Consider the following 144179-nt stretch of genomic DNA (forward strand, 5'->3'; position numbering starts at 1 on the left):
TGCTTAGAGACTGGTGTATGAAGGAGGGGTTTATGTTCCTGGAACACTGGGCGGACTTCTCAGTCAGGCGCCAACTTTGTCGCTATGGATTGCACATGAATGAGGAGGGGGCAGCGGTGCTGGATGGTTAGAAGGTTGGAGGAGCTTTTAGACTAGGAGCCTAGGGGGAGGGTTTAGTTAGAAGCTGCGGGTTAATTAGGGAGAGCAGTAAGGATGGGGGTAGTGAACAATTTGGGGATGGAGAAGGGGGGAACGTAAAAGCAGATGGCAAGGGTATTTGCATGGGTATTGACACCGGAAATACTGACACAGGTATTGCCCAAGATATTCCCAATGTATTACCTAATGACGGATATAGCTCAGCAATACGGTATATAGAAAATAATGTGCATATCATAAGGGAGGATACTAACATCAGGGAGAGGGGTATAGAAAGTCTTATAGGTCAGATAGAGATAGTAGTGAGGAAGGCTGTATTAAGCATGATGGGGTGGAAAGGGAGGGAGGAGAATAACAGTCAGTAAGGGTAAGTCTAGAAAGACTCTTGTAAATATAGATAAGATACCACTAAAACAAACGGGCAATGGAGAGGCTAAGCTAAGATGTATGCTTGTGAACGCAAGAAGCCTATCGGGTAAAATGGAGGAATTACTTGGTCTAGGATATACTATTTGTACATGGATAGGTAATTTAGTTTAAGTTAGAAGGTGTAGGATTGTCCTAATGTGCGCTTAATGTTGGCAGCCCGTATCTATTGCAAATAGGGGAATCCCTCCAAAACCCCTGGTTCTAGATTTGTGTGTGTGTTGAGCAATAGAGAAATAGGCGCTAACTCTAAAAAATGAATATATGATGGGAACTTCCCTTAATTCTTATATATCAAGGTGATGTATAGTTCCTCCGGGGTCCTGTCTCCAAACTATCTTCTGCCGAATTTAACTCGAATGATCCCCGAGTTCATATAGAGAGGAAAGAAAAACCATATAGCATAGTACGTACAGATGGTCAATAATGTATATGCTCTATGTGGGCTTCTCCCTGATTGACACTTAATGTTGGTATACGGGATAGGGACATTAATCCAATTACCAGATCTGTAAATTCAATCAGGTGTATAACAGTATCCCTTTCAATCCAAATATTGGCTCCTCACACTCTAAACACAGTGTCTCAAAATTCCAGACTTTTTCACCAGATAACTCTATACACAGTGGCTTACTGATAATGCAATAGCTCAATTACCAGACTCAGATGTACGTTCAGCATGTATCAACGTCCTATATGATGTTCATGGACACACAAACCGTCCCGGATCCAGCATCAATTTGCATGAAAAAATGTATAAAAGAAGCGCATAGCATAATACGTTTTTTTATTTTTTAAAAGATTTAAAACAACTACTGAACTGATTCCCTACTGGAATCCAAATGTGTAGTATGCACAATTACCAAATAAAATGTACAAATCAAGTGATTAAAAAACTGTATCCTCTGCTCCTTATTCCAAGCTCATCAGGTGACATGGGAAACAATGGGATTGAATTAATTACCAGAAGTCCCGAGTATATAGGTATGTATACTCTAGGTGGTGTGGAGAAAGATGTCCTTCCAGTTCGCGTTCCGGATCGCTCTCTGGACTCCGCACCTATCCTGGTCGTTAAGCACAAACACCGTGCCCCCGTAGTCACCCTCTACCAACGCGTTTCAACCCGCACTCGGGTCTTTCTCAAGGTAATGAGCCTGTCTCTTCCTTGTCCTGTATTTAAACTCCCTTCATCCAATGGTGGGCTTTCACTATCCCCAATAACTACATTCAGCTGTGTATCCTCCTTATTACCAGGTCCGTTGTCATAACTACCGGTCTCAAACTTCCTGTCTCTCCGATCTGTTGTCATGGATACCATCTTATACTTCCGGTCATCCTGATCCCCGTGGCGGCTCCCGGCGGCTGCTCCCGTGACCACGCGTCCCCTGTGTTCTGAATGGTCCGCCGTCTAGTACTCTCCTTTCCCCTTTTGGTTACGGGTGATGGTAATGTGTAAGTGTCCAAAACTCCCTTCTTCTCTCCGGCCGTTCGCCACGGTCTCTATCTCCTCCACTTCCGGTTTGGTGTGATCACCGTCTGCGTCACTTCCGGTTTGGGGGTTACCTTGGCAACCGCTCCGTGTATAGTCGGAAGTCTTTCTCCTTGTTTTTCAGTTGCCATGGTGATCATGTTCACTGCTATTATCTACTTAGCAGTGTATTGCCATCAGCTTGGATATATTCAGGATGTGCAGGAAATCATAATTATGGGAATCGTATTCCCTTCTCACTTGATTATTACTTTATCCAAGGGTTTTCCTCAAAGCAAAGGAAAATAAAAATAATTAATAACAAATATAGTGTTCACAGAATTTTATAAATAAAAAGCCTAATCTGATATAAAAATGTATGTTCTGATAGAGATCTGGGAGTAATGATTATATGCAGTCTGTGCAGGTGGAATTGTATAGGGTCATAGAAACCACTTCAATTCAAAATCTGAATTGAGTCCATGTGGTTTCAGTGTGTCCAATTCATAGATGAGTTTCATCTCCGCCTTGGCCAATTGTGTACCTATACCTTTTTGTCTGATATGTCCCTCAATGAGTTTAATCCCCACAAATTGTTTAATATGATTGGTAGAACAATTGTGGGTATTTTTAAAATGACTCGACAGAGAATGTGTCTCCAATCCCTTCCTGATATTGCGGAGGTGTTCCCCCATGCGGGTTTTGAATGGCCTGGTGGTCCTACCCACATAAAACAGATTGCATGAACACTCTATTGCATACACTATATTGCAACTATTGCATGTAATGAATTCATCTATTCGATGTTGGTTCCCATTAATTTTGATATCCTCTATTTTCCTTTGGTCACTTTTTATATTTCTACATCCCAGACACATCCCGCATCGGTGAAACCCTTTGGTGCGGATGCTTCTCTTAATTTGGGGACCCGCATGCAGGCTTCTCACCAATTTAGAGCCCAGATTTGCCGCTCTTTTGTAAATGAAAACGGGCTTTGCCGGTATAACTCCTCCCAATACTGGATCTTTTTTTAAGATATCCCAATGCTTCCGGAAGGTTTTTTCCACTACTTTATGCTGTGCTGTATAATTTGTAATAAATGCCCATTGGAATTGGGTCTGTTCTTGTTGTTCATTTCTGGGTCGGTATTCCAGTAATATGTTCCTGTCAGTTGTTGTAACTTGATCCAATGCTTTTTCTATGACACCTGGAGCATAGCCACTTTTGGTGAATTTTTGTGTTAGTACTTCTGCTTGTTGATGATACACATTGTCATCTGTACAATTCCGTCTGATTCGTTTTAGTTGCCCTCCTGGTATGGAGCTAAGCCAATTGCCATGGTGACAACTGCTAGAGTGGATATACGCTTGTGAGTCCGTTGGCTTCGTGAACGTTTTTGTTTTTATCTCTCCCCTATCAATGTAGATCGTGAGATCCAAAAAGTTTACAGATGATGGACTGATATCAAAAGTGAATTGTATATTCAACGTATTGGTATTCAAGTATGTGAGAAATTCATCCAGTAGTTCCTTGCCCCCTCTCCAAATAAAGAGCACATCATCTATATAGCGAACCCAGGTCACCAGGTTCGCCCCAAATGGGTTGTTGTTCCATACACGGTCCAGTTCCCATTGGCCCATGAAAATATTTGCATAACTCGGGGCGAACCTGGTGCCCATCGCTGTGCCCACCTTCTGCAGGAAAAAATCTCCCATGAACATGAAATAATTATTGTTAAGAATGAAGGAGATGCCTTCAATGATGAATTCTTGTAGTCCCTTCTCGATATCGTTCCCATCATATATTCATTTTTTAGAGTTAGCGCCTATTTCTCTATTGCTCAACACACACACAAATCTGGATAGGTAATTGGCTGGATAACAGAGTACAACGAGTAGTGGTCAACGGGATGTTCTCCAGGTGGGCACCAGTAGTCAGCGGAATACCACAAGGGTCCGTACTTGGCGCACAACTGTTCAGTATATTTATCAACAATCTAGGAATAGTCCTGGAAAGCACAGTGTCAATCTTTGTGGATGATACTAAGCTGTGTAAGGTAATTCAGATAGCGATGTGGAGTCTCTACAAAATTACTTATTTAAACTAGAAGCCTGGGCATCTAAATGGGGAATGAGGTTCAATATAGAAAAATGCAAAATGATGCATTTTGGGACAAAAAACACACAAATATCGTACACTCTAAATGGGGAAATTATAGGGGTAACTGTGGTGGAAAAAGATTTGGGGGTGCTCATGGATAATAGGCTTACAGTACACAATGTCAAAATGCTGCAAAAAGGCAAGTAAAGTGCTCACATGCATAAAACGGGGCATTGAGACAAGGGACGAGGATGTAATCCTGCCACTGTACAAATCATTGGTACGTCCGCACCTGGAATATTGTGTTCAGTTCTGGGCACCATATTATAAAACAGATATAGGAGAACTAGAAAGGGTTCAAAGGCGGGCTACTAAATTGATTAAAGGGCTAGAGACACGAGTGCAAGGAAAGGCTTGCTAAGTTAAAACAGGATTTTAATATACCTACCGGAAAATCCTTTTCTCGTAGTCCGCAGAGGATGCTGGGGTCCATTTTAGTACCATGGGGTATAGACAGGTCCGTAGGAGCCTTCGGCACTTTACGACTTTTTAACAGTGTGAACTGGCACCTCCCTCTTTGCCCCTCCTCCAGACCTCAGTATAGGAACTGTGCCCGAGGAGACGGACAACTTCGAGAGAAGGATATATTTAAGTGGGGATCCGGACGTTAAATCGGACGCACTAACATCGGCAATGTCTTAGTCGACAATTGAATATCGACTACACGAACATCGACAGGAACCTTTAGTCGACATACCAAACGTCGAACATTACTTCTAATCGACAAAATCATCATCGACAAAGAGATAAGATCGACCCGATTAACAATCGGTAAACAATAGATCGACAATATTTATAATCGAACACCCCATGGTCGACCAAAATATTATCGATCTATCACGTGTTCGACAATGTGTATGGTCGACAAAGCAAATGGTCGACAATAATAATAATCGAATGTATCTGTGATCGACAACCAAAAGGTCGACAAAATAAATGATCGACAATTAGAAATCGAATGTATATATAATCGACAATAAGTATAATCTACACCAAGTGGATCGCTAATATTTGAAACGACAAAAGGAAGATCGAAATTTAAAACATCGATAACAATTTTGTCCCCGTCTAAACCTCAACCCCTACCCGCTACTTCCAGCCGTGGCACTACAGCTCCCAGCCTGCCCTTCAACCCCTCACAGCGTCCCTTCAAATGCCAGGCTCGACTTTCACCCTGCAGTCACATACCTGAAGGCATGGGCACCCCCAGTCTCAGCTCTGCACCCCTTCTCCTAGCTGACCCCCTGCCCGCTAATTCCAGGCGGACAGACCCAGGCGCGCGTCGTCATGCCGTCTATGCAGACAGGTCTTTTTTAAGACGTTCCCCGTCTAAACCTCAACCCCTACCCGCTACTTCCAGCCGTGGCACTACAGCTCCCAGCCTGCCCTTCAACCCCTCACAGCGTCCCTTCAAATGCCAGGCCCGACTTTCACCCTGCAGTCACATACCTGAAGGCATGGGCACCCCCAGTCTCAGCTCTGCACCCCTTCTCCTAGCTGACCCCCTGCCCGCTAATTCCAGGCGGACAGACCCAGGCGCGCGTCGTCATGCCGTCTATGCAGACAGGTCTTTTTTAAGACGTTCCCCGTCTAAACCTCAACCCCTACCCGCTACTTCCAGCCGTGGCACTACAGCTCCCAGCCTGCCCTTCAACCCCTCACAGCGTCCCTTCAAATGCCAGGCTCGACTTTCACCCTGCAGTCACATACCTGAAGGCATGGGCACCCCCAGTCTCAGCTCTGCACCCCTTCTCCTAGCTGACCCCCTGCCCGCTAATTCCAGGCGGACAGACCCAGGCGCGCGTCGTCATGCCGTCTATGCAGACAGGTCTTTTTTAAGACGTTCCCCGTCTAAACCTCAACCCCTACCCGCTACTTCCAGCCGTGGCACTACAGCTCCCAGCCTGCCCTTCAACCCCTCACAGCGTCCCTTCAAATGCCAGGCCCGACTTTCACCCTGCAGTCACATACCTGAAGGCATGGGCACCCCCAGTCTCAGCTCTGCACCCCTTCTCCTAGCTGACCCCCTGCCCGCTAATTCCAGGCGGACAGACCCAGGCGCGCGTCGTCATGCCGTCTATGCAGACAGGTCTTTTTTAAGACGTTCCCCGTCTAAACCTCAACCCCTACCCGCTACTTCCAGCCGTGGCACTACAGCTCCCAGCCTGCCCTTCAACCCCTCACAGCGTCCCTTCAAATGCCAGGCCCGACTTTCACCCTGCAGTCACATACCTGAAGGCATGGGCACCCCCAGTCTCAGCTCTGCACCCCTTCTCCTAGCTGACCCCCTGCCCGCTAATTCCAGGCGGACAGACCCAGGCGCGCGTCGTCATGCCGTCTATGCAGACAGGTCTTTTTTAAGACGTTCCCCGTCTAAACCTCAACCCCTACCCGCTACTTCCAGCCGTGGCACTACAGCTCCCAGCCTGCCCTTCAACCCCTCACAGCGTCCCTTCAAATGCCAGGCCCGACTTTCACCCTGCAGTCACATACCTGAAGGCATGGGCACCCCCAGTCTCAGCTCTGCACCCCTTCTCCTAGCTGACCCCCTGCCCGCTAATTCCAGGCGGACAGACCCAGGCGCGCGTCGTCATGCCGTCTATGCAGACAGGTCTTTTTTAAGACGTTCCCCGTCTAAACCTCAACCCCTACCCGCTACTTCCAGCCGTGGCACTACAGCTCCCAGCCTGCCCTTCAACCCCTCACAGCGTCCCTTCAAATGCCAGGCTCGACTTTCACCCTGCAGTCACATACCTGAAGGCATGGGCACCCCCAGTCTCAGCTCTGCACCCCTTCTCCTAGCTGACCCCCTGCCCGCTAATTCCAGGCGGACAGACCCAGGCGCGCGTCGTCATGCCGTCTATGCAGACAGGTCTTTTTTAAGACGTTCCCCGTCTAAACCTCAACCCCTACCCGCTACTTCCAGCCGTGGCACTACAGCTCCCAGCCTGCCCTTCAACCCCTCACAGCGTCCCTTCAAATGCCAGGCTCGACTTTCACCCTGCAGTCACATACCTGAAGGCATGGGCACCCCCAGTCTCAGCTCTGCACCCCTTCTCCTAGCTGACCCCCTGCCCGCTAATTCCAGGCGGACAGACCCAGGCGCGCGTCGTCATGCCGTCTATGCAGACAGGTCTTTTTTAAGACGTTCCCCGTCTAAACCTCAACCCCTACCCGCTACTTCCAGCCGTGGCACTACAGCTCCCAGCCTGCCCTTCAACCCCTCACAGCGTCCCTTCAAATGCCAGGCCCGACTTTCACCCTGCAGTCACATACCTGAAGGCATGGGCACCCCCAGTCTCAGCTCTGCACCCCTTCTCCTAGCTGACCCCCTGCCCGCTAATTCCAGGCGGACAGACCCAGGCGCGCGTCGTCATGCCGTCTATGCAGACAGGTCTTTTTTAAGACGTTCCCCGTCTAAACCTCAACCCCTACCCGCTACTTCCAGCCGTGGCACTACAGCTCCCAGCCTGCCCTTCAACCCCTCACAGCGTCCCTTCAAATGCCAGGCTCGACTTTCACCCCTGCCACTCCTGCCTGCCCTCATCCCTTTTTGTTTCCCCCGAAGTATGTCTCAACGTAACTTTGAACATATTCCGCACAGCAATGTACCACAATCTTCATTTTCCTAGTACCATTTTTTTTTTACTAATTTTTGTACTAGGACACACTGCAGAATAGTGTGCATATGCTGACCCTTGTAGTTCCACAGCATTTCCCGCCCAAATCCAGACCGCGGGTAACGTCTAAACCTGGGCGCATCACAGCGGCGGGCGACAGATACACCCGGGCTGACTACCAGGGCTACACACATTTAAAAAGAACTGTCTGCAGTCAGGACACTCTCTTTTTTTATGGGCAATTACTAGGACACTGCAGAAGAGTGTGCATATGATGATCCTTGTAGTTCCACAGCATTTCCCGCCCAAATCCAGACCGCGGGTAACGTCTAAACCTGGGCGCATCACAGCGGCGGGCGACAGATACACCCGGGCTGACTACCAGGGCTACACACATTTAAAATGAACTGTCTGCAGTCAGGACACTCTCTTTTTTATGGGCAAATACTAGGACACTGCAGAATAGTGTGCATATGCTGAGCCTTGTAGTTCCACAGCATTTCCCGCCCAAATCCAGACCGCGGGTAACGTCTAAACCTGGGCGCATCACAGCGGCGGGCGACAGATACACCCGGGCTGACTACCAGGGCTACACACATTTAAAAAGAACTGTCTGCAGTCAGGACACTCTCTTTTTTTATGGGCAATTACTAGGACACTGCAGAAGAGTGTGCATATGCTGAGCCTTGTAGTTCCACAGCATTTCCCGCCCAAATCCAGACCGCGGGTAACGTCTAAACCTGGGCGCATCACAGCGGCGGGCGACAGATACACCCGGGCTGACTACCAGGGCTACACACATTTAAAATGAACTGTCTGCAGTCAGGACACTCTCTTTTTTTATGGGCAAATACTAGGACACTGCAGAATAGTGTGCATATGCTGAGCCTTGTAGTTCCACAGCATTTCCCGCCCAAATCCAGACCGCGGGTAACGTCTAAACCTGGGCGCATCATAGCGGCGGGCGACAGATACACCCGGGCTGACTACCAGGGCTACACACATTTAAAATGAACTGTCTGCAGTCAGGACACTCTCTTTTTATGTGCAATTACTAGGACACTGCAGAATAGTGTGCATATGCTGAGCCTTGTAGTTCCACAGCATTTCCCGCCCAAATCCAGACCGCGGGTAACGTCTAAACCTGGGCGCATCACAGCGGCGGGCGACAGATACACCCGGGCTGACTACCAGGGCTACACACATTTAAAATGAACTGTCTGCAGTCAGGACACTCTCTTTTTTTATGGGCAAATACTAGGACACTGCAGAATAGTGTGCATATGCTGAGCCTTGTAGTTCCACAGCATTTCCCGCCCAAATCCAGACCGCGGGTAACGTCTAAACCTGGGCGCATCATAGCGGCGGGCGACAGATACACCCGGGCTGACTACCAGGGCTACACACATTTAAAATGAACTGTCTGCAGTCAGGACACTCTCTTTTTTTATGGGCAAATACTAGGACACTGCAGAATAGTGTGCATATGCTGAGCCTTGTTGTTCCACAGCATTTCCCGCCCAAATCCAGACCGCGGGTAACGTCTAAACCTGGGCGCATCACAGCGGCGGGCGACAGATACACCCGGGCTGACTACCAGGGCTACACACATTTAAAATGAACTGTCTGCAGTCAGGACACTCTCTTTTTTTATGGGCAAATACTAGGACACTGCAGAATAGTGTGCATATGCTGAGCCTTGTTGTTCCACAGCATTTCCCGCCCAAATCCAGACCGCGGGTAACGTCTAAACCTGGGCGCATCACAGCGGCGGGCGACAGATACACCCGGCCTGACTACCAGGGCTACACACATTTAAAATGAACTGTCTGCAGTCAGGACACTCTCTTTTTTATGGGCAAATACTAGGACACTGCAGAATAGTGTGCATATGCTGATCCTTGTAGTTCCACAGCATTTCCCGCCCAAATCCAGACCGCGGGTAACGTCTAAACCTGGGCGCATCACAGCGGCGGGCGACAGATACACCCGGGCTGACTACCAGGGCTACACACATTTAAAATGAACTGTCTGCAGTCAGGACACTCTCTTTTTTTATGGGCAAATACTAGGACACTGCAGAATAGTGTGCATATGCTGAGCCTTGTAGTTCCACAGCATTTCCCGCCCAAATCCAGACCGCGGGTAACGTCTAAACCTGGGCGCATCACAGCGGCGGGCGACAGATACACCCGGGCTGACTACCAGGGCTACACACATTTAAAATGAACTGTCTGCAGTCAGGACACTCTCTTTTTTATGGGCAAATACTAGGACACTGCAGAATAGTGTGCATATGCTGAGCCTTGTAGTTCCACAGCATTTCCCGCCCAAATCCAGACCGCGGGTAACGTCTAAACCTGGGCGCATCATAGCGGCGGGCGACAGATACACCCGGGCTGACTACCAGGGCTACACACATTTAAAATGAACTGTCTGCAGTCAGGACACTCTCTTTTTTATGGGCAAATACTAGGACACTGCAGAATAGTGTGCATATGCTGATCCTTGTAGTTCCACAGCATTTCCCGCCCAAATCCAGACCGCGGGTAACGTCTAAACCTGGGCGCATCATAGCGGCGGGCGACAGATACACCCGGGCTGACTACCAGGGCTACACACATTTAAAATGAACTGTCTGCAGTCAGGACACTCTCTTTTTTATGGGCAAATACTAGGACACTGCAGAATAGTGTGCATATGCTGATCCTTGTAGTTCCACAGCATTTCCCGCCCAAATCCAGACCGCGGGTAACGTCTAAACCTGGGCGCATCATAGCGGCGGGCGACAGATACACCCGGGCTGACTACCAGGGCTACACACATTTAAAAAGAACTGTCTGCAGTCAGGACACTCTCTTTTTTTATGGGCAATTACTAGGACACTGCAGAAGAGTGTGCATATGCTGAGCCTTGTAGTTCCACAGCATTTCCCGCCCAAATCCAGACCGCGGGTAACGTCTAAACCTGGGCGCATCACAGCGGCGGGCGACAGATACACCCGGGCTGACTACCAGGGCTACACACATTTAAAATGAACTGTCTGCAGTCAGGACACTCTCTTTTTTTATGGGCAAATACTAGGACACTGCAGAATAGTGTGCATATGCTGAGCCTTGTAGTTCCACAGCATTTCCCGCCCAAATCCAGACCGCGGGTAACGTCTAAACCTGGGCGCATCATAGCGGCGGGCGACAGATACACCCGGGCTGACTACCAGGGCTACACACATTTAAAATGAACTGTCTGCAGTCAGGACACTCTCTTTTTTATGGGCAAATACTAGGACACTGCAGAATAGTGTGCATATGCTGATCCTTGTAGTTCCACAGCATTTCCCGCCCAAATCCAGACCGCGGGTAACGTCTAAACCTGGGCGCATCATAGCGGCGGGCGACAGATACACCCGGGCTGACTACCAGGGCTACACACATTTAAAATGAACTGTCTGCAGTCAGGACACTCTCTTTTTTTATGGGCAAATACTAGGACACTGCAGAATAGTGTGCATATGCTGAGCCTTGTAGTTCCACAGCATTTCCCGCCCAATATGAATGTATCCTACCCAATGTATGTATATTTTTGCGGACCAATCACATGCTAAACTGTTTAAACCTATGACATTTTTAAATTTGGCGCTTTTTTTGGTCTTTATAAGTATTGCTCACTTCCTTGTTTAGCCGCCTTTTTCCCTTCATTGACATTGAGAGTGACAGAGTTTTGGAATTGGCTTCTGTCAGAGAAGAACATTGTAGCTGTGATAAAGCACAACGCTGCTGACCGGCAGCTATCTTATCTTTAACCTTGACCAACTGTTTCAGCTATTTTGCAGTGAATACTCTTCCAGCAAACAATATTTTCCAACGAACATTCCTTTGAATTTAAACACCTGCAACACGTAAGTATGCATTACTCTATATACATAATTTTTTATTGTAATTACTAAAACTTTATGTTGTGTTTAATTATGTGAAGAGGACGGACACTGTTACATCTGGGTTCAAGAAACACTGCAAGTATTTAAATTGTAATGCGTGCCCATGTCCAACATAGAGTCGTCGAGGTAAAGGGATTTAAAGGTAAAGGGTATGCCTCAAGGCTCTGTCAGTGTGCGCTATGGGATAGACGTCATGACGTCTCTCCCATAGTGAAGAGGAGAGGACGGAATGAGGACTGCAGCGGACGTATGCAGTAGCGTTGCTTGTTGAATATGATCTGAGTGATTTTTATTTATGATTTAAAAATTAATGTATTATAATGTTTGTAATAGTGTCAAAAATTTGATCTAACATAATCGGGGCATACTACTGTGCTGCAAACTACAAGAGGGCAGAGTACAAGATGGCAAACTAATGTTTTGCTAAATACAGTTTGGAATTAATAATGTTTGAAAAAAAATATGGCCAAAGTAAAGGGTACATTTATACTGTGGACATTAATAATTTTTATAAACCTACAGTTGTGCAAACCCCAGTAATGCTAAACAACTTGGGGACATTACCACTGGGTCGAATAGAGAGTCATAACAACTGAGGATAACTGACTGGGAATTAATACCTGCAACATTACTGCTATGGACAATACTATACAAGGTGTTTGGCTTTAATGCAAGAAATAATGGTTTTAATACTAATAAGGGCATTATAAAAGGGCTACTTAGGAAGTTTTAGCATTATTGTGGACATAAGAGGCACTAGTAATGGGTGCATTGCATAAGGGACACAAATACTATGGACTATATATAAGCGGCACTATATATGTGCGTTCTACCACTACAGTTGACATTGTATAAGGTGCAACACAACTGCGTGGTGTATGTATATTTTTTGTGCTAATACTGCAAGCTTTATTCCTATTGTGTGTGTGATAAAAATACAACTAGATATTAATCTATTATTTATTGTTAAAGCATTGCATAATCCTAAAAAATATATTTTTTCTATATTATTCTCTATATATTGACGTGCATCCTATATATATGTGTATATTTCCTCGAATATGCTACTGTGATACATATAATGTAGATTTCTATCTGAAATACTATACCGGTGCCTATTTATGCTAATTACATATATATATATAAAGGTGTATCATTTAAATGATGAACTATAGTGCCATGCTCTATATATATATATAGATATAGATATAGATATATATAGATATATTATGGTTGTGGATGTAAGAATACTACTGCTGTTGTGGTTTAGTTTGATTTGGTTAGATATAAATGTGCCTTAGGTTACAGTGGTAATACATTAGTGCATGTGTTACAATTATACATATATAACATGGATTACAATTTAATAACTGTACTATATTGCTATTTTTATTTTAATAGTTGATCTATTTAAAGCTGAAACATGTTATTCTTGATTTTCAGTGTTGAACAATTGACAAATGTTATACAGGTTGAGTACCCCATATCCAAATATTTAGAAATCAGGACTTTTTCGAGTGAGAGTGAGATAGTGAAACCTTTGTTTTCTGATGGCTCAATGTACACAAACTTTGTTTAATACACAAAGCGATTAGAAATATTGTATTAAATGACCTTCAGGCTGTGTGTATAAGGTGTATATGAAACATAAATGAATTTTGTAAATGTAGATACACTTTGTTCAATGGCCAAAGTCACTAAAAATATGGGCTAAAATTACCTTCCGGCTGTGTGTATAAGGTGTATATGTAACCTAACTGCATTCTGTGCTTATACTTGGGTCCCATCACCATTATATCTCATTATGGTATGCAATTATTCCAAAATACGGACAAATCCGGTATCCAAAATACCTCTGGTCCCAAGCATTTTGGATAAGGGATACTCAACCTGTATATATAGAAAGTTTGTCATGTGTATTAATTAATATAGTGTTATTGTTTTCTGAAATCTAAAGATGTAATAAAGATTATAAAATAAATATTTAATATTTTTGTTATATGCTCTATTTTTTAGATATAAAATATTTTCCGTGTCAATATATTCGTAAAAATTATTGGTCAACAAATATACACAAATAATGTTATATCTTATAAAGTAAAAATACACATCGAAATATGTCTTCACATTTATAAAACCAATATAATTTCAGATTTTCATTTTTAAATTTTACTATTGGGTAATTGAAAACAAAATATTATTATTACAATATAAATATTGTATTTACTATAATGCTAATCTTTAGATTAAGTATTATTAAAAATCAATATATTTAATGTAATTTACAGTTATAACACATGGAGGAGGAGCAAAGAATACATTGTTCCCTATCTTTAACTGAAGAACAAGAAAATACCAACCAACCAAGGAGACAGAGCGAAGATGATCTTGAAAAAAGAACGCAGCATCATGTAAATAGAGATTCACAGGAGGAAGAAGAATCGGCAGAGGAGGGAACAAGCACCAGGGCACCTAAATTCACAGATGATGAGACTGAAACTCTCATTGATGATGTAATTAAATTTAACATGCAACTATTTGGGTCAAAATATAGAGATGAACACAACCGCTTCAACATTACAACATGGGAGAAAATATCAAGAAATGTGTCTTGTGCAGGGAATACAGAGCGAACAGTGTCCAGCATAAAAAAAAGACTCAGAGACTGCAGGAGGGTAACTAACAATAAGATCCAAGCAGGACATAAGTTACAGAAAACATGGGAGAAAAAGTGTAAGGATTATTTTCGGCTGGTACACCATGAAGAAAGTGCAGCACCTAGCAGTACAGGTGAATAAATTATTTTTGGTATATATAATAATTAAAAAGCGAAATACATACATATATATATATATATATATATATATATAAGCACAGAGTCCACAGACCTCACAAGTAACAAAGGTACATTAAATCATATCTTATTGCCGGTGTCCTAACAATGGTAACAAAGATGCTGTGTCCAATGATATATATTTCAGAGACAGGAAGAACTTCCTGCGTTTGAAATAAAAACAGATAGACTTGCCTGTCTGTCTTTATTTCAAATGCCAAGAGTGCAGCCTGTCTATGCAATATATATATATATATATATTGCTATATATATATATTGCTAAATATATATGTTCACTCATTTGTACTATTTATATTTTACATGTGCAGAAAAACAACAGAAGAGCATCAAAACAGTTTCAAAAAATAAGAAGGCGACTCCAACAAAGTCTGATTCATCCAAGAAGAAACATTCACCAGCTTTGTCAGATCCCGAAGGTAATAAATTAATAACCAATTATTATGTTATATATTATATGTATTTTTAATAAAAAAATATTAGAGATGTAAAAAATTGGGCCTTAATCAAAAAATATGCTGCTCAATATATATAAATCATTACGTGTAAACAGTTGACGTAAAAAAGTTCATATTTTTTTAAATTTATACTGATTTCAGACATGGTTGGTGCAGCCAAATTTATAGAAATTGTAAAAAATCATATGCACAGCAGGGAGAAGTGGATATAACATGTGTAAAAAGAATTACATTTGTGTGTGGTATGTATAATATGCATAAATTGCAATTTGACTATAATGAAGTCAGTTTTTGATATGTCCATAAATGATGACACACAAATACAATTCTATGTTATTTTTAATCTACTACTACTGCAATGCACATTGTTTTTCACAACTGCTGACATATTAGCTGCAGCAATCCAGCAATCCACTATGATTGAATGGGTGTGGTATGTAATGAATACATAATGTTTTGTTATACTCTTAGATACCTAAAATCCTGAAGGTCTTAATGGTTTTAAGAATGGTTTTTAATAAAGATAATGTAATTTTAATTTTTGTTACAGATACCATGAGCAAGCGACGTAGAAGAGTGTCCTTTAGACAACAGGACACTTTGGAGGAGAACATTGAAAAGGAGGCAAGAACCAAAACGCAGGAGACAACTGTGCAGGTCACAGGCACAACGGCTCCAGAAGAAAATGTGCATGAGCACGGAACAACAATGCAAGAGACTATTGAGAATGAGCCCATACCAAATTTTGTGGAGGCCACATTGCCTAAAAGAAAGGCAATATATCATCATGAAACCCTTCCAGAAAATGTCATAAGACTTAATCAAGACACAGTGCATGAAACAATGCAAACAACAGAGGAGGAATCACAGCATTTGCAAGGGACAACACAACATGAGGACACGGTCCATGACACTAGGAAAAACGTACAGGAGGATTCAAGGCATGTAACAGTGATAACAGAACAGGACAATATAGCACAGGACATCAGTCCAACTGTTCAACAGGGAATAATGCATGAGACTTTGCCAACATTGCAGGCGACCGCAACAATAGAGCAAGAGAACACGGAAACATTGCATGGGACAGGTATTATTTTTAAAAACTTCCTACTGTTAATTTTTAACATATAAAAAATGAATTATATATATTTTTTTTATTTACATGCAGATGGAAACCATGATACCATCAGTGAAAGAATGGGGTGCATGGAGCAACAAATGAAAGAAGATATACAGAGAATAGAAAACAAATTGGATAACATGCAACAGACATTGTCAAAAATGCAGCAACGGTTAGATGAAATAACAACCACACAGCAGTCACAAGGAAATGCACTTTCTTCGATGACCTCGTTATTAAGCCATATGAATGAAAATCAGCAAATATTTAATTGTCAGTCACAGCAAATTCAACAGAGTATACAACATATGGTGGTATGGCAGTATGATTCTGTTACCAACTCCAGGATGATAGCCAACCTCCTTCAGCTCATGATCAATCAAGGAAGAGAAATTTCCACCTCAATACCACAGACATCGGGAACAAGCACACAAACACGTGGGGAAACCAACATTGAAACACAACATCAACAAAGAAGACAAAATACAGAACCACAAACAACAAACACTACAGATGACAACATGGCAAGGCAATATCACCTTCAATCAACTCATTTAGCTTTTGGGACATATGCACTACCGAATCAGGGAATAACAACAGAGGAGCATCAATTAAATCAAGGTAGGGAAGAACAAGTAACACAGCAAGAGATGTATGTAGTGTAAGAGCAGCAATTATCACATCAAGGACAGCAAGACAAACATACAGATGACCAATATTAAATTTACAATGGCCCTCACTCTGAGTTGATCGCAGCAGCAAGAAAGTTAGCAATTGTGCAAAACCATGTGCACTGCAGGGGAAGCAGATATATCATGTGCAGAGAGAGTTAGATTTGGGTGGGTTATTTTGTTTCTGTGCAGGGTAAATACTGGCTGCTTTAGGTTTACACTGCAAATTAGATTGCAGATTGAACACACCCCACCCAAATCTAACTCTCTCTACACATGTTATATCTACCCCTCCTGCAGTGCACATGGTTTTGCCCAATTGCTAACTTTCTTGCTGCTGCAATCAACTCAGAATGAGGGCCAATAGCCTTGCATACAGCTTTAAAGTAATAACTGGTAAATTTGTGGCCCGTAATAGTGTTTGATTATATGGTTGGGAGGGTGTTCTGTTTTGATATTAACTTTGTAGCTTTAGGTTGAGTGCCTGTGTATACGCAGACATGGAGACATACAGGTACATAGAATAGTGCTGAACGTGGGTGTCCGAGTTTCATTAAAGTTTGACCTTTTACCTTTTTTTACTTTTTTAAGGAACATCTGGAAGCCTAAACCGTTGAAAAATACATAGAGGTATACTCTACAAAGAAAAAGAAATACAAGAATGATTTTATATTTTCATTGAATTAACATTTTGACAGTTAACACATTAATAAAGATGGTTGAAAGATTAATTATAATTAATTTGAATGTTTTTTGACAAAATGATTTAAATAATTATATTAAAGTTATGCAATTTAAACGAAATATGTGATATCTGTTGTTACAATTGCCTTAACAGAAAAAAAAAAAAGATCAATAATAAAAATATGATTTATTTAATTTTTACGTGCTTTTAATATTTATATATATATATATATATATATATATATATGTGTGTGCGAGTCTGTCTTTACGAAAAATTTTGGAATTAGTACTATGTATTAGTGATTAATGTAACAGAGTAAATATTAAAGTTTATATTACAAGTGAATTAAATAGGTTGGGGGTTCAGATAAGCATGTATTAGGCTATTTGATAGAAACAACTAACTTGGCAAAAGACACTATCAGAATGTACCATGGAGATTGTGAATACATACACGCGCAATAATTAACTAGAAATTGCGTGATTAACTTATTCTACAAAGAGGAGGATGTGGTTATTTTATATGATGTTAAAGTAAAAAAAACACGTTAAAATTTTTAATTTTATTTTAATCAAACAAACATTTATATGAGATATAGCATTTAGTTTCAGAAAAATAAGGTTTAGAAATAATAAGCATTCTATCAATAAATTAGGAGTATTGATTGAAGATTGTTCATAGTATTCCCTGTTTGATCCTGTTGAACATTACTTTCTGTATTCTTCCAAAAAAACCTAAAAAATAAATTTAACATTATAACGTATCGTAAGTAACATTATTTTAGAGATAAATAATTTTAAAATGGCTAATATTTGAAAAAGTAAATTATTACATATCACTTATTTGCTTTGCAACTTACCTGATAATATTATAATCTGTCATTGTATGATCCAGAGGATTTTCATACTAAAACAATAACCACTTTTTTTTTTCTCTTTAAAGTAAACAAAAAATTAACAGTGTTATGAACTTGAAACTTGAATAAAAAATTTGAAAGTGATATTGACTAGGGACTTAGTCATATTTAAGATAGAAGGCAATGGAACGGAGAAATTCAACCAAATCCACATTCCCAAGCTGAGATATGCATTTCTGGAGAGCTTCCTCCCGATTTTTTTGGTCACGCTTTGGGGGGGTTTTGAGAATATTCAAAGACACTTTTTCAAGAAGGGTCTTTGTTACCTTTTGCTCCTTGTGAAATGCCATTACTACTTTGTAGAGGCCAAGTTTTTTTTCGGCAAGGACTATGTTCCACCTTCTGTGCCAGCCCTCCAACTTGTTTTGGGTTCTTGGAATACCACCAAGCATATTATCATAGACAGACCAAATGTGAGGTGGGAAAAGTGGGGGAGATCTGGTTTGACTTCTGCCACTGGTTCTAAAACGTCCCAAAACGTAAGTCTCCTCGAAATAGTTCATTAAAGGGGACACATTGGGTGGCATTATTTTTTTTACTTCTTCAAAGGCAGCAGGAATTTCGTCTGGTGGGAGAAATGCAAGTGCTTGAAGATGCCTTAGTTTCAAACAAAATGAATGGTCATGTCCATATTGTGTTGAAAGTCCAAAGGATTGTATTTTTCTCCAAATGTTTTGTCCAAGGTGAAACAGACAACACTTATGTGTGCTGTCTGGAAATACATCCTTTGCAGCTTGTATTGCTGCGTTTTCAAAATCAGTTAAAATAAACTGTGGAGCAAACTGAATGTCAAATTGTAAAGCATAATCCTGTAGATCTTCAAGAAATCTAGTGTAGCAATCTTGGGTCTTGCTACTCAGCAATCCATACACAAGTGGAACAAATCTTTGTGTTAATTCATCGGTTCCGATCATAGCATGAATGGAATAAATCTGACGGAATAAGGTTGGGCAAGTTTTAAATGTGCCATCCATAACCCAACAAGCTGCTTCATGAAGTTTTCTTAAGTTTAATTCAGTAGTAAATAAAAGTATTCGTTCATTATGGAAAGTTGTGTCCTTTGCCAAAAATTGAATGTCATCAATGTGGGACAAATGTGGTGGGATATCAATTTGATCCAGGGAGGTCGGTTCTGCAGGGCAATCTTCTCTCCTGGCTCTCTTTACTAGTTGTCGTAGACATTCCCTGTTGGGCATACAGGGAGCACTTGTTGATGGGATATCTGCAGTTACAGATTGAATGATGAGAGATGGGGGATCATTGGTATCCCGAGCACGTTGTTTGATAGCTGCCTGAGCTAAAGCCACATCAGTTTTCTCTGGTTTAGGGGCATGGTTATGTTCGCCATGAGTGTTCAGCTGATGCTGTCCAGCCACTATGGTGGTCTTAGCAAAGCAAGCGCAAGGTCCCGTCTGACGCTCCGTGCAGTGCCAATACACAACATCACCGCGCTGCTTGTTCTTTGCAAGAAGGTAGCCATCGATGTTCAGTAGCATTCCTTTCCGGGAAGGAACAAAACGAAAAGAAGCTTCTTGGGCCATTCTTGAAGAAAAATCGGTAGGATATGGATAAACCACAGAGTACTTGAATACGAGTAATGGATGTAACTATATATAGCACTGTGTTTTCACAATCATTTAGTGCTTAGAAAGAAGGAGGAGTTATTCATAATAACGTTTGGCTTACTGTACCAATGAAAATGTAGTATTTAAAAAAATAGGAAGGGCTAATAATATTAACATTTAAATTATATTAATTCTTTTGTTTGTTGAATCTAAACGAAATATAGTGTGTTTTCACTGTTCTTCAAATGATACTATTTACAGAAACAAACGTGTTGAGATTTAATAGGGTTTTGGGGTGCACAGAAAGTTAAGTGGGTGCACATCCATTATGGTACTGCCATTTTCATGAACGCTGTGAAGGATTGTAGGGCAGGCTGGGAGCTGTAGTGCCACGGCTTGAAGTAGCGGTTAGGGGTTGAGGTTTAGACGGGGACCGTCTTAAAGTAAACCTGTATGTATTGATGATATGAAGAGACGCACCTAGGTCTGGGAGGCTACAATTAGCGGGTAGGGGGTCAGGCAGGAGTTGGGGTGCTGAGCTGGGACAGGGGGTGGGCATGCCTTCAGGTATGTGACTGCAGAGTGTACGTTGGGCATGGCATTTTAATGAACGGTGTGAGGGGTTGAAGGGCAGGCTGGGAGCTGTAGTGCCACGCCTTCAAGTAGAGGATGGGGGTTGAGGTGTAGACGGGGACCGTCTTAAAAAAGAACGGTATGTATCGATGAGAGGAAGAGACGAACCTAGGTCTGGGAGGCTTGAATTTGCGGCTACTGTGTCCCGGTGTAAATGGGATGCAGAGCTGGGACTGGGGGTGCCATTCCATTAAGCTAGATGTCTGCAAGCTGGCTGTAGGGTCTTGAATTGCCATGATCAATACCATGGAATAAGGTTCAATCATTAACCTGCAGTTCCAAGGGTTGCTGTGGCATCGAGGTAAGCACTATTAACAGGATGCATCTTTCAAGAGTACTATTTTTTTTATAGTGTGTTAACATTGTGCCTAAAATTATACATAAAGAAATAAAAGGGGAGAGGAGTGGAATTGGAGTAGTTTGAAAAATAAGGGTGTACTGCTAATACTGGCGGTGGACTAAGGGCTGGTAATTTCGGGTGGAGGATAACTTTGAGAATAGGGATGACAAGATTGAACCTATATGTAACTGTTGGATTCATTAACTGCCACTAGATGTATGTAACCATGGTTAGAGTATCATAAGGGTTTGAGATTTTTCTGGGGAATATTTTGCTGGTATAAGATTGTTGTTTTAAGGGGTATATAACTAAGTAATAGGGGGAAGATATGATAGAGGACATAAATCATTAGTGAGAATAGTATGCTGAAAGGACACAGAGATAATAGCAGACTTGTCTGTGGTTTGATGAGTCATGGGTTTAGAGAGAAGACAAGTGTAGCCTGGACAAGATAATAGCTTTAACAAAGTTTTTGTAACTGTGGTAGTTAATTGAATTATTTTACTTGGAAAGGAAAATTTGTAGACTGACGCCAGTGTGGCGGTGGGGAGATTTAAGAAATGAATTCTAGGAAGATTATATATCGATAGTGTATAGTGTGTTTGTGGCCGAGGAGGAGGAGGAGGAGGAGGGAGAATTACGACATTGTTCATAATTAGTACCAAAAAAAATGGAACTAGGAAAATGAATATTGTGGTACATTTCTGTGCGGAATATGTTCAAAGTTAGGTTGAGACATACTTAGGGGGAAACAAAAAGGGATGAGGGCAGGCAGGAGTGGCAGGGGTGAAAGTCTGGCCTGGCATTTGAAGGGAAGCTCTGAGGGGTTGAAGGGCAGGCTGGGAGCTGTAGTGCCACGGCTTGAAGTAGCGGGTAGGGGTTGAGGTTTAGACGGGGAACGTCTTAAAAAAGAACGGTATGTATCGATGAGAGGAAGAGACGAACATAGGTCTGGGAGGCTTGAATTTGCGGCTACTGTGTCCCGGTGTAAATGGGATGCAGAGCTGGGACTGGGGGTGCCATTCCATTAAGCTAGATGTCTGCAAGCTGGCTGTAGGGTCTTGAATTGCCATGATCAATACCATGGAATAAGGTTCAATTATTAACCTGCAGTTCCAAGGCTTGCTGTGGCATCGAGGTAAGCACTATTAACAGGATGCATCTTTCCAGAGTACTATTTTTTTTATAGTGTGTTAACATTGTGCCAAAAATTCTACATAAAGAAATAAAAGGGGAGAGGAGTGGAATTGGAGTAGTTTGAAAAATAAGGGTGTACTGCTAATACTGGCGGTGGACTAAGGGCTGGTAATTTCGGGTGGAGGATAACTTTGAGAATAGGGATGACAAGATTGAACCTATATGTAACTGTTGGATTCATTAACTGCCACTAGATGTATGTAACCATGGTTAGAGTATCATAAGGGTTTGAGATTTTTCTGGGGAATATTTTGCTGGTATAAGATTGTTGTTTTAAGGGGTATATAACTAAGTAATAGGGGGAAGATATGATAGAGGACATAAATCATTTGTGAGAATAGTATGCTGAAAGGACACAGAGATAATAGCAGACTTGTCTGTGGTTTGATGAGTCATGGGTTTAGAGAGAAGACAAGTGTAGCCTGGACAAGATAATAGCTTTAACAAAGTTTTTGTAACTGTGGTAGTTAATTGAATTATTTTACTTGGAAAGGAAAATTTGTAGACTGACGCCAGTGTGGCGGTGGGGAGATTTAAGAAATGAATTCTAGGAAGATTATATATCGATAGTGTATAGTGTGTTTGTGGCCGAGGAGGAGGAGGAGGAGGGAGAATTACGACATTGTTCATAATTAGTACCAAAAAAAATGGAACTAGGAAAATGAATATTGTGGTACATTTCTGTGCGGAATATGTTCAAAGTTAGGTTGAGACATACTTAGGGGGAAACAAAAAGGGATGAGGGCAGGCAGGAGTGGCAGGGGTGAAAGTCTGGCCTGGCATTTGAAGGGAAGCTCTGAGGGGTTGAAGGGCAGGCTGGGAGCTGTAGTGCCACGGCTGGAAGTAGCGGGTAGGGGTTGAGGTTTAGACGGGGAACGTCTTAAAAAAGACCTGTCTGCATAGACGGCATGACGACGCGCGCCTGGGTCTGTCCGCCTGGAATTAGCGGGCAGGGGGTCAGCTAGGAGAAGGGGTGCAGAGCTGAGACTGGGGGTGCCCATGCCTTCAGGTATGTGACTGCAGGGTGAAAGTCGAGCCTGGCATTTGAAGGGACGCTGTGAGGGGTTGAAGGGCAGGCTGGGAGCTGTAGTGCCACGGCTGGAAGTAGCGGGTAGGGGTTGAGGTTTAGACGGGGAACGTCTTAAAAAAGACCTGTCTGCATAGACGGCATGACGACGCGCGCCTGGGTCTGTCCGCCTGGAATTAGCGGGCAGGGGGTCAGCTAGGAGAAGGGGTGCAGAGCTGAGACTGGGGGTGCCCATGCCTTCAGGTATGTGACTGCAGGGTGAAAGTCGAGCCTGGCATTTGAAGGGACGCTGTGAGGGGTTGAAGGGCAGGCTGGGAGCTGTAGTGCCACGGCTGGAAGTAGCGGGTAGGGGTTGAGGTTTAGACGGGGAACGTCTTAAAAAAGACCTGTCTGCATAGACGGCATGACGACGCGCGCCTGGGTCTGTCCGCCTGGAATTAGCGGGCAGGGGGTCAGCTAGGAGAAGGGGTGCAGAGCTGAGACTGGGGGTGCCCATGCCTTCAGGTATGTGACTGCAGGGTGAAAGTCGGGCCTGGCATTTGAAGGGACGCTGTGAGGGGTTGAAGGGCAGGCTGGGAGCTGTAGTGCCACGGCTGGAAGTAGCGGGTAGGGGTTGAGGTTTAGACGGGGAACGTCTTAAAAAAGACCTGTCTGCATAGACGGCATGACGACGCGCGCCTGGGTCTGTCCGCCTGGAATTAGCGGGCAGGGGGTCAGCTAGGAGAAGGGGTGCAGAGCTGAGACTGGGGGTGCCCATGCCTTCAGGTATGTGACTGCAGGGTGAAAGTCGAGCCTGGCATTTGAAGGGACGCTGTGAGGGGTTGAAGGGCAGGCTGGGAGCTGTAGTGCCACGGCTGGAAGTAGCGGGTAGGGGTTGAGGTTTAGACGGGGAACGTCTTAAAAAAGACCTGTCTGCATAGACGGCATGACGACGCGCGCCTGGGTCTGTCCGCCTGGAATTAGCGGGCAGGGGGTCAGCTAGGAGAAGGGGTGCAGAGCTGAGACTGGGGGTGCCCATGCCTTCAGGTATGTGACTGCAGGGTGAAAGTCGGGCCTGGCATTTGAAGGGACGCTGTGAGGGGTTGAAGGGCAGGCTGGGAGCTGTAGTGCCACGGCTGGAAGTAGCGGGTAGGGGTTGAGGTTTAGACGGGGAACGTCTTAAAAAAGACCTGTCTGCATAGACGGCATGACGACGCGCGCCTGGGTCTGTCCGCCTGGAATTAGCGGGCAGGGGGTCAGCTAGGAGAAGGGGTGCAGAGCTGAGACTGGGGGTGCCCATGCCTTCAGGTATGTGACTGCAGGGTGAAAGTCGAGCCTGGCATTTGAAGGGACGCTGTGAGGGGTTGAAGGGCAGGCTGGGAGCTGTAGTGCCACGGCTGGAAGTAGCGGGTAGGGGTTGAGGTTTAGACGGGGAACGTCTTAAAAAAGACCTGTCTGCATAGACGGCATGACGACGCGCGCCTGGGTCTGTCCGCCTGGAATTAGCGGGCAGGGGGTCAGCTAGGAGAAGGGGTGCAGAGCTGAGACTGGGGGTGCCCATGCCTTCAGGTATGTGACTGCAGGGTGAAAGTCGGGCCTGGCATTTGAAGGGACGCTGTGAGGGGTTGAAGGGCAGGCTGGGAGCTGTAGTGCCACGGCTGGAAGTAGCGGGTAGGGGTTGAGGTTTAGACGGGGAACGTCTTAAAAAAGACCTGTCTGCATAGACGGCATGACGACGCGCGCCTGGGTCTGTCCGCCTGGAATTAGCGGGCAGGGGGTCAGCTAGGAGAAGGGGTGCAGAGCTGAGACTGGGGGTGCCCATGCCTTCAGGTATGTGACTGCAGGGTGAAAGTCGAGCCTGGCATTTGAAGGGACGCTGTGAGGGGTTGAAGGGCAGGCTGGGAGCTGTAGTGCCACGGCTGGAAGTAGCGGGTAGGGGTTGAGGTTTAGACGGGGAACGTCTTAAAAAAGACCTGTCTGCATAGACGGCATGACGACGCGCGCCTGGGTCTGTCCGCCTGGAATTAGCGGGCAGGGGGTCAGCTAGGAGAAGGGGTGCAGAGCTGAGACTGGGGGTGCCCATGCCTTCAGGTATGTGACTGCAGGGTGAAAGTCGAGCCTGGCATTTGAAGGGACGCTGTGAGGGGTTGAAGGGCAGGCTGGGAGCTGTAGTGCCACGGCTGGAAGTAGCGGGTAGGGGTTGAGGTTTAGACGGGGAACGTCTTAAAAAAGACCTGTCTGCATAGACGGCATGACGACGCGCGCCTGGGTCTGTCCGCCTGGAATTAGCGGGCAGGGGGTCAGCTAGGAGAAGGGGTGCAGAGCTGAGACTGGGGGTGCCCATGCCTTCAGGTATGTGACTGCAGGGTGAAAGTCGGGCCTGGCATTTGAAGGGACGCTGTGAGGGGTTGAAGGGCAGGCTGGGAGCTGTAGTGCCACGGCTGGAAGTAGCGGGTAGGGGTTGAGGTTTAGACGGGGAACGTCTTAAAAAAGACCTGTCTGCATAGACGGCATGACGACGCGCGCCTGGGTCTGTCCGCCTGGAATTAGCGGGCAGGGGGTCAGCTAGGAGAAGGGGTGCAGAGCTGAGACTGGGGGTGCCCATGCCTTCAGGTATGTGACTGCAGGGTGAAAGTCGAGCCTGGCATTTGAAGGGACGCTGTGAGGGGTTGAAGGGCAGGCTGGGAGCTGTAGTGCCACGGCTTAGACATTTAGACGTGGACTCATGTTCTTATTTTCTTAGTTTCGATGAAAAAGATGCCGACCATGTTGTTAGTCGATGTTCTTATTGTCGACCTATTCTGATTCGATAAAAGATGAGCCGGACATGTTGTTAGTCGATGTTCTTATTGTCGATCTATTCTGGTTCGATGAAAGATGAGCCGGACATGTTGTTAGTCGATGTTATTATTGTCGACCTATTCTAATTCGATGACAGATGTGCCGACCATGTTGTTAGTCGATCCATTAACATGTAGATGTATAGTAACATTCGATGTTTATATTGCCGAACAAATACCATGTCTTGTTTTAATATGTCGACATTATATACCTGTCTATATTAATAATTCGATGTAGTTCATGTCTACATAGTGCATTGGCCGACATTCATAATGTCTACCTTCAGTTACTGTCGATGTAAAATGTGCCGATATAAAAGCTATGCCGAAGTACCGTTGCCGATCAAATGATTGTCGATTATCATGCTTCCGACTTTACATACCACACCCATTTAAGTGAGTGGCGAGATTAACACCAGCTCACACCGTTCAGCCATGCCGCACAACTTGGCATACAACAGAAAACATGCCAGCGAGCATGAATAACATTACAGCAACTGCTGAAGAACAACTCAACACATGTTAACATAATGCAAGAAAAAGGAGCACTGGGCGGGCGCCCAGCATCCTCTACAGACTACGAGAAAAGGATTTACTGGTAGGTATATTAAAATCCTATTTTCTCTTACGTCCTAGAGGATGCTGGGGTCCACTTTAGTACCATGGGGATGTTACAAAGCTCCCAGTATGGGCGGGAAGGTGCGTTAGTTATTGCAGAACTGACTGACAAATTGAAGGTCGTCAGCAGCCAAGGTGTCAAACTTGCAAAACTTAGCAAACGTGTTTGCCCCTGATCAAGTAGCTGCTCGGCAAATCTGTAAAGCCGAGACCCCCTGGGCACTCGGTAACCACAAACCTGCCGTGGACTGAGCATGCTGAATCGTACTTCTGATCCAGTGTGGAATAGTCTGCTTAGAAGCAGGACACACAATCTTGTGGGGATCATAGAGGATAAACAATGCTTCTGTTTTCCTTACACGAGCCGTTCTCATGACATAAGTCCTCAGAGCTTTGACGGCATCCAAGGACTTAGAAACAGCTGAGGTGTCAGAAGCCACTGGCACCACAATAGATTGGTTCACATAGAAGGAAGATACAACCTTAGGATGAAATTGCTGACGCGTCCTCAGTTCAGCCCTATCTTCACGAAAGATCAAATAAGGGCTCTTGTGAGACAAAGCCGCTAACGCAGACACCCTTCTGCCTGATGCCAAGGCCAACAGCATGACCATTTTCCAAGTGAGAAACTTTAACTCCACCTCCTGTAGAGGCTCAAACCAATCAGATTTAAGGAACTGCAACACCACGTTAAGATCCCATGGTGCCGCAGGAGGCACAAATGGTAGTTGGATGAGCAGAACCCCCTTTATGAACGTCTGAACCTCAGGAAGTGAAGCCAATTGCCTCTGAAAGAAAATGGACACGGCCAAAATCTGGACCTTGATAGATCTCAATCTTAAACCTGCATCCACACCAGCCTGTAGAAATAGGAGAAGACGCCCTAATTGAAACTCCTTGGATTCACACCAGGAGACATTTTCTTCAAATGCGATGATAATGTCTAGACATTACTCCTTTCCTGGCCTGAATAAGTGTGGGAATTACTTCCTTGGGAATACCCTTTTGGGCTAGGATCTGGCACTCAACAGCCATGCCATCAAACGCAGCCTCGGTAAGTCTTGATAAACCAATGGCCCTTGCTGAAGCAGGTCCTCTCGAAGAGGAAGAGGCCAAGGATCTTCTACCAGTAACTCCTGAAGATCGGAAATATTCTCAGCGCCGTGGAGAGCCTGAAAGGTAACATCTGGAACTGGTAGTGGCAGTCCTGAACCGCAAACCTCAGGTATGCATGGTGTGGAGGGTAAATTGGAACATGCAAATAAGCATCCTTGATGTCCACTGACACCATAAATTCCTTCTCCTCCAAACTGGAGACCACCGCTCTCAGGGATTCCATCTTGAATTTGAATCTTCTTAAATAAAAGGTTCAGAGATTTTAGGTTTAGAATCGGTCTGACCGAGCCGTCCGGCTTTGGTACCACAAACAGGCTTGTATAAAATCCCTGTTCCTGGTGTAGTACAGGAACCAAGGAAATTACTTTATCATGACATAATTTGTGTAATGCGTCCAGGACCTTTCCTCTGTCTTGAACAGAAACTGGAAAGGCTGATTTGAAAAATTGGCATGGGGGAGCTCTTGAAACTCTTACTTGTAACCTTGAGATAATATTTGTATTATCCAAGGATCCAGATCTGAGTGCACCCAGACCTGATTGAAGATCTTTAGATGCGCCCCCACCTGATCGTAGTCCCGCAGGGGAGTCCCAGCATCATGCTGTGATTTTTGCAGAAGCAGCGGTTGATTTCTGCTCCTGCAAGCCTGATGGTGTGGTAGGCTTCCTACCTCTTCCCCGCCCTCTTCCTGCGGAGAAGCAGGCATTTTTGGCCTTTTTGTATCTGCTGGGCCGAAAGGACTGCATCGTATGAGAATGAGACGCTTTCTTAGCGGTTGCTGCTGCAGAAGGGAGAAATGCTGATTTGCCTGAGGTAGTTGTTGAAATCATGGCATCCAGCTTGTCGCCAAAGAGGACCTCACCCTTGTAGGGGAGCGCCTCAATATTTCTATTTGATTCCGCATCTGCATTCCATTGGCGAATCCACAGTGCTCTACGAGCCAAAATTGCCATAGCTGAGGATTTGGAACCCAGCAAACTAATATTCTTCATAGCTTCTGTTAAGATACGGATTCTCAGATCACTCAGGTAAACAGTTTAGTAAAGTGGCAAATGCCCTTTATTGTAAATATACACACACAGTACACAACACAGTAACTATTACATGCCAGGATGGTATCCTACTTACTAAGTCCCCACAGTAGTTTAGAATTACAGTCTCCTGATGTCACATGCCAGTAGTAGTTATGTGTCCCCTGGTCTGGGATACCAGCTCACACAGTGCCCTTTGCCACTGACAGCACCACAATGCCTAGTCAGTGTCTCCACTCCAGAGGTACAGCCACTCTCTCTGTCCTTCTGTGTAGATCTCTCCCTCAGAGCATGTCCAGTAGCCTCTTGAAATCAGCAGATCCCAACAATGCTTCTAGGCCTCAGCATACCGGCAGCACTATCTTACCAGTAGCTTTCAGAAGCCAAACACATCACTCCTCTCAGGCCAGGAACTTCCGTGCACTCTCTGTTTCAATAGCCTCTGTTATCCTCAAACCTTTGTCTGTCCTACCATAAGGCGACACCTTCTGGCTCTGTATTGGGTTGGTTACATTAAAGGGGCCGACTACAGAACACTTTCAGATAGCCCTACTTTCACATGTCCAGGCATGTCCTCTAGCACACAATAGATGTTAACTAAATTAACCTTACTTAATCTCATTGTGTGGCCTGGAATCCATTATGTGGGGAAAAATGAGTGGGGTGTATGGACTGACATCTGATACTGGCTGTATCTCCAACACCAAACAAACAGGTTATCAAAGCAGTCACATGGGGGGGGACACATTATTTTACAAACTATAATACGATAACCAGTACATTCATATATATATATATATATATACATATATATATACATCTTCATATGCATTCTGTACAAAACATCAGGCTAGACATATTATTCCCTGATAAACACAAACACATATAACAAAGGGATGATGTTTTACAATAATATGTGATGTCCAGTTCTATTGGGAATCCAGGCAGCATGCTGTATAGGTGATAACCAAGTTCTGTCCTGTCTCTTTACACTAACTCACTGAATCCAGAAACAGGCTGGCAAAAAGTACTCCTCATGAGCCAGTTGGGGCTGTGTCCGTTACAAACCTCCCCTACTTTTTCCAACCGTTGCGATTCAGTGACAAGAGTAACCCATTTGGGATGGGCAGACATCACATCTGGACCGCCTGGGTCAAACAAGTGTGGGCTTACATTTCCATCTGGCGGTGGAGGGTCTGGGCTCAGCAGTTCACAGTTTTTAAGACCCCCTCCAGTATCCCAGGCACTGTGTTTAAACAGCCTGATTGGTGGTGGGTAACCCCTATCATCAGAGGTGCTTCCCTCACCACCCTCCTTTTTAGGTGACAACACTCCCTTTATATTTGGCGCATAAGAGTGGGGAGTGAGCTGCATCAATAAAATCTGGTCTCTGGGGTCCTCACTCTCCATCCCCAACACTATATTCCCTGGGAACTTTACCTCCATCACCTCTGGTGCATCTGGACAGTGGTTTGCCTCCCCCTCCCCCATTTTGAGTGACATTACTCCCTCTACTTATGAGATATCACAGGGTAGCACAATCTGCATCACCAGGCTTGCATCAGGAAACCTGGCAGGGATAGTCAGTGGCTGGGGCCCTTCTTCTGCACTTAACCACTGGGATGAATTTGGCTGCAGGGGAGCAGCGAGTATCTGTAATTCTTCTCCACGTGCTCCCCCCTCAAAATCCTCTACCCCCTCCCTTGGGTATGAAATGTCTTCTACGCCCTCAATTGATAATTTCTGGGCCTCCCCTAGCATAGCAAACTGGACAGCTGGTTCAGGTGTCACTGGCAGACTAGACCTCACCTGCAGCAGTGAATCCTTGGCCCTTATCAGCTCCTTGGTACCCTTGACACCAACATCTTCTTGGTACTGGCATTCGTTCACCAGTTCCTGATCTTCCATCTCTGAAAATGGAAAGCTTGGAAGCTGCCCTTCTCCCAGGTCTATTGCTGTATCAAGCAGATCATGACTCTGGGTCTTGTCCTCTGTGTGTGGTGCATTGAGCCCTCCCACCACAGGTACCTTAGCTGACTGGTTAGTCCTTTGTAAAGGAATGCTGTAACTCAGCTGTTCCTGATATATTCCTTGCATAGGGTAGCACAGGGTAGCATTCACTGCACTTACCCACACTGTATGGTCCAGACTCCATGTACGCCTATCTGGGGATAACTGCCTCCTGAAGTGATCCAACACACCCTGCTCCCTGGTCTGTTCATGCCACCTTAGAGTGGATTCCATCAGCCGACTGCTCGAGCTCTCCTTCCTCTGACCCAGTCGCTGGCTTGGCAAATCTCCTCCATGCAAAACTTCAGACACCAGGTTGGGTTGCTGGCCCATTTCCTGGAGCACATCCTGTTCAGACAGGGGAGTCTGTAGAGTATTGGACATTGTAGGACTGTTGTCTAGTAATCCCAGGACCTCCTTTATTACCCGCATCCAATCCTCGGGTGTCGCGCCATCTCCCAGCGCTTCTAGACGGGCCTGTAATACCTCCAGTGTCCTTTCAAACGTTTCTCCAAACTTCCCCTCTCCAAGGGCTTTCAGACTGGGTTGTACTAACCCTCGGGATCCCACCTCCGATCCTCCGCTCTCCCTGCGGTTACTGGCATCGAATGTCCCAGCTGTAGGTCTCTACCACTCCGTCACTTGTTCCTCCTCATCTGACTCCTCAGAGTCCTCCTCCTCATCACAAGGGTGTTCTTGATCCCATTTCAGCAATTTCACAATTAATGATTCCTTTATATCTGTTGCGGTCACCTTAATACCGCGCGCTCGACAGACCATATGCAGGAATCTCTTGTTGAGGTTTTTGTACACCTCTGTTTCTGCCTCCATACTGCTGACTTTCCAAACGTACTGTGACATTTCTCGCAACAACTTTTCAGCAAGACACCTGGCTACTGTGTGCCAAACTGTTTACAAGGCTCTTAGGTGCCCTCCGCTGATACCTCTCGCAGCCTTACCCAGGCTAAACTAAGACTGAGTGACCCCACTGCTTGCCACCAATTGTGAAGATACGGATTTTCAGATCACTCAGGTAAACAGTTTAGTAAAGTGGCAAATGCCCTTTGTTGTAAATATACACACACAGTACACAAAACAGTAACTATTACATGCCAGGATGGTATCCTACTTACTAAGTCCCCACAGTAGTTTAGAATTACAGTTTCCTGATGTCACATGCCAGCAGTAGTTCTGCGTCCCCTGGTCTGGGATACCAGCTCACACAGTGCCCTTTGCCACTGACAGCACCGCAATGTCTAGTCAGTGTCTCCACTCCAGAGGTACATCCACTCTCTCTGACCTTCTGTGTAGATCTCTCCCTCAGTGCACGTCCAGTAGCCTCTTGAATCCAGCAGATTCTATCAATGCTTCTAGGCTTCAGCACACTGGCAGCACTCTCTTACCAGTAGCTTTCAGAAGCCAAACACATCACTCCTCTCAGGCCAGGAACTTCCGTGCACTCCCTGTTTCCATAGCCTCTGTTATCCTCAAACCTTTGTCTGTCCTACCATAAGGTGACACCTTCTGGCTCTGTATTGGGTGGGTTACATTAAAGGGGCTGACTACAGAACACTTTCAGATAGACCTACTTTCACATGTCCAGGCATGTCCAATAGATGTTAACTAAATGAACCTTACTTAATCTGATTGTGTAGCCTGGAATCCATTGTGTGGGGAAGAATGAGGGGGGTGTATGGACTGACATCTGAGACTGGCTGTATCTCCAACACCAAACAAACAGGTTATCATAGCAGTCACATGGGACGGGGACATTATTTTACAAACTATAACACAATAACCAATACATTCATATATATACATCTTCATATGAATTCTGTACATAACATCAGGCTAGACATATTATTCCCTGATAAACACAAACACATATAACAGAGGGATGATGTTTCACAATAATATGTGATGTCCATTTATACAGTTCTATTGTGAATCCAGGCAGCATGCTGTATAGGTGATAACCAAGTTCTGTCCTGTCTCTTTACACTAACGCACTGAATCCAGAAACAGTCTGGCAAAAAGTACTCCTCATGAGCCAGCTGGGGCTGCGTCCGTTACAGCTTCCACCAAGTAACCTGCAGAATCTTTTATGTGACCTAGAGTTAAGACCATTTCATCTTTATCAACTGTGTCTATATTTGCAAGCACGTTGTCTGACCATTTTTCCACAGTGTTACCGACCCATGCACAAGCAATCGTGGGTCTAAGTAACGTTCTGGTAGTCATATAAAGGGACTTTAACGCTGTTTCTAATTTACGGTCAGCAGGTTCTTTTAACGAAGCTGACCCTGGGGCAGGTAAAATAATTTTCTTAAACAGCCTAGAAATTGAAGTGTCTACCATGGGGGGTGATTCCCATCTGTTCCTGTACTCTTCAGGGAAGGGATACGATAAACGTATCCTTCTAGGAATAATAAGATTTTAAACCTACCGGTAAATCTTTTTCACGTAGTCCGTAGAGGATGCTGGGGACTCCGTAAGGACCAAGGGGATAGACGGGCTCCGCAGGAAACATGGGCACTAAGAAAGACTTTAGACTATGGGTGTGCACTGGCTCCTCCCTCTATGCCCCTTCTCCAGACCTCAGTTAGAGAAACTGTGCCCAGAGAAGATGGACAGTACGAGGAAAGGATTTTAGCAATCCAAGTGCAAGATTCATACCAGCACACACCAAACACACCGTATAACTAGGAACACAAGAACCAGTCAACAGTATGAAACAACATAGCATCGGCACAAAACCGATGAAACCATAACATAACCCTTATGTAAGCAAAACTATATACAAGTCTCGCAGAAGTAGTCCGCACTTTGGACGGGCGCCCAGAATCCTCTACGGACTACATGAAAAAGGTAGATAGAGACTTAGTACTGTGTTACCCGTGCTCAGTAGAATGTGATACAGGGAGACTCACCTCGCTTCCAGGACTGAACAATACATTAGCAAACGCTGAGTGGATCCAGACGCTAATAGTGTACACACTCACCCCGTGAACCTACAGTGAACACAGACGCCTATGTTACGACTGGGTCTTTTTAGATACACAGCGTCTCAGGCGAAAGCGGGAAAATGGTTCATGGCGGGAGACTCGGATGAAACTGGTCATGAACCGGGGGGAGGGGTGAACAGGGGAGCATCTGACTCCCCACTGGTGACATCAATCCCATACTACCTCTGGAGCCTATGATCCTGAAGGCCTAGCGCTGGTGCACCCTAGGTGGCAGCAGCATCAGTGACTGTTTGGTAGTCTCCTCCAAAACAGTGCGGCTGTGTCCGTGTTCCCCCTCTAAGCAGAACCGATGCCTTACCTTCTCCCCATGCTCCGGCTACAGCCAGGTAAATTCTGCTGGACTTGCTAGTATATCCGATGCAGACTCCCGCCAAAACAGCACTGTACTCATGGGTAAGCGTGGTCACGACCCGGCGAGGAATTGTTGGAGCGACTCTTTCTAAGGTAGGTGTAAGATGCTTTTTAGAAAGATCACTCAAGAAAAATAGACTATAGAAATAAAATAAGAAAGCTTATAGCTGCTAAAAACCAGCAGCTCCCTGACCATGGTCTGGCTCCTGCTACACCAAACAAAAAACTGATTTGCCTGAGCCAGGAGGTGGGGACATATGGACGGGCCCACTGCATGCTGGGAGGCCAAAAGCTTTGACCGTTTGGTGCAAATCCACTGTCGCGTCATCATATCCCAATGTTATCCTGTGGATAACCTGTGGACCCTGCAGGAGAAAAAACTTGCAGCAGCTGGGATAGAGTTACATAAAATGAGGAGCTGGTGCAGCTGGTTAATAAGCTGGAGGAAATCACAGGAACTATACAGCAGCTGCAGCAAATAGAGTCAAAAGTTATCATAATGCTGCTTCCATTGACCTGTGTGAGGCTGGCCGGGATGCTGATGCAAAAGGAGATCCAAGCAGGTGGTGAAGGAAACCTGCAGAGTTCCAGCCTAGATGTGGAAAGCTGTGGAGAGGTGGCTCTCTAGGAGAAGGTAGATCTGATGGTAGGTGACAAAGTGCCAGATGTGGCAGCTTCCAGGTACACATTGTGGATCCGGTGGTGGCTGTGGTCTCTCAGGGTCCGGTCTAGGATTGGCCATCAACCATTGATGATCAGGAATCATTGATGGTCTACCTGATGATACCTAGTTTTACCATCAAAGGCAGAGAGAGCCAGGAAGTTACCCGCCATTGATAGTAGCTGTGACGATACAGAGTTCCAAATCACTCAGGCACAGTGGTAGATAAAAAAACAACGGTGGTTTATTGAACAGAATGGGCTATAAACAGCTCAGCACACCTCTGTAATCCAATTCCACATGACAATTCCCACCACAAACTCCTGACAGAACATCACTTCTTAATCAGAGAGCAAAGAATCTCTCCTTTCAACTCTCTGGTTAGCTCTACCAGTAGCTTCATATAGCAGGGGTGTGTGTGACATATTTGTCTAAGGATCTTACAGCATTGGAATACAATACATATTCTAATCAAGGTGATTACATCAGCCAGAGAGCAACCATGTCTGGTCAGCTCACTGTTGGACAATAGGGAGTAAACAAAAAGGGACAATGGTACCTTATATGACTCACCGTTTAAGTGTCCACTGTGGTGGTGGTAGTAAACAATAGAAAACCAGGTCTAACATGAATACATTATCTAAAGTTGTAACAGATAACGTAACACAATTGCATATATTAATATTAAGGTTGATTTAAACACAATATTGGGTGAGCAGTAATGGACATGTTATGGAGAATGAGGAAACAGATGAATTTAATGTATAGGGATATGGGGATAAAAAGTACATATTTGACATGAGAAATGAGGCATAGCTATATTGTCACAGACCTCATTTCCTCACAGTAGCCATGGGCCAGATGTTATTTCCCATCATTTACAGACTTCTGCCGCTGCACCGAGATGATAGGCTGTCAGCCAGTAGCCCTGCACCGCTCCGGCTCTTACATATAGTGTGCTGTTCCAGCTGGGAATGGGATGCCCCATCCACCTCACTGACGTGACAGGCTCAGCTGTCAGTCATGCAGCCACACTGCGCCCACTCTCTCCGTACTCATACATACATGCCTTTCTGGGAGTGTCTCATCCTGGTTGTCAGTGAGACAGTGTCTCTGGCATGTTACAATCCGGGTATCTGGACGCCATTACTTACCATTCAGATGTCTCCTGAGGCTGGCTCAGCGTTCCAGGGCCGGATCTCGCCTGCGTTGCTGATGTCCATACTGTACATCTCCCTCCTGTCACTCTAAAGCGATGTCATAAGCGGCTTCATGTTAAGTCTTAGAATGGCGTCTCCAGCCCTCCGTGGCCTCTGCCGCCGTTCCTGTGTTTCCAGTATACAGATTCATCAGTGTGGCGTCTCATGCCTGCCGCGGCCTCCGCTGTCATCCATGTGGTTCCAGTATGCAAGTTGTCGGTGTGGCGTCTCCTGCCCTCCTCGGCCTGCGCCGCCATTACTGCTGAATCTCCACATGGTTTCTCAAACTAGCTTTCCCTCCAAGTGCTAACATGGGCGCAGCCATGTTGGTTTCTATCATATGCCTCAGTTTCCACCAATCCGCTGCTCTACTGGAATCTGCATAATTGTTCAGCCAATGCCTGCCTTGCTGCAGGTATAAATATCCTGTGGCTGAACCAGGAGATCGTCAGTGCTTTGGTTGTCAAACCTTGTTTCCAGTCTCTCTCTCCTGTGGTTGTTTTTCCAGGTTTCCAGCTCCTGTCTCCAGCCTCCACTAAGAGACCCGCACCAGCCTACCACCTGCGGTGCAGCCTGACTCTGCAGTCCTCCGTGACTACTCCAGTTTCCAGCTACAGATCCATCTGCTTCCAGCAGAGATCAGCTTCTCTTAAAGTGCCGGTGCTTTTCCTGCAGATTTCCACAAACCACCGGTACCAGTATTTCATTGCTCCCAAGCTTCATACGATCATTTGGCTGGTACCATCCAGCATCCACTCCGTGTTAACACCTGACTGGTTCCAACTAGTACCCACAGCAGCTACTTCATCAACAGCGGACCAGCTTTCCAAGGAACATCAGCTGGTGTGTTCCTGGGCTATTCTCACTACTACAGTCGGGCCTGGTAAGGACTTTCCATCTCAAGGACAATAAGAACTGTACCTAATTCTACCAGAGCCCTGTGGCCATTGCCAACCCGTAGTACCCAGGAACTGTGATATACTTACTGTTGATTATAGTATTTATTTTACCACTGCTGTGACACATGGAGCTTGTTTAATAAATGATTATTGACTTTTACTTTGGTTGTCGTGGTCACGCCTTCGGGCAATCTTCCTGCGTGTAACTTACATGTCCAGGGGTCTGATTCAACCTCCCAGGTTCCACTACATCCCAGCCCCTACAACTGAGGCTTCCTCCCGTCAGCTCAGGCCCTCAGTTGTGACATGGCACAGCTGTGTAATCATGATGTGAGTGTGTATGCTTAGTGAGTACTGCAGTGTAGCAGTGTGGTGGGGAGAAGGGGGTTGCTACACCAATGAGTCAAGAAATGGAGTAGTTGGATGGGACTCACACAGCAGGTGGTGAAAAGCTTAAAAAGGAGTGGTTGGAAGGGGAAGGAACTGGTAGGTGTAGAAGGGATTAGTGAGGGTAAGGACTCTCAAGGAAGATTGGAGTGGGATCCCACAGGTACCAAAGTGGGTAAAGAGCAGCTTTTAGGAAGGAAATAGGTAAGACAGGCCCTGTGTTTGACCCTTCTTTACCTCATGCAGGGTCGATCTTTGGACTCTCCAGTTCCTCAGGGGGCTGTGGATCCTTTTTGCCCACTACCTGGCAGTTCTGTGGTCATCTCAGGCCATGAACCTCCCAGGTGCCAGGCCTCCAGATAAACATGAAATGGTCATGGAGATGGTCCTGGGCTCTGTGGAGTAGGTGGAAAAAGCAAAGGAAAGTTGTGACCCTTCTGAAGGGGCAATGGTGGACATTGTGAATGGTTAAGGGAAGGTTTTTGTGGGTGAAGAGGGAGTTATGCCATATATACCAGAAGCATTGGGTCCTCAGGAGGCAAACCAGGCCCTCATCCTTTGGAACTTTGGACTGCCTTGGTGTGTCCGAACCAGGACTGGAGAGTGACCTTTTACAAAGAACCTGAGGTGATAAAAACCATCGTGACCACTATCTACGCCCTCCACAGCAGGAGGATACCGCATTGCAGTGAGGAACCCCCCCAAAAAACCCTTGCTTGGGTTGAATCCAATTAAAGGATTACTTCAAGGGACTACACCTCCAGCGGCATTTTGTGGTAACAACCCCTGTGGGACTTCACCTTTGGTTTATTTCCATCCTTGTGTCACCAAATTTACACCAGTCCTCTATATTAGGAACGGACTACACCAGATAGGCAGTAGTTTCATTGAGTAATATTTTATGAATGGCCTGGAATATGTTATTTTTAAATGTTTTTAACCATATGGAATATTAAATTGTTATTAATTTTCACTCAAATCTTCAATACCATTATTATTATTTTTAATCATTCACAAACCATTTCACTAGCGCTGCTATTCCATTTATGTTTATAGCATTGGGTCCTCAGCCTATATGATGTGCCACCATTAATGTGGATTCTGTCTTGTCCGGCCAAGCTTGATTTACGGGCGTTGTAATTTTTATAAGCAGGATAAAGGCTGAGTTTTTTATTTCTGCAGTAGACTAGAATAAGCCCAGACAGTCCCACTTCCATGATACCACCTGAATGTGACGGTCAGTGACCACCGTGCCATCACTTACCTGTATGCTTACACGAAACAGAATGATGGAACACTTACACGGTTTCTTTACATCTTCTGGGGTCCACTCCGAGATTAGACATTATGGCGTAATTACTCAGACGGGAATATAAAACAGAATAAAAAATAAAAGCTTTAATGTAATAATTAGACGCAAACAAAAGCTTTTATTATGAAATACAGGGGAGTATCCGCACCATATAGATGTAACATACAACAAACCACCGCAGATGGAACCCGGGTGACTCTAATGCACATGATAATGTACAGGGTATATATGGACAGGATCTTGTATAAGAAAACACTCGACACTCCTGATCAAGATGAGTGTCTGCAACAAGTTAGGCAAACTAGAAGAAGTGAAAACACGTTCCAATGGCCGCCATATTGTCGTGCAGCAATACAGATTGTGGAAACTGGTATTAGACATTCACATTTACACAAAGCACAAGATACAAAATAAACAGCAGAAAAAAGACCTAAGCATTTGGGATGTATTATTTAGGAAGTAAATAGAGGTACATTAATGAAAAGCGTGAGTAACAGTCATCAGTCTGCTTGTGAAGGTCTCTAGAGTGGAGGCCTCTTGGACTGTGCAAGGCAGTGAGTTCCATGGTCAAAGCTAAACGTTCAACCCATAAATGAATGACAGGAGATTCTTGGTACTGCTGGTAACAGTCCATCTGTAGAAGCAAGCAAGCAGGGCAGTAAGGAGGCAGAAGCTGCTTCTAGTTCCTTGGACCATGTAATGTTGGGCTGGGAAGGTCAGTTAGCCAATTATGAAATAGATTTGTCATCTTAGAGGCAGCCGGTGAAGGGAATAGAGAATGGGTGTTAGGAGGCAGGAACGGGCTGGTTAGGTAACAGCTTGGCTGCTGCATTCTGTACTAGCTGCAAGCTCTGTAATTCTTTTGCTGGGTGACCCAGGTAGATGGCATTGCAGTAGTCTATGAACTTCTGAGGGAATCAAGTGCTTGATTCTGGCTATGGTCCACAGATGGAAGAATGAGGATTAGTATGTGGCAGATACCTGATGTCTGTGTCAGCCACATACCAGGACAACACAAAGATTCAGCACATGTTTAGTATTTTGCAATTCTGAACACCAAAGCATAAATCCAGATGGTTGGTAAAGCTGTAGTCTTGTCCTTTGTTCGGGAGCTTCTATTATGTTTCACAAAGACTGAGTCACAGCCAACTGGTATCATCCACCCCTGGCGCTCAGCTAGACAACCATTTAGGATTGGTATTAGGTTCTCAGTACATGGAGCAAAAAGCAGGTCATCTGCATAGCAGTGGTAGACCAGGCCAAGACGTCTGATTATATCACCCAGTGGTAGCATTTATATTGCATAAAGCATAGGAGATAGGATTCACCCTTGAGGAACATTGGACGGCAGTGATAATTATACTCCAGAAGATGTAAATGGTTCCGTACTTGGGTAATGTCTAATATGTTCAACAAGAGCAGATTTATTTCTCTCACAGCATGAAAATGGCTTCTCATCTGTGAACTCGCTGATGTTTAACAAGAACTGATGTCGATGAAAAACATTTCCCACACTCAGAACAGGAAAATGGCTTCTCACCTGTGTGACTTCTCTGATGTATAACAAGATCTGGTTTCGATGAATAACATTTCCCACACTCAGAACAGGAATACGGCTTCTCACCTGTGTGACTTCTCTGATGTATAACAAGAGCTGGTTTCCGTGCAAAACATTTCCTACACTCAGAACAGGAATATGGCTTCTCCCCTGTGTGACTTCTCTGATGACTAACAAGATGTGATTTCAATGAAAAACATTTCCCACACTCAGAACAGGAATATGGCTTCTCACCTGTGTGACTTCTCTGATGTGTAACAAGAGCTGATGTCTGTGCAAAACATTTCCCACACTCAGAACAGGAATACGGCTTCTCACCTGTGTGACTTCTCTGATGTGTAACAAGATCTGATTTATATGCGAAACATTTCCCACACTCAGAACATGAAAATGGCTTCTCACCTGTGTGACTTCTCTGATGTGTAACAAGAGCTGATTTCTGTGCAAAACATTTCCCACACTCAGAACAGGAATACGGCTTCTCACCTGTGTGACTTCTCTGATGTGTAACAAGATATGATTTATATGTAAAACATTTCCCACACTCAGAACATGGAAATGGCCTCTCACCTGCCTTAGCTGGCTGATGAGTAATACGGTTTGTGTTCTGTGTAAAACATGGTGCATCTATAGAACAAGGAAACACTGAATCTACTCTCAGAGCTGTAACAGATGCACCAATATCAGAGTGATCAGGAGAACATTTCCCAGGATCAGAGGGATCAGCTGATAGAGCTGGATGTATAATTGGGGTAATGGGGTTATCTCCTGGAGAATCCTGTCTACTGTCATTATCTTTTATGTCACAATCCGGGGATAACATTAGATGTCCTTCTGAGATATTCCTGCTTGTGTGTCCATCTCCTGGAAATAAAATACATTAATATATAAAATGAGTAGACAAGACTCAGGGTGTTACAGGATACAATATATAATTCTATAACTGACATTTTTACCTGTAATCATTGCTTTTATGTTTATTAAAAAACAAAAAAAGCTAGGATGCTTAGACTGGAGCTTGATCAACACTGAATGCTCATGTGGGATTACTAGAGGGGACGTGGACGCTCCTGTGGGATCACTAGAGGTGACGTGGACGCTCACGTGGAATTACTAGAGGTTACACGGACGCTCACGTGGGATTACTAGAGGTGACACGGACGCTCACGTGGGATTACTAGAGGAGACAGGGACGCTCACGTGGGATTACTAGAGGTGACAGGGACGCTCACGTGGGATTACTAGAGGAGACAGGGACGCTCACGTGGGATTACTAGAGGTGACAGGGACGCTCACGTGGGATTACTAGAGGTGACAAGGACGCTCACGTGGGATTACTAGAGGTGACACGGACGCTCCCGTGGGATCACTAGAGGTGACACGGACGCTCCCGTGGGATCACTAGAGGTGACGCGGACGCTCCCGTGGAATTACTAGAGGTGACACGGGCGCTCCCGTGGAATTACTAGAGGTGACACGGGCGCTCCCGTGGAATTACTAGAGGTGACACGGGCGCTCCCGTGGAATTACTAGAGGTGACACGGGCGCTCCCGTGGAATTACTAGAGGTGACGTGGATGCTGACGTGGGATTACTAGAGGAGACATGGACGCTCACGTAGGATTACTAGAGGTGACACGGACGCTCACGTGGGATCACTAGAGGTGACACGGACGCTCACGTGGGATCACTAGAGGTGACACGGACGCTCATGTGGGATCACTAGAGGTGACATGGACGCTCATGTGGGATCACTAGAGGTGACATGGACGCTCATGTGGGGTTACTAGAGTTGACATGGACGCTAACGTGGGATTACTAGAGGTGACATGGGCATTCATGTGGGATTACTAGAGGTGACATGGCCACTCATGTGGGATTAGTAGAGGTGACATGGACGCTCATGTGGGATTACTAGGGGTGACATGGACGCTCATGTGGGATTAGTAGAGGTGACATGGACGCTCATGTGGGATTAGTAGAGGTGACACGGACGCACATGTGGGATTACTAGAGGTGACACGGACACTCATGTGGGATTACAAAAGGTGACATGGACGCTCACGTGGGATTACTGGAGGTGACATGGACGCTCATGTGGGATTACTATAGGTGACATGGACACTCATGTGGGATTACTAGAGGTGACATGGGCACTCATGTGGGATTACTAGAGGTGACATGGGCTTTGCAATAATAAAACAGCAAAGAAGAGAAAGTGCTGTCCTGTTTGCGCACTAATAAATAATATATAACCTTTATTAAGTACAGTAAAGTATGTAAGATAAATCAGTGATATATAAAACACAAAGGTAAATGTATAAAGGTGCATAAAGTAATCAAAAGACAATTGTATTTGTTGTTAAACATCGGCATGTATATTATATTGGGCGATAATTGATTCAGTGCTGGTAATCCTGTTCAGTAAGAATATATTAATATATTACACCCATACGAGGATGGGATAAATTACACATTTAATAATATTGTGGCAGAGTTTCCTCCAGCGGTAATCTCAATGTAACATCATACTGTATGTATAAACATTTTATGGGGGGGGATTCAGTTCATCGCAAAAACTCCCTAACCAATTAGCCGCAAAAAGTTATTGGTGCAGCCGCCCAAGAAGAGCCCACCTTCCTTGTGGAGTGGGCTTTCACTGATTTTGGATGCGGCAATCCAGTCGCAGAATAAGCCTGCTGAATTATGTTACAGATCCAGCGAGCAATAGTTTGCTTTGAAGCAGGAGCACCCAGCTTGTTGGATGCATACAGGATAAACAGCGAGTCAATCTTTCTGACTCCAGCCGTTCTGGTTACATAAATCTTCAAAGCCCGGACTATGTCAAGTAACTTGGAATCCTCCAAGTCACGAGTAGCCGCAGGCACCACAATAGGTTGGTTCAAATGAAAAGATGACACCACCTTTGGCTGAAATTGCGGACGAGTCCGCAATTCTGCCCTGTCCATATGGAAAACCAGATAGGGGCTTTTACATGACAAAGCCGCCAATTCTGACACACGCCTAGCCGAAGCTAAGGCCAACAGCATGACCACTTTCCACATGAGATACCTTAGCTCCACGGTTTTAAGTGGCTCAAACCAGTGGGATTTCAGGAAACCCAACACCACGTTAAGATCCCAAGGTGCCACCGGTGGCACAAAAGGAGGCTGAATATGCAGCACTCCCTTAACAAACGTCTGAACCTCAGGCAGTGAAGCCAGTTCTTTTTGAAAGATAATGGATAGGGCCAAAATCTGGACCTTTATGGACCCAAATTTTTGGCCCATAGACACTCCTGACTGTAGGAAGTGCAGGAACCGGCCGAGCTGGAATTCCTCTGTAGGGGCCTTCCTGGCCTCACACCAAGTAACATATTTTCGCCATATACGGTGATAATGCATTGCTGTCACGTCCTTCCTAGCCTTTATCAGCGTAGGAATAACTTCTCCAGAATGCCTTTTTCCGCTAGGATCCGGTGTTCAACCGCCATGCCGTCAAACGCAGCTGCGGTAAGTCTTGGAACAGACAGGGCCCCTGTTGCAACAGGTCCTGTCTGAGAGGCAGAGGCCATGGGTCCTCTGTGAGCATTTCTTGCAGTTCCGGATACCAAGTCCTTCTTGGTCAATCCGGAACAATGAGTATTGTTCTCACTCCTCTTTCTTACAATTCTCAGCACCTTTGGTATGAGAGGAAGAGGAGGAAACGCATAGACCGACTGGAACACCCATGGTGTTACTAGTGCGTCCACAGCTATCGCCTGAGGGTCCCTTGACCTGGCGCAATACCCTTTTAGCTTTTTGTTGAGGCGGGACGCCATCATGTCCACCTGTGGCAGTTCCCATCGATTTACAATCTGCGTGAAGACTTCTTGATGAAGTCCCCACTCTCCCGGGTGGAGGTCGTGTCTGCTGAGGAAGTCTGCTTCCCAGTTGTCCACTCCCGGAATGAACACTGCTGACAGTGCTTGCACGTGATTCTCCGCCTAACGAAGAATCCTGGTGGCTTCCGCCATTGCACCCTGCTTCTTGTGCTGCCCTGGCGGTTAACATGGGCCACTGCGGTGATGTTGTCTGACTGAATCAGCACTGGTTGGTTTCAAAGCAGAGGCTCCGCTTGACTCAGGGCGTTGTATATGGCCCTTAGTTCCAGGATATTGATGTGCAGACAAGACTCCCGACTTGACCACAGCCCTTGGAAGTTTCTTCCCTGAGTGACTGCCCACCATCCTCGGAGGCTTGCATCCGTGGTCACCAGGCCCCAGTCCTGTATGCCGAACCTGCGGCCTTCGAGGAGGTGAGCACTTTGCAGCCACCACAGAAGAGACACCCTGGCCCTGGGGGACAGGGTGATCAGCCGATGCATCTGAAGATGCGATCCAGACCACTTTTCCAACAGATCCCACTGAAAGATCCTCGCATGGAACCTGCCGAAGGGAATGGCTTCGTATGACGCCACCATCTTTCCCAGGACTCGCGTGCAGTTATGCACCGATACCTGTTTCGGTTTTAGGAGGTCTCTGACCAGAGTCACGAGCTCCTGAGCCTTCTCCGCCGGGAGAAACACCTTCTTCTGGTCTGTGTCCAGAATCATGCCCATGAAGGGCAGACGCGTCGTAGGGATCAGCTGCGACTTTGGAATATTCAGGATCCACCCGTGTTGTTGCAACACTTCCTGAGAGTGTGCTAGGCCGATCAGCAACTGCTCCCTGGACCTCGCCTTTATGAGGAGATTGTCCAAGTATGGGATAATTGTAACTCCTTGCTTTCGAAGGAGTACCATCATCTCCGCCATTACCTTGGTAAATATTCTCGGTGCTGTGGACAGGCCAAACGACAACATCTGGAATTGGTAATGACAGTCCTGTACCACAAACTGAGGTACTCCTGATGAGGTGGATAAATGGGGACATGCAAGTAAGCATCCTTGATGTCCAGCGACACCATAAAATCCCCCTCTTCCAGGCTTGCAATGACCGCTCTGTGCGATTCCATTTTGAACTTGAATTTCTTCAGATAAATGGTCAGGGATTTTAAATTCAAAATGGGTCTGACCGGACCGTCCGGTTTCGACACCACAAACATTGTGGAATAGTAGCCCCATCCCTTTTGAAGAAGGGGAACCTTCACCACCACCTGCTGGAGATATAACTTGTGAATTGCCGCCAACACTACCTCCCTTTCCATGGGAGAAGCCGGCAGGGACGATTTTAGGTAACGGTGAGGGGGCGTCACTTCGAATTCCAGCTTGTATCCCTGAGACACAATTTGTATAGCCCAAGGATCCACCCGTGAGCGAACCCACTGGTGGCTGAAATTTAGGAGACGTGCCCCCACCGCTCCTGACAGCGTCACGCGGTGGATTTAGTGGAGGCTTTTTTTGAATGAAAGAACTGCATTTGGTAATACGGTGCTTTGGCTGTGAGGGAACATATGGCAAAAAATTCGACTTCCCAGCCGTTGCTGTGGAAACCAGGTCCGAGAGACCGTTCCCAAACAATTCCTCACCCCTGTAAGGTAAAACCTCCATGTGTTTTTTAGAGTCGGCATCACCAGTCCACTGCCGAGTCCACAGGACCCTTCTGGCAGAAATCGACATTGCGTTTACTCTAGAGCCCAGTAGGCAAATTTCCCTCTGGGCATCCCTCATATATAAGACAGTGTCTTTGATATGTCCCAGGGTCAGTAAAATAGTCTCCCTGTCCAGGGTATCTATCCCCTCAGACAGAGTATCTGTCCATGCTGCTACAGCACTACACATCCAGGCCGAAGCAGTTGCTGGCCTCAGTAGAGTACCAGAATGTGTATAAACAGACTTCAGGATACCTTCCTGCTTTCTATCCGCAGGATCCTTTAGGGCGGCCTGTGACGGCAGGGCCACCTTCTTAGATAAGCGTGTCAACGCCTTATCTACCCTAGGGGAGGATTCCCAGCGTAACCTGTCGGTTGGCGGGAAAGGGTACGCCATAAGCAATCTTTTGGAAATTACTACTTTCCTATCAGGGGAATACCACGCTTTTTCACATAATTCATTTAATTCATGTGAAGGGGGAAAAGTCACTTCTTGCTTTTTCTCCCCATACATATAAACCCTCTTGTCAGGGACAGGGTTTTCCTCTGATATGTGCAACACATCCTTCATTGCTATAATCATGTAGCGGATGGCTTTAGTCAATTTAGGCTGCAACTTAGCATCATCGTCATCGACACTGGAGTCAGAATCCGTGTCGATATCTGTGTCAACAATCTGGGATAGTGGGCGTTTTTGAGACCCTGACGGTCTCTGCGCTGTAGGATCAGGCATGGGCTGAGACCCTGACTGTCCCAAGGCTTCAGCTTTATACAACCTCTTATGCAAGGAGCTTACGTTATCATTTAACACCTTCCACATATCCATCCAATCAGGTGTCGGCGGCGACCCCACATATCATCACTTGTTCAGCCTCCACGTATCCTTCCTCGTCAAACATGTCGACACAAACGTACCGACACACTGCACACAACCAGGGAATGCTCACTTTAGGACAGGACCCCCACAAAGGCCTTTTGGGGACACAGAGAGTATGCCAGCACACACCCCAGCGCTATATAACCCCAGGGATTACACAGTAATTTAGTGTTTACCCAGTAGCTGCTGTTTATGACAATTTGCGCCTAAATTTATGTGCCCCCACCTCTCTTTTTACGCTTTTTCTACCTGGATACTGCAGGGGAGAGCCTGGGGAGCTTCCTCTCAGCGGAGCTGTGGAGAGAAAATGGCGCTGGTGAGTGCTGAGGAAGAAGGCCCCGCCCCCTCAGCAACGGGCTTCTGTCCCGGGTCTGTGTAAATAAAATGGCGGGGGCTCGTACATATATACAGTGCCCGGCTGTATATATGTGTCTTTTTGCCAAGAGGTATCCTAATTGCTGCCCAGGGCCCCCCCCCCCCCCTGCGCCCTGCACCCTACAGTGACCAGAGTGTGTGGGTAGTGTGGGCGCTACCTCATGTGAAGACAGGAGTCTTCTGCCACCGATTTCGATGTCTTCTTGCGTCTGCCGGCTTCTGACTTTGCGAGGGGGACGGCGGCGCGGCTCCGGGAACGTACGACCAACGTACCTGTGTTCGATCCCTCTGGAGCTAATGGTGTCCAGTAGCCTAAGAAGCGCAACCTAGCTTCAGTGAGTAGGTTTGCTTCTCTTCCCTCAGTCCCTCGTAGCAGAGAGTCTGTTGTCAGCAGAAGCTCTCTGAAAATAAAAAACCTAACTAAAATACTTTCTTATTAGCAAGCTCAGGAGAGTTCACTAAAATGCACCCATCTCTGGCCGGGCACAGATTCTAAATGAGGTCTGGAGGAGGGGCATAGAGGGAGGAGCCAGTGCACACCAGTAGTACTAATTCTTTCTTAGAGTGCCCAGTCTCCTGCGGAGCCCATCTCTTCCCCATGGTCTTTACGGAGTCCCCAGCATCCACTAGGACGTTAGAGAAAATTTGATTTACCTGCGGTAGCTGTGGAAACCAGGTCCGTCAGCCCATCCCCAAACAATACGTCTCCCTTATAGGGTAGGACTTCCATATGTTTTTTGGAATCCGCATCACCCGTCCATTGGCGAGTCCATAAGAATCGTCTCGCCGAGATAGACATGGCATTGGCCCTAGAAGCCAGCAATCCAATATCCCTTTGAGCAGCTCTCATAAATAAGACTGCACCTTTAATATGGGCTAGAATTAACAATACAGTATCTCTATCCATGGTATCAAATTCAGCCGTCAGATCATCTGTCCATGCTGAAATTGCGCTACATACCCATGCCGACGCAATAGTCGGTCTTAGCACAGCTCCAGTATGCGAATAAATAGACTTTAAAGTAGTCTCCTGCCTGCGATCCGCAGGATCCTTGAGGGCCGCTGTGTCTGGAGACGGTAGCGCCACTTTCTTGGACAGGCGCGTTAAGGCCTTGTCCACAGTGGGAGGTGATTCCCAACGTACCCTGTCCTGTTTAGGGAAGGGGTATGCCATATAAATAATTTTTGGGATCTGCGGTCTCTTCTCCGGAACTCCCAAGCTTTTCCAAAGAACTTATTTAGTTAATGAGATGTGGGAAAATAAATAATCTGTTTCTTACCCTTAAACATATGTACCCTTGTGTCGGGGACCGAGGGTTCATCCTCAATATGCAACACATCCCTTATTGCCACAATCATACACTGAATGCTTTTTGTCACCTTAGGTTGCAATTTCACTTCATCATAGTCGACACTGGAATCAAAGTCCGTGTCGGTAGTAATGTCCACAATTTGTGCTAAGGGACGTTTTTGAGACCCCGACGGGCCCTGTGAGTCGGTCCAATCCGAGGATTGACCTCTTGATGCCTCCCTGGATTCAGCCTTATCAAGCCTCTTATGTAAAGATGCCACACTTGCATTCAACATATGCCACATGTCCATCCATTCCTGAGTCGGCACTACCGACGGGGACACACCACTCATTTGCTCCACCTCCTCCTTGGAGAATCATTCCGCCTCAGACATGTCAACAAAAAACCCAGCACTCTCCTAAGCAGCTTCATTCACCTTAGGAGAGTGCTGGGTTTTTTGTTTGGTATATTTGAGTTTGGTGGTCACAGCCCACCGCACCCCAACCCCTGGGAATGGCGAGTGCAGTGGTTCCTCGTGTTTGTTTGTATATATATATATATATATATATATATATATATATATATGTATGTATGTATGTATATATATATATATATATATATATATATATATATATTATATATATATATATATACATACACATACATACACATACATACATACATACATACAATTCCCACTCACTGCGTTACCAATGTGCCCCCCTCCTCTTTTTCCAGCCTGTGAAAGTGTTCAGCAGGGAAAGAGACCGGGGAGCCAGCGTCCTCATGCAGCTTCTGTGGAGAAAATGGCGCTGGTTAGTGGTGAGGATCAAGCTCCGCCCACCCGACGGCGGGCTTCGGTCCCAGTGCAATTGTAATAAAATGGCGGGGGATCTGTGATTTACTGCCTCCGCAGCCTAATCATACTCTTTGTGCATCAAACTTTGAGTATTATTGCTGCCCAGGGCGCCCCCCCGCCCCCCCTCCCCCCATCAGTGCTGCCTCTGTGTGTTGTGTCTGGGAGCAATGGCGCGCAGCGGTACCTCAAGAAGATCTGAAGTCTTCTGCCACCTGAGATGTCTTCTATCTTCTCAGGGGGTGTGGTATTGAAAGTCGACAGTAACTAGGTCGACAATGTCTAGGTCGACCACTATTGGTCGACAGTAACTAAGTCGACAGGGTCAAAAGGTCGACAGGGTCAAAAGGTCGACATGTTCTAGGTCGACAGGTCAAAAGGTCGACATGAATTTTTAATGTTATTTTGGTGTCATTTTCTTCGTAGAGTGACCGGGAACCCCAATTAGTGCACCGCGTCCCCTCGCATGGCTCGCTTCGCTCGCCATGCTTCGGGCATGGTGCCTTCGCTCCGCTACCGCTTCGCTCGGCACAGATTACCGTTCCAATCGTAGTCCACGTGGATCGTTAAGTATGAAAAGGTTCAAAAAAAGAAAAAAATTGTGAAAAACGCATGTCGACCTTTTGACCTGTCGACCTAGAACATGTCGACCTTTTGACCCTGTCGACCTTTTGACCCTGTCGACCTAGTTACTGTCGACCAATAGTGGTCGACCTAGACATTGTCGACCTAGTTACTGTCGACTTTCAGTCCGGATCCCCTTCTCATACTCGCCCGGCTTCCATCTTCCAGCATCTGTGAGGAGGACGGCTGCGCGGCTTCGGGACGAACCCCAGGGCAAGACCTGTGTTCCGACTCCATCTGGACCTAATGGTGTCCAGTAGCCTAAGAAGCAGAGCCTATCAGTTAAGTAGGTCTGCTTCTCTCCCCTCAGTCCCACGATGCAGGGAGCCTGTTGCCAGCAGTGCTCCCTGAAAATAAAAAACCTAACAAAATTCTTTTTCTACAGAAAACTCAGGAGAGCTCTCTGCAGTGCACCCATTCTCCTCTGGGCACAGAATCTAACTGGAGGAGGGGCATAGAGGGAGGAGCCAGTGCACACCCTTAGGAAAAGTTCTTTTTAGGTGCCCTATCTCCTGCGGAGCCCGTCTATAACCCATGGTCCTTACGGAGTCCCCAGCATCTTCTAGGATGTAAGAGAAAAAGGCTTTGTAGATGTTTACTACTGTATTGTCTTACTGACCTATAGTTTCCTACTGTATTGTCTTACTGACCTATAGTTTCTTACTGTATTGTTTTACTGACCTAGTTTCCCACTGTATTGTCTTACTGACCTACAGTTTCCTTTTGTATTGTCTTACTAACCTATAGTTTCCTACTGTATTGTCTTCCTGACCTATAGTTTCCTTTTGTATTGTCTTACTAACCTATAGTTTCCTACTGTATTGTCTTCCTGACCTACAGTTTCCTACTGTATTGTCTTACTGACCTATAGTTTCTTACTGTATTGTTTTACTGACCTATAGTTGCTTCTGTATTGTCTTACTGACCTATAGTTTCCTACTGTATTGTCTTACTAACCTATAGTTTCCTACTGTATTGTCTTCCTGACCTATAGTTTCCTACTGTATTGTCTTACTGACCTATAGTTTCCTACTGTATTGTCTTACTGACCTATAGTTTCTTACTGTATTGTTTTACTGACCTAGTTTCCCACTGTATTGTCTTACTGACCTACAGTTTCCTTTTGTATTGTCTTACTAACCTATAGTTTCCTACTGTATTGTCTTCCTGACCTATAGTTTCCTACTGTATTGTCTTACTGACCTACAGTTTCCTACTGTATTGTCTTACTGACCTATAGTTTCCTTCTGTATTGTCTTACTGACCTATAGTTGCTTCTGTATTGTCTTACTGACCTATAGTTTCCTACTGTATTGTCTTACTGACCTATAGTTTCCTTCTGTATTGTCTTACTGACCTATAGTTGCTTCTGTATTGTCTTACTGACCTATAGTTTCCTACTGTATTGTCTTACTGACCTATAGCTTCCTTCTGTATTGTCTTACTGACCTATAGTTTCCTTCTGCATTGTTTTACTGACCTATAGTTTCCTTCTCTATTCTTACTGACCTATAGTTTCTTCTGTATTGTCTTACTCATCTCGTTGCCTTCTACATTGTCTTACTGACCTATAGTTTCCTGTCTTACTGACCTATAGTTTCCTACTGTATTGTCTTACTGACCTAAAGTTTCTTCTGTATTGTCTTACTGACCTATAGTTTCCTACTGTATTGTCTTACTGACCTATTGTTTCTTCTGTATTGTCTTACTGACCTATAGTTTCTTACTGTATTGTCTTAGGGCCCTACACACTAAAAGATTATCTGTCCAATCTGGCAATGTCTGGGAGCAAATGGCAATTTACTATTTGCTCTCAAAGATTGGAAAACAGACAAAAATGGACTTTCAGACAAATTGGTTACATTTGTTTCATTAAACCAATTTATCTGAACTGTGTTTGTCCATTTTCTTGATTTTGGGAGCAAATGGTTGATTGTCATTTGCTCCCAGACATCGCCAGATTTTCTTTCCAATCAGCCAGATTGGACAGATAATCTTTAAGTGTGTAGGGCCCTTTACTGACCTATAGTTTCTGACTGTATTGTCTTACTGACCTATAGTTTCTGACTGTATTGTCTTACTGACCTATAGTTTCCTACTGTATTGTCTTACTGACCTATAGTTTTTTACTGTATGGTCTTACTGACGTATCATGGCTTACTGTAGTCTTACTGGTCTATAGTTTCCTTATTTATTGTCTTGCTGACCTATAGTTTCTTCTGTAATGTCTTACTGACCTATAGTTTCTTCTGTATTGTCTTACTGACCTATAGTTTCCTTCTGTATTGTCTTACAGACCTATAGTTTCCTATATACATAGTTTTCCTGTCTATGTATGGTAGGTATGGAAGGGAGACCTACCATACATAGACAGTATATATAAGCCTCAGCCTCTCCCTTCTGAAAATGATAATGAATAAGGTGTATGTGTGGATACCATGCACATGTAACTGATTCTATTTACAGGAAACAATAGGGAGAGCCCACGGCTGTCTGGCAGTGTTCTAGATGGTTAAGTATTACACATATGAATATATTTCTTCTAAATAAAATATTTTTCACCCTGATTGATATAATACTGATAGTAAGACAATTCAGTCAATAGTAATCTTTCTTTTAAGTAAGTAAGATCCATATATATGAATTTTTAGTGAATAGTTATTAAAGGTTATATTTTAATTGCAATTAAGTTAACAAGAGTGCTCCCAAAAAGGAAGTTTACTTCTTTCTTTCCGGACCGCTCTTCTATGCAGAAGGGAAATATCTGCTGTTTATTGAGAGATGCTCCCTGTAAGGAATTTACCACTTGCAGCTGAAATTGCAAAAGACCCCACCCCTTGCATCAGGTAAATTAATGTCTCCTATGATTATGACTTCTCCCTTTAAAGCCATTTTAGTGATGTCCAACAATAGATTCCTGTCCAAATCCTGCCCCAGGCCACGTGGTCTAGAGATCACCCCAATATGAATAATGTCCTTTTTCCCGGTTTCTGTGGTGACCAAAGGGGCCTCAGATTTGTCTTCAATATTTTGTATTAATTGAAGTAGCATTTATGCTTTTTTCCCACATACATTGCTACGCTTCCTCCTACACTGACCATTCTATCCTTCCTAAATAAATTGTATCCTGGTATAGCTATGTCCCAGTCATGATTCTCATTGCACTATGACTCTGTAATTGCCACAATATCCAGGTTATCCCTGGTCATTATCACAATTAGCTCTGGAATTTTGTCTCCTAATCTCCTAGCATTTGCACACATAGCTTTAAGAATTATGTCTGTGCATCTGTTATTAGTAGCCATGTCCAGACAGTACAAAATAAATGACAAGTTTAAAGTTGAAATTACCTGTTTGGTGATGTTGTTCAGTATTTGGTATTTGTTTTTTTAACTAATCAGGAATCACAAACTGTCCTTTACACCACGACTACACCTCACTAAATGAAAAGATATAGTAAACATGACCACAAATGGCCAAATAGGTCTACTATATACAAGGAGTTATTTAATACCTGCATCATCTAACAAAATGAAGGTTATTTAATAAATGGTTGCTAAACTGAGAAATTTAGATCCCATACAAATTACACACTACTACTTATATATGATCCCTAAAAACTTCTGCTTGTTACTTTTAATAACATTATAGTGTTGTGTGTAATAACTCTATTCATCTGATGTTTGTCATGGATAACCTTGTGTTATAAACACCCAACTGAGAACTGGGATGATGGCAGAGGATGGTGTAGAATAAGAGATTGCTGTAGTGACTGAGCAATGAGAATATGTTACTTCTGTAATAAGTGTTTATTACTCACCTGTGCTGATATCTGTAGGGATCTCCTCCTCCTTACACTGCTGATCACCCCTCACATACGTTTCTTCTTCTCCCTCTGTATCTTCTGTCATCATATCAGTCGCATACGTCTCTTCTTCTCCCTCTGTATCTTCTGCCTTTATATCAGTCACATACGTCTCTTCTTCTTCCTCTGTATCTTTTGCCTTTATATCAGTCACATACTTCTCTTCTTCTCCCTCTATATCTTCTTCCTTTATATCAGTCACATACGTGTCTTCTTCTTCCTCTATATCTTCTGCCTTCATATCAGTCACATACGTCTCTTCTTCTCCCTCTATATCTTCTGCCTTCATATCAGTCGCATATGTCTCCTCTTCTCCCTCTATATCTCCTGCCTTTATATCAGTCACATACATCTCTTCTTCTCCCTCTATATCTTCTTCCTTTATATCAGTCACATACGTGTCTTCTTCTTCCTCTATATCTTTTGCCTTTATATCAGTCACATATGTCTCTTCTTCTTCCTCTATATCTTCTGCCTTTATATCAGTCACATATGTCTCTTCTTCTCTCCTTATATCTTCTGCCTTTATACAAGAAAGACGTTCTACCTAAATAACCCAAAAAAAGATGATTTTGGTACTTACCGATAAATCCATTTCTCTGAATCCTCTAGGGGACACTGGAGTCTTATACAGTAGGTGTGTGAAGCTTGCAACCGGAGGTGTGGCACAATCTAAAATTAGCATTGTCTGCACAGCCGGCTCCTCCCCCTTCACATCCCTCCTCCCTCAGTTTGGAAAACGTGACTGAGAGAATAGGACATGATACTATAGCACTTGGCGAGGAACCGAACCGTACAACAAAGCAACAGCATCCAAGAAACTCTTAACAGAAAAACCAACGCTGTTTGCACGAACTGTTTGAACAAGAACTTTGAACACAGCAGGTTGACAGCACTGAGGCGGGCATCCAGTGTCCCCTAGAGGATTCAGAGAAATGGATTTATCGGTAAGTACCAAAATCATCTTTTATCTTTCATCCACTAGGGGACACTGGAGTCTTATACAGTAGGGGACGTCCCAAAGTTATCCCCAAGGGAGGGAGTGCTGTCGATGGCCTGCAAAACTAAACGTCCGAACTTAGAATTTCCGGACACCAAGGTATCAAACCTGTAAAAGTTTGCGAATGTGTGGGCTAAGACCACGTTCTCGCTCTGCAAAATTGAGTAGTGGAAGCACCTCGAATAGCCGCCCATGAGGCACCCACTGATCTGGTATTATGAGCACCAGTCTGAACCGGAAACTGCTTACCACAGGAAATATTAGCTTGCCGATTGGCAAAGCTATTCCATCTAAACAAAGACTGCCTAGATGCTGGCCAACCATTCTTTGGACCAAACAAAATGGTCCGACCTTCTAAAGGACGACGTAACTTGTAGTATATTCGTAAGCTCGGACAACATCCAAAGACACGTCCCCTTCTGCGAATCCCTGAAAGGATGGGACCACAATCGGTTGGTTTACCTGAAACCCCGAAACAACCTTAGGAAGGAAATCCGCTCATGTACGGAGTTTGGCCTTATCCTTCTGGAAAATTAACAAAGGACTCTAACCTGATAGGGCTCCTTACACCGAAACCCTTCCAGCCGAAGCCAAGGCAAGTAATAACGTGACCTTCCAAGAGAGATATTGCAGGTCTGTTCTTTCCAACGGCTCAAAAGATGGTGATCTCAAAAATTCCAACTACAAATCTAAGTCCCACTGCGCAGTGGGAGGACGGAAAGGAGGTTGTATCCTCAGAACCCCCTGTAAAAAGGTTTGAACCTCTTGTAAGGACGCTAACCGCTGTTGAAATAGGATGGAGAGAGCCGAAACTTGAACCTTCAAGGAACCTAGTCTTAGTCCTTCATCTAGACCAGCTGGAGTGAAAAGTAGAAGTCTGGGTAAGTGGACGTTCGTCTAATTCTACCCATGTTCCTAACACCAGTCCATGTACTTCTTCTAATGTCTGCAGTCGTACATGGGTGTCACCGGCTTTTGAGCAGCGATCATCTTTAGGAATAGCCATTCTTGGTATACCTCTCACTCTTAAGATCCGGGTCTCAACAGCCACGCCATTAAACGTAGCCTGTTCAGGTCTGAGTGGAGGAACGGCCCCTGATATAGCCGGTCCTCCCTTCGAGGTAACTGCCAAGAGTCCTCCGCTAGTATCCCCCGTAAGTCCGAGTACCAACCTCTACGGGGCCAACTTGGTGCTATGAGAATTGCCCATACTCGCTCTCGTATTACCCCTTTTTGGAGAATTCGGGGTATGAGTGTGAAAGGCGGAAAAATGTAAACCCTTCTGTAACACCAAGGAAGTGTCAGCGTGTCCACTTCCTCTGCTGCTGGATCTCTTCTTCTGGACACATACCTGGGCAGCTAATGATTTTGTCGAGATGCCATCAGGTCCACCTGAGGTAGACGCCATCTACTCACCATCATGTCGAAGATCTGTGTAAGCACCGCTCGCCTGGATGCAGTCCTGGCGACTGTGATAATCTGCTTTCCGGTTCACTGTTGACCATTGACTATATCTTCGGCTAAGAGAAGCGAATTGTAAACTGCTTCTCAGTTCGAGAATGGTTATTGGTAACCCTCTCTCCAGTAAAGTCCATTTGCCCTGAAAGTGGTGGGACTCTAGGACAGCTTCCCCAACCTCTGAGACTGACATTTGTTATGAGAATCCTATAATCCAAATTATTATAAATTCCAAATTCTTGCCTGCTGCAAGGGTCTCTATAACCGCTTCTATAAGGGAATCTAAACTCCTGATCTAAGGCAGACTTCAGTATCTTGCCTCTTTATCTATAATAAGACCTTCTTCCTCCTTCGTGTAAGATGAGGATGGTTCTCTTAATCGACTTGTTCGCATTTCTTTATGCTTGCGCAGGAGGGATTAATTTAAATCAGAAATTCCTCCATAGTCTTTGAGAATCCCTCAGTCCTTTCCGACTGCTGTTTGCGGGATTCTGACATTTCCTTTGAAATACCTGTTAGGGCTTGCTCCCATGACCTTGGCGGAGCCTTCCTCCCGTGCTGGACGCCCTTAACTAGACAGGCAACGCATACCCAGGAGCCGCTCACCCTTGCTCATCTTACTACATTTTGTGGAAACATAATAAGTCTTAGTGTTGGTGGTAAGTGCTTTTGACATTTGAAGCCGTACCCCATAGAGCGCTCCTCAGTGCTTCCCCCCTTTATAATAGGAACAGAAAGACGGTAATGGGTGATGGGAGTAAAGGTACACTGGATCCCCCTAGCTGGATCTTTCTAAACACTACACACAAAACAAAAAATAACAATTTATAATAATAATATCACCAGCCTCGTTGCAACCCTCACACACCCAACTGTATTTCAGTTCTGAGGTCGGGGTTGTGATCCAGTCGTTCCCATCATTTCATCGGGATCTTTTGTTTAGAAGTCCCTTGAAAATCTAAAGCATAAAAATGCCTGTCAGAATCCATTGAAAATCCATTGCAGCAGAGTCCTAAATACAAATGTCCAGTAGAGGGAGCAGTTGCTCTATTATAATAACCCGTCCCTCTGCTCTGACCGGCCAGGAAGCCTGTCTATTCTAATGGTAATAACGCCTGAGAGAGTCCTAAATACAAATGTCCAGTAGAGGGAGCAGTTGCTCTATTATAATAACCCGTCCCTCTGCTCTGACCGCCCAGGGAGCCCGTCTATTCTAAAGGTAATAACGCCTGAGAGAGTCCTAAATACAAATGTCCAGTAGAGGGAGCAGTTGCTCTATTATAATAACCCGTCCCTCTGCTCTGACCGGCCAGGAAGCCCGTCTATTCTAAAGGTAATAACGCCTGAGAGAGTCCTTTTGGCGCCTCTATTAATTTAAAAATGGCCGCCATTTATTTAATAAATATTTATTACTAAGGCTCTCTGGGTCCTTCCTAGGGTCACTCTACCTCCTTAACGGCTGCCCCAGGCCGGACTTACTAGCAAGAGGATCAGTTTCTATTAATTTCCCCCTTTGTCGTCACACTCAGCCCTCCGCTGGCGGCGGGAAGGGACGAGAGATCATCTAACCGGGCGGTGGACGCACTTCCCAAGCGCCCGTAGTGTGTGTGATGCTGCTACTGACAGGCGCGCTGTGTCTCCCTCCGCTGGCGGTGGGAGAGAGCTAGAGACCATTTCAGCGTGCGGCGGGAGGTCAGTGCGCATCTCCGCTGTATGTGAGGATGCCGCCGCTGACAGCCGCGATGCGTCTCCCTCCGATGTAGAGGGGGGGGGGGGGGAGCTGACATGCAGCGGGAGTAGAAGCCGGCCAGGGAGTGTTTGAGCCCGCGCTGTGTGTATAAAAGAAGTCGGGGCGGCGGGGGAGCTGCGCTGCTAGTCTGCCAGGACATAAGTTACAGGAAGCCTGGAGGCAGCAGCGTGCACACTGGCCAGATAATAATCATTTTTTAAACCTTAAGTTGTGGGAATTGGAAGGAGTCTGCTAATAGCCTCTGCCTTTCTATCTAAGGCCCATATTACCCACCAGTACTCACTGCCCATGGAAATGCTGACTCTGTGCTCCGGATTTTCCATAGAGAGATGCAGATCCCTTTATATGGGATCATTGTCTCTCTAATTCAAAGGCTTTTGTCCCCCTTTTCATTAGGTTGACGCAGCCTGAGTTTTCTGTAATGTTACCTCCTAGGCACAATTTTTCAAACTGAGGGAGGGGGGATGTGAAGGGGGAGGAGCCGGCTGTGCAGACAATGCTAATTTTACATTGTGCCACACCTCCGGTTGCAAGCTTTAGACCCCTACTGTATAAGACTCCAGTGTCCCCTAGTGGATGAAAGAGAAATACAATGGCATTTGCATACAGTCAGATTAGACTGAGGTGAATCAGTATAATGTCAGTGTATAAGACACACAGCTCCTCTACAGATCATATAGTGACAGTCACTTTGGTATATTGGGGAGACCCTAAATCCCACCTACCTGATCCTCCTGTGGGGTCCTGTGATACTCCTCTGTACAATCCTGGGAATACAGAGGACGGGGACATCTCTCTGGGGTATCTCTGTTACTGGGCCCATCTGTAGGAGACACACAGTGACTGAGTACAGTGTATATATGTGATTATCAGGTGATGTGTGTATATAGGGGCCCCCATACCTGCTCTCCCCTGTACAATAGATGACAGTCTCCTCTTACCCAGTGATGTGAGGGGCCGGTGATTCTCCATCATCACGTCCTTGTACAGACCCCTGTGTTCCTCTATATACTCCCCCTCCTGCATGGAGACATAGACAGTGACATCCTGACACCTTATAGGAACCTGACACACACAGTGATACAGTCATCACCCAGGCACGTCCCCCGGTGTTACTGTATAATGTCCCATTCCCAGCAGTCACCTCTCCAGTCATCACCCAGACACGTCCCCTGGTGTTACTGTATAATGTCCCATTCCCAGCAGTCACCTCTCCAGTCATTACCCAGACACATTCCCTGGTGTTACTGTATAATGTCCCATTCCCAGCAGTCACCTCTCCAGTCATCACCCAGACACATCCCCCGGTGTTACTGTATAATGTCCCATTCCCAGCAGTCACCTCTCCAGTCATCACCCAGACACGTCCCCTGGTGTTACTGTATAATGTCCCATTCCCAGCAGTCACCTCTCCAGTCATCACCCAGACACATCCCCTGGTGTTACTGTATAATGTCCCATTCCCAGCAGTCACCTCTCCAGTCATTACCCAGACACATTCCCTGGTGTTACTGTATAATGTCCCATTCCCAGCAGTCACCTCTCCAGTCATCACCCAGACACATCCCCTGGTGTTATTGTATAATGCCCCATTCCCAGCAGTCACCTCTCCAGTCATCACCCAGACACATCCCCCGGTGTTACTGTATAATGTCCCATTCCCAGCAGTCACCTCTCCAGTCATCACCCAGACACGTCCCCTTGTGTTACTGTATAAAGTCCCATTCCAAGCAGTCACCTCTCCAGTCATCACCCAGACACATCCCCTGGTGTTACTGTATAATACCCCATTCCCACCAGTCACCTCTCCAATCACCACCCAGACACATCCCCTGGTGTTACTGTATAATGTCCCATTCCCAGCAGTCATCTCTCCAGTCATCACCCAGACACATCACCTGGTGTTACTGTATAATGCCCCATTCCCAGAAGTCACCTCTCCAGTCATCATCCATACACGTCCCCTGGTGTTACTGTATAATGCCCCATTCCCAGCAGTCACCTCTCCAGTCATCACCCAGACACATCCCCTGGTGTTACTGTATAATGTCCCATTCCCAGCAGGCACCTCTCCAGTCATCACCCAGACACATACCAGGGTGTTACTGTATAATGCCCCATTCCCAGCAGTCACCTCTCCAGTCATCACCCAGACACGTCCCCTGGTGTTACTGTATAATGCCCCTTTCCCAGCAGTCACCTCTCCAGTCATCACCCAGACACGTCCCCCGTTGTTACTGTATAATGCCCCATTCCCAGCAGTCACCTCTCCAGTCAGCAGCTGAATGATCTTGTTGGTGAGTTCCAGGATCTTCTTGTCATTGTGTCTCTCATGTGTCAGTGAGTGAGGTGGAGGCACCGTGATTGGGCTCTGGGTTCTTCTCAGTCCTCCTGATACATGGGGATGGCTGCTGGGTGTCTCACACCCATTGGATGTCTTCTTCACGATTGTGTAATCCTGTGTAAAGGTGGAGACATCAAATATCAATATATACACTCCCAGATCCCCTCACCTCCCCAGTCATGTCCCTGTATTATTACTATAGATATAAGTGACGTCACTATGAAGCTCCAAGATCCCTTAACCTCCTCAGTCGTGTCCCTGTATTATTACTATAGATATAAGTGATGTCACTGTGAGGCTCCAAGACCCCCTCACCTCCCCAGTCACATCACTGTATTATTACTATATATGTAAGTGATGTCACTGTGATGATCCCAGATCAATTCACCTCCCCAGTCATGTCACTGAATTATTACTAAAGATATAAGTGATGTCACTGTGACACTCCCAGATTCACTCACTTCCCCAGTCATGTCCCTGTTTTATTACTATAGACAAAAGTAACATCACTGTGACGCTCCCAAACCCCTCACCTCCGCAGTTATGTCCCTGTATTAATACTATAGATATATGTGACGTCAAAGTGATGCTCCCAGATCCCTTCACCTCCCCAGTCATGTCCTTGTATTATTACTATAGATATAAGTGATGTCACTGTGACACTCCCAGATCACCTCCCCTGTCATGTCCATGTGTTATTACTATAGATATGTGACATCACTGCGTCGCTACCAGATCCCCTTCCCTCCCCAGTCATGTCTCTGTATTTACTATAGATATGTGATGCCACTGTGACGATCCCAGATCCCCTTACCTCCCCAGTCATGCCCCTGTGTTATTGCTATAGATATGTGACATCACTGCGCCACTCCCAGATCCCCCCACCTCCGTTGTCAAGTCCCTGTATTTACTATAGATATAAGTTACTTATCAGTAACGCTTCAAAATCCTCTCACCTCCCCAGTCATGTCCCTGTATTATTACTATAGATGAGTGACGTCACTATGAAGCTCCAAGATTCCATCGCCTCCCAAGTCAAGTCCCTGTATTATTACTATAGGTATACGTGATGTCACTGTGATGCTCCCAGATCCCCTCACCTCCCCAGTGACATCCCTGTATTACTATAGACATGTGACCTCACTGTGATGCTCTGATTCCCTCACCTCCCCAGTCATATCCCTGTATTATGACTATAGATATTAGAGATGTCACAGTGACGCACTCAGATCCCCTCACCTCCCCAGTCATGTCCCTGTATTACTATAGATATAAGGTCACATTGATGCTTCCAGATCCTATCACCTCCCCAGTCATGTCCCTGTATAATTACTATAGATATAAGTGATGTCACGGTGACACTCCTAGATCCCCTCACCTCCCCAGTCATGTCCCTGTATTATTACTATAGATATAAGGTCACAGTGATGCTCCCAGATCTCCTCACCTCCCCAGTCATGTCCCTGTATTATTACTATAGATATAAGGCCACAGTGATGCTCCCAGATCCCCTCACCTTCCCAGTCATGTCCCTGTATTATCACTATAGATATAAGGTCACTGTGGCGCTCCCATATCCCTTCACCTCCCCAGTCATGTCCTTGTATTATTACTATAGATATAAGTAGTCACAGTGATCCTCCCAGATCCCCTCACCTCCCCAGTCATATCCCTGTATTATTACTATAGATATAAGGTCAATGTGATGCTCCCAGATCCACTCACCTCCCCAGTCAGCAGGTAGATGATCTCCAGGGTGATATTTATTATCCTCTCAGTCCTGTGACTCCTGTCCTTGTCCATCCTCGGTGAATCAGAGAGAATACAGAACGTGTGATGTGTAATAAAGTGTCCGTTCCCCACAGCTGGAGTTCCTTGGAATAAATATAATACATAAAACATATTGCACATGTAACATAGTAAATATGGAATAGAGTGGTCATTAAGTCTCCTATTTCCCCACAGCCATAGAGTCCTGGTCAGTGTCTGCGAGGTTCCTGTGACCCAGCCCCATAAGGCTGTACTGCATAGTGGGCCTGATCTAGAGTGTAGCGCTATTGTGGGTGGAGTCACAATGAGCTGATGTTCGGTACACCGCTCATGTGCACGACCCATACGGAGCATGTGCTCTATGTGTCCTGAGTTGTCAGACGAGTATGGCTGCAGCCATGAAGTGGTGTAAGGGTGAGAATTGGTTGTGAAGGGACAGGGTCTCCTGAGGGAAATTTCATGGCCTCATTCATGGAGCTGCAGCGTACAGTCTCCGTAACCTCAGAATTCACAGATCCAGCCGATGGTGTAGCAGAGGTGGCAGGAGACAGGCAAGGGGGTGGCAGAAGACCGGCAGGGGAAAAGTGGCAGGAGACAGGCTGCAGGAGACAGGCAAGGGAAAGGTTGCAGGCGACAGGCAGGGAAAAAGTTGCAGGTGACAGGCAGGGGAAAGGTTGCAGGAGACAGGCAGGTGGGCTGCAGGGTGGAGGTGGCAGGAGACAGGCAGGGAAAAGGCGGCAAGAGACAGGCAGGGCAAAGGCGGCAAGAGACAGGCAGGGCAAAGGCGGCAGGAGACAGCCAGGGGGAAGGTGGCAGACATTATTTGTTCTCAGGAGATTGCATAATTTCTTAATCATTTGTAATAAAAGTTACGTTTTATTTTTTGAGAATATCTCATTATTTCTTCACAAGAGTGCGCCCACAATGAAGTCTACTTTCTTTCTCTTGTCACTGTGGCACTCCCAGGTCCCCCTCACCTCCCCAATGATGTCCCTCTATTATTACTATAGATATTAATGATGTCACTGTGACATTCCCAGATCCCCTTACCTTCCCAGTCATGTCCCTTTATTACTATAGATATAAGTGATGCCACAGTGATGCTCCCAGATTCCCTCACCTGCCCAGTCATATCCCTGTATTATTACTATATATATATATATAAGTGATGTTAAAGTGACACTCCCAGACCCCCTCACCTCCCCAGTCATGTCCCAGTATTACTACAGATATAAGTGATGTCAAAGTGACGCTCCCAGATCCCCTCACCTCCGCAGTCATGTCCCTGTCTTATTTCTATATATATAAGTGACGTCAGAGTGACTATCCCAGACCTCATAACCTCCGCAGTCATGTCCCTGTCTTATTTCTATATATATATGTGACATCAGAGTGACTATCCCAGACCTTCTCACCTCCCTGTATTATTACTATAGATAAGTGATGTCACAGTGACACTTCCAGGAGTGTGATATACATTTGCTTCATACTGCTCTAATTATCATCAGTTACACATGCCAGGGATATTATGGTCCTTGCTTTAATATATCCTAGAATTTGAGCAATATTTTCAATCCCCACAATTACATATAATAAAATTAATAATAATAATAATAATAATAATAACGACACTAAAGGCTGCACCCCAGTATAAAAATAATAACATGTCTTTATTAACAGGACACCACAGGTTGCTCCTCCTGTATAATAATAATAATAATAATAATAATAATAATAACGACACTAAAGGCTGCACCCCAGTATAAAAATAATAACATGTCTTTATTAACAGGACACCACAGGTTGCTCCTCCTGTATAATAATAATAATAATAATAATAATAATAGTAGTAAAAGGACACCACAGGCTACTCCCCCTGTATTATAATATAGTGTTCACTCTAGGATATTTTTAGGGCAGGGTGCTGAGCAGTGAAGAGGGCACATTTTTGTTTTGAAGGGCACATTATTGATGTGACACTTTGCACACAAAGCATAGCGCATATGTTTATAGTTTTTGTACATACATTTTGCCTTTAGTAAATCATATACCCATACATACATACATACATATAAGACCCCTAACATCTATACTGAGAAACATACTGTATATGTCCAGTCTTCTATGTGTTATAAAACAGAAAAATTAAACAATGGGTTAAAATATATAGGAAAAAAATAAGTCTGTTCTACTCGGGAAATACTGTAAGCAGAACATGCTCACTGCTTTCCCTGTTCTTTTCCTCTTTATCAGTGTGCTGTGTTATTACAGTGCCTCCTCTGCCATCCAGTTCACTAAGGATAGAAATTGTGTTCCAATTTCAGAGGTGGGCAAGGAGTAGACGACAACATTGTAACCTGCACTCTGACTGCTGCATTCTGTATACAAGGGGGCGATTTATGGTCCTGCAGGGTACACCGAGACAGGGCAGGGGGCCGCACCCTGCTGAGACAGCCTAGAAGGAACACTATAATAACAGGACACCACAGGCTGCTCCATCTGTATAATAATAACAGGACACTGCAGGCTGCTCACCCTGTATAATAATAACAGGACACCACAGGCCGCTCACCCTGTATAATAATAACAGGACACCACAGGCTGCTCACCCTGTATAATAATAACAGGACACCACAGGCTGCTCACCCTGTATAATAATAATAATTACAGGACACCACAGGCTGCTCACCCTGTATAATAATAATAATAATAATAATAATAATAATAATAATAATAACAACAACAACAACAACAGGACACCACAGGCTGCTACTCCTGTATAATAATAATAATAATAATAATAATAATAATAATAATAATAATAACAACAGGATACCACAGGCTGCTCATCCTGTATAATAATAATAATAATAATAATAATAATAATAATAATAATAAGACACCACAGGCTGCTACTCCTGTATTATAATAACAGGACACCACAGGCTGCTCCATCTGTATAATAATAACAGGACACCACAGGCTGCTCCATCTGTATAATAATAACAGGACACCACAGGCTGCTACTCCTGTATAATAATAATAATAATAATAATTACAGGACACCACAGGCTGCTCACCCTGTATAATAATAATAATAATAATAATAATAATAATAATAATAATAATAATAATAATTACAGGATACCACAGGCTGCTCATCCTGTATAATAATAATAATAATAATAATAATTACAGGACACCACAGGCTGCTCATCCTGTATAATAATAATAATAATAATAATAATAATAATAATTACAGGACACCACAGGCTGCTCACCCTGTATTATAATAATAACAACAACAACAACAACAACAACAACAACAACAGGACACCACAGGCTGCTACTCCTGTATTATAATAATAACAGGACACCACAGGCTGCTCACCCTGTATAATAATAACAGGACACCACAGGCTGCTCTCCCTGTATAATAATAACAGGACACCACAGGCTGCTACTCCTGTATAATAATAACAGGACACCACAGGCTGCTCACCCTGTATAATAATAATAATAATTACAGGACACCACAGGCTGCTCACCCTGTATAATAATAACAGGACACCACAGGCTGCTCACCCTGTATAATAATAACAACAACAACAACAACAACAACAACAACAACAACAGGACACCACAGGCTGCTACTCCTGTATAATAATAATATTATTATTATTATTATTATACAGGAGTAGCAGCCTGTGGTGTCCTATTATTATTAATAATAATAATAATAATAATAATAATAATAACAATAATATCAGGACACCACAGGCTGCTCACCCTGTATAATAATAATAATAATTACAGGACACCACAGGCTGCTACTCCTGTATTATAATAATAATATAGAACACCAGAGACTGCTCCCCTGTATAATAATAATAACAACAACAACAGGACCCTATAGGCTGCTCCCCTGTATTATTATTATTATTATTACTACAACAACAACAACAACAACAACAACAACAACAACAACAACAACAACAGGACACCACAGGCTGCTCCCTCTGTATAGTAATAACAACAACAGGACACTACAGACTGCTCCCCTTGTATAATAATAATAATAATAATAATAATAATAATAATAATATTATACAAGGGGAGCAGTCTGTAGTGTCCTGTTGTTGTTATTACTATACAGAGGGAGCAGTCCCGTTATTATTATTATTATTATTAACAGGACACCACAGGCTGCACCCTCTGTATAATATTAATAACAGGACACCACAGTCCGCTCCCTCTGTATTATAATAATAATAATAGGATTTTAATACCTACCGGTAAATCCTTTTCTCTTAGTCCGTAAAGGATGCTGGGGACTCCGTAAGGACCATGGGGTATAGACGGGATCCGCAGGAGACATGGGTACACTATAAGACTTTGAATGGGTGTGAACTGGCTCCTCCCTCTATGCCCCTCCTCCTCTGTGCCCAGGGAGACGGACATTTCGAGGAAAGAATTTATTGTGTAAACACGGTGAGTGTCATACCAGCTCACACCACGAACGTACCGCAGAACGTGGCATTCGATAGAACACCAGCCAACGGCATGGAAAATACACAGCCACATGCTGAGAGAATATGTAACACAACCTGTGTGTCAACACAACCAATAATCAGACACCGCATGCCATGGCATGCACAACGTCAGCAATGGCCTGACAGAGAAGAAACACCACAAGAGTGTAACCATAACCAATAACTGCAGATACAGTACGCACTGGGACGGGCGCCCAGCATCCTCTATGGACTAAGAGAAAAGGATTTACCGGTAGGTATTAAAATCCTATTTTCTCATACATCCTAGAGGATGCTGGGGACTCCGTAAGGGCCATGGGGTTTATACTAAAGCTCCAGACCGGGCGGGATAGTGCGGACGACTCTGCAGCACCGATTGAGCACACATGAGGTCCCCATCAGCCACTGTATCAAACTTGTAGAGCTTAGCAAAAGTGTTTGAACCCGACCAAGTATCCGCTGGGCAAAGTTGAACCGCCGAGACTCCTCGGGCATCCGCCCAAGAAGAGCCCACCTTCCTAGTAGAATGGGTCACCACCGAATTCGGTAACGGCAATCCAGCCATAGAACGAGCATGCCGAATCGGATCACAGATCTAGTGTGTAACCGACTGCAGAGACGCAGGCGCCCCAATCACGCTGGGAGCATACCGGACAAACAGAGCCTCTGTTTCCCCAATCTGAGCCAAATTGGCGACAAAAATATTCAAAGCCCTGACTACATCGAGAGACCTTGAATCAGCCAATGCTTAAGTAACCACAGGCATCAAATAGGCTGGTTTCTGCGAAACACTGAAACCACTTTTGGCATAACTATTATCCGAGTTCTCAATTCCGCTCTATCCACCTGGAAGATCAAACAGGGGCTCTTGTGAGACCCAGCCGCTACTTCCGACACCCGCCTTGCGGACGCCAAAGCCAAAAGCATGACCACTCTCCAAGAAATAAATTTTAACACAACCTTTCATAAACGTTCCAATCATTGTGACACAAGAAAATGCAACACCACGTCAAGGTCCCACGGTGCCAATGGGGGCACAAATGGAGGTTGGATGTGCAGTACTCCTTCCACGAACGTCCGAACTTCCAGAAAGGTCGCCAGTTCTTTCTTGAAAGAAAATGCATAAGGTCAAAGCCGCACTTGAATGGAGCCTAACTCTAGGCCTGCACCCACACCTGCTTGCAAAGAATGGAGAAGAACGACCCAGCTGAAGCTTCCGTAGTAGCTTTCTTGGATTCACACCAAGACACATATTTTCTCCAAACACGGTGGTAAGGCTTTGCTTCTTTTCTAGCCTGAAGAAGATTGGCAATGACGTCACTGGGAATCCCCTTTCTGGCAAGGATATGGCATTGAATCGCCACGCCGTCAAACGCAGCCACTGTAAGTCTTGATACACGCCCGGATCTTGCTGTAACAGTTCCTCACGTAGAGGAAGAGGCCAGGGATCTTCTATGAGTAAATCTTGAAGAACTGGATACCAAGCCCTCCTTGTTTAGACTGTAACGATGAGGATCGCCTGAACCTTTGTTCTTATTACGTTTATCACCTTCAGAAGAGTGATAACGGACGGGACACATAGACCGACTGAAAAAACCCAAGGTGTCCCGAGGACGTCCACTGCTATAGCTTGATTGTCCTCTGACCTGGAACAATATACCTGAGGTCTCTCGATGAGGTGAGATGCCAACATGTCCAAGTGAGGCACTCCTCAAAGACTTGTCGCTTCAGCGAAACTTCTCGATGACGACAGTATTTCTCCCGGATGGAGATCGCGTCTGCAGAGGAAACTATTTCTCCATCGTTCACATCCGGAACTAAGACTGCTAATATAGCGTTTACCAGTCTTTCCACCCAGCAGAAAACTTTTACGGCATCTGCCATTGCTGCTTTGCTCCTTGTTCCGCCCTAGCGGCTTACTAACACCACTGCTGTCAAGTCGCCCAACAGAATTAACACGGGCAGATAACTAAGCATATGTTCACTGAAAATAGCTCTTAATTCAAGAAAGCTTATTGCAGACAAGCTTCCCAGCATGTGCAGGTGAGATTCAGACCACATTTCCAACTGGCCCCGTGAAAACCACTCTGGCATTTGACCTGCTCACCGAAAAGGCCTCTTAGGCCGCACCATCTTCTTCATCAACGGAACATATTGATGGATTGTCACTGCAAATCTGACCCGACTCCGGATCCGCAGACCTCTTTCCACAGGAAAACACAGAGAACTTCAACCGTTTCGTATCTACTCTGATACCCACCTCCGACGTCTACGTCGTTGGGAAAACAGCCTTCCCCTGTGTTGAAGAACACTCAGAGAGAAACAACGATTTGCACTTGTGTCCTGACCTCGCCTTAATCAGGAGAGTGTCCCAGTACAGAATAACAATGGCTCTCACTAGTGAAAGAATACCATCCTACTGCCATCACTCCGGTGAAATGGCAAAGACAGTCCTGGATATCAACCCAGGTAAGCTGAATGTGGAGAAAAACGCATCTAAACCCCTTTCTACCTTTACGTACTGGAGCTCCCTGGCCTGAGAGATTCCATCCTGTAGTTCAACTTCGTAAGGAGAAATCTCTGTTTTCCTTTTTTTTTTTTTACCAGGAACTGCAGGACAATGCCCTGACCTTGAAGCAACTCTGGTATGGCGTCGCGTACTACCTCCCCTTCCAGAGGGGAAACGGCAAGATCTATTTGAAAAATCAGTGAGGGGAATCATCTGTAAACGCCAGTATGTCCCCCTTTGGATTCCATTATTAACTCACAGGTCCAAGTCCATTCCCGGACTGACTGAAGAGTAGTAGACGAGTTCCCACCGGAGTGGCCTCCAGCCAGATAGACCCAGCGACATGCGGTGGATGTTGTAGAAACAGAAAACGACATCCGCTTCTGTGAACCTAACAAGACTGCAGAACTCTAACCTTTTCACCTTCCACAATCTGCACAGAAAGGGAAAAATCCCGGTATCGAACCGGTTAAAATGACTGAATCCCACAGCAGAATGCGTCACCAACCGTTGTGAGGGACTCTAACTCACGAAGTTACACTTACCAGTGGTATCCGCCAACATTGACTGAACTGAGGCCTCCCCAAACAGCGGTACACCGTCCCAGGGAAACACTGCAGTATCTCTCGGAGTCAGCCTCAGTATTCCCCCGGCCACACCTCCTGCAGTCGCACGGCAGCCTGCCGCCATGTTATAGAGAAGAATCAACATAAGACACACCCCCTCGCTCTATAGGGTAATTCTATCGGATGCCTTTCCGAATATAAACACTCCCCCATGTGCATGAAATGCAAATAACTCCAAAGCATAGAATAAAATATCACTTAGCTTCCTGCGTACGATCCTTTGAGACAGGGCTCGTGTCGACCAGGAGTTGACTTTTACAGTATTCAATCCGCAGCGGGAAAATAATAAACATTCGGACTCCTTGTGAGGATCTGAGACCAACTCGTCACGGCCGACCTAGAGCTTTATCAACAGAGCGACCAGCACATGAGAAGGAATACTATTACTTCAGCATTCATTAGAAATCATAATATGAATATACATAATGTAATTATATATATATATATATATATATATATGTAATTATATATATATATATATATATATATATATATATATATATACATACACACACAATACATATAAGTGGATTGTCCGGAACCATTGGGTCCCTAGTGACATCAATGTGTTCTGAATGTGTATGACCATGTACTGAATGCCCCAGTTGTGGATCTGACAGGAAACCTTATGGTCGACAGAAAACCTAGCAATCGTCGACAGCAGGGAGAAGAAACCAGGCAAAATAACATTCTTGCGACCCCTGAGGGGTCCGAGGGAAGTATACGTATATAATTTTAACAACACTCCCCCACAAATAATACCATGTCTGTGCTCGAGGTACAGGCCCATGGAACAGTACCACACATATACATATAAATATATATACAGGTTAGTTACAGCATGTTAATTTCTCTGACGTCCTAGTGGATGCTGGGAACTCCGTAAGGACCATGGGGAATAGCGGGCTCCGAAGGAGGCTGGGCACTCTAGAAAGATCTTAGACTACCTGGTGTGCACTGGCTCCTCCCACTATGACCCTCCTCCAAGCCTCAATTAGATTTCGTGCCCGGCCGAGGTTGGATGCACACTAGGGGCTCTCCTGAGCTCTTAGAAAGTTATAGTCTTAGAAAAGCGTGGGCTTCCCCCGATAAGAAATTGGTAATTCCTAAGAAGCTACTAATGGCGTTCCCTTTCCCGCCAGAGGATAGGTTACGTTGGGAAACACCCCCGAGGGTGGATAAAGCGCTCACACGTTTGTCTAAAAAGGTGGCACTACCGTCCCAGGATACGGCCGCCCTTAAGGAACCTGCTGATAGAAAGCAGGAGGCGATCCTGAAGTCTGTATATACACACTCAGGCATTATACTTAGACCAGCTATTGCGTCAGCATGGATGTGCAGTGCTGCCGCTGCGTGGTCAGATAAACTGTCAGAAAATATTGACACATTAGACAGAGACACGATTCTGCTAACCATAGACCATATCAAAGACTCAGTCTTATACATGAGAGATGCACAGAGGGAAATCTGCCGGCTGGCATCTAAAGTAAGTGCAATATCCATTTCTGCTAGGAGATGCTTATGGACTCGCCAGTGGACTGGAGATGCAGATTCCAAAAGGCACATGGAAGTTTTGCCTTATAAGGGGGAGGAATTATTTGGGGATGGTCTCTCCGACCTAGTTTCCACAGCAACGTCTGGGAAGTCAGCATTTTTACCCCATGTCCCCTCACAGCCTAAGAAGGCGCCATTTTATCAGGTTCAGTCCTTTCGGTCCCAGAAAAACAAGCGGGGAAAAGGAGGGTCTTTTCTGTCAAGAGGCAGAGGCAGGGGAAAAAGGCTGCAGCAAACAGCAGGTTCCCAGGAACAAAAGTCCTCCCCCGCTACCTCTTCCAAGTCCGCCGCATGACGGTGGGGCTCCACAGGCGGAGCCAGGTACAGTGGGGGCCCGCCTCAGGAATTTCAGCGATCAGTGGGCTCGCTCACAGGTGGATCCCTGGATCCTTCAAATAGTATCTCAGGGATACAGGCTGGAATTCGAGGCGACTCCACCCCGCCGTTTCCTAAAATCCGCCTTGCCGATTGCTCCCTCAGACAGGGAGGCGGTGCTAGCAGCGATTCACAAGCTGTATTCCCAGCAGGTGATTATCAAGGTACCCCTACTTCAACAAGGCCGGGGTTACTATTCCACACTATTTGTGGTGCCGAAACCGGACGGTTCGGTGAGACCCATTTTAAATTTTAAATCCTTGAACACATACATAAAAAAATTCAAGTTCAAGATGGAATCGCTCAGGGTGGTTATTGCAACCCTGGACGAGGGGGATTACATGGTATCCCTGGACATCAAGGATGCTTACCTGCATGTCCCCATTTACAATTCTCACCAGGAGTACCTCAGATTTGTGGTACAGGATTGCCATTACCAATTCCAGACGCTGCCGTTTGGACTCTCCACGGCACCGAGGGTATTTACCAAGGTTATGGCGGAAATGATGATACTCCTTCGAAAAAAGGGAGTTTTAATTATCCCATACTTGGACGATCTCCTAATAAAGGCACGATCCAAGGAACAGTTGTTAGTGGGAGTAGCACTATCTCAGGAAGTGCTGAGCCAGCACGGCTGGATTCTGAATATCCCAAAGTCACAGCTGGTCCCCACGACACGTCTAATGTTCCTGGGAATGATTCTGGACACGGCCCAGAAAAGAGAGTGTTTCTCCCGGAGGAGAAAGCCAAGGAGTTGTCTTCTCTAGTCAGAGACCTCCTAAAACCAAAACAGGTATCGGTGCATCACTGCACGCGGGTCCTGGGAAAGATGGTAGCTTCTTACGAAGCAATTCCATTCGGCAGGTTCCATGCCAGAATTTTTCAGTGGGACCTGTTGGACAAGTGGTCCGGATCGCATCTTCAGATGCATCGTTTAATAACCCTGTCTCCGCGAACCAGGGTGTCTCTTCTGTGGTGGCTGCACAGTGCTCATCTTCTGGAGGGCCGCAGATTCGGCATACAGGACTGGGTCCTGGTCACCACGGATGCCAGCCTACGAGGCTGGGGGGCAGTCACAAAGGGAAGAAACTTCCAGGGACTATGGTCAAGTCAGGAGACTGCCCTTCACATAAATATTCTGGAACTAAGGGCCATTTACAATGCCCTAAGTCAAGCAAAATCCCTGCTCCTACACCAGCCGGTGCTGATCCAGTCAGACAACATCACGGCAGTCGCCCATGTGAATCGACAGGGCGGCACAAGAAGCAGGATGGCGATGGCAGAAGCCACAAAATTATCCGATGGGCGGAGAATCATGTACTAGCACTGTCAGCAGTGTTCATCCCGGGAGTAGACAACTGGGAAGCAGACTTTCTCAGCAGGCACGACCTCCACCCGGGAGAGTGGGGACTTCATCCAGAAGTCTTCCAAATGATTGTAAATCAATGGGGTCGTCCACAGGTGGACATGATGGCGTCCCGCCTAAACAAAAAACTAGAGAGGTATTGCGCCAGGTCAAGAGACCCTCAGGCGATAGCTGTGGACGCTCTAGTGACACCGTGGGTGTACCGGTCAGTTTATGTGTTCCCTCCTCTACCTCTCATACCAAAGGTATTGAGAATAATAAGAAAGCGAGGAGTAAACACAATTCTCGTGGTTCCGGATTGGCCAAGAAGAGCGTGGTATCCGGAACTTCAAGAGATGATCTCAGAGGACCCGTGGCCTCTGCCGCTCAGACAAGACCTGCTACAGCAGGGGCCCTGTCTGTTCCAAGACTTACCGCGGCTGCGTTTGACGGCATGGCGGTTGAACGTTGGATCCTGAAGGAAAAGGGCATTCCGGAGGAAGTCATTCCTACGCTTATTAAAGCTAGGAAGGAGGTTACAGCAAACCATTATCACCGCATATGGCAGAAATATGTTGCATGGTGTGAGGCCAAAAAGGCCCCAACAGAGGAATTTCAACTAGGTCGATTTCTGCATTTCCTGCAAGCAGGAGTGAATATGGGCCTAAAACTGGGCTCCATTAAGGTACAGATCTCGGCTCTGTCGATTTTCTTTCAGAAAGAACTAGCTTCAGTACCTGAAGTTCAGACATTTGTAAAGGGAGTGCTGCATATTCAGCCCCCGTTTGTGCCTCCTGTGGCAACTTGGGATCTCAACGTGGTGTTGAGTTTCTCAAAATCACATTGGTTTGAACCACTAAAAACCGTGGATCTGAAATATCTCACGTGGAAGGTGGTTATGTTATTGGTCTTGGCTTCTGCCAGGCGAGTATCAGAATTGGCGACTTTGTCTTGTAAAAGCCCTTATTTGATTTTCCATATGGATAGGGCAGAATTGAGGACTCGTCCCCAGTTTCTCCCAAAGGTGGTGTCAGCGTTTCACCTGAACCAGTCTATTGTGGTGCCTGCGGCTACTAGGGACTTGGAGGACTCCAAGTTGCTAGACGTTGTCAGGGCCCTGAAAAAATAAGAATTTACTTACCGATAATTCTATTTCTCGTAGTCCGTAGTGGATGCTGGGAACTCCGTAAGGACCATTGGGAATAGCGGCTCCGCAGGAGTCTGGGCACATCTAAAGAAAGCTTTAGGATCACCTGGTGTGCACTGGCTCCTCCCCCTATGACCCTCCTCCAAGCCTCAGTTAGGATACTGTGCCCGGACGAGCGTACACAATAAGGAAGGATTTTGAATCCCGGGTAAGACTCATACCAGCCACACCAATCACACTGTACAACTTGTGATCTGAACCCAGTTAACAGCATGATAATAGAGGAGCCTCTAGAAAAGATGGCTCACTACAGCAATAACCCAAATTTTTTTGGTAACAATAATTATGTACCAGTATTGCATACAATCCGCACTTGGGATGGGCGCCCAGCATCCACTACGGACTACGAGAAATAGAATTATCGGTAAGTAAATTCTTATTTTCTCTGACGTCCTTGTGGATACTGGGACTCCGTCAGGACCATGGGGATTATACCAAAGCTCCCAAACGGGCGGGAGAGTGCGGATGACTCTGCAGCACCAAATGAGAGAACTCCAGGTCCTCCTCAGCCAGAGTGTCAAATTTGTAGAATTTTACAAACGTATTTGTTCCTGACCAAGTAACTGCTCGGCAAAGTTGTAAAGCCGAGACCCCTCGGGCAGCTGCCCAAGATGAGCCCACCTTCCTTGTGGAGTGGGCATTTACAGATTTTTGGCTGTGGCAGGCCTGCCACAGAATGTGCAAGTTGAATTGTACTACAAATCCAACGAGCAATAGTCTGCTTAGAAGCAGGAGCACCCAGCTTGTTGGGTGCATACAGGATAAACAGCGAGTCAGATTTCCTGACTCCAGCAGTCCTGGAAACATATATTTTCCGGGTCCTGACAACGTCTAGCAACTTGGAGTCCTCCAAGTCCCTAGTAGCCGCAGGCACCACAATAGGTTTGGTTCAGGTGAACGCTGAAACCACCTTAGGGAGAAACTGAGGACGAGTCCTCAATTCCGCCCTGTCCGAATGGAAAATCAGATAAGGGCTTTTACAGGATAAAGCCGCCAATTCTGACACGCGCCTGGCCCAGGCCAGAGCCAACAGCATGACCACTTTTTCTGTGAGATATTTTAACTCCACAGATTTAAGTGGGTCAAACCAATGTGACTTTTGGAACCCAAAAACCCCCTTGAGATCCCAAAGTGCCACTGAAGGCACAAAAGGAGGCTGTATATGCAGTACCCCTTTAACAAACGTCTGAACCTCAGGGACTGAAGCTAGTTCTTTTTTGGAAGAAAATTGACAGAGCCGAAATTTGAACCTTAATGGACCCCAATTTCAGGCCCATAGATACTCCTGTTTGCAGGAAATGTAGGAATCGACCCAGTTGAATTTCCTCCGTCGAGCCTTACTGGCCTCGCACCACGCAACATATTTTCGCCAAATGCGGTGATAAGGTTTTGCGGTTACATCCTTCCTGGCTTTGATCAGGATAGGGATGACTTCATCCGGAATGCCTTTTCCCTTCAGGATCCGGCGTTCAACCGCCATGCCGTCAACGCAGCCGCGGTAAGTCTTGGAACAGACAAGGTCCTTGCTGGAGCAGCTCCCTTCTTAGAGAGGTAGAGGCCACGGATCCTCCGTGAGCATCTCTTGAAGTTCCGGTTACCAAGTCCTTCTTGGCCAATCCGGAGCCACGAATATAGTGCTTACTCCTCTCCATCTTATCAATCTCAGTACCTTGGGTATGAGAGGCAGAGGAGGGAACCCATACACTGATTGGTACACCCACGGTGTTACCAGAGCATCTACAGCTATTGCCTGAGGGTCCCTTGACCTGGCGCAATACCTGTCGAGTTTTTACCAACGATTTATAATCATGTGGAAGACTTCTGGGTGAAGTCCCTACTCTCCCGGGTGGAGGTCGTGCTGAGGAAATCTGCTTCCCAGTTGTCCACTCCCGGAATGAAAACTGCTGACAGTGCTATCACATGGTTTTTCGCCCAGCGAAGAATCCTTGCAGCTTCTGCCATTGCCCTCCTGCTTCTTGTGGCACCCTGTCTGTTTACGTGGGTGACTGCCGTAATGTTGTCCGACTGGATCAACACCGGCTGACCTTGAAGCAGAGGTCTTGCTAAGCTTAGAGCATTGTAAATGGCCCTTAGCTTTAGGATATTTATGTGAAGTGATGTCTCCAGGCTTGACCATAAGCCCTGGATATTCCTTCCCTGTGTGACTGCTCCCCAGCCTCGCAGGCTGGCATCCGTGGTCACCAGGACCCAGTCCTGAATGCCGAATCTGCGGCCCTCTAGAAGATGAGCACTCTGCAACCACCACAGGAGGGATACCCTTGTCCCTGGTGACAGGGTTATCCGCTGATGCATCTGAAGATGCGACCCGGACCATTTGTCCAGTAGATCCCATTGGAAAGTCTTGCGTGGAATCTGCCGAATGGGATTGCTTCGTAGGAAGCCACCATTTTTTACCCAGAACCCTTGTGCATTGATGCACTGAGACTTGGTTCGGTTTTAGGAGGTTCCTGACTAGCTCGGAAAACTCCCTGGCTTTCTCCTCCGGGAGAAACACCTTCTTTCTGGACTGTGTCCAGGATCATTCCTAGGAACAGAATACAAGTCGTCGGAACCAGCTGCGATTTTGGAATATTGAGAATCCAATCGTGCTGCCGCAACACTACCTGAGATAGTGCACCGACCTCCAACTGTTCCCTGGATCTTACCCTTATCAGGGAATCGTCCAAGTAAAGGATAACTAAAATTCCCTTCCTTCGAAGGAATATCATCATTTCGGTCATTACTTCAGTAAAGACCCGGGGTGCCGTGGACCATCCCTACGGCAGCGTCTGAACTGATAGTGACAGTTCTGTACCATAACCTGAGATACCCTTGGTGAGAAGGGTAAATTTTGACATGAAGATAAGCATCCTTGATGTCCCGAGACATCATGTAGTCCCCTTCTTCCAGGTTCGCAATCACTGCTCTGAGTGACTCAATTTTGAATTTGAACCTCTGTATGTAAGTGTTCAAAGATTTTAGATTTTAAAATCGGTCTCACCGAGCCGTCTGGCTTCGGTACCACAATAGTGTGGAATAATACCCCGTTCCCTGTTGCAGGAGGGGTACCTTAATTATCACCTGCTGGGAATACAGCTTGTGAATGGCTTCCAAAACTGCCTCCCTGTCAGCGGGAGACGTCGGTAAAACAGACTTTTGGAAACGGCGAGGGGAATACGTCTCGAATTCCAATTTGTACCCCTGAAATATTACCTGAAGGATCCAGGGGTCTACTTGCGAGTGAGCCCACTGAAATTCATTGAGAACGGGCCCCCACCGTGCCTGAACTTGTAAAGCCCTAGCGTCATACTGAGGGCTTGGCAGAGGCGGAAAAGGGTTTCTGTTCCTGGGAACTGGCTGATCTCTGCAGCCATTTTCCTCTCCCTCTGTCACGAGCAGAAAAGAGGAACCCTTTTGTCCGCTTGCCAACAAAGGACTGCGCCTGATAATACGCCGTCTTATTTTGAGAGGCAACCTGGGGTACAAACGTGGATATCCCAGCTGTTGCCGTGGCCACCAGGTCTGAAAGACCGACCCCAAATGTCCCCTTTTTAAGGCAATACTTCCAAATGCCGTTTGGAATCCGCATCACCTGACCACTTTACTGGTAGAATTGGACAACGCACTTATACTTGATGCCAGTCGGCAAATATTCCGCTGTGCATCATGCATATATAGAAATGCATCTTTTAAATGCTCTATAGTCAATAATATACTGTCCTTATCTAGGATATCAATATTTCCAGTCAGGGAATCCGACCATGCCAACCCAGCACTGCACATCCAGGCTGAGGCGATTGCTGGTCGCAGTATAACACCATTATGTGTGTAAATACATTTTAGGATACCCTCCTGCTTTTATCAGCAGGATCCTTAAGGGCGGCCATCTCAGGAGAGGGTAGAGCCCTTGTTCTTACAAGCGTGTGAGCGCCTTATCCCCCCTAGGGGGTGTTTCCCAACGCACCCTAACCTCTGGCGGGAAAAGGTATACTGCCAATAACTTTTTAGAAAATATCAATTGTTATCGGGGGGAAACCCACGCATCATCACACACCTCATTTTATTTCTCAGATTCAGGAAAACTACAGGTAGTTTTTCCTCACCAACATAATACCTTTTGGTGGTACTCATATTATCAGAAAATAGGATTTTGGTACTTACCAGGTAAATCCTTTTCTTTGAATCCATAGGGGGCACTGGAGTACTCTTGGGATATGGACGGTGCGTAGCAAAGGAAGGCACATTTAAATATTTAAATGAGCAACCCTCCACTTCCCTCCTCCATACTCCCCGGACCTTCAGTGTTTTTTACTGAGCCGAATAGGAGCGACAGAGAAGTGAACAATGGAGAATTACTTACATTATAAACTAACTGACAACAATAAAGTTGACACATAACGTTACTGACAACTAAACAGTTGACACTATAACCGATAGAACTTGAAAGTTTAAACCAGTCGGTGAGAATGTGTTACCATAAGATCCCTTGAGCTTACCACAAACCAGGTGAAACTGCTCTGGGTGGGCGTCCAGTGCCCCCTATGGATTCAAAGAAAAGGATTTACCTGGTAAGTACCAAAATCCTATTTTCTTTATCATCCACTAGGGGTCACTGGAGTACTCTTGGGACGTACCAAAGCTTCCCTCGTGGGCGGGAGAGCTGTTTGATACTTGTAACAGTAGGCAGACCAAAGCTAGATGCTGATGGCGCCACCATTATAACGTGCACAAACGTGGTGCACTGAAGGCTATGTAGCCGCGTCGTAGACGCTCCCCGACCCACTGGGTCTGACATTCCCACAGAACCTGTGGGATGAGCTATTACGGACGTAGATTATTGTAACTTAGCCTTAAAGGAACCCTGACTTGTAGTCATTATTATTATTCAACTGGATAATGTCTGCTGAGAAACTGGTTAACCCCAGTTGGCAGTATCATAGAGAACAAACAACGTATTCATATCACGTACTGTAGACGTTCGGGACATATATAAACGCGTAATGCGTGTACCACATTCAGAATTCTAGAATGTGCTGTCCACACAGGAACCACTATTGGTATATAGATGTGAAGGATACGAAAGCGGAATTCGTCGGAAGATCTGCTTTGTCATGAGAAAACTGAAATACGGTGGCTTGGAATACAAGGCACCCAAATATGAAAACAAAACCCTTGCCGAAGCCAAGGCTAGAAGAAAAATGTTTTCCAAAGTGAGAAACTTAATCCCCCTTTGTTGTAAGGGTTCAAAATATGAAACTGTAAGAAATCTGAACCCAACCTCAAGTCGCCTGGCGCTGTAGGTGAGATAAATAGAGTCTGAACTTTGGTGACACCTTGTATAACGGTGTGTACAGACGCAATAAAGACAAACGTCTTTGAAGATAAGTTTACTACACAGATACCTGCACCCTCCGTGCAAGTAAACGCAGTTTTCCATACCATCCCGTTTAACAGAATACGGGTAACTTGAAAGATGATGTCGGAAACTTCCGAAGTTTACGACTTATGTAAGCACACGAAATTTTGTAATAATGAGCTGCCTTAAGCGGTCTACTAGCTCGTAACATGGTTGGTATAACCGACACTGTAATGCTCTATTTCTTAAGAGGGCGGTTTGAACCCTCACCCCATCAACCGCAGTTGCGGTACATAGGTAATAGGTACATAGGTAACTATGGGTAAAAGAACGTTCCCTGATGTAACAGGTTGGACGTATTATGAACGCCCCAAGATCGTGTGCAAGTATTCCTTGGAAATTCGAGAAGCAACTTCTCCGACACACATGAGATACCATCAGTATGACTGTGACGAACTGTCTTATGATCCGTTTTGACAACGGAGAGAGCAGTGGAAAATGGTGGAGCCAGATACACGATGCTGAATGACCACATGAATGTGAGAGACTCCACCGCCACTGCCCTTGTGATCTGTTGTTTTGTACACATACTGAGCTTTTGTAATTGTGGCGAGATGCCATCATGTATACCTGAGGGTAACCCCCTTCTGTGGACTCACATATGAAACACCTCTGGATTTAATGTCCAGTTTTCAGGATCCAAATTCTGACGGGTGAGATCATCTGTCTAACAGATGTCCACTCACGGAATAATCTCTTGACATTTTCACATAATAGTGTTCTGAGCCATTGAGGATTGGAGTTACCTGCCGCATTGCCATGCGGCTTTTTTTTTTTTTGTCTCTGTATACAACTGCCGTTGCGTTGTCTGACTGCCCGTGGTCAGACTGAAAGCGAAGCATGTAGTGCATTGTAAAATTCACGTAGTTCCAGAACATTTATCGACAGCAATCTATCGTGTTTTAGAACCTCTGTCACTGATCTTTTGTAAACTACAACTCCTGAACCTCTGCGACTCTCGTCCAGAGTATTATACACCCTCGCCCCTCTGTGGGAACGGCGAGTGAAGGGCGGCGAACTAAATCGCTTTAAAACGCATTATTATCTTAACTAGGTGAATACACCAATGTACCTTTAGTGTGCGTGATTTGCACTAATTAGTGTGCGTGATTTGCACTAATTACTAGATGTACATTTGTTCTTGCTGGTGTAGTAGGTAAATGCTTTGATTTACCGTATTTATAATATTACCTAGGAATTTACATCGTTTAGACGGAATTGTATTTTGAACGTGATCTGCTACCGCAGTATACATTAGTATCGCAAGTTAGAGGAACTTTGTTGAGACAGAGTTCTTATGAGCAGATCATCTAAGATAGAGAAACTCTGTTGCGACAGAGTTCTTATGTGAGATGAACTATCATCTTCCAACATAACTTTGGTAAATACCAGAGTATAAGAAACGGTAGACCTGAAATGGTTAATGGTTGTGGCGATTTGCAAACGCTAAAACCTGTGATGAGCAAACCGGAATGGGTATATATGCATTGTGAAGATCAAGTGAAAGTATGCGATTTTGTGGCTCCAATATCTGCAGATGCGAGCCCAACCACTGTGCGAGCACCTCCAGTGTAAAAGTACAAGAGTGAAATCTTCCGTACTTTATGTTTTGGTAGGTAATTTATTTGATCTACCGGATCGAGAATCATTCCTAGGAATTGAAATGATTGAACGAATTCAGAAGCGATATCTTGAATTTGACAATTTGACCGTTGAACTAGGCCATTGTATTATTATTTGTTGAACGAGAGCTGTGATGAGAAGGTTATCTAAGCACAGAACCATTATCACCAGCCGGGATCTGAGAATAACTTATCCCAGACATCACCCCTGTGACACCCTGAGCTGATGAGAAACCAAACAGGAGAGTTTGAATGATGGACTGCCAACGTCTAAGTATTGCAGATGTAGTGGCAAAATTTTGAACAAGCAAAAACGCATTCTTGACTTCTAAGGAGAATATGATTTCAATGGTTGTAAACCTGCAATCACTGACCGCATGAATTCCACTGATTGAGCCACTTTTGGTATATAACAGTCGGGCGGATGCGGTACTACAAACAAATTTGTACTAAGCTTGCCTCTAGGAGACACTGAATTGCGGTCTACAGAACTGCCTTTTTGTATTCTGACACAGGGCGGCTAGTTTTGGATCTAGCCTTGACAAACCACAGCAAAGGTGGTAGACACTGGAACTGTATGTGTGATTGAACACTACTTATGTAACCGCCGATCTGTAACCGCAGATCTGTGGATTTCAGTAATAATGTCGAATGAGACATCCGTTCTCGACCACGTGTCGTGTGTTGTAGAACAACTGGAAAAGACTGAGGTTTAAAAGATTTGAACCCTGGTGCAGTTTTATTTGTAAGAACTGGTGTGGCAATGGCTGTAAATAGACTCTCACACCGGAGCGTGAGAACTGAAACGTTCTAATTTAGGAGTAAATAACACATATTCGTGTAAGGCCACGCAAAGCGTCTGTCAACCACCAAGAGTGATGATGGACTACGAGAACTAACATGGCTGACATCTATAGAAGACATGCGATATACCCATGTGAGTAACAAGTCGTCGCAACTGTTTTGAGGCCAGAACTGGCTATTAACTACGTCTGCGACTATAATGTCGGTACCCAACGACAGCATAAACATTGTCTTTAGCATAGGTGGAATGTCCACACTGACTAGTTATTAAGTGTAGGTGCAGGCGGAACTTGTACAGTTTTGACACCAAGAACTGCTTTCATAGAAACTATGAACACACACACCCCCGCACAGGTGCTCGCTGCGTTCTATCCTATAGGAACGCTTGCCTGTGAACTATGTTCTTGCTTGTGAACTATGTTCCTTAGTGGCATTAAAAATCAGAACCTTGCGTCTGGCATTGAATCTTTTTGTACCACACAACAGATGTTAGCATGCGCCCTTTGTAGCGCACACCTATTCCGCAGCGCACTCACAGAGAATACATAACCCTCCAGATGAGCCTGTGACTACGTTATAACAGTTAGATATAGCCGCTCAAATAGGATTAGGATATATATCCGGATGCGTAATGGTATTCCCACTGTGCACGTGGAACCTTAAATAAGTAACGTGCACATAAACTAGACAAGTATTGCTGCACACTTTCTTGTAACAGAAAATTCCTAACACCCCCCCTGCTCCTCTAGTGGGGGAAGTGATGTAGGACAGCAGATAAAAATTCCTGGACAAAGAACCAGGAAATGGAGTTAAAATGGTGTCCAGCCATGTGCTTAGTGCCATGTGCTTTCACCATATCTTAAGCATAAGAAAAAATAAATAAAAATAAAAATAATTTTCCAATTTGCTTTAGCCAGATCAGGCATACATTACATATGACCGCCTATATACATATGTAGTATACTTACTATACTACAATATCCTGATGCATATATTAGTTCTATCTAATATGCATATTATTTTTATAACATATGCAGTGAATATAATTATCAGCCCCTTGTGTCCCGCGATCTCCCCCTGTGCAGCCGTAGTGCTGTCCCCTCTCACACCGCAATAGCTAGCAGAGGGGTGCCGGGGAGCCGGAGAGCAGCGGGGGACGGATGTAGGAGGCCAGCGGCGGCAGCCTGTCTGTCCGCGGCTGGGCTGAATAGCAGTCAGCGGGAGTGCACTGTGATCAGTGTGCTCCCGCTGCAGTGAGGCCCGTGTGTAACGGCGGCCAGCGGGGAGCACGGAGCGGGCGCCAGCAGCGGAAGACCACGCTCCCAGCACCTGCTGTGTGTCTGGGAGCGCATCGGCGTCTGTAGCGGCGGCCAGCGCGGAAGAACACGCTCCCAGCACCTGCTGTGTGTCTGGGAGCGCATCGGCGTCTGTAGCAGCGGCCAGCGCGGAAGAACACGCTCCCAGCACCTGCTGTGTGTCTGGGAGCGCATCGGCGTCTGTAGCGGCGGCCAGCGCGGAAGAACACGCTCCCAGCACCTGCTGTGTGTCTGGGAGCGCATCGGCGTCTGTAGCGGCGGCCAGCGCGGAAGAACACGCTCCCAGCACCTGCTGTGTGTCTGGGAGCGCATCGGCGTCTGTAGCGGCGGCCAGCGCGGAAGAACACGCTCCCAGCACCTGCTGTGTGTCTGGGAGCGCATCGGCGTCTGTAGCGGCGGCCAGCGCGGAAGAACACGCTCCCAGCACCTGCTGTGTGTCTGGGAGCGCATCGGCGTCTGTAGCGGCGGCCAGCGCGGAAGAACACGCTCCCAGCACCTGCTGTGTGTCTGGGAGCGCATCGGCGGCCAGGAACCGGCGGCAGCGGGGTCTGTAGCGGCGGCCAGCGGGAAGCATGAAGCGGGCAGCCAGCGGCAGAAGACCACGCTCCCAGCACCTGCTGTGTGTCTGGGAACGTGCAGTACTGGGGGAATGCACTAACCTTGCGGCAGCTGTGGAAGCTAACCGCACGATCTCTCTCTGCAGTCTCCTTTTTTTTGTGGCAGCAGCGCTGAAAGCGCTTGTTAGAAAAAAATTAAAACTCCTCTGAAATCTCCTCCACCCAGCTGGAGGAGATGGCCGCTCAGTCCTGGACCCTCACTTCTCTGTAAGTGGGGAAAGGACCGCATGCTGCCTGGCTGACACGGCCGTGCTTCTCCTGCAAGCGCCCACGTGTCAGCAGCGGCTGGAGGCAGTACAATTCCGGACCCACACTTCTTAGTAAGTGGGGAAGGTATTGTCTGTAAAAAGTAAAATCAATAAAAATGATAAAAAAGTAAAATCAAACTTGAGCTTTCAGCTCATGATGTGCTTCCTTGAGGCACATAAAAACACTGAAGGTCCGGGGAGTATGGAGGAGGGAAGTGGAGGGTTGCTCATTTAAATATATAAATGTGCCTTCCTTTGCTACGCACCGTCCATATCCCAAGAGTACTCCAGTGACCCCTAGTGGATGATAAAGAAATGTGTAAACATTTTCCTTTGCCTCAATCATGTAACGTGTGGCCCTATTGGAAAACACGGTTGTCTCTTCACCGTCGACACAGGAGTCAGTATCCGTGTCGGCGTCTGTATCTGCCATCTGAGGTAACGGGCGCTTTAGAGCCCCTGACGGCCCATGAGACGTCTGGACATGCACAAGCTGAGTAGCCGGCTGTCTCATGTCAACCACTGTCTTTTATACAGAGCTGACACTGTCACGTAATTCTTCCAACAGTTCATCCACTCAGGGGTCGACCCCCTAGGGGGTGACATCACTATTACAGACACTCTGCTCCGTCTCCACATAATTTTTCTCCTCATACATGTCGACACAAACGTACCGACACACAGCACACACACAGGGAATGCTCTGATAGAGGACAGGACCCCACTAGCCCTTTGGGGAGACAGAGGGAGAGTTTGCCAGCACACACCAGAGCGCTATATATATACAGGGATAACCTTATATAAGTGTTTTCCCCTTTATAGCTGCTGTATTATTTATACTGCGCCTAATTTGTGCCCCCCTCTCTTTTTTAACCCCTTTCTGTAGTGTAGTGACATCAGGGGAGAGCCAGGGAGCTTCCCTCCAACGGAGCTGTGAGGGAAAATGGCGCCAGTGTGCTGAGGAGATAGGCTCCGCCCCCTTCTCGGCGTCCTTATCATCCGTTTTTCTGTATGTTCTGGCAGGGGTTAAATGCATCTATATAGCCCAGGAGCTATATGTGATGCATTTATTTTAGCCATATAAGGTTTTTATCGATTTATTGCGTCTCAGGGCGCTGCCCCCCCAGCGCCCTGCACCCTCAGTGACCGGAGTGTGAAGTGTGCTGAGAGCAATGGCGCACAGCTGCGGTGCTGTGCGCTACCTTATCTGAAGACAGGACCGTCTTCTGCCGCCGATTTTCCGGACCTCTTCGCTCTTCTGGCTCTGTAAGGGGGCCGGCGGCGCGGCTCCGGGACCCATCCAGGCTGGACCTGTGATCGTCCCTCTGGAGCTAATGTCCAGTAGCCAAGAAGCCCAATCCACTCTGCACGCAGGTGAGTTCGCTTCTTCTCCCCTTAGTCCCTCGATGCAGTGAGCCTGTTGCCAGCAGGACTCACTGAAAATAAAAAAACCTAATTTAAACTTTTACTCTAAGCAGCTCAGGAGAGCCCCTAGTGTGCACCCTTCTCGTTCGGGCACAGAGATCTAACTGGGGCTTGGAGGAGGGTCATAGGGGGAGGAGCCAGTGCACACCAGGTGGTCCTAAAGCTTTCTTTAGATGTGCCCAGACTCCTGCGGAGCCGCTATTCCCCATGGTCCTTACGGAGTCCCCAGCATCCACTAGGACGTCAGAGAAAACTCTCTACATGTGATATTTGTCATGGATAGCCTTGTGTTTGAAACACCCAACTGAGAACAGGGCTGATGGCAGAGGAGGGTGTAGGATAAGAGATTGCTGTAGTGACTGAGCAATGAGAATATGTGACTTCTGTAATAAGTGTTTATTACTCACCTGTGCTGATATCTGTAGGGATCTCCTCCTCCTTACACTGCTGATCCCCCCTCACATACGTGTCTTCTTCTCCCTCTATATCTTCTGCCTTTATATCAGTCACATACGTCTCTTCTTCTCCCTCTATATCTTCTGCCTTTATATCAGTCACATACGTCTCTTCTTCTGCCTTTATATCAGTCACATACGTCTCTTCTTCTCCCTCTGTATCTTCTGCCTTCATATCAGTCACATACGTCTCTTCTTCTCCCTCTATATCTTCTGCCTTTATATCAGACAGACGTTCTTCCTAAATAACCCAAAAAACACTATAATGACATTTGCATACAGTCAGATCAAACTGAGGTGAAACAGTATAATATCAGTGTATAAGACACAAAGCTCCTCTACAGATCATATAGTGACAGTCACTTTGGTATATTGGGGAGACTCTAAATCCCACCTACCTGATCCTCCTGTGGGATCCTGTGATTCTCCTCTGTACAATCCTGGGAATACAGAGGACGGGGACATCTCTCTGGGGTATCTCTGTTACTGGGCCCATCTGTAGGGGACACAGTGACTGAGTACAGTGTATATATGTGATTATCAGATGATGTGTGTATATAGGGGCCCCCATACCTGCTCTCCCCTGTACAATACATGACAGTCTCCTCTTACCCAGTGATGTGAGGGGCCGGTGATTCTCCATCATCACGTCCTTGTACAGACCCCTGTGTCCCTCTACATACTCCTCCTCCTGCATGGAGACATAGACAGTGACATCCTGACACCTTATAGGCACCTGACACACACAGTTATACAGTCATCACCCAGACACGTCCCCCGGTGTTACTGTATAATGCCCCATTCCCAGCAGTCTCCTCTCCAGTCATCACCCAGACACATCCCCTGGTGTTACTGTATAATGCCCCATTCCCAGCAGTCTCCTCTCCAGTCATCACCCAGACACATCCCCTGGTGTTACTGTATAATGCCCCATTCCCAGCAGTCACCTCTCCAGTCATCACCCAGACACATCCCCTGGTGTTACTGTATAATGTCCCATTCCCAGCAGTCACCTCTCCAGTCATCACCCAGACACGTACCAGGGTGTTACTGTATAATGCCCCATTCCCAGCAGTCACCTCTCCAGTCATCACCCAGACACATCCCCTGGTGTTACTGTATAATGTCCGATTCCCGGCAGTCACCTCTCCAGTCATCACCCAGACACATCCCTGGTGTTACTGTATAATGTCCCATTCCCAGCAGTCACCTCTCCAGTCATCACCCAGACACATCCCCCGGTGTTACTGTATAATGTCCCATTCCCAGCAGTCACCTCTCCAGTCATCATCCAGACACATCCCCTGGTGTTACTGTATAATGTCCCATTCCCAGCAGTCACCTCTCCAGTCATCACCCAGACACATCCCCTGGTGTTACTGTATAATGTCCCATTCCCAGCAGTCACCTCTCCAGTCATCACCCAGACACATCCCCTTGTGTTACTGTATAATGCCCCATTCCCAGCAGTCACCTCTCCAGTCATCACCCAGACACGTCCCCTGGTGTTACTGTATAATGTCCCATTCCCAGCAGTCACCTCTCCAGTCATCATCCAGACACATCCCCTGGTGTTACTGTATAATGTCCCATTCCCAGCAGTCACCTCTCCAGTCATCACCCAGACACATCTCCCGGTGTTACTGTATAATGTCCCATTCCCAGCAGTCACCTCTCCAGTCATCACCCAGACACATCCCCTGGTGTTACTGTATAATGTCCCATTCCCAGCAGTCACCTATCCAGTCATCACCCAGGCACATCCCCTGGTGTTACTGTATACTGTCCCATTCCCAGCAGTCACCTCTCCAGTCATCACCCAGACACGTCCCCTGGTGTTACTGTATAATGTCCCATTCCCAGCAGTCACCTCTCCAGTCATCATCCAGACACATCCCCTGGTGTTACTGTATAATGTCCCATTCCCAGCAGTCACCTCTCCAGTCATCACCCAGACACATCCCCCGGTGTTACTGTATACTGTCCCATTCCCAGCAGTCACCTCTCCAGTCAGCAGCTGAATGGTCTTGTTGGCGAGTTCCAGGATCTTCTGGTCACTGTCTCTCTCATGTATCAGTGAGTGAGGTGGAGGCACCGGGATGGGGCTCTTGGTCCTGCTACGTCCTCCTGATACATGGGGATAGCTGGGCGTCTTCTTCACTACTGTGTCTTCCTGTGAAATGCGGGAGACACCAAATATCATTATATACACTCCCAGATCTCATCACCTCCCCAGTCATGTCCCTGTATTATTACTATAGATATAAGTGATGTCACTGTGACACTCCCAGATCCCCTCAACTCAAGAAGGTGGGCAGCAGAAGACAGGCTGTCAGAAGGTGAGGTGGCAGCAGGGGCAGATGGGGTGGCATGTTAAGGGTCGTCAGGAAACACACTGGGGGCAGCAGGAAAGGGTGGTAGTAGAAGACAGGCAGCAGCAAGTGAGGTGGTAGGATGGGGGGAGGCGGTAGGTGAGGAGGGGTTGCAGTAGAGACGGGTAATGGCAGGCAGGGGGCTGAATGTGGGGGGGGGGGGGGGAGGAGACAATGGTCAGCAGGTGAGAAAGGGAGTAGGTGAGGGGGTCAACAGGAGACAGGTGGGGAGCGGCTGGAGACTGGGAAGGTACAGGTAGGGGGCAGCAGAAAGTGGTGGCAGGGGGCCAAAGGTAAGGGGGGTTGCAGGGTGAGATGGGATACGGCAGCCATTATCTGGAGAATGAGAGCGGCAGGAGAGACGGGTGGGGATGCTGTTCGCATCTGCCAGTCTTATAAATGTCCCTCCAAAAAATGGTCGCCATCTCCTCTAGAAACAGTCTGAAGTGTCTGCTCTGAGGCGGTGGCCATTTTGGGTGAGACACTTTCAACATTATTCCATGCGGAAAGCCAGATATGGAATACTGTCTCAAAGAGACCGCGGCCGCATGCGCCCCGTGTGATTGCACAGATCACCTAGCCCTAGAAATGGCTCTGATGGCAGAAGACTGGGGTGCGGCAGGAGATAGGTGAAGGGGCAACAGGAGAATGACAGGGAGCGGCAGGTTAGAAGGGCAGCAAGTGAGGGACAGACAGGGGGCTGCAGGCGAGGGGGCATTAGGAAAATGTCAGGGGCAGCAGGTGAGGGGGCATTAGGAGAATATAAGGGCAGCAGGTGAGGGGGCATTAGGAGAATATAAGGGCAGCAGGGACAGACAGGGGGCTGCAGGTGAGGGACAGATAGGGCAGCAGGCAAGATGGCATTAGGAGAATGTCAGGGGCAGCAGATGACAGACCGACAGCAGGTGAGGGAGCATTAAGAGAATGTCAGGGGCAGCAGGTGAGGGGGCATTAGGAGAATGTATGGGGAAGCAGGTGAGGGGGCATTAAGAGAATGTCAGGGGCAGCAGGTGAGGGGGCATTAAGAGAATGTCAGGGGCAGCAGGTGAGGGGGCATTAAGAGAATGTCAGAGGCAGCAGGTGAGGGGCATTAGGAGAATGTATGGGGAAGCAGGTGAGGGGGCATTAGGAGAATGTCAGGGGCAGCAGGTGAGGGGGCATTAGGAGAATGTAAGAGGCAGCAGGTGAGGGAGCATTAAGAGAATGTAAGAGGCAGCAGGTGAGGAGGCATTAAGAGAATGTCAGGGGAAGCAGGTGAGGGAGCATTAGGAGAATGTCAGGGGAAGCAGGTGAGGGGGCATTAGGAGAATGTCAGGGGAAGCAGGTGAGGGAGCATTAGGAGAATGTCAGGGGAAGCAGGTGAGGGAGCATTAGGAGAATGTCAGAGGCAGCAGGTGAGGGGCATTAGGAGAATGTCAGGGGAAGCAGGTGAGGGAGCATTAAGAGAATGTAAGGGGCAGCAGGTGAGGAGGCATTAAGAGAATGTCAGGGGCAGCAGGTGAGGAGGCATTAAGAGAATGTCAGGGGCAGCAGGTGAGGGGGCATTAAGAGAATGTCAGAGGCAGCAGGTGAGGGGCATTAGGAGAATGTATGGGGAAGCAGGTGAGGGGGCATTAGGAGAATGTCAGAGGCAGCAGGTGAGGGGCATTAGGAGAATGTATGGGGAAGCAGGTGAGGAGGCATTAAGAGAATGTCAGGGGCAGCAGGTGAGGGGGCATTAAGAGAATGTAAGAGGCAGCAGGTGAGGGAGCATTAAGAGAATGTAAGAGGCAGCAGGTGAGGGAGCATTAAGAGAATGTAAGGGGCAGCAGGTGAGGAGGCATTAAGAGAATGTCAGGGGCAGCAGGTGAGGAGGCATTAAGAGAATGTCAGGGGCAGCAGGTGAGGGGGCATTAAGAGAATGTCAGAGGCAGCAGGTGAGGGGCATTAGGAGAATGTATGGGGAAGCAGGTGAGGGGGCATTAGGAGAATGTCAGGGGCAGCAGGTGAGGGGGCATTAGGAGAATGTAAGAGGCAGCAGGTGAGGGAGCATTAAGAGAATGTAAGAGGCAGCAGGTGAGGGAGCATTAAGAGAATGTAAGGGGCAGCAGGTGAGGAGGCATTAAGAGAATGTCAGGGGCAGCAGGTGAGGAGGCATTAAGAGAATGTCAGGTGCAGCAGGTGAGGGGGCATTAAGAGAATGTCAGAGGCAGCAGGTGAGGGGCATTAGGAGAATGTATGGGGAAGCAGGTGAGGGGGCATTAGGAGAATGTCAGAGGCAGCAGGTGAGGGGCATTAGGAGAATGTATGGGGAAGCAGGTGAGGGGGCATTAGGAGAATGTCAGAGGCAGCAGGTGAGGGGCATTAGGAGAATGTATGGGGAAGCAGGTGAGGAGGCATTAAGAGAATGTCAGGGGCAGCAGGTGAGGGGGCATTAAGAGAATGTAAGAGGCAGCAGGTGAGGGAGCATTAAGAGAATGTAAGAGGCAGCAGGTGAGGGAGCATTAAGAGAATGTAAGGGGCAGCAGGTGAGGAGGCATTAAGAGAATGTCAGGGGCAGCAGGTGAGGAGGCATTAAGAGAATGTCAGGGGCAGCAGGTGAGGGGGCATTAAGAGAATGTCAGAGGCAGCAGGTGAGGGGCATTAGGAGAATGTATGGGGAAGCAGGTGAGGGGGCATTAGGAGAATGTCAGGGGCAGCAGGTGAGGGGGCATTAGGAGAATGTAAGAGGCAGCAGGTGAGGGAGCATTAAGAGAATGTAAGAGGCAGCAGGTGAGGGAGCATTAAGAGAATGTAAGGGGCAGCAGGTGAGGAGGCATTAAGAGAATGTCAGGGGCAGCAGGTGAGGAGGCATTAAGAGAATGTCAGGGGCAGCAGGTGAGGGGGCATTAAGAGAATGTCAGAGGCAGCAGGTGAGGGGCATTAGGAGAATGTATGGGGAAGCAGGTGAGGGGGCATTAGGAGAATGTCAGAGGCAGCAGGTGAGGGGCATTAGGAGAATGTATGGGGAAGCAGGTGAGGGGGCATTAGGAGAATGTCAGGGGAAGCAGGTGAGGAGGCATTAAGAGAATGTCAGGGGCAGCAGGTGAGGGGGCATTAGGAGAATGTCAGGGGCAGCAGGTGAGGGGGCATTAGGAGAATGTCAGGGGCAGCAGGTGAGGCGGCATTAGGAGAATGTCAGGGGCATTAGGAGAATGTCAGGGGCATTAGGAGAATGTCAGGGGCAGCAGATGACAGACCGACAGCAGGTGAGGGGGCATTAGGAGAATGTCAGGGGCAGCAGGTGAGGGGGTATTAAAATGTCAGGGGCAGCAGGTGAGGGGGCATTAGGAGAATGTCAGGGGCAGCAGGTGAGGGGGCATTAGGAAAATGTCAGGGGAAGCAGGTGAGGGGGCATTAGGAGAATGTCAGGGGAAGCAGGTGAGGGGGCATTAGGAGAATGTCAGGGGAAGCAGGTGAGGGGGCATTAGGAGAATGTCAGGGGCAGCAGGTGAGGGGGCATTAGGAGAATGTCAGGGGAAGCAGGTGAGGGGGCATTAGGAGAATGTAAGAGGCAGCAGGTGAGGGAGCATTAGGAGAATGTCAGAGGCAGCAGGTGAGGGAGCATTAGGAGAATGTAAGAGGCAGCAGGTGAGGGTGCATTAGGAGAATGTCAGGGGAAGCAGGTGAGGGGGCATTAGGAGAATGTCAGGGGAAGCAGGTGAGGAGGCATTAGGAGAATGTCAGGGGCAGCAGGTGAGGGGGCATTAGGAGAATGTCAGGGGCAGCAGGTGAGGGGGCATTAGGAGAATGTCAGGGGCAGCAGGTGAGGGGGCATTAGGAGAATGTCAGGGGCAGCAGGTGAGGGGGCATTAGGAGAATGTCAGGGGCAGCAGGTGAGGGGGCATTAGGAAAATGTCAGGGGCAGCAGGTGAGGGGGCATTAGGAAAATGTCAGGGGCAGCAGGTGAGGGAGCATTAGGAGAATGTAAGAGGCAGCAGGTGAGGGGGCATTAGGAAAATGTCAGGGGCAGCAGGTGAGGGAGCATTAGGAGAATGTAAGAGGCAGCAGGTGAGGGAGCATTAGGAGAATGTCAGGGGAAGCAGGTGAGGGGGCATTAGGAGAATGTCAGGGGAAGCAGGTGAGGAGGCATTAGGAGAATGTCAGGGGCAGCAGGTGAGGGGGCATTAGGAGAATGTCAGGGGCAGCAGGTGAGGGGGCATTAGGAGAATGTCAGGGGCAGCAGGTGAGGGGGCATTAGGAAAATGTCAGGGGCAGCAGGTGAGGGGGCATTAGGAAAAAGTCAGGGGCAGCAGGTGAGGGGGCATTAGGAAAAAGTCAGGGGCAGCAGGTGAGGGGGCATTAGGAAAAAGTCAGGGGCAGCAGGTGAGGGAGCATTAAGAGAATGTCAGGGGCAGCAGGTGAGGGGGCATTAGGAGAATGTCAGAGGCAGCAGGTGAGGGGCATTAAGAGAATGTCAGGGGCGGCAGGTGAGGGGACATTAAGAGAATGTCAGAGGCAGCAGGTGAGGGGCATTAAGAGAATGTCAGGGGCAGCAGGTGAGGGGGCATTAAGAGAATGTCAGAGGCAGCAGGTGAGGGGCATTAGGAGAATGTATGGGGCAGCAGGTGAGGGGGCATTAGGAGAATGTATGGGGAAGCAGGTGAGGGGGCATTAGGAGAATGTCAGAGGCAGCAGGTGAGGGGCATTAGGAGAATGTATGGGGAAGCAGGTGAGGGGGCATTAAGAGAATGTAAGAGGCAGCAGGTGAGGAGGCATTAAGAGAATGTCAGGGGCAGCAGGTGAGGGGGCATTAAGAGAATGTAAGAGGCAGCAGGTGAGGGGGCATTAAGAGAATGTAAGAGGCAGCAGGTGAGGAGGCATTAAGAGAATGTCAGGGGCAGCAGGTGAGGGGGCATTAAGAGAATGTCAGAGGCAGCAGGTGAGGGGCATTAGGAGAATGTATGGGGAAGCAGGTGAGGGGGCATTAGGAGAATGTCAGAGGCAGCAGGTGAGGGGCATTAGGAGAATGTATGGGGAAGCAGGTGAGGGGGCATTAAGAGAATGTAAGAGGCAGCAGGTGAGGAGGCATTAAGAGAATGTCAGGGGCAGCAGGTGAGGGGGCATTAAGAGAATGTCAGGGGCAGCAGGTGAGGGGGCATTAGGAGAATGTCAGGGGCAGCAGGTGAGGGGGCATTAGGAGAATGTCAGGGGCAGCAGGTGAGGGGGCATTAGGAGAATGTCAGGGGCATTAGGAGAATGTCAGGGGCATTAGGAGAATGTCAGGGGCATTAGGAGAATGTCAGGGGCATTAGGAGAATGTCAGGGGCAGCAGATGACAGACCGACAGCAGGTGAGGGGGCATTAGGAGAATGTCAGGGGCAGCAGGTGAGGGGGTATTAAAATGTCAGGGGCAGCAGGTGAGGGGGCATTAGGAGAATGTCAGGGGCAGCAGGTGAGGGGGCATTAGGAGAATGTCAGGGGCAGCAGGTGAGGGGGCATTAGGAAAATGTCAGGGGAAGCAGGTGAGGGGGCATTAGGAGAATGTCAGGGGAAGCAGGTGAGGGGGCATTAGGAGAATGTCAGGGGAAGCAGGTGAGGGGGCATTAGGAGAATGTCAGGGGCAGCAGGTGAGGGGGCATTAGGAGAATGTCAGGGGAAGCAGGTGAGGGGGCATTAGGAGAATGTAAGAGGCAGCAGGTGAGGGAGCATTAGGAGAATGTAAGAGGCAGCAGGTGAGGGAGCATTAGGAGAATGTAAGAGGCAGCAGGTGAGGGAGCATTAGGAGAATGTCAGGGGAAGCAAGTGAGGGGGCATTAGGAGAATGTCAGGGGAAGCAGGTGAGGAGGCATTAGGAGAATGTCAGGGGCAGCAGGTGAGGGGGCATTAGGAGAATGTCAGGGGCAGCAGGTGAGGGGGCATTAGGAGAATGTCAGGGGCAGCAGGTGAGGGGGCATTAGGAAAATGTCAGGGGCAGCAGGTGAGGGGGCATTAGGAAAATGTCAGGGGCAGCAGGTGAGGGGGCATTAGGAAAATGTCAGGGGCAGCAGGTGAGGGAGCATTAGGAGAATGTAAGAGGCAGCAGGTGAGGGAGCATTAGGAGAATGTAAGAGGCAGCAGGTGAGGGAGCATTAGGAGAATGTCAGGGGAAGCAGGTGAGGGGGCATTAGGAGAATGTCAGGGGCAGCAGGTGAGGGGGCATTAGGAGAATGTCAGGGGCAGCAGGTGAGGGGGCATTAGGAGAATGTCAGGGGCAGCAGGTGAGGGGGCATTAGGAGAATGTCAGGGGCAGCAGGTGAGGGGGCATTAGGAAAAAGTCAGGGGCAGCAGGTGAGGGGGCATTAGGAAAAAGTCAGGGGCAGCAGGTGAGGGGGCATTAGGAAAAAGTCAGGGGCAGCAGGTGAGGGGGCATTAGGAAAAAGTCAGGGGCAGCAGGTGAGGGGGCATTAGGAAAAAGTCAGGGGCAGCAGGTGAGGGGGCATTAGGAAAAAGTCAGGGGCAGCAGGTGAGGGGGCATTAGGAAAAAGTCAGGGGCAGCAGGTGAGGGGGCATTAGGAAAAAGTCAGGGGCAGCAGGTGAGGGGGCATTAGGAAAAAGTCAGGGGCAGCAGGTGAGGGGGCATTAGGAAAAAGTCAGGGGCAGCAGGTGAGGGGGCATTAGGAAAAAGTCAGGGGCAGCAGGTGAGGGGGCATTAGGAAAAAGTCAGGGGCAGCAGGTGAGGGGGCATTAGGAAAAAGTCAGGGGCAGCAGGTGAGGGGGCATTAGGAAAAAGTCAGGGGCAGCAGGTGAGGGGGCATTAGGAAAAAGTCAGGGGCAGCAGGTGAGGGGGCATTAGGAAAAAGTCAGGGGCAGCAGGTGAGGGGGCATTAGGAAAAAGTCAGGGGCAGCAGGTGAGGGGGCATTAGGAAAAAGTCAGGGGCAGCAGGTGAGGGGGCATTAGGAGAATGTCAGGGGCAGCAGGTGAGGGGGCATTAGGAGAATGTCAGAGGCATTAGGAGAATGTCAGAGGCAGCAGATGACAGACCGACAGCAGGTGAGGGGGCATTAGGAGAATGTCAGGGGCAGCAGGTGAGGGGGTATTAAAATGTAGGGACAGCAGGTGAGGCGTATTAGGAGAATGTAGGGGCAGTAGGTTACAGACAGGGGCAGCAGGTGAGGGGGCATTAGGAGAATGTCAGGAGCAGCAGGTGAGGGGGCATTAGGAGAATGTCAGGAGCAGCAGGTGAGGGGGCATTAGGAAAAAGTCAGGGGCAGCAGGTGAGGGGGCATTAGGAAAAAGTCAGGGGCAGCAGGTGAGGGGGCATTAGGAAAAAGTCAGGGGCAGCAGGTGAGGGGGCATTAGGAGAATGTCAGGGGCAGCAGGTGAGGGGGCATTAGGAGAATGTCAGAGGCATTAGGAGAATGTCAGAGGCAGCAGATGACAGACCGACAGCAGGTGAGGGGGCATTAGGAGAATGTCAGGGGCAGCAGGTGAGGGGGTATTAAAATGTAGGGGCAGTAGGTTACAGACAGGGGCAGCAGGTGAGGGGGCATTAGGAGAATGTCAGGAGCAGCAGGTGAGGGGGCATTAGGAGAATGTCAGGAGCAGCAGGTGAGGGGGCATTAGGAGAATGTCAGGAGCAGCAGGTGAGGGGGCATTAGGAGAATGTCAGGGGCAGCAGGTGAGGGGGCATTAGGAGAATGTCAGGGGCAGCAGGTGAGGGGGCATTAGGAGAATGTCAGGGGCAGCAGGTGAGGGGGCATTAGGAGAATGTCAGGGGCAGCAGGTGAGGGGGCATTAGGAGAATGTCAGGGGCAGCAGGTGAGGGGGCATTAGGAGAATGTCAGGGGCAGCAGGTGAGGGGGCATTAGGAGAATGTCAGGGGCAGCAGGTGAGGGGGCATTAGGAGAATGTCAGGGGCAGCAGGTGAGGGGGCATTAGGAGAATGTCAGGGGCAGCAGGTGAGGGGGCATTAGGAGAATGTCAGGGGCAGCAGGTGAGGGGGCATTAGGAGAATGTCAGGGGCAGCAGGTGAGGGGGCATTAGGAGAATGTCAGGGGCAGCAGGTGAGGGGGCATTAGGAGAATGTCAGGGGCAGCAGGTGAGGGGGCATTAGGAGAATGTCAGGGGCAGCAGGTGAGGGGGCATTAGGAGAATGTCAGGGGCAGCAGGTGAGGGGGCATTAGGAGAATGTCAGGGGCAGCAGGTGAGGGGGCATTAGGAGAATGTCAGGGGCAGCAGGTGAGGGGGCATTAGGAGAATGTCAGGGGCAGCAGGTGAGGGGGCATTAGGAGAATGTCAGGGGCAGCAGGTGAGGGGGCATTAAGAGAATGTCAGGGGCAGCAGGTGAGGGGGCATTAGGAGAATGTCAGAGGCAGCAGGTGAGGGGGCATTAGGAGAATGTCAGAGGCAGCAGGTGAGGGGGCATTAGGAGAATGTCAGAGGCAGCAGGTGAGGGGGCATTAGGAGAATGTCAGAGGCAGCAGGTGAGGGGGAATTAAAATGTAGGGGCAGCAGGTGAGGGGTATTAGGAGAATGTAGGGGCAGTAGGTTACAGACAGGGGCAGCAGCTGAGGGGGCATTGGGAGACTAAGAGCAGCAGGTGAGGGGGCATTAGGAGAATGTAAGAGGCAGCAGGTGAGGGGGCATTAGGAGAATGTCAGAGGCAGCAGGTGAGGGGGGAATTAAAATGTAGGGGCAGCAGGTGAGGGGTATTAGGAGAATGTAGGGGCAGTAGGTTACAGACAGGGGCAGCAGCTGAGGGGGCATTGGGAGAATGTCAGGGGCAGCAGCTGAGGGGGCATTGGGAGAATGTCAGAGGCAGCAGGTGAGGGGGCATTAGGAGAATGTCAGAGGCAGCAGGTGAGGGGGCATTAGGAGAATGTCAGAGGCAGCAGGTGAGGGGGAATTAAAATGTAGGGGCAGCAGGTGAGGGGTATTAGGAGAATGTAGGGGCAGTAGGTTACAGACAGGGGCAGCAGCTGAGGGGGCATTGGGAGACTAAGAGGCAGCAGGTGAGGGGGCATTAGGAGAATGTAAGAGGCAGCAGGTGAGGGGGCATTAGGAGAATGTAAGAGGCAGCAGGTGAGGGGGCATTAGGAGAATGTAAGAGGCAGCAGGTGAGGGGGCATTAGGAGAATGTCAGAGGCAGCAGGTGAGGGGGCATTAGGAGAATGTCAGAGGCAGCAGGTGAGGGGGCATTAGGAGAATGTCAGAGGCAGCAGGTGAGGGGCATTAGGAGAATGTATGGGGAAGCAGGTGAGGGGGCATTAGGAGAATGTCAGAGGCAGCAGGTGAGGGGCATTAGGAGAATGTATGGGGAAGCAGGTGAGGGGGCATTAGGAGAATGTCAGAGGCAGCAGGTGAGGGGGTGTTAGGAGAGGTTTAGGGCAGGAGAGGGGGTATTAGGAGAGGTTGGGGCAGGAGAGGGGGTATTAGGAGAGGTGAGGGCAAGAGAGGGGGTATTAGGAGAGGTGAGGGCAAGAGAGGGGGTATTAGGAGAGGATGGGGGCAGGAGAGGGGGTAATAGGAGAGGATGGGGGCAGGAGAGGGGGTAATAGGAGAGGATGGGGGCAGGAGAGGGGGTATTAGGAGAGGTTGGGGCAGGAGAGGGGTATTAGGAGAGGATGGGGGCAGGAGAGGGGGTATTAGGAGAGGAGAGGTTGGGGCAGGAGAGGGGGTATTAGGAGAGGATGGGGGCAGGAGAGGGGGTAATAGGAGAGGTTGGGGCAGGAGGGGGTATTAGGAGAGGTTGGGGCAGGAGAGGGGGTATTAGGGGAGGATGGGGGTTAGAAGAGAATGGGGGCAGGAGGGGGTATTAGGAGAGGTTGGGGCAGGAGAGGGGGTATTAGGAGAGGTGAGGGCAAGAGAGGGGGTATTAGGAGAGGATGGGGGCAGGAGAGGGGGTATTAGGAGAGGATGGGGGCAGGAGAGGGGGTATTAGGAGAGGTTGGGGCAGGAGAGGGGGTATTAGGAGAGGTTGGGGCAGGAGAGGGGGTATTAGGAGAGGATGGGGGCAGGAGAGGGGGTATTAGGAGAGGTTGGGGGCAAGAGAGGGGGTATTAGGAGAGGATGGGGGCAGGAGGGGGTATTAGGAGAGGATGGGGGCAGGAGAGGGGGTATTAGGAGAGGTTGGGGCAGGAGAGGGGGTATTAGGAGAGGTTGGGGCAGGAGAGGGGGTATTAGGAGAGGTGGGGGCAGGAGAGGGGGTATTAGGAGAGGATGGGGGCAGGAGAGGGGATATTAGGAGAGGTTGGGGCAGGAGACAGGTGGGATGAGGGGACATTACCTGGAGGAGGAGGCGGCAGGAGGTTACACCTGGACGGAGGAATGTGTACCGCAAGTACGGGGCGGTATTTCACGTAATCGTCAGTATAGCGCACTGGATTATGGGTAGTGAGTGTGACAACTAAGCATCCAGGAGCAGCCCCGCCCTCTCTCCCTCTCATAGGCCGCTAGGCTCCGTCACTCATTTACCTCCAGCCCCGCCCGCTCACTGTCCATAGGATGCAACGTCTCGTCAGACAACAACCGCCTGCCCCGCCCACTATCCCGCCCATTGGCCGCCGTATCCTATCACTCTCCTGCCCTTTGGCCGCGGCCACGCCCACTTTCCTGTTCATAGGCCTCAGCTACCAGTCATTGTCACACTCAGCCCCGCCCTCTCCCCCTCTCATAGGCCGCAATGTCCCGTCACTCAACTACATCCGGCTCCGCCCACAGCACGCAGCCTCCCGTCACTCAGCCATCATTAGCCCCGCCTACTCTCTAGCCCCGGCTCCCTGTTACGTCATAATCAGCGCTAGTTCAGACTTAGCCAACATGGCGGCGCCCATAGGGAGCCGGGAACATGGCGCTTGCATCCTGATGCTGTGATGTGTGTATAATAATAATAATGAGTGATGTATGGTCACATCTGCTGTGTTACTGTCCGGGCTGCAGCCACCTAGGCTTCATATCCCAGCACACACAGTGCCAGCCATGGTGGAGAGCCAGTGTGGGACTGGGGGGTGATGGGCCCATGGGGGGAATGTAGTGACAGGGGCCCATGGGGGGAATGTAGTGACAGGGGCCCATGGGGGGAATGTAGTGACAGGGGCCCATGGGGAGGAATGTAGTGACAGGGGCCCATGGGGGGAATGTAGTGATAGAGGCCCATGGGTGGAACTGTAGTGACAGGGGCCCATGGGCGGATGTATTGACAGGGGCCCTTGGGAGGGGGGTGTAGTGACGGGCCCATGGGGAAAATGTAGTGATAGGGGCCCATGGGGAAAATGTAGTGACAGGGGCTCATGGGGGGGAATGTACTGACAGGGGCCCATGGGGAAAATGTACTGACCGGGGACCATTGAGGGAATGTAGTGACAGAGGCCCATGGGGGGATGTAGTGACAGGGGCCCATGGGGGCATGTAGTGACAGGGGCCCATGGGGGCATGTAGTGACAGGGGCCATTGGGGGGAATGTAGTGACAGGGGTCCATCGTGGGATGTAGTGACAGGCCCATGGGGGGGTGTAGTGACAGGGGCCCATGAGGAGAATGTAGTGATAAGGGCCCATTGGGGGGAATGTAGTGACAGGGGCCCATGGGGGGATGTAGTGACAGGGGCCCATGGGGGGAATGTAGTGACCGGGGCCCATGGGGGGAATGTAGTGACAGGGGCCCATGGGGGGAATGTAGTGACAGGGGCCCTTGGGGGGAATGTAGTGACAGGGGTCCATGGGGGGATGTAGTGACAGGCCCATGGGGGGTTGTAGTGACAGGGGCCCATGGGGGGATGTAGTGATAGGGGCCCATGGGGGATGTAGTGATAGGGGCCATTGGGGGGAATGTAGTGACAGGGGCCCATGGGGGGAATGTAGTGATAGGTGCCAGTTGGGGGTTGTAGTGACAGGGGCCCATGGGGGGAATGTAGTGACCGGGGCCCATGGGGGGAATGTAGTGACCGGGGCCCATGGGGGGAATGTAGTGACCGGGGCCCATGGGGGGAATGTAGTGACAGGGGCCCATGGGGGGAATGTAGTGACAGGGGCCCTTGGGGGGAATGTAGTGACAGGGGTCCATGGGGGGATGTAGTGACAGGCCCATGGGGGGTTGTAGTGACAGGGGCCCATGGGGGGATGTAGTGATAGGGGCCCATGGGGGATGTAGTGATAGGGGCCATTGGGGGGAATGTAGTGACAGGGGCCCATGGGGGGAATGTAGTGATAGGTGCCAGTTGGGGGTTGTAGTGACAGGGGCCCATGGGGGGAATGTAGTGACCGGGGCCCATGGGGGGAATGTAGTGACCGGGGCCCATGGGGGGAATGTAGTGACCGGGGCCCATGGGGGGAATGTAGTGACCGGGGCCCATGGGCGGAATGTAGTGATAGGGGCCATGGGGGAATGTAGTGACAGAGGCCCATGGGGGGGGATGTAGTGACAGAGGCTCATGGGGGGGGATGTAGTGACAGAGGCCCATGGGGGGGGTTAGGGACAGAGGCCCATGGGGGGGTCAGCATTATGAGGGACTGCTGACTCCAGAGTGCCATTAGAGAAGTTAGGGGTGTCCCCAGGGTAGCTTGCTCACAGATGCTGCAGGAGCCGTTATCATGTGACCTTACACCGGGCAACTAGACCCAGACATACTGTATGTGTAATTGTTCATGGGGTGGGTGTGGGGTGCGGTGGCCCCTATGTTGGTATGGCCAGGCGGCTTCAGGTTGGCACACCCTAACACTTTATTACCACTTATGATTTTCCCTATCACTTTGTATATATGTTTGTATGATTTAAATCACAGTTCACCTACATAGCACTAATGTGTTTCTTATTAACCCCTAGTACTATTCACTTGTGTGCTGACCTGGGGTAGCCGACCTGTGCCGACGTGATGGGGTCCGGCACCCCGGACCCATACCTAGTATTAGGGACCCCCAGTGACAGAGACGCCTTGCCGATCGGCCTGGGGGCTTAACCCTATATGTGCAGATATACGCAACTAAGATCTCCGTATTATCTGATTATTATGTAGTGTTATTTCTCAGTGTGCATTCTGGAGAGAAAATGTTTTGTCTTACCCAGAATTACCCCTCCCGTGTATCACCTGAGTGACATCACAATCTGATTGAGCAGCTTGCCAATATATGTGCAGTATAGTAACTGCTGTCATGCAGGATAATGTAGCAGAGTAATACCAGCAATGCCCTGTAGGGAACACACCATGTTCCTGTGCAGTATAATGTCACATGTGTAATGTACAATCCATGTGCACAGTCTGACACCTAGGGGAGAGGGGGGGGGGCCCTCAGGCAGTGAGGGGGGCCAGTCCTGTACTGTGGACAACCATTAGATCTCCACCATCGATGGCAAAACCATCTGCCATTGGGTTACCCTATTGCCCGCTCTCCTACCCTCCTCAGGCCAGGTTCTCATTACACCAAATTTATCACCTGAGCACTTCTTGCATTTTAATATAACAATTACCACCTTCCGCACACCCTCCAGCAGCCCCCACTAATGTCACCCGCCCGTCACCCCAACAAGATTACCCACATATACACTGCCTCCAGCAGCCCCGACTACTGCACTACTGCCACCCACCCTGTCTCCCCCTCTGACACCTCAGCGCTGTATGGGGACAAGATTACCCACATATACACTGCCTCCAGCAGCCCCCAGTACTGCACTACTGCCACCCACCCTGTCTCCCCCCTCTGACACCTCAGTGCTGCATGGGGACAATATTACCCACATATACACTGCCTCCAGCAGCCCCCACTACTGCACTACTGCCACCCACCCTGTCTCCCCCTCTGACACCTCAGTGCTGCATGGGGACAAGATTACCCACATATACACTGCCTCCAGCAGCCCCCAGTACTGCACTACTGCCACCCACCCTGTCTCCCCCCTCTGACACCTCAGTGCTGCATGGGGACAAGATTACCCACATAGACACTGTCTCCAGCAGCCCCCACTACTGCCACCCACCCTGTCTCCCCCCTCTGACACCTCAGCGCTGCATGGGGACAAGGTTACCCACATAGACACTGCCACCAGCAGCCCCCAGTACTGCACTACTGCCACCCACCCTGTCTCCCCCCTCTGACACCTCAGCGCTGCATGGGGACAAGATTACCCACATATACACTGCCTCCAGCAGCCCCCAGTACTGCACTACTGCCACCCACCCTGTCTCCCCCCTCTGACACCTCAGCACTGCATGGGGACAAGATTACCCACATAGACACTGCCTCCAGCAGCCCCCGCTACTGCACTACTGCCACCCACCCTGTCTCCCCCCTCTGACACCTCAGTGCTGCATGGGGACAAGATTACCCACATAGACACTGCCTCCAGCAGCCCCCGCTACTGCACTACTGCCACCCACCCTGTCTCCCCCCTCTGACACCTCAGCGCTGCATGGGGACAAGGTTACCCACATATACACTGCCTCCAGCAGCCCCCGCTACTGCACTACTGCTTTCCACCCTGTCTCCCCCCCTCTGACACCTCAGCTCTGCATGGGGACAAGATTACCCACATAGACACTGCCTCCAGCAGCCCCCACTACTGCACTACTGCCATCCACCCTGTCTCCCCCCTCTGACACCTCAGCGCTGCATGGGGACAGGATTACCCACATAGACACTGCCTCCAGCAGCCCCCGCTAGTGCACTACTGCCACCCACCCTGTCTCCCCCCTCTGACACCTCAGCTCTGCATGGGGACAAGATTACCCACATATACACTGCCTCCAGCAGCCCCCACTACTGCACTACTGCCACCCACCCTGTCTCCACCCTCTGACACCTCAGCGCTGCATGGGGACAAGATTACCCACATAGACACTGCCTCCAGCAGCCCCCACTACTGCACTACTGCCACCCACCCTGTCTCCCCCCTCTGACACCTCAGTGCTGCATGGGGACAATATTACCCACATATACACTGCCTCCAGCAGCCCCCGCTACTGCACTACTGCCACCCACCCTGTCTCCCCCTCTGACACCTCAGTGCTGCATGGGGACAAGATTACCCACATATACACTGCCTCCAGCAGCCCCCACTACTGCCACCCACCCTGTCTCCCCCCTCTGACACCTCAGCGCTGCATGGGGACAAGGTTACCCACATAGACACTGCCACCAGCAGCCCCCAGTACTGCACTACTGCCACCCACACTGTCTCCCCCCTCTGACACCTCAGCGCTGCATGGGGACAAGGTTACCCACATAGACACGGCCTCCAACAGCCCCCGCTACTGCCCAACTGCTTTCCACCCTGTCTCCCCCCCTCTGACACCTCAGCGCTGCATGGGGACAAGGTTACCCACATAGACACTGCCTCCAGCAGCCCCCACTACTGCACTACTGCCACCCACCCTGTCTCCCCCCTCTGACACCTCAGCGCTGCATGGGGACAAGATTACCCACATATACACTGCCTCCAGCAGCCCCCGCTAGTGCACTACTGCCACCCACCCTGTCTCCCCCCTCTGACACCTCAGCGCTGCATGGGGACAAGGTTACCCACATAGACACGGCCTCCAACAGCCCCCAGTACTGCACTACTGCCACCCACCCTGTCTCCCCCCTCTGACACCTCAGCGCTGCATGGGGACAAGATTACCCACATAGACACTGCCTCCAGCAGCCCCCACTACTGCACTACTGCCACCCACCCTGTCTCCCCCCTCTGACACCTCAGCGCTGCATGGGGACAAGATTACCCACATAAACACTGCCACCAGCAGCCCCCAGTACTGCACTACTGCCACCCATACTGTCTTCCCCCTCTGACACCTCAGCGCTGCATGGGGACAAGGTTACCCACATAGACACGGCCTCCAACAGCCCCCAGTACTGCACTACTGTCACCCACCCTGTCTCCCCCCTCTGACACCTCAGTGCTGCATGGGGACAAGATTACCCACATATACACTGCCTCCAGCAGCCCCCGCTACTGCACTACTGCCACCCACCCTGTCTCCCCCCTCTGACACCTCAGCGCTGCATGGGGACAAGATTACCCACATAAACACTGCCACCAGCAGCCCCCAGTACTGCACTACTGCCACCCACACTGTCTCCCCCCTCTGACACCTCAGCGCTGCATGGGGACAAGGTTACCCACATAGACACGGCCTCCAACAGCCCCCAGTACTGCACTACTGCCACCCACCCTGTCTCCCCCCTCTGACACCTCAGTGCTGCATGGGGACAAGATTACCCACATAAACACTGCCACCAGCAGCCCCCAGTACTGCACTACTGCCACCCACCCTGTCTCCCCCTCTGACACCTCAGCGCTGCATGGGGACAAGGTTACCCACATAGACACTGCCACCAGCAGCCCCCACTACTGCACTACTGCCACCCACACTGTCTCCCCCCTCTGACACCTCAGCGCTGCATGGGGACAAGGTTACCCACATAGACACGGCCTCCAACAGCCCCCGCTACTGCCCAACTGCTTTCCACCCTGTCTCCCCCCCCTCTGACACCTCAGCGCTGCATGGGGACAAGATTACCCACATATACACTGCCTCTTGCAGCCCCCACTACTGCACTACTGCCACCCACCCTGTCTCCCCCCTCTGACACCTCAGCATTGCATGGGGACAAGATTACCCACATATACACTGCCTCTTGCAGCCCCCACTACTGCACTACTGCCACCCACCCTGTCTCCCCCCTCTGACACCTCAGCGCTGCATGGGGACAAGATTACCCACATAGACACTGCCTCCAGCAGCCCCCAGTACTGCACTACTGCCACCCACCCTGTCTCCCCTCTCTGACACCTCAGTGCTGCATGGGGACAAGATTACCCACATATACACTGCCTCCAGCAGCCCCCGCTACTGCACTACTGCCACCCACCCTGTCTCCCCCCTCTGACACCTCAGTGCTGCATGGGGACAAGATTACCCACATATACACTGCCTCCAGCAGCCCCCACTACTGCACTACTGCCACCCACCCTGTCTCCCCCCCTCTGACACCTCAGCGCTGCATGGGGACAAGATTACCCACATAAACACTGCCACCAGCAGCCCCCAGTACTGCACTACTGCCACCCACCCTGTCTCCCCCTCTGACACCTCAGCGCTGCATGGGGACAAGGTTACCCACATAGACACTGCCACCAGCAGCCCCCACTACTGCACTACTGCCACCCACACTGTCTCCCCTCTCTGACACCTCAGCGCTGCATGGGGACAAGGTTACCCACATAGACACGGCCTCCAACAGCCCCCGCTACTGCCCAACTGCTTTCCACCCTGTCTCCCCCCCCTCTGACACCTCAGCGCTGCATGGGGACAAGATTACCCAAATAAACACTGCCACCAGCAGCCCCCACTACTGCACTACTGCCACCCACCCTGTCTCCCCCCTCTGACACCTCAGTGCTGCATGGGGACAAGATTACCCACATAGACACTGCCTCTGGCAGACCCCACTACTGCCACCCACCCTGTCTCCCCCCTCTGACACCTCAGCATTGCATGGGGACAAGATTACCCACATATACACTGCCTCTTGCAGCCCCCACTACTGCACTACTGCCACCCACCCTGTCTCCCCCCTCTGACACCTCAGCGCTGCATGGGGACAAGATTACCGACATAGACACTGCCTCCAGCAGCCCCCAGTACTGCACTACTGCCACCCACCCTGTCTCCCCCCTCTGACACCTCAGTGCTGCATGGGGACAATATTACCCACATAGACACTGCCTCCAGCAGCCCCTGCTACTGCACTACTGCCACCCACCCTGTCTCCCCCCTCTGACACCTCAGTGCTGCATGGGGACAAGATTACCCACATATACACTGCCTCCAGCAGCCCCCACTACTGCACTACTGCCACCCACCCTGTCTCCCCCCTCTGACACCTCAGCATTGCATGGGACAAGATTACCCACATATACACTGCCTCTTGCAGCCCCCACTACTGCACTACTGCCACCCACCCTGTCTCCCCCCTCTGACACCTCAGTGCTGCATGGGGACAAGATTACCCACATAGACACTGCCACTGGCAGCCCCCGCTACTGCACTGCCACCCACCCTGTCTCCCCCCTCTGACACCTCAGCGCTGCATGGGGACAATATTACCCACATATACACTGCCTCCAGCAGCCCCTGCTACTGCACTACTGCCACCCACCCTGTCTCCCCCCTCTGACACCTCAGTGCTGCATGGGGACAAGATTACCCACATAGACACTGCCACTGGCAGCCCCCACTACTGCACTACTGCCACCCACCCTGTCTCCCCCCTCTGACACCTCAGTGCTGCATGGGGACAAGATTACCCACATAGACACTGCCTCTGGCAGACCCCACTACTGCCACCCACCCTGTCTCCCCCCTCTGACACCTCAGCACTGCATGGGGACAAGATTACCCACATATACACTGCCTCTTGCAGCCCCCACTACTGCACTACTGCCACCCACCCTGTCTCCCCCCTCTGACACCTCAGTGCTGCATGGGGACAAGATTACCCACATAGACACTGCCACTGGCAGCCCCCGCTACTGCACTACTGCCACCCACCCTGTCTCCCCCCTCTGACACCTCAGCGCTGCATGGGGACAATATTACCCACATATACACTGCCTCCAGCAGCCCCTGCTACTGCACTACTGCCACCCACCCTGTCTCCCCCCTCTGACACCTCAGTGCTGCATGGGGACAAGATTACCCACATAGACACTGCCACTGGCAGCCCCCACTACTGCACTACTGCCACCCACCCTGTCTCCCCCTCTGACACCTCAGCGCTGCATGGGGACAAGATTACCCACATATACACTGCCTCCAGCAGCCCCCGCTACTGCACTACTGCCACCCACCCTGTCTCCCCCCTCTGACACCTCAGTGCTGCATGGGGACAAGATTACCCACATATACACTGCCTCTGGCAGACCCCACTACTGCACTACTGCCACCCACCCTGTCTCCCCCCTCTGACACCTCAGCGCTGCATGGGGACAATATTACCCACATAGACACTGCCTCCAGCAGCCCCCGCTAGTGCACTACTGCCACCCACCCTATCTCCCCCCTCTGACACCTCAGTGCTGCATGGGGACAAGATTACCCACATAGACACTGCCTCTGGCAGACCCCACTACTGCCACCCACCCTGTCTCCCCCCTCTGACACCTCAGTGCTGCATGGGGACAATATTACCCACATATACACTGCCTCCAGCAGCCCCCAGTACTGCACTACTGCCACCCACCCTGTCTCCCCCCTCTGACACCTCAGCTCTGCATGGGGACAAGATTACCCACATAGACACTGCCTCCAGCAGCCCCCACTACTGCACTACTGCCACCCACACTGTCTCCCCCCTCTGACACCTCAGTGCTGCATGGGGACAATATTACCCACATATACACTGCCTCCAGCAGCCCCCACTACTGCACTACTGCCACCCACCCTGTCTCCCCCCTCTGACACCTCAGCACTGCATGGGGACAGGATTACCCACATATACCCTGCCTCCAGCAGCCCCGACTACTGCACTACTGCCACCCACCCTGTCTCCCCCCTCTGACACCTCAGCTCTGCATGGGGACAAGATTACCCACATAGACACTGCCTCCAGCAGCCCCCACTACTGCACTACTGCCACCCACCCTGTCTCCCCCCTCTGACACCTCAGTGCTGCATGGGGACAAGATTACCCACATAGACACTGCCTCCAGCAGCCCCCAGTACTGCACTACTGCCACCCACCCTGTCTCCCCCCTCTGACACCTCAGCGCTGCATGGGGACAAGGTTACCCACATAGACACTGCCTCCAGCAGCCCCCAGTACTGCACTACTGCCACCCACCCTGTCTCCCCCCTCTGACACCTCAGCGCTGCATGGGGACAAGATTACCCACATATACACTGCCTCCAGCAGCCCCCTGTACTGCACTACTGCCACCCACCCTGTCTCCCCCCTCTGACACCTCAGTGCTGCATGGGGACAAGATTACCCACATATACACTGCCTCTGGCAGCCCCCACTACTGCACTACTGCCACCCACCCTGTCTCCCCCCTCTGACACCTCAGCATTGCATGGGGACAAGATTACCCACATATACACTGCCTCCAGCAGCCCCCGCTACTGCACTACTGCCACCCACCCTGTCTCCCCCCTCTGACACCTCAGCGCTGCATGGGGACAATATTACCCACATATACACTGCCTCCAGCAGCCCCCGCTACTGCACTACTGCCACCAACCCTGTCTCCCCCCTCTGACACCTCAGTGCTGCATGGGGACAATATTACCCACATAGACACTGCCTCCAGCAGCCCCCGCTACTGCCCTACTGCCACCCACCCTGTCTCCCCCCTCTGACACCTCAGTGCTGCATGGGGACAAGATTACCCACATATACCCTGCCTCCAGCAGCCCCCACTACTGCACTACTGCCATCCACCCTGTCTCCACCCTCTGACACCTCAGTGCTGCATGGGGACAATATTACCCACATAGACACTGCCTCCAGCAGCCCCCGCTACTGCCCTACTGCCACCCACCCTGTCTCCCCCCTCTGACACCTCAGCGCTGCATGGGGACAAGATTACCCACATAGACACTGTCTCCAGCAGCCCCCACTACTGCACTACTGCCACCCACCCTGTCTCCCCCCTCTGACACCTCAGCGCTGCATGGGGACAATATTACCCACATATACACTGCCTCCAGCAGCCCCCACTACTGCACTACTGCCACCCACCCTGTCTCCCCCCTCTGACACCTCAGTGCTGCATGGGGACAAGATTACCCACATAGACACTGCCACCAGCAGCCCCCACTACTGCCACCCACCCTGTCTCCCCCCTCTGACACCTCAGCGCTGCATGGGGACAATATTACCCACATAGACACTGCCTCCAGCAGCCCCCACTACTGCACTACTGCCACCCACCCTGTCTCCCCCCTCTGACACCTCAGCGCTGCATGGGGACAAGAATACCCACATAGACACTGTCTCCAGCAGCCCCCAGTACTGCACTACTGCCACCCACCCTGTCTCCCCCCTCTGACACCTCAGTGCTGCATGGGGACAAGATTACCCACATATACACTGCCTCCAGCAGCCCCCAGTACTGCACTACTGCCACCCACCCTGTCTCCCCCCTCTGACACCTCAGTGCTGCATGGGGACAAGATTACCCACATATACACTGCCTCCAGCAGCCCCCACTACTGCACTACTGCCACCCACCCTGTCTCCCCTCTCTGACACCTCAGTGCTGCATGGGGACAAGATTACCCACATATACACTGTCTCCAGCAGCCCCCGCTACTGCACTACTGCCACCCACCCTGTCTCCCCCCTCTGACACCTCAGCGCTGCATGGGGACAAGGTTACCCACATAGACACTGTCTCCAGCAGCCCCCACTACTGCACTACTGCCACCCACCCTGTCTCCCCCCTCTGACACCTCAGTGCTGCATGGGGACAAGATTACCCACATATACACTGCCTCCAGCAGCCCCCACTACTGCACTACTGCCACCCACCCTGTCTCCCCCCTCTGACACCTCAGTGCTGCATGGGGACAAGATTACCCACATATACACTGTCTCCAGCAGCCCCCGCTACTGCACTACTGCCACCCACCCTGTCTCCCCCCTCTGACACCTCAGCGCTGCATGGGGACAATATTACCCACATAGACACTGCCTCCAGCAGCCCCCACTACTGCACTACTGCCACCCACCCTGTCTCCCCCCTCTGACACCTCAGCGCTGCATGGGGACAAGAATACCCACATAGACACTGTCTCCAGCAGCCCCCACTACTGCACTACTGCCACCCACCCTGTCTCCCCCCTCTGACACCTCAGTGCTGCATGGGGACAAGATTACCCACATATACACTGCCTCCAGCAGCCCCCAGTACTGCACTACTGCCACCCACCCTGTCTCCCCCCTCTGACACCTCAGTGCTGCATGGGGACAAGATTACCCACATATACACTGCCTCCAGCAGCCCCCACTACTGCACTACTGCCACCCACCCTGTCTCCCCCTCTGACACCTCAGTGCTGCATGGGGACAAGATTACCCACATATACACTGCCTCCAGCAGCCCCCACTACTGCACTACTGCCCCACCGTCCTGTCTCCCCCCTCTGACACCTCAGCGCTGCATGGGGACAAGATTACCCACATATACACTGCCTCCAGCACCCCCGCTACTGCACTACTGCCACCACCCTGTCTCCCCCCTCTGACACCTCAGCGCTGCATGGGGACAAGGTTACCCACATAGACACTGCCTCCAGCAGCCCCCAGTACTGCACTACTGCCACCCACCCTGTCTCCCCCCTCTGACACCTCAGCGCTGCATGGGGACAAGATTACCCACATATACACTGCCTCCAGCAGCCCCCAGTACTGCACTACTGCCACCCACCCTGTCTCCCCCCTCTGACACCTCAGTGCTGCATGGGGACAAGATTACCCACATATACACTGCCTCCAGCAGCCCCCGCTACTGCACTACTGCCACCCACCCTGTCTCCCCCCTCTGACACCTCAGTGCTGCATGGGGACAATATTACCCACATAGACACTGCCTCCAGCAGCCCCCACTACTGCACTACTGCCACCCACCCTGTCTCCCCCCTCTGACACCTCAGCGCTGTATGGGGACAAGATTACCCACATATACACTGCCTCCAGCAGCCCCCACTACTGCACTACTGCCACCCAACCTGTCTCCCCCCTCTGACACCTCAGTGCTGCATGGGGACAAGAATACCCACATATACACTGCCTCCAGCAGCCCCCGCTACTGCACTACTGCCATCCACCCTGTCTCCCCCCTCTGACACCTCAGCGCTGCATGGGGACAAGATTACCCACATATACACTGCCTCCAGCAGCCCCCACTACTGCACTACTGCCACCCACCCTGTCTCCCCCCTCTGACACCTCAGTGCTGCATGGGGACAAGGTTACCCACATAGACACGGCCTCCAACAGCCCCCGCTACTGCCCAACTGCTTTCCACCCTGTCTCCCCCCTCTGACACCTCAGCGCTGCATGGGGACAAGATTACCCACATAGACACTGCCACCAGCAGCCCCCAGTACTGCACTACTGCCACCCACCCTGTCTTCCCCCTCTGACACCTCAGCGCTGCATGGGGACAAGGTTACCCACATAGACACTGCCACCAGCAGCCCCCAGTACTGCACTACTGCCACCCCCACTGTCTCCCCCTCTGACACCTCAGCGCTGCATGGGGACAAGGTTACCCACATAGACACGGCCTCCAACAGCCCCCGCTACTGCCCAACTGCTTTCCACCCTGTCTCCCCCCCCCCCCCTGACACCTCAGCACTGCATGGGGACAAGATTACCCACATATACACTGCCACCAGCAGCCCCCGCTACTGCACTACTGCCACCCACCCTGTCTTCCCCCTCTGACACCTCAGTGCTGCATGGGGACAAGATTACCCACATATACACTGCCTCCAGCAGCCCCCGCTACTGCACTACTGCCACCCACCCTGTCTTCCCCCTCTGACACCTCAGTGCTGCATGGGGACAAGATTACCCACATATACACTGCCTCCAGCAGCCCCCACTACTGCACTACTGCCATCCACCCTGTCTCCCCCCTCTGACACCTCAGTGCTGCATGGGGACAAGATTACCCACATATACACTGCCTCCAGCAGCCCCTGCTACTGCACTACTGCCACCCACCCTGTCTCCCCCCTCTGACACCTCAGTGCTGCATGGGGACAAGATTACCCACATAGACACTGCCTCCAGCAGCCCCTGCTACTTCCACCCACCCTGTCTCCCCCCTCTGACACCTCAGCACTGCATGGGGACAAGATTACCCACATATACACTGCCTCCAGCAGCCCCCACTACTGCACTACTGCCACCCACCCTGTCTCCCCCCTCTGACACCTCAGCGCTGCATGGGGACAAGATTACCCACATAGACACTGCCACTGGCAGCCCCCGCTACTGCACTACTGCCACCCACCCTGTCTCCCCCCTCTGACACCTCAGCGCTGCATGGTGACAAGATTACCCACATAGACACTGCCACTGGCAGCCCCCGCTACTGCACTACTGCCACCCACCCTGTCTCCCCCCTCTGACACCTCAGTGCTGCATGGGGACAAGATTACCCACATATACCCTGCCTCCAGCAGCCCCCACTACTGCCCCACCGTCCTGTCTCCCCCCTCTGACACCTCAGCGCTGCATGGGGATAAGATTACCCACATATACACTGCCTCCAGCAGCCCCCAGTACTGCACTACTGCCACCCACACTGTCTCCCCCCTCTGACACCTCAGTGCTGCATGGGGACAAGATTACCCACATATACCCTGCCTCCAGCAGCCCCCACTACTGCACTACTGCCACCCACCCTGTCTCCACCCTCTGACACCTCAGCTCTGCATGGGGATAAGATTACCCACATATACACTGCCTCCAGCAGCCCCCGCTACTGCACTACTGCCCCACCGTCCTGTCTCCCCCCTCTGACACCTCAGCTCTACATGGGGATAAGATTACCCACATATACACTGCCTCCAGCAGCCCCCACTACTGCACTACTGCCACCCACCCTGTCTCCCCCCTCTGACACCTCAGCGCTGCATGGGGACAAGATTACCCACATAGACACTGCCTCCAGCAGCCCCCACTACTGCACTACTGCCACCCACCCTGTCTCCCCCCTCTGACACCTCAGCGCTGCATGGGGACAAGATTACCCACATATACACTGCCTCCAGCAGCCCCCACTACTGCACTACTGCCACCCACCCTGTCTCCCCCCTCTGACACCTCAGAGCTCCATGGGGACAAGATTACCCACATAGACACTGCCTCCAGCAGCCCCCGCTACTGCACTACTGCCCCACCGTCCTGTCTCCCCCCTCTGACACCTCAGCTCTGCATTGGGATAAGATTACCCACATATACACTGCCTCCAGCAGCCCCCGCTACTGCACTACTGCCCCACCGTCCTGTCTCCCCCCTCTGACACCTCAGCTCTACATGGGGACAAGATTACCCACATATACACTGCCTCCAGCAGCCCCCGCTACTGCACTACTGCCACCCACCCTGTCTCCCCCCTCTGACACCTCAGCGCTGCATGGGGACAAGATTACCCACATAGACACTGCCTCCAGCAGCCCCCACTACTGCACTACTGCCACCCACCCTGTCTCCCCCCTCTGACACCTCAGCGCTGCATGGGGACAAGATTACCCACATATACACTGCCTCCAGTAGCCCCCACTACTGCACTACTGCCACCCACCCTGTCTCCCCCCTCTGACACCTCAGTGCTGCATGGGGACAAGATTACCCACATAGACACTGCCTCTGGCAGCCCCCACTACTGCACTACTGCCACCCACCCTGTCTCCCCCCTCTGACACCTCAGCACTGCATGGGGACAAGGTTACCCACATAGACACTGCCTCCAGCAGCCCCCGCTACTGCACTACTGCCACCCACCCTGTCTCCCCCCTCTGACACCTCAGCGCTGCATGGGGACAAGATTACCCACATAGACACTGCCTCCAGCAGCCCCCACTACTGCACTACTGCCACCCACCCTGTCTCCCCCCTCTGACACCTCAGTGCTGCATGGGGACAAGATTACCCACATAGACACTGCCTCTGGCAGCCCCCACTACTGCACTACTGCCACCCACCCTGTCTCCCCCCTCTGACACCTCAGCACTGCATGGGGACAAGATTACCCACATATACACTGCCTCCAGCAGCCCCCGCTACTGCACTACTGCCCCACCGTCCTGTCTCCCCCCTCTGACACCTCAGCTCTGCATGGGGATAAGATTACCCACATATACACTGCCTCCAGCAGCCCCCGCTACTGCACTACTGCCCCACCGTCCTGTCTCCCCCCTCTGACACCTCAGCTCTACATGGGGATAAGATTACCCACATATACACTGCCTCCAGCAGCCCCCACTACTGCACTACTGCCACCCACCCTGTCTCCCCCCTCTGACACCTCAGTGCTGCATGGGGACAAGATTACCCACATATACACTGCCTCCAGCAGCCCCCACTACTGCACTACTGCCACCCACCCTGTCTCCCCCCTCTGACACCTCAGCGCTGCATGGGGACAAGATTACCCACATAGACACTGCCTCCAGCAGCCCCCACTACTGCACTACTGCCACCCACCCTGTCTCCCCCCTCTGACACCTCAGCATTGCATGGGGACAAGATTACCCACATATACACTGCCTCTGGCAGACCCCACTACTGCACTACTGCCACCCACCCTGTCTCCCCCCTCTGACACCTCAGTGCTGCATGGGGACAAGATTACCCACATAGACACTGCCTCCAGCAGCCCCCACTACTGCACTACTGCCACCCACCCTGTCTCCCCCCTCTGACACCTCAGTGCTGCATGGGGACAAGATTACCCACATAGACACTGCCTCTGGCAGACCCACTACTGCACTACTGCCACCCACCCTGTCTCCACCCTCTGACACCTCAGTGCTGCATGGGGACAAGATTACCCACATATACACTGCCTCCAGCAGCCCCCACTACTGCACTACTGCCACCCACCCTGTCTCCCCCCTCTGACACCTCAGTGCTGCATGGGGACAAGATTACCCACATAGACACTGCCTCCAGCAGCCCCCACTACTGCACTACTGCCACCCACCCTGTCTCCCCCCTCTGACACCTCAGTGCTGCATGGGGACAAGATTACCCACATAGACACTGCCTCCAGCAGCCCCCACTACTGCACTACTGCCACCCACCCTGTCTCCCCCCTCTGACACCTCAGCGCTGCATGGGGACAAGATTACCCACATAGACACTGCCACCAGCAGCCCCCACTACTGCACTACTGCCACCCACCCTGTCTCCCCCCTCTGACACCTCAGCGCTGCATGGGGACAAGATTACCCACATAAACACTGCCTCCAGCAGCCCCCACTACTGCACTACTGCCACCCACCCTGTCTCCCCCCTCTGACACCTCAGTGCTGCATGGGGACAAGATTACCCACATATACACTGCCTCCAGCACCCCCGCTACTGCACTACTGCCACCACCCTGTCTCCCCCCTCTGACACCTCAGTGCTGCATGGGGACAAGATTACCCACATAGACACTGCCTCCAGCAGCCCCCGCTAGTGCACTACTGCCACCCACCCTATCTCCCCCCTCTGATACCTCAGCGCTGCATGGGGACAAGAATACCCACATATACACTGCCTCCAGCAGCTCCCGCTACTTCCACCCACCCTGTCTCCCCCCTCTGACACCTCAGCGCTGCATGGGGACAAGATTACCCACATATACACTGCCTCCAGCAGCCCCCGCTACTGCACTACTGCCACCCACCCTGTCTCCCCCCTCTGACACCTCAGTGCTGCATGGGGACAAGATTACCCACATAGACACTGCCTCCAGCAGCCCCCACTACTGCACTACTGCCACCCACCCTGTCTCCCCCCTCTGACACCTCAGCGCTGCATGGGGACAAGATTACCCACATAGACACTGCCACCAGCAGCCCCCAGTACTGCACTACTGCCACCACCCTGTCTCCCCCCTCTGACACCTCAGCTCTGCATGGGGACAAGATTACCCACATAAACACTGCCTCCAGCAGCCCCCACTACTGCACTACTGCCACCCACCCTGTCTCCCCCCTCTGACACCTCAGCGCTGCATGGGGACAAGATTACCCACATAAACACTGCCTCCAGCAGCCCCCACTACTGCACTACTGCCACCCACCCTGTCTCCCCCCTCTGACACCTCAGTGCTGCATGGGGACAAGATTACCCACATATACACTGCCTCCAGCACCCCCGCTACTGCACTACTGCCACCACCCTGTCTCCCCCCTCTGACACCTCAGTGCTGCATGGGGACAAGATTACCCACATAGACACTGCCTCCAGCAGCCCCCGCTAGTGCACTACTGCCACCCACCCTATCTCCCCCCTCTGATACCTCAGCGCTGCATGGGGACAAGAATACCCACATATACACTGCCTCCAGCAGCTCCCGCTACTTCCACCCACCCTGTCTCCCCCCTCTGACACCTCAGTGCTGCATGGGGACAAGATTACCCACATAGACACTGCCTCCAGCAGCCCCCGCTACTGCACTACTGCCCCACCGTCCTGTCTCCCCCCTCTGACACCTCAGCACTACATGGGGACAAGATTACCCACATATACACTGCCTCCAGCAGCCCCCACTACTGCCCAACTGCTTTCCACCCTGTCTCCCCCCCCTCTGACACCTCAGCGCTGCATGGGGACAAGATTACCCACATAGACACTGCCTCCAGCAGCCCCCGCTACTGCACTACTGCCACCCACCCTGTCTCCCCCCTCTGACACCTCAGCGCTGCATGGGGACAAGATTACCCACATAGACACTGCCTCCAGCAGCCCCCACTACTGCACTACTGCCACCCACCCTGTCTCCCCCCTCTGACACCTCAGTGCTGCATGGGGACAAGGTTACCCACATAGACACTGCCTCCAGCAGCCCCCACTACTGCACTACTGCTTTCCACCCTGTCTCCCCCCCTCTGACACCTCAGCTCTGCATGGGGACAAGATTACCCACATAGACACTGCCTCCAGCAGCCCCCACTACTGCACTACTGCCACCCACCCTGTCTCCCCCCTCTGACACCTCAGCGCTGCATGGGGACAAGGTTACCCACATAGACACTGTCTCCAGCAGCCCCCACTACTGCACTACTGCCACCCACCCTGTCTCCCCCTCTGACACCTCAGTGCTGCATGGGGACAAGGTTACCCACATAGACACTGCCACCAGCAGCCCCCAGTACTGCACTACTGCCACCCACCCTGTCTCCCCCTCTGACACCTCAGTGCTGCATGGGGACAAGATTACCCACATATACACTGCCTCCAGCAGCCCCCACTACTGCACTACTGCCACCCACCCTGTCTCCCCCCTCTGACACCTCAGTGCTGCATGGGGACAAGATTACCCACATATACACTGCCTCCAGCAGCCCCCACTACTGCACTACTGCCCCACCGTCCTGTCTCCCCCCTCTGACACCTCAGCGCTGCATGGGGACAAGATTACCCACATATACACTGCCTCCAGCACCCCCGCTACTGCACTACTGCCACCACCCTGTCTCCCCCCTCTGACACCTCAGTGCTGCATGGGGACAAGATTACCCACATAGACACTGCCTCTGGCAGCCCCCACTACTGCACTACTGCCATCCACCCTGTCTCCACCCTCTGACACCTCAGTGCTGCATGGGGACAAGATTACCCACATAGACACTGCCTCCAGCAGCCCCCAGTACTGCACTACTGCCACCCACCCTGTCTCCCCCCTCTGACACCTCAGTGCTGCATGGGGACAATATTACCCACATAGACACTGCCTCCAGCAGCCCCCACTACTGCCACCCACCCTGTCTCCCCCCTCTGACACCTCAGCGCTGTATGGGGACAAGATTACCCACATATACACTGCCTCCAGCAGCCCCCACTACTGCACTACTGCCACCCAACCTGTCTCCCCCCTCTGACACCTCAGTGCTGCATGGGGACAAGAATACCCACATATACACTGCCTCCAGCAGCCCCCGCTACTGCACTACTGCCATCCACCCTGTCTCCCCCCTCTGACACCTCAGCGCTGCATGGGGACAAGATTACCCACATATACACTGCCTCCAGCAGCCCCCACTACTGCACTACTGCCACCCACCCTGTCTCCCCCCTCTGACACCTCAGTGCTGCATGGGGACAAGGTTACCCACATAGACACGGCCTCCAACAGCCCCCGCTACTGCCCAACTGCTTTCCACCTTGTCTCCCCCCTCTGACACCTCAGCGCTGCATGGGGACAAGATTACCCACATAGACACTGCCACCAGCAGCCCCCAGTACTGCACTACTGCCACCCACCCTGTCTCCCCCCTCTGACACCTCAGCGCTGCATGGGGACAAGGTTACCCACATAGACACTGCCACCAGCAGCCCCCAGTACTGCACTACTGCCACCCACACTGTCTCCCCCTCTGACACCTCAGCGCTGCATGGGGACAAGGTTACCCACATAGACACTGCCACCAGCAGCCCCCAGTACTGCACTACTGCCACCCACACTGTCTCCCCCTCTGACACCTCAGCACTGCATGGGGACAAGGTTACCCACATAGACACGGCCTCCAACAGCCCCCGCTACTGCCCAACTGCTTTCCACCCTGTCTCCCCCCCCCCCTGACACCTCAGCACTGCATGGGGACAAGATTACCCACATATACACTGCCACCAGCAGCCCCCGCTACTGCACTACTGCCACCCACCCTGTCTTCCCCCTCTGACACCTCAGTGCTGCATGGGGACAAGATTACCCACATATACACTGCCTCCAGCAGCCCCCGCTACTGCACTACTGCCACCCACCCTGTCTCCCCCCTCTGACACCTCAGTGCTGCATGGGGACAAGATTACCCACATATACACTGCCTCCAGCAGCCCCCACTACTGCACTACTGCCACCCACCCTGTCTCCCCCCTCTGACACCTCAGTGCTGCATGGGGACAAGATTACCCACATATACACTGCCTCCAGCAGCCCCCGCTACTGCACTACTGCCACCCACCCTGTCTCCCCCCTCTGACACCTCAGTGCTGCATGGGGACAAGATTACCCACATATACACTGCCTCCAGCAGCCCCTGCTACTGCACTACTGCCACCCACCCTGTCCATACCCTCCAACATGACCCTCCCCACTAGGTACAAAATGCTCTGTTTCTGGACTTCCCTGTTAATTTATTATTGCAATCACCTGTGAGGAAACAGCTTTCTTATCATTTGACTAGTTCAACACAGGTGATGGAAATCATAAATTAAGAGGGAAGTCCAGGAACAGAGCATTTTGTACCTAGTGGGGCGGGTCATGTTGGAGGGTCTGCCTGTCTCCCCCCTCTGACACCTCAGTGCTGCATGGGGACAAGATTACCCACATAGACACTGCCTCCAGCAGCCCCCGCTACTTCCACCCACCCTGTCTCCCCCCTCTGACACCTCAGCACTGCATGGGGACAAGATTACCCACATATACACTGCCTCCAGCAGCCCCCACTACTGCACTACTGCCACCCACCCTGTCTCCCCCCTCTGACACCTCAGCGCTGCATGGGGACAAGATTACCCACATAGACACTGCCACTGGCAGCCCCCGCTACTGCACTACTGCCACCCACCCTGTCTCCCCCCTCTGACACCTCAGCGCTGCATGGGGACAAGATTACCCACATAGACACTGCCTCCAGCAGCCCCCGCTACTGCACTACTGCCACCCACCCTGTCTCCCCCCTCTGAAACCTCAGTGCTGCATGGGAACAAAATTACCCACATATACACTGCCTCCAGCAGCCCCCAGTACTGCACTACTGCCACCCACCCTGTCTCCCCCCTCTGACACCTCAGCGCTGCATGGGGACAATATTACCCACATAGACACTGCCTCCAGCAGCCCCCACTACTGCACTACTGCCACCCACCCTGTCTCCCCCCTCTGACACCTCAGTGCTGCATTGGGACAAGATTACCCACATATACCCTGCCTCCAGCAGCCCCCACTACTGCCCCACCGTCCTGTCTCCCCCCTCTGACACCTCAGCGCTGCATGGGGATAAGATTACCCACATATACACTGCCTCCAGCAGCCCCCAGTACTGCACTACTGCCACCCACACTGTCTCCCCCCTCTGACACCTCAGTGCTGCATGGGGACAAGATTACCCACATATACCCTGCCTCCAGCAGCCCCCACTACTGCACTACTGCCACCCACCCTGTCTCCACCCTCTGACACCTCAGCTCTGCATGGGGATAAGATTACCCACATATACACTGCCTCCAGCAGCCCCCGCTACTGCACTACTGCCCCACCGTCCTGTCTCCCCCCTCTGACAACTCTGCTCTACATGGGGATAAGATTACCCACATATACACTGCCTCCAGCAGCCCCCACTACTGCACTACTGCCACCCACCCTGTCTCCCCCCTCTGACACCTCAGCGCTGCATGGGGACAAGATTACCCACATAGACACTGCCTCTTGCAGCCCCCACTACTGCACTACTGCCACCCACCCTGTCTCCCCCCTCTGACACCTCAGCGCTGCATGGGGACAAGATTACCCACATATACACTGCCTCCAGCAGCCCCCACTACTGCACTACTGCCCCACCGTCCTGTCTCCCCCCTCTGACACCTCAGAGCTCCATGGGGACAAGATTACCCACATAGACACTGCCTCCAGCAGCCCCCGCTACTGCACTACTGCCACCCACCCTGTCTCCCCCCTCTGACACCTCAGAGCTCCATGGGGACAAGATTACCCACATAGACACTGCCTCCAGCAGCCCCCACTACTGCACTACTGCCACCCACCCTGTCTCCCCCCTCTGACACCTCAGAGCTCCATGGGGACAAGATTACCCACATAGACACTGCCTCCAGCAGCCCCCGCTACTGCACTACTGCCCCACCGTCCTGTCTCCCCCCTCTGACACCTCAGCTCTGCATGGGGATAAGATTACCCACATATACACTGCCTCCTGCAGCCCCCGCTACTGCACTACTGCCCCACCGTCCTGTCTCCCCCCTCTGACACCTCAGCTCTACATGGGGACAAGATTACCCACATATACACTGCCTCCAGCAGCCCCCGCTACTGCACTACTGCCACCCACCCTGTCTCCCCCCTCTGACACCTCAGCGCTGCATGGGGACAAGATTACCCACATAGACACTGCCTCCAGCAGCCCCCACTACTGCACTACTGCCACCCACCCTGTCTCCCCCCTCTGACACCTCAGTGCTGCATGGGGACAAGATTACCCACATAGACACTGCCTCTGGCAGCCCCCACTACTGCACTACTGCCACCCACCCTGTCTCCCCCCTCTGACACCTCAGCACTGCATGGGGACAAGGTTACCCACATAGACACTGCCTCCAGCAGCCCCCGCTACTGCACTACTGCCACCCACCCTGTCTCCCCCCTCTGACACCTCAGCGCTGCATGGGGACAAGATTACCCACATAGACACTGCCTCCAGCAGCCCCCACTACTGCACTACTGCCACCCACCCTGTCTCCCCCCTCTGACACCTCAGTGCTGCATGGGGACAAGATTACCCACATAGACACTGCCTCTGGCAGCCCCCACTACTGCACTACTGCCACCCACCCTGTCTCCCCCCTCTGACACCTCAGCACTGCATGGGGACAAGATTACCCACATATACACTGCCTCCAGCAGCCCCCGCTACTGCACTACTGCCCCACCGTCCTGTCTCCCCCCTCTGACACCTCAGCTCTACATGGGGATAAGATTACCCACATATACACTGCCTCCAGCAGCCCCCACTACTGCACTACTGCCACCCACCCTGTCTCCCCCCTCTGACACCTCAGCGCTGCATGGGGACAAGATTACCCACATAGACACTGCCTCCAGCAGCCCCCACTACTGCACTACTGCCACCCACCCTGTCTCCCCCCTCTGACACCTCAGCATTGCATGGGGACAAGATTACCCACATATACACTGCCTCTGGCAGACCCCACTACTGCACTACTGCCCCACCGTCCTGTCTCCCCCCTCTGACACCTCAGCTCTGCATGGGGATAAGATTACCCACATATACACTGCCTCCAGCAGCCCCCGCTACTGCACTACTGCCACCCACCCTGTCTCCCCCCTCTGACACCTCAGTGCTGCATGGGGACAAGATTACCCACATAGACACTGCCTCCAGCAGCCCCCACTACTGCACTACTGCCACCCACCCTGTCTCCCCCCTCTGACACCTCAGTGCTGCATGGGGACAAGATTACCCACATAGACACTGCCTCCAGCAGCCCCCACTACTGCACTACTGCCACCCACCCTGTCTCCCCCCTCTGACACCTCAGCGCTGCATGGGGACAAGATTACCCACATAGACACTGCCACCAGCAGCCCCCACTACTGCACTACTGCCACCCACCCTGTCTCCCCCCTCTGACACCTCAGCGCTGCATGGGGACAAGATTACCCACATAGACACTGCCTCCAGCAGCCCCCACTACTGCACTACTGCCACCCACCCTGTCTCCCCCCTCTGACACCTCAGCGCTGCATGGGGACAAGATTACCCACATAGACACTGCCTCCAGCAGCCCCCACTACTGCACTACTGCCACCCACCCTGTCTCCCCCCTCTGACACCTCAGTGCTGCATGGGGACAAGATTACCCACATAGACACTGCCTCCAGCAGCCCCCACTACTGCACTACTGCCACCCACCCTGTCTCCCCCCTCTGACACCTCAGCGCTGCATGGGGACAAGATTACCCACATAGACACTGCCACCAGCAGCCCCCACTACTGCACTACTGCCACCCACCCTGTCTCCCCCCTCTGACACCTCAGCGCTGCATGGGGACAAGATTACCCACATAAACACTGCCTCCAGCAGCCCCCACTACTGCACTACTGCCACCCACCCTGTCTCCCCCCTCTGACACCTCAGTGCTGCATGGGGACAAGATTACCCACATATACACTGCCTCCAGCACCCCCGCTACTGCACTACTGCCACCACCCTGTCTCCCCCCTCTGACACCTCAGTGCTGCATGGGGACAAGATTACCCACATAGACACTGCCTCCAGCAGCCCCCGCTAGTGCACTACTGCCACCCACCCTATCTCCCCCCTCTGATACCTCAGCGCTGCATGGGGACAAGAATACCCACATATACACTGCCTCCAGCAGCTCCCGCTACTTCCACCCACCCTGTCTCCCCCCTCTGACACCTCAGCGCTGCATGGGGACAAGATTACCCACATATACACTGCCTCCAGCAGCCCCCGCTACTGCACTACTGCCACCCACCCTGTCTCCCCCCTCTGACACCTCAGCGCTGCATGGGGACAAGATTACCCACATATACACTGCCTCCAGCAGCCCCCACTACTGCACTACTGCCACCCACCCTGTCTCCCCCCTCTGACACCTCAGCGCTGCATGGGGACAAGATTACCCACATAGACACTGCCTCCAGCAGCCCCCACTACTGCACTACTGCCACCCACCCTGTCTCCCCCCTCTGACACCTCAGTGCTGCATGGGGACAAGATTACCCACATAGACACTGCCTCCAGCAGCCCCCACTACTGCACTACTGCCACCATCCTGTCTCCCCCCTCTGACACCTCAGCACTACATGGGGACAAGATTACCCACATATACACTGCCTCCAGCAGCCCCCACTACTGCACTACTGCCCCACCGTCCTGTCTCCCCCCTCTGACACCTCAGCTCTGCATGGGGACAAGATTACCCACATAGACACTGCCTCCAGCAGCCCCCGCTACTGCACTACTGCCACCCACCCTGTCTCCCCCCTCTGACACCTCAGCGCTGCATGGGGACAAGATTACCCACATAGACACTGCCTCCAGCAGCCCCCACTACTGCACTACTGCCACCCACCCTGTCTCCCCCCTCTGACACCTCAGCGCTGCATGGGGACAAGATTACCCACATAAACACTGCCTCCAGCAGCCCCCACTACTGCACTACTGCCACCCACCCTGTCTCCCCCCTCTGACACCTCAGTGCTGCATGGGGACAATATTACCCACATAGACACTGCCTCCAGCAGCCCCCACTACTGCACTACTGCCACCCACCCTGTCTCCCCCCTCTGACACCTCAGTGCTGCATGGGGACAAGATTACCCACATAGACACTGCCTCCAGCAGCCCCCACTACTGCATTACTGCCACCCACCCTGTCTCCCCCCTCTGACACCTCAGTGCTGCATGGGGACAAGATTACCCACATAGACACTGCCTCCAGCAGCCCCCGCTAGTGCACTACTGCCACCCACCCTATCTCCCCCCTCTGATACCTCAGCGCTGCATGGGGACAAGAATACCCACATATACACTGCCTCCAGCAGCTCCCGCTACTTCCACCCACCCTGTCTCCCCCCTCTGACACCTCAGCGCTGCATGGGGACAAGATTACCCACATATACACTGCCTCCAGCAGCCCCCGCTACTGCACTACTGCCACCCACCCTGTCTCCCCCTCTGACACCTCAGCACTGCATGGGGACAAGATTACCCACATATACACTGCCTCCAGCAGCCCCCGCTACTGCGCTACTGCCCCACCGTCCTGTCTCCCCCCTCTGACACCTCAGCTCTGCATGGGGATAAGATTACCCACATATACACTGCCTCCAGCAGCCCCCACTACTGCACTACTGCCACCCACCCTGTCTCCCCCCTCTGACACCTCAGCGCTGCATGGGGACAAGATTACCCACATAGACACTGCCTCCAGCAGCCCCCACTACTGCACTACTGCCACCCACCCTGTCTCCCCCCTCTGACACCTCAGCACTGCATGGGGACAAGATTACCCACATAGACACTGCCACCAGCAGCCCCCACTACTGCACTACTGCCACCCACCCTGTCTCCCCCCTCTGACACCTCAGTGCTGCATGGGGACAAGATTACCCACATAGACACTGCCTCCAGCAGCCCCCACTACTGCACTACTGCCACCCACCCTGTCTCCCCCCTCTGACACCTCAGTGCTGCATGGGGACAAGATTACCCACATAGACACTGCCTCTGGCAGACCCCACTACTGCCACCCACCCTGTCTCCCCCCTCTGACACCTCAGCACTGCATGGGGACAAGATTACCCACATAAACACTGCCTCCAGCAGCCCCCACTACTGCACTACTGCCACCCACCCTGTCTCCCCCCTCTGACACCTCAGAGCTGCATGGGGACAAGGTTACCCACATATACACTGCCTCCAGCAGCCCCCACTACTGCACTACTGCCACCCACCCTGTCTCCCCCCTCTGACACCTCAGTGCTGCATGGGGACAATATTACCCACATATACACTGCCTCCAGCAGCCCCCAGTACTGCACTACTGCCACCCACCCTGTCTCCCCCCTCTGACACCTCAGCGCTGCATGGGGACAAGATTACCCACATAAACACTGCCTCCAGCAGCCCCCACTACTGCACTACTGCCACCTACCCTGTCTCCCCCCTCTGACACCTCAGTGCTGCATGGGGACAAGATTACCCACATATACACTGCCTCCAGCAGCCCCCACTACTGCACTACTGCCACCCACCCTGTCTCCCCCCTCTGACACCTCAGTGCTGCATGGGGACAAGATTACCCACATATACACTGCCTCCAGCAGCCCCCAGTACTGCACTACTGCCACCCACCCTGTCTCCACCCTCTGACACCTCAGTGCTGCATGGGGACAAGATTACCCACATATACACTGCCTCCAGCAGCCCCCAGTACTGCACTACTGCCACCCACCCTGTCTCCACCCTCTGACACCTCAGTGCTGCATGGGGACAAGATTACCCACATAGACACTGCCTCTGGCAGACCCCACTACTGCCACCCACCCTGTCTCCCCCCTCTGACACCTCAGCACTGCATGGGGACAAGATTACCCACATAAACACTGCCTCTGGCAGACCCCACTACTGCACTACTGCCACCCACCCTGTCTCCCCCCTCTGACACCTCAGTGCTGCATGGGGACAAGATTACCCACATATACACTGCCTCCAGCAGCCCCCACTACTGCACTACTGCCACCCACCCTGTCTCCCCCCTCTGACACCTCAGTGCTGCATGGGGACACGATTACCCACATATACACTGCCTCCAGCAGCCCCCACTACTGCACTACTGCCACCCACCCTGTCTCCCCCCTCTGACACCTCAGTGCTGCATGGGGACAAGATTACCCACATAGACACTGCCTCTGGCAGACCCCACTACTGCCACCCACCCTGTCTCCCCCCTCTGACACCTCAGTGCTGCATGGGGACAAGATTACCCACATAGACACTGCCTCTGGCAGACCCCACTACTGCCACCCACCCTGTCTCCCCCCTCTGACACCTCAGCACTGCATGGGGACAAGATTACCCACATAAACACTGCCTCTGGCAGCCCCCACTACTGCACTACTGCCACCCACCCTGTCTCCCCCCTCTGACACCTCAGTGCTGCATGGGGACAAGATTACCCACATAAACACTGCCTCCAGCAGCCCCCACTACTGCACTACTGCCACCCACCCTGTCTCCCCCCTCTGACACCTCAGTGCTGCATGGGGACAAGATTACCCACATATACACTGCCTCCAGCAGCCCCCACTACTGCACTACTGCCACCCACCCTGTCTCCCCCCTCTGACACCTCAGTGCTGCATGGGGACAAGATTACCCACATAGACACTGCCTCTGGCAGACCCCACTACTGCCACCCACCCTGTCTCCCCCCTCTGACACCTCAGCACTGCATGGGGACAAGATTACCCACATATACACTGCCTCTTGCAGCCCCCACTACTGCACTACTGCCACCCACCCTGTCTCCCCCCTCTGACACCTCAGTGCTGCATGGGGACAAGATTACCCACATAGACACTGCCTCTGGCAGACCCCACTACTGCCACCCACCCTGTCTCCCCCCTCTGACACCTCAGTGCTGCATGGGGACAAGATTACCCACATATACACTGCCTCCAGCAGCCCCCACTATTGCACTACTGCCACCCACCCTGTCTCCCCCCTCTGACACCTCAGTGCTGCATGGGGACAAGATTACCCACATAGACACTGCCTCTGGCAGACCCCACTACTGCCACCCACCCTGTCTCCCCCCTCTGACACCTCAGTGCTGCATGGGGACAAGATTACCCACATAGACACTGCCTCTGGCAGACCCCACTACTGCCACCCACCCTGTCTCCCCCCTCTGACACCTCAGCACTGCATGGGGACAAGATTACCCACATAAACACTGCCTCTGGCAGCCCCCACTACTGCACTACTGCCACCCACCCTGTCTCCCCCCTCTGACACCTCAGTGCTGCATGGGGACAAGATTACCCACATAAACACTGCCTCCAGCAGCCCCCACTACTGCACTACTGCCACCCACCCTGTCTCCCCCCTCTGACACCTCAGTGCTGCATGGGGACAAGATTACCCACATATACACTGCCTCCAGCAGCCCCCACTACTGCACTACTGCCACCCACCCTGTCTCCCCCCTCTGACACCTCAGTGCTGCATGGGGACAAGATTACCCACATAGACACTGCCTCTGGCAGACCCACTACTGCCACCCACCCTGTCTCCCCCCTCTGACACCTCAGTGCTGCATGGGGACAAGATTACCCACATAGACACTGCCTCTGGCAGACCCCACTACTGCCACCCACCCTGTCTCCCCCCTCTGACACCTCAGCACTGCATGGGGACAAGATTACCCACATAAACACTGCCTCTGGCAGACCCCACTACTGCACTACTGCCACCCACCCTGTCTCCCCCCTCTGACACCTCAGTGCTGCATGGGGACAAGATTACCCACATATACACTGCCTCCAGCAGCCCCCACTACTGCACTACTGCCACCCACCCTGTCTCCCCCCTCTGACACCTCAGTGCTGCATGGGGACAAGATTACCCACATATACACTGCCTCCAGCAGCCCCCACTACTGCACTACTGCCACCCACCCTGTCTCCCCCCTCTGACACCTCAGTGCTGCATGGGGACAAGATTACCTACATAGACACTGCCTCTGGCAGACCCCACTACTGCCACCCACCCTGTCTCCCCCCTCTGACACCTCAGTGCTGCATGGGGACAAGATTACCCACATAGACACTGCCTCCAGCAGCCCCCACTACTGCACTACTGCCACCCACCCTGTCTCCCCCCTCTGACACCTCAGTGCTGCATGGGGACAAGATTACCCACATATACACTGCCTCCAGCAGCCCCCACTACTGCACTACTGCCATCCACCCTGTCTTCCCCCTCTGACACCTCAGCGCTGCATGGGGACAAGGCATACTTGCCTACTCTCCCGGAATGGCCGGGAGGCTCCCGAAAATCGGGTGACCCTCCCGGCCCCCCGGAAGAGCAGGCAAGTCTCCCGGTTTGCGGGGTCCCCCCCTGCCCGTCCGCCCACTTAGTGTTTAAAGTGGGCGGTCCGGGCACTTGATGACGCGATTCTTGATGAATCGCGTCATCATAGCCACGCCCCCTGCAGTGTAATGCCGTGATCGCGGCATTACAGAGCGGGGGGCGTGGCTTAGAAGAGGCTTCACTGTGGTCACGCCGTAGCTCCGCCCCCACCCCGCCCTTTCTCCGCCCCCATCCCGCCTCCGGCCCACCCCCTCCACGACGTCACAGCCTCCCTGCCTGCCCCCTGAGACGACCTGGCTGCTCTCTCCCGCAGAGAGCAGCCAGAAAGTAGGTAAGCCTGGGACAAGGTTACCCACATAGACACGCCTCCAACAGCCCCCGCTACTGCACTACTGCCACCCACCCTGTCTCCCCCCTCTGACACCTCAGTGCTGCATGGGGACAAGATTACCCACATAGACACTGCCACTGGCAGCCCCCACTACTGCACTACTGCCACCCACCCTGTCTCCCCCTCTGACACCTCAGCTCTGCATGGGGTCAAGATTACCCACATAGACACTGCCTCCAGCAGCCCCCACTACTGCACTACTGCCACCCACACTGTCTCCCCCCTCTGACACCTCAGTGCTGCATGGGGACAATATTACCCACATATACACTGCCTCCAGCAGCCCCCACTACTGCACTACTGCCACCCACCCTGTCTCCCCCCCTCTGACACCTCAGCGCTGCATGGGGACAAGATTACCCACATAAACACTGCCACCAGCAGCCCCCGCTACTGCACTACTGCCATCCACCCTGTCTCCCCCCTCTGACACCTCAGCGCTGCATGGGGACAATATTACCCACATATACACTGCCTCCAGCAGCCCCTGCTACTGCACTACTGCCACCCACCCTGTCTCCCCCCTCTGACACCTCAGTGCTGCATGGGGACAAGATTACCCACATAGACACTGCCACTGGAACCCCCACTACTGCACTACTGCCACCCACCCTGTCTCCCCCTCTGACACCTCAGCGCTGCATGGGGACAAGATTACCCACATATACACTGCCTCCAGCAGCCCCCGCTACTGCACTACTGCCACCCACCCTGTCTCCCCCTCTGACACCTCAGCGCTGCATGGGGACAAGATTACCCACATATACACTGCCTCCAGCAGCCCCCGCTACTGCACTACTGCCACCCACCCTGTCTCCCCCCTCTGACACCTCAGTGCTGCATGGGGACAAGATTACCCACATATACACTGCCTCTGGCAGACCCCACTACTGCCACCCACCCTGTCTCCCCCCTCTGACACCTCAGTGCTGCATGGGGACAAGATTACCCACATAGACACTGCCACTGGCAGCCCCCACTACTGCACTACTGCCACCCACCCTGTCTCCCCCTCTGACACCTCAGCTCTGCATGGGGTCAAGATTACCCACATAGACACTGCCTCCAGCAGCCCCCACTACTGCACTACTGCCACCCACACTGTCTCCCCCCTCTGACACCTCAGCTCTGCATGGGGACAAGATTACCCACATAGACACTGCCTCCAGCAGCCCCCACTACTGCACTACTGCCACCCACCCTGTCTCCCCCCTCTGACACCTCAGTGCTGCATGGGGACAAGATTACCCACATAGACACTGCCTCCAGCAGCCCCCAGTACTGCACTACTGCCACCCACCCTGTCTCCCCCCTCTGACACCTCAGCGCTGCATGGGGACAAGATTACCCACATAGACACTGCCTCCAGCAGCCCCCACTACTGCACTACTGCCACCCACCCTGTCTCCCCCTCTGACACCTCAGCTCTGCATGGGGTCAAGATTACCCACATAGACACTGCCTCCAGCAGCCCCCACTACTGCACTACTGCCACCCACCCTGTCTCCCCCCTCTGACACCTCAGCTCTGCATGGGGACAAGATTACCCACATAGACACTGCCTCCAGCAGCCCCCACTACTGCACTACTGCCACCCACCCTGTCTCCCCCCTCTGACACCTCAGTGCTGCATGGGGACAAGATTACCCACATAGACACTGCCTCCAGCAGCCCCCAGTACTGCACTACTGCCACCCACCCTGTCTCCCCCCTCTGACACCTCAGCGCTGCATGGGGACAAGGTTACCCACATAGACACTGCCTCCAGCAGCCCCCAGTACTGCACTACTGCCACCCACCCTGTCTCCCCCCTCTGACACCTCAGCGCTGCATGGGGACAAGATTACCCACATATACACTGCCTCCAGCAGCCCCCAGTACTGCACTACTGCCACCCACCCTGTCTCCCCCCTCTGACACCTCAGTGCTGCATGGGGACAAGATTACCCACATATACACTGCCTCCAGCAGCCCCCGCTACTGCACTACTGCCACCCACCCTGTCTCCCCCCTCTGACACCTCAGTGCTGCATGGGGACAATATTACCCACATATACACTGCCTCCAGCAGCCCCCGCTACTGCACTACTGCCACCCACCCTGTCTCCCCCCTCTGACACCTCAGTGCTGCATGGGGACAATATTACCCACATAGACACTGCCTCCAGCAGCCCCCGCTACTGCCCTACTGCCACCCACCCTGTCTCCCCCCTCTGACACCTCAGTGCTGCATGGGGACAAGATTACCCACATATACCCTGCCTCCAGCAGCCCCCGCTACTGCACTACTGCCATCCACCCTGTCTCCCCCCCTCTGACACCTCAGTGCTGCATGGGGACAAGATTACCCACATATACACTGCCTCCAGCAGCCCCCACTACTGCACTACTGCCATCCACCCTGTCTCCACCCTCTGACACCTCAGTGCTGCATGGGGACAATATTACCCACATAGACACTGCCTCCAGCAGCCCCCGCTACTGCCCTACTGCCACCCACCCTGTCTCCCCCCTCTGACACCTCAGTGCTGCATGGGGACAAGATTACCCACATAGACACTGCCTCCAGCAGCCCCCACTACTGCACTACTGCCACCCACCCTGTCTCCCCCCTCTGACACCTCAGTGCTGCATGGGGACAAGGTTACCCACATAGACACTGCCTCCAGCAGCCCCCACTACTGCACTACTGCTTTCCACCCTGTCTCCCCCCCTCTGACACCTCAGCTCTGCATGGGGACAAGATTACCCACATAGACACTGCCTCCAGCAGCCCCCACTACTGCACTACTGCCACCCACCCTGTCTCCCCCCTCTGACACCTCAGCGCTGCATGGGGACAAGGTTACCCACATAGACACTGTCTCCAGCAGCCCCCACTACTGCACTACTGCCACCCACCCTGTCTCCCCCTCTGACACCTCAGTGCTGCATGGGGACAAGATTACCCACATATACACTGCCTCCAGCAGCCCCCGCTACTGCACTACTGCCACCCACCCTGTCTCCCCCCTCTGACACCTCAGTGCTGCATGGGGACAAGATTACCCACATATACACTGCCTCCAGCAGCCCCCACTACTGCACTACTGCCACCCACCCTGTCTCCCCCCTCTGACACCTCAGCGCTGCATGGGGACAAGATTACCCACATAGACACTGCCTCCAGCAGCCCCCACTACTGCACTACTGCCACCCACCCTGTCTCCCCCCTCTGACACCTCAGCGCTGCATGGGGACAATATTACCCACATATACACTGCCTCCAGCAGCCCCCACTACTGCACTACTGCCACCCACCCTGTCTCCCCCCTCTGACACCTCAGTGCTGCATGGGGACAAGATTACCCACATAGACACTGCCTCCAGCAGCCCCCACTACTGCACTACTGCCACCCACCCTGTCTCCCCCCTCTGACACCTCAGTGCTGCATGGGGACAAGGTTACCCACATAGACACTGCCTCCAGCAGCCCCCACTACTGCACTACTGCTTTCCACCCTGTCTCCCCCCCTCTGACACCTCAGCTCTGCATGGGGACAAGATTACCCACATAGACACTGCCTCCAGCAGCCCCCACTACTGCACTACTGCCACCCACCCTGTCTCCCCCCTCTGACACCTCAGCGCTGCATGGGGACAAGGTTACCCACATAGACACTGTCTCCAGCAGCCCCCACTACTGCACTACTGCCACCCACCCTGTCTCCCCCTCTGACACCTCAGTGCTGCATGGGGACAAGGTTACCCACATAGACACTGCCACCAGCAGCCCCCAGTACTGCACTACTGCCACCCACCCTGTCTCCCCCTCTGACACCTCAGTGCTGCATGGGGACAAGATTACCCACATATACACTGCCTCCAGCAGCCCCCACTACTGCACTACTGCCACCCACCCTGTCTCCCCCCTCTGACACCTCAGTGCTGCATGGGGACAAGATTACCCACATATACACTGCCTCCAGCAGCCCCCACTACTGCACTACTGCCCCACCGTCCTGTCTCCCCCCTCTGACACCTCAGCGCTGCATGGGGACAAGATTACCCACATATACACTGCCTCCAGCACCCCCGCTACTGCACTACTGCCACCACCCTGTCTCCCCCCTCTGACACCTCAGCGCTGCATGGGGACAAGGTTACCCACATAGACACTGCCTCCAGCAGCCCCCAGTACTGCACTACTGCCACCCACCCTGTCTCCCCCCTCTGACACCTCAGTGCTGCATGGGGACAAGATTACCCACATAGACACTGCCTCTGGCAGCCCCCACTACTGCACTACTGCCATCCACCCTGTCTCCACCCTCTGACACCTCAGTGCTGCATGGGGACAAGATTACCCACATAGACACTGCCTCCAGCAGCCCCCAGTACTGCACTACTGCCACCCACCCTGTCTCCCCCCTCTGACACCTCAGTGCTGCATGGGGACAATATTACCCACATAGACACTGCCTCCAGCAGCCCCCACTACTGCCACCCACCCTGTCTCCCCCCTCTGACACCTCAGCGCTGTATGGGAACAAGATTACCCACATATACACTGCCTCCAGCAGCCCCCACTACTGCACTACTGCCACCCAACCTGTCTCCCCCCTCTGACACCTCAGTGCTGCATGGGGACAAGAATACCCACATATACACTGCCTCCAGCAGCCCCCGCTACTGCACTACTGCCATCCACCCTGTCTCCCCCCTCTGACACCTCAGCGCTGCATGGGGACAAGATTACCCACATATACACTGCCTCCAGCAGCCCCCACTACTGCACTACTGCCACCCACCCTGTCTCCCCCCTCTGACACCTCAGTGCTGCATGGGGACAAGGTTACCCACATAGACACGGCCTCCAACAGCCCCCGCTACTGCCCAACTGCTTTCCACCCTGTCTCCCCCCTCTGACACCTCAGCGCTGCATGGGGACAAGATTACCCACATAGACACTGCCACCAGCAGCCCCCAGTACTGCACTACTGCCACCCACCCTGTCTCCCCCCTCTGACACCTCAGCGCTGCATGGGGACAAGGTTACCCACATAGACACTGCCACCAGCAGCCCCCAGTACTGCACTACTGCCACCCACACTGTCTCCCCCTCTGACACCTCAGCGCTGCATGGGGACAAGGTTACCCACATAGACACTGCCACCAGCAGCCCCCAGTACTGCACCACTGCCACCCACACTGTCTCCCCCTCTGACACCTCAGCACTGCATGGGGACAAGGTTACCCACATAGACACGGCCTCCAACAGCCCCCGCTACTGCCCAACTGCTTTCCACCCTGTCTCCCCCCCCCCCCTGACACCTCAGCACTGCATGGGGACAAGATTACCCACATATACACTGCCACCAGCAGCCCCCGCTACTGCACTACTGCCACCCACCCTGTCTTCCCCCTCTGACACCTCAGTGCTGCATGGGGACAAGATTACCCACATATACACTGCCTCCAGCAGCCCCCGCTACTGCACTACTGCCACCCACCCTGTCTCCCCCCTCTGACACCTCAGTGCTGCATGGGGACAAGATTACCCACATATACACTGCCTCCAGCAGCCCCCACTACTGCACTACTGCCACCCACCCTGTCTCCCCCCTCTGACACCTCAGTGCTGCATGGGGACAAGATTACCCACATATACACTGCCTCCAGCAGCCCCTGCTACTGCACTACTGCCACCCACCCTGTCTCCCCCCTCTGACACCTCAGTGCTGCATGGGGACAAGATTACCCACATAGACACTGCCTCCAGCAGCCCCCGCTACTTCCACCCACCCTGTCTCCCCCCTCTGACACCTCAGCACTGCATGGGGACAAGATTACCCACATATACACTGCCTCCAGCAGCCCCCACTACTGCACTACTGCCACCCACCCTGTCTCCCCCCTCTGACACCTCAGCCCTGCATGGGGACAAGATTACCCACATAGACACTGCCACTGGCAGCCCCCGCTACTGCACTACTGCCACCCACCCTGTCTCCCCCCTCTGACACCTCAGTGCTGCATGGGGACAAGATTACCCACATAGACACTGCCTCCAGCAGCCCCCGCTACTGCACTACTGCCACCCACCCTGTCTCCCCCCTCTGAAACCTCAGTGCTGCATGGGAACAAAATTACCCACATATACACTGCCTCCAGCAGCCCCCAGTACTGCACTACTGCCACCCACCCTGTCTCCCCCCTCTGACACCTCAGCGCTGCATGGGGACAATATTACCCACATAGACACTGCCTCCAGCAGCCCCCACTACTGCACTACTGCCACCCACCCTGTCTCCCCCCTCTGACACCTCAGTGCTGCATTGGGACAAGATTACCCACATATACCCTGCCTCCAGCAGCCCCCACTACTGCCCCACCGTCCTGTCTCCCCCCTCTGACACCTCAGCGCTGCATGGGGATAAGATTACCCACATATACACTGCCTCCAGCAGCCCCCAGTACTGCACTACTGCCACCCACACTGTCTCCCCCCTCTGACACCTCAGTGCTGCATGGGGACAAGATTACCCACATATACCCTGCCTCCAGCAGCCCCCACTACTGCACTACTGCCACCCACCCTGTCTCCACCCTCTGACACCTCAGCTCTGCATGGGGATAAGATTACCCACATATACACTGCCTCCAGCAGCCCCCGCTACTGCACTACTGCCCCACCGTCCTGTCTCCCCCCTCTGACAACTCAGCTCTACATGGGGATAAGATTACCCACATATACACTGCCTCCAGCAGCCCCCACTACTGCACTACTGCCACCCACCCTGTCTCCCCCCTCTGACACCTCAGCGCTGCATGGGGACAAGATTACCCACATAGACACTGCCTCCAGCAGCCCCCAGTACTGCACTACTGCCACCCACCCTGTCTCCCCCCTCTGACACCTCAGCGCTGCATGGGGACAAGATTACCCACATATACACTGCCTCCAGCAGCCCCCACTACTGCACTACTGCCCCACCGTCCTGTCTCCCCCCTCTGACACCTCAGAGCTCCATGGGGACAAGATTACCCACATAGACACTGCCTCCAGCAGCCCCCGCTACTGCACTACTGCCACCCACCCTGTCTCCCCCCTCTGACACCTCAGAGCTCCATGGGGACAAGATTACCCACATAGACACTGCCTCCAGCAGCCCCCACTACTGCACTACTGCCACCCACCCTGTCTCCCCCCTCTGACACCTCAGAGCTCCATGGGGACAAGATTACCCACATAGACACTGCCTCCAGCAGCCCCCGCTACTGCACTACTGCCCCACCGTCCTGTCTCCCCCCTCTGACACCTCAGCTCTGCATGGGGATAAGATTACCCACATATACACTGCCTCCAGCAGCCCCCGCTACTGCACTACTGCCCCACCGTCCTGTCTCCCCCCTCTGACACCTCAGCTCTACATGGGGACAAGATTACCCACATATACACTGCCTCCAGCAGCCCCCGCTACTGCACTACTGCCACCCACCCTGTCTCCCCCCTCTGACACCTCAGCGCTGCATGGGGACAAGATTACCCACATATACACTGCCTCCAGCAGCCCCCACTACTGCACTACTGCCACCCACCCTGTCTCCCCCCTCTGACACCTCAGCACTGCATGGGGACAAGGTTACCCACATAGACACTGCCTCCAGCAGCCCCCGCTACTGCACTACTGCCACCCACCCTGTCTCCCCCCTCTGACACCTCAGCGCTGCATGGGGACAAGATTACCCACATAGACACTGCCTCCAGCAGCCCCCACTACTGCACTACTGCCACCCACCCTGTCTCCCCCCTCTGACACCTCAGTGCTGCATGGGGACAAGATTACCCACATAGACACTGCCTCTGGCAGCCCCCACTACTGCACTACTGCCACCCACCCTGTCTCCCCCCTCTGACACCTCAGCACTGCATGGGGACAAGATTACCCACATATACACTGCCTCCAGCAGCCCCCGCTACTGCACTACTGCCCCACCGTCCTGTCTCCCCCCTCTGACACCTCAGCTCTACATGGGGATAAGATTACCCACATATACACTGCCTCCAGCAGCCCCCACTACTGCACTACTGCCACCCACCCTGTCTCCCCCCTCTGACACCTCAGCGCTGCATGGGGACAAGATTACCCACATAGACACTGCCTCCAGCAGCCCCCACTACTGCACTACTGCCACCCACCCTGTCTCCCCCCTCTGACACCTCAGCATTGCATGGGGACAAGATTACCCACATATACACTGCCTCTGGCAGACCCCACTACTGCACTACTGCCCCACCGTCCTGTCTCCCCCCTCTGACACCTCAGCTCTGCATGGGGATAAGATTACCCACATATACACTGCCTCCAGCAGCCCCCGCTACTGCACTACTGCCACCCACCCTGTCTCCCCCCTCTGACACCTCAGTGCTGCATGGGGACAAGATTACCCACATAGACACTGCCTCCAGCAGCCCCCACTACTGCACTACTGCCACCCACCCTGTCTCCCCCCTCTGACACCTCAGTGCTGCATGGGGACAAGATTACCCACATAGACACTGCCTCCAGCAGCCCCCACTACTGCACTACTGCCACCCACCCTGTCTCCCCCCTCTGACACCTCAGCGCTGCATGGGGACAAGATTACCCACATAGACACTGCCACCAGCAGCCCCCACTACTGCACTACTGCCACCCACCCTGTCTCCCCCCTCTGACACCTCAGCGCTGCATGGGGACAAGATTACCCACATAGACACTGCCTCCAGCAGCCCCCACTACTGCACTACTGCCACCCACCCTGTCTCCCCCCTCTGACACCTCAGCGCTGCATGGGGACAAGATTACCCACATAGACACTGCCTCCAGCAGCCCCCACTACTGCACTACTGCCACCCACCCTGTCTCCCCCCTCTGACACCTCAGTGCTGCATGGGGACAAGATTACCCACATAGACACTGCCTCCAGCAGCCCCCACTACTGCACTACTGCCACCCACCCTGTCTCCCCCCTCTGACACCTCAGCGCTGCATGGGGACAAGATTACCCACATAGACACTGCCACCAGCAGCCCCCACTACTGCCCTACTGCCACCCACCCTGTCTCCCCCCTCTGACACCTCAGCGCTGCATGGGGACAAGATTACCCACATAAACACTGCCTCCAGCAGCCCCCACTACTGCACTACTGCCACCCACCCTGTCTCCCCCCTCTGACACCTCAGTGCTGCATGGGGACAAGATTACCCACATATACACTGCCTCCAGCACCCCCGCTACTGCACTACTGCCACCACCCTGTCTCCCCCCTCTGACACCTCAGTGCTGCATGGGGACAAGATTACCCACATAGACACTGCCTCCAGCAGCCCCCGCTAGTGCACTACTGCCACCCACCCTATCTCCCCCCTCTGATACCTCAGCGCTGCATGGGGACAAGAATACCCACATATACACTGCCTCCAGCAGCTCCCGCTACTTCCACCCACCCTGTCTCCCCCCTCTGACACCTCAGCGCTGCATGGGGACAAGATTACCCACATATACACTGCCTCCAGCAGCCCCCGCTACTGCACTACTGCCACCCACCCTGTCTCCCCCCTCTGACACCTCAGCGCTGCATGGGGACAAGATTACCCACATATACACTGCCTCCAGCAGCCCCCACTACTGCACTACTGCCACCCACCCTGTCTCCCCCCTCTGACACCTCAGCGCTGCATGGGGACAAGATTACCCACATAGACACTGCCTCCAGCAGCCCCCACTACTGCACTACTGCCACCCACCCTGTCTCCCCCCTCTGACACCTCAGTGCTGCATGGGGACAAGATTACCCACATAGACACTGCCTCCAGCAGCCCCCACTACTGCACTACTGCCACCATCCTGTCTCCCCCCTCTGACACCTCAGCACTACATGGGGACAAGATTACCCACATATACACTGCCTCCAGCAGCCCCCACTACTGCACTACTGCCCCACCGTCCTGTCTCCCCCCTCTGACACCTCAGCGCTGCATGGGGACAAGATTACCCACATAGACACTGCCTCCAGCAGCCCCCACTACTGCACTACTGCCACCATCCTGTCTCCCCCCTCTGACACCTCAGCACTACATGGGGACAAGATTACCCACATATACACTGCCTCCAGCAGCCCCCACTACTGCACTACTGCCCCACCGTCCTGTCTCCCCCCTCTGACACCTCAGCGCTGCATGGGGACAAGATTACCCACATAGACACTGCCTCCAGCAGCCCCCACTACTGCACTACTGCCACCCACCCTGTCTCCCCCCTCTGACACCTCAGCGCTGCATGGGGACAAGATTACCCACATAAACACTGCCTCCAGCAGCCCCCACTACTGCACTACTGCCACCCACCCTGTCTCCCCCCTCTGACACCTCAGTGCTGCATGGGGACAATATTACCCACATAGACACTGCCTCCAGCAGCCCCCACTACTGCACTACTGCCACCCACCCTGTCTCCCCCCTCTGACACCTCAGTGCTGCATGGGGACAAGATTACCCACATAGACACTGCCTCCAGCAGCCCCCACTACTGCACTACTGCCACCCACCCTGTCTCCCCCCTCTGACACCTCAGTGCTGCATGGGGACAAGATTACCCACATAGACACTGCCTCCAGCAGCCCCCGCTAGTGCACTACTGCCACCCACCCTATCTCCCCCCTCTGATACCTCAGCGCTGCATGGGGACAAGAATACCCACATATACACTGCCTCCAGCAGCTCCCGCTACTTCCACCCACCCTGTCTCCCCCCTCTGACACCTCAGCGCTGCATGGGGACAAGATTACCCACATATACACTGCCTCCAGCAGCCCCCGCTACTCTGCACTACTGCCACCCACCCTGTCTCCCCCTCTGACACCTCAGCACTGCATGGGGACAAGATTACCCACATATACACTGCCTCCAGCAGCCCCCGCTACTGCACTACTGCCCCACCGTCCTGTCTCCCCCCTCTGACACCTCAGCTCTGCATGGGGATAAGATTACCCACATATACACTGCCTCCAGCAGCCCCCACTACTGCACTACTGCCACCCACCCTGTCTCCCCCCTCTGACACCTCAGCGCTGCATGGGGACAAGATTACCCACATAGACACTGCCTCCAGCAGCCCCCACTACTGCACTACTGCCACCCACCCTGTCTCCCCCCTCTGACACCTCAGCACTGCATGGGGACAAGATTACCCACATAGACACTGCCACCAGCAGCCCCCACTACTGCACTACTGCCACCCACCCTGTCTCCCCCCTCTGACACCTCAGTGCTGCATGGGGACAAGATTACCCACATAGACACTGCCTCCAGCAGCCCCCACTACTGCACTACTGCCACCCACCCTGTCTCCCCCCTCTGACACCTCAGTGCTGCATGGGGACAAGATTACCCACATAGACACTGCCTCTGGCAGACCCCACTACTGCCACCCACCCTGTCTCCCCCCTCTGACACCTCAGCACTGCATGGGGACAAGATTACCCACATAAACACTGCCTCCAGCAGCCCCCACTACTGCACTACTGCCACCCACCCTGTCTCCCCCCTCTGACACCTCAGAGCTGCATGGGGACAAGGTTACCCACATATACACTGCCTCCAGCAGCCCCCACTACTGCACTACTGCCACCCACCCTGTCTCCCCCCTCTAACACCTCAGTGCTGCATGGGGACAATATTACCCACATATACACTGCCTCCAGCAGCCCCCAGTACTGCACTACTGCCACCCACCCTGTCTCCCCCCTCTGACACCTCAGCGCTGCATGGGGACAAGATTACCCACATAAACACTGCCTCCAGCAGCCCCCACTACTGCACTACTGCCACCTACCCTGTCTCCCCCCTCTGACACCTCAGTGCTGCATGGGGACAAGATTACCCACATATACACTGCCTCCAGCAGCCCCCACCACTGCACTACTGCCACCCACCCTGTCTCCCCCCTCTGACACCTCAGTGCTGCATGGGGACAAGATTACCCACATATACACTGCCTCCAGCAGCCCCCAGTACTGCACTACTGCCACCCACCCTGTCTCCACCCTCTGACACCTCAGTGCTGCATGGGGACAAGATTACCCACATAGACACTGCCTCTGGCAGACCCCACTACTGCCACCCACCCTGTCTCCCCCCTCTGACACCTCAGCACTGCATGGGGACAAGATTACCCACATAAACACTGCCTCTGGCAGACCCCACTACTGCACTACTGCCACCCACCCTGTCTCCCCCCTCTGACACCTCAGTGCTGCATGGGGACAAGATTACCCACATATACACTGCCTCCAGCAGCCCCCACTACTGCACTACTGCCACCCACCCTGTCTCCCCCCTCTGACACCTCAGTGCTGCATGGGGACAAGATTACCCACATATACACTGCCTCCAGCAGCCCCCACTACTGCACTACTGCCACCCACCCTGTCTCCCCCCTCTGACACCTCAGTGCTGCATGGGGACAAGATTACCCACATAGACACTGCCTCTGGCAGACCCCACTACTGCCACCCACCCTGTCTCCCCCCTCTGACACCTCAGCACTGCATGGGGACAAGATTACCCACATAAACACTGCCTCTGGCAGCCCCCACTACTGCACTACTGCCACCCACCCTGTCTCCCCCCTCTGACACCTCAGTGCTGCATGGGGACAAGATTACCCACATAAACACTGCCTCCAGCAGCCCCCACTACTGCACTACTGCCACCCACCCTGTCTCCCCCCTCTGACACCTCAGTGCTGCATGGGGACAAGATTACCCACATATACACTGCCTCCAGCAGCCCCCACTACTGCACTACTGCCACCCACCCTGTCTCCCCCCTCTGACACCTCAGTGCTGCATGGGGACAAGATTACCCACATAGACACTGCCTCTGGCAGACCCCACTACTGCCACCCACCCTGTCTCCCCCCTCTGACACCTCAGCACTGCATGGGGACAAGATTACCCACATATACACTGCCTCTTGCAGCCCCCACTACTGCACTACTGCCACCCACCCTGACTCCCCCCTCTGACACCTCAGTGCTGCATGGGGACAAGATTACCCACATAGACACTGCCTCTGGCAGACCCCACTACTGCCACCCACCCTGTCTCCCCCCTCTGACACCTCAGTGCTGCATGGGGACAAGATTACCCACATATACACTGCCTCCAGCAGCCCCCACTACTGCACTACTGCCACCCACCCTGTCTCCCCCCTCTGACACCTCAGTGCTGCATGGGGACAAGATTACCCACATAGACACTGCCTCTGGCAGACCCCACTACTGCCACCCACCCTGTCTCCCCCCTCTGACACCTCAGTGCTGCATGGGGACAAGATTACCCACATAGACACTGCCTCTGGCAGACCCCACTACTGCCACCCACCCTGTCTCCCCCCTCTGACACCTCAGCACTGCATGGGGACAAGATTACCCACATAAACACTGCCTCTGGCAGCCCCCACTACTGCACTACTGCCACCCACCCTGTCTCCCCCCTCTGACACCTCAGTGCTGCATGGGGACAAGATTACCCACATAAACACTGCCTCCAGCAGCCCCCACTACTGCACTACTGCCACCCACCCTGTCTCCCCCCTCTGACACCTCAGTGCTGCATGGGGACAAGATTACCCACATATACACTGCCTCCAGCAGCCCCCACTACTGCACTACTGCCACCCACCCTGTCTCCCCCCTCTGACACCTCAGTGCTGCATGGGGACAAGATTACCCACATAGACACTGCCTCTGGCAGACCCACTACTGCCACCCACCCTGTCTCCCCCCTCTGACACCTCAGTGCTGCATGGGGACAAGATTACCCACATAGACACTGCCTCTGGCAGACCCCACTACTGCCACCCACCCTGTCTCCCCCCTCTGACACCTCAGCACTGCATGGGGACAAGATTACCCACATAAACACTGCCTCTGGCAGACCCCACTACTGCACTACTGCCACCCACCCTGTCTCCCCCCTCTGACACCTCAGTGCTGCATGGGGACAAGATTACCCACATATACACTGCCTCCAGCAGCCCCCACTACTGCACTACTGCCACCCACCCTGTCTCCCCCCTCTGACACCTCAGTGCTGCATGGGGACAAGATTACCCACATATACACTGCCTCCAGCAGCCCCCACTACTGCACTACTGCCACCCACCCTGTCTCCCCCCTCTGACACCTCAGTGCTGCATGGGGACAAGATTACCTACATAGACACTGCCTCTGGCAGACCCCACTACTGCCACCCACCCTGTCTCCCCCCTCTGACACCTCAGTGCTGCATGGGGACAAGATTACCCACATAGACACTGCCTCCAGCAGCCCCCAGTACTGCACTACTGCCACCCACCCTGTCTCCCCCCTCTGACACCTCAGTGCTGCATGGGGACAAGATTACCCACATATACACTGCCTCCAGCAGCCCCCACTACTGCACTACTGCCATCCACCCTGTCTTCCCCCTCTGACACCTCAGCGCTGCATGGGGACAAGGCATACTTGCCTACTCTCCCGGAATGGCCGGGAGGCTCCCGAAAATCGGGTGACCCTCCCGGCCCCCCGGAAGAGCAGGCAAGTCTCCCGGTTTGCGGGGTCCCCCCCTGCCCGTCCGCCCACTTAGTGTTTAAAGTGGGCGGTCCGGGCACTTGATGACGCGATTCTTGATGAATCGCGTCATCATAGCCACGCCCCCTGCAGTGTAATGCCGTGATCGCGGCATTACAGAGCGGGGGGCGTGGCTTAGAAGAGGCTTCACTGTGGTCACGCCGTAGCTCCGCCCCCACCCCGCCCTTTCTCCGCCCCCATCCCGCCTCCGGCCCACCCCCTCCACGACGTCACAGCCTCCCTGCCTGCCCCCTGAGACGACCTGGCTGCTCTCTCCCGCAGAGAGCAGCCAGAAAGTAGGTAAGCCTGGGACAAGGTTACCCACATAGACACGCCTCCAACAGCCCCCGCTACTGCACTACTGCCACCCACCCTGTCTCCCCCCTCTGACACCTCAGTGCTGCATGGGGACAAGATTACCCACATATACACTGCCTCCAGCAGCCCCCGCTACTGCCACCCACCCTGTCTCCCCCCTCTGACACCTCAGTGCTGCATGGGGACAATATTACCCACATATACACTGCCTCCAGCAGCCCCCACTACTGCACTACTGCCACCCACCCTGTCTCCCCCCTCTGACACCTCAGTGCTGCATGGGGACAAGATTACCCACATAGACACTGCCTCTGGCAGACCCCACTACTGCCACCCACCCTGTCTCCCCCCTCTG

At 50.8% G+C, this 144179-nt stretch overlaps 2 protein-coding genes and 1 long non-coding RNA gene across 3 annotated transcripts; 1 reads left to right on the forward strand and 2 right to left on the reverse strand.

The window, feature by feature from the left end:
* The first annotated feature begins 14061 nt into the window (after window positions 1-14061).
* LOC134984625 (uncharacterized) lies at window positions 14062-17651 on the forward strand. Its single transcript, XM_063950170.1, has 5 exons — window positions 14062-14560; window positions 14933-15040; window positions 15630-16166; window positions 16248-16820; window positions 17462-17651. The coding sequence occupies exons 1-5, from the start codon at window positions 14068-14070 to the stop codon at window positions 17485-17487; spliced, it is 1737 nt and encodes a 578-aa protein (XP_063806240.1). The 5' UTR covers window positions 14062-14067; the 3' UTR covers window positions 17488-17651.
* A 21130-nt stretch (window positions 17652-38781) lies between these two features.
* LOC134984631 (oocyte zinc finger protein XlCOF7.1-like) lies at window positions 38782-58706 on the reverse strand. Its single transcript, XM_063950175.1, has 3 exons — window positions 58608-58706; window positions 53634-54221; window positions 38782-41084 (listed from the first exon to the last, which is right to left on the reverse strand). Exons 2-3 carry the CDS (start codon window positions 54028-54030, stop codon window positions 40117-40119), a joined length of 1365 nt encoding a protein of 454 aa, XP_063806245.1. The 5' UTR covers window positions 54031-54221; window positions 58608-58706; the 3' UTR covers window positions 38782-40116.
* Window positions 58707-58794: 88 nt separating this feature from the next.
* LOC134984602 (uncharacterized) lies at window positions 58795-62528 on the reverse strand. The gene is made up of 3 exons (XR_010191762.1): window positions 61956-62528; window positions 60153-60344; window positions 58795-58906 (listed from the first exon to the last, which is right to left on the reverse strand). It is a non-coding gene; the product is annotated as an uncharacterized LOC134984602 (long non-coding RNA).
* Window positions 62529-144179: the final 81651 nt, after the last annotated feature.

This window comes from Pseudophryne corroboree (genome assembly GCF_028390025.1).
Source record: "Pseudophryne corroboree isolate aPseCor3 chromosome 3 unlocalized genomic scaffold, aPseCor3.hap2 SUPER_3_unloc_7, whole genome shotgun sequence".
NCBI classification, from domain to species: domain Eukaryota; kingdom Metazoa; phylum Chordata; class Amphibia; order Anura; family Myobatrachidae; genus Pseudophryne; species Pseudophryne corroboree.

Coding starts and splice junctions, on each gene's coding strand:
- LOC134984625 (XM_063950170.1), top strand. CDS start 14,068: ATGGAGGAGGAGCAAAGAATACATTGTTCCCTATCTTTAACTGAAGAA. Junction 15,041..15,629: donor AGCTTTGTCAGATCCCGAAG/GTAATAAATTAA, acceptor TTTTTGTTACAG/ATACCATGAGCAAGCGACGT. Junction 16,821..17,461: donor GGAGCATCAATTAAATCAAG/GTAGGGAAGAAC, acceptor TACTTTTTTAAG/GAACATCTGGAAGCCTAAAC.
- LOC134984631 (XM_063950175.1), bottom strand. CDS start 54,030: ATGTATGTGACTGATATAAAGGCAGGAGATATAGAGGGAGAAGAGGAG. Junction 41,085..53,633: donor CCCTACAGATATCAGCACAG/GTGAGTAATAAA, acceptor TTTTATTTCCAG/GAGATGGACACACAAGCAGG.